At 36.7% G+C, this 143,660-nt stretch overlaps 9 protein-coding genes, 3 long non-coding RNA genes and 1 pseudogene across 18 annotated transcripts; 3 read left to right on the plus strand and 10 right to left on the minus strand.

Moving 5' to 3' along the window:
* Nucleotides 1-11,130: 11,130 nt before the first annotated feature.
* On the minus strand, nt 11,131-12,846 carry LOC114314608 (protein trichome birefringence-like 34). Its single transcript, XM_082917806.1, has 5 exons — nt 12,506-12,846; nt 12,241-12,412; nt 11,905-12,104; nt 11,644-11,802; nt 11,131-11,551 (listed from the first exon to the last, which is right to left on the minus strand). The coding sequence occupies exons 1-5, from the start codon at nt 12,844-12,846 to the stop codon at nt 11,131-11,133; spliced, it is 1,293 nt and encodes a 430-aa protein (XP_082773932.1).
* A 5,172-nt stretch (nt 12,847-18,018) lies between these two features.
* LOC145820913 (uncharacterized) lies at nt 18,019-18,820 on the minus strand. The gene is made up of 2 exons (XR_014362952.1): nt 18,407-18,820; nt 18,019-18,274 (listed from the first exon to the last, which is right to left on the minus strand). It is a non-coding gene; the product is annotated as an uncharacterized LOC145820913 (long non-coding RNA).
* A 3,428-nt stretch (nt 18,821-22,248) lies between these two features.
* Nucleotides 22,249-26,612, plus strand: LOC114314635 (uncharacterized). 2 transcript variants are annotated; one of them, XR_014363428.1, is made up of 4 exons: nt 22,249-22,423; nt 22,603-22,760; nt 25,287-25,539; nt 26,420-26,612. It is a non-coding gene; the product is annotated as an uncharacterized LOC114314635 (long non-coding RNA). The 2 variants fall into 2 exon arrangements; XR_014363427.1 differs by lacking the exon at nt 26,420-26,612 and having other exon boundaries at nt 22,258-22,423; nt 25,287-26,338.
* Nucleotides 26,613-30,814: 4,202 nt separating this feature from the next.
* On the minus strand, nt 30,815-36,660 carry LOC114314632 (protein trichome birefringence-like 34). Of its 5 annotated transcripts, none has more exons than XM_082919021.1 (7): nt 36,460-36,660; nt 34,287-34,353; nt 32,350-32,759; nt 32,000-32,171; nt 31,724-31,923; nt 31,482-31,631; nt 30,815-31,300 (listed from the first exon to the last, which is right to left on the minus strand). In XM_082919021.1, the coding sequence occupies exons 3-7, from the start codon at nt 32,691-32,693 to the stop codon at nt 30,952-30,954; spliced, it is 1,215 nt and encodes a 404-aa protein (XP_082775147.1). In that variant the 5' UTR covers nt 32,694-32,759; nt 34,287-34,353; nt 36,460-36,660; the 3' UTR covers nt 30,815-30,951. The 5 variants fall into 5 exon arrangements, with proteins under 5 accessions (XP_082775147.1, XP_082775145.1, XP_082775144.1 ...); XM_082919019.1 differs by adding an exon at nt 35,032-35,102 and having other exon boundaries at nt 32,350-34,353; XM_082919018.1 differs by lacking the exon at nt 36,460-36,660 and adding exons at nt 35,032-35,102; nt 35,419-36,446 and having other exon boundaries at nt 32,350-34,353.
* A 2,964-nt stretch (nt 36,661-39,624) lies between these two features.
* LOC114314633 (small ribosomal subunit protein eS4x) lies at nt 39,625-43,579 on the minus strand. Its single transcript, XM_082919022.1, has 5 exons — nt 43,209-43,579; nt 41,428-41,505; nt 41,107-41,287; nt 40,737-40,834; nt 39,625-40,237 (listed from the first exon to the last, which is right to left on the minus strand). The coding sequence occupies exons 1-5, from the start codon at nt 43,209-43,211 to the stop codon at nt 39,803-39,805; spliced, it is 795 nt and encodes a 264-aa protein (XP_082775148.1). The 5' UTR covers nt 43,212-43,579; the 3' UTR covers nt 39,625-39,802.
* Nucleotides 43,580-43,616: 37 nt separating this feature from the next.
* Nucleotides 43,617-58,132, minus strand: LOC145821303 (uncharacterized). The gene is made up of 5 exons (XM_082917807.1): nt 58,074-58,132; nt 57,844-57,961; nt 53,293-53,875; nt 53,032-53,183; nt 43,617-43,724 (listed from the first exon to the last, which is right to left on the minus strand). The coding sequence occupies exons 1-5, from the start codon at nt 58,130-58,132 to the stop codon at nt 43,617-43,619; spliced, it is 1,020 nt and encodes a 339-aa protein (XP_082773933.1).
* A 2,891-nt stretch (nt 58,133-61,023) lies between these two features.
* LOC114314634 (small ribosomal subunit protein eS4z-like) lies at nt 61,024-62,925 on the minus strand (annotated as a pseudogene). Its single transcript, XR_014363429.1, has 4 exons — nt 62,667-62,925; nt 62,346-62,526; nt 61,950-62,047; nt 61,024-61,516 (listed from the first exon to the last, which is right to left on the minus strand). The product of XR_014363429.1 is annotated as a small ribosomal subunit protein eS4z-like (transcript).
* A 10,794-nt stretch (nt 62,926-73,719) lies between these two features.
* On the minus strand, nt 73,720-83,213 carry LOC114314636 (uncharacterized). Its single transcript, XM_082919025.1, has 4 exons — nt 83,076-83,213; nt 82,726-82,901; nt 82,336-82,378; nt 73,720-75,308 (listed from the first exon to the last, which is right to left on the minus strand). Exons 1-4 carry the CDS (start codon nt 83,134-83,136, stop codon nt 75,259-75,261), a joined length of 330 nt encoding a protein of 109 aa, XP_082775151.1. The 5' UTR covers nt 83,137-83,213; the 3' UTR covers nt 73,720-75,258.
* On the plus strand, nt 77,539-78,111 carry LOC145822320 (uncharacterized). Its single transcript, XM_082919024.1, has one exon. The coding sequence runs from the start codon at nt 77,554-77,556 to the stop codon at nt 78,094-78,096; it is 543 nt and encodes a 180-aa protein (XP_082775150.1). The 5' UTR covers nt 77,539-77,553; the 3' UTR covers nt 78,097-78,111.
* A 286-nt stretch (nt 83,214-83,499) lies between the features above and the next one.
* LOC114314637 (ferritin-1, chloroplastic) lies at nt 83,500-88,758 on the plus strand. The gene is made up of 8 exons (XM_028261104.2): nt 83,500-83,937; nt 86,650-86,733; nt 86,845-86,905; nt 87,017-87,104; nt 87,491-87,552; nt 87,748-87,813; nt 88,256-88,319; nt 88,483-88,758. Exons 1-8 carry the CDS (start codon nt 83,630-83,632, stop codon nt 88,533-88,535), a joined length of 786 nt encoding a protein of 261 aa, XP_028116905.2. The 5' UTR covers nt 83,500-83,629; the 3' UTR covers nt 88,536-88,758.
* A 686-nt stretch (nt 88,759-89,444) lies between these two features.
* Nucleotides 89,445-90,363, minus strand: LOC114314638 (uncharacterized). Its single transcript, XR_003647525.2, has 2 exons — nt 89,978-90,363; nt 89,445-89,775 (listed from the first exon to the last, which is right to left on the minus strand). It is a non-coding gene; the product is annotated as an uncharacterized LOC114314638 (long non-coding RNA).
* A 33,948-nt stretch (nt 90,364-124,311) lies between these two features.
* LOC114259916 (small ribosomal subunit protein eS4x) lies at nt 124,312-128,076 on the minus strand. The gene is made up of 5 exons (XM_028199972.2): nt 127,764-128,076; nt 126,039-126,116; nt 125,727-125,907; nt 125,343-125,440; nt 124,312-124,910 (listed from the first exon to the last, which is right to left on the minus strand). The coding sequence occupies exons 1-5, from the start codon at nt 127,764-127,766 to the stop codon at nt 124,476-124,478; spliced, it is 795 nt and encodes a 264-aa protein (XP_028055773.1). The 5' UTR covers nt 127,767-128,076; the 3' UTR covers nt 124,312-124,475.
* A 1,458-nt stretch (nt 128,077-129,534) lies between these two features.
* On the minus strand, nt 129,535-136,864 carry LOC114259988 (histone-lysine N-methyltransferase ATXR3-like protein). The gene is made up of 5 exons (XM_028200050.2): nt 136,033-136,864; nt 132,762-132,959; nt 131,966-132,248; nt 130,511-130,673; nt 129,535-129,946 (listed from the first exon to the last, which is right to left on the minus strand). The coding sequence occupies exons 1-5, from the start codon at nt 136,718-136,720 to the stop codon at nt 129,746-129,748; spliced, it is 1,533 nt and encodes a 510-aa protein (XP_028055851.2). The 5' UTR covers nt 136,721-136,864; the 3' UTR covers nt 129,535-129,745.
* Nucleotides 136,865-143,660: the final 6,796 nt, after the last annotated feature.

Consider the following 143,660-nt stretch of genomic DNA (forward strand, 5'->3'; position numbering starts at 1 on the left):
TTTTTGGTCAAATCCTTCACTTCTATAAGTTGAACCCAATGCAACTCGCTATCAATTCTTACCGAGTTATTACTGGTACCATAGCCTTAGTTAAATAAGAGAATGCCAGGATTACACTTGCCAACTTCCAATACTGTTATACTATGTGTCGTCTTAGAAAAGACACGGACTATGTCTATTACCTTAAGCCGAGATCCACCGAATATAAAATCGTAGCCGACCTCCCAAACTCCAACAAGGGAGCTGGAGACGATTACTTCATTGTCTCGGGCAATTGGGAGTTTCAGCCAAACGACAACCTTCATCTTTATCCCTTAAGCCGCACTGTTTTGGGGGAAGGAGCTGGTAAGGGCCACCCTTCATTAAGTTTCTTTTTATCTTCCTGCATAAAGTTTTCAATATTCTTATTCTAATGTCTGTGCTGTTTTTATCTTTGCAGTTCTTCCTCAACCTCCAAAGAATTTTTGCCAATCTTTCTATCCCAGCAAGGATTTGAAAAAACTTCTGAACTTGCCAATTCACAAACGAAAGGTGCCTCTGCTCCTCAACTTTATCCCAACCTATAAATCAACTCTGCCCGACGTCCCTAAGAGGAAGAAGAAAAGCCTTTCTCTACCATCTGCCACAACGCCACAGACCATATCCACATCTTAGACAGACCAGGGGTCAACCTCTGATCCAGCCGAGCAACCGTCAACTTCAGCTCCATACTTGGTTCCAATATCACAACGCTGCCGCCGATGCCGAACAGTCTCTACTGCCGAGATGGGTCGCCCAAAACCAGTTGCAAAAGATCTTTTAGCCAGCATTCCATCATTTGTTGACGATTAACCAGCACAAACCCAACCTCCACCGAAGCCGAAAAGAATAAAGAAGGCTCAACCAAAGGCTAAGGTAGCTCAGGTTGAATCTGAAGACACCTTGCCTATCTCAAAGTTGGCTGAGAGTGATAAATCTCAGCCTTCCGTTGGGAAGAGGCGCTCTGAGTCTCAACCACCAGAATCCCAAAAACCAAAAAAGCCGAGGTCTTCTTCTGCAACAACTTCGGGATCAAAAAAGCCTAATGCCCCCTGGGCCCCCACAATTACTCTGGAAGACAAGCCTGTCATGGCAAGTGATAGTGCCGATGATATCAACGTCGGCGTTGCACTTAGTACCGCTCTACTTCTTCCAGGCGATCTGGAGCGAAATGCCCAGTACAGTGAGTATGAGAACTACGCTTTAATGCTTCAACACTCCGTTCAGGTAAATGTCTTCTATTGGGTAATTTTCTTCTTTCCTTCCCTTTATTTCATACTTTGAATATTCTCTAATACCTCTGTTTTCTTTCAGGCCATCCAGCATGCCCACTCTTTCTCAATGTAGTCTTTTGAGAATCGGGAGAGGCTCGTCGAGATGAAGAGGGAGTTCTCTTCCCTCCAAAAGACCAACAAAGGTCTTCAATCAAAGATGAAAAAATTGGAGGACCAAGCCGAGGCTGCAATCAAAGCTCAGACCAATGCCGAAGAGAAGGCTGAGGCTGCTGAGGCTATCAGGAAAGTGGCCGAGTCTCAGAAGAGAGAAGCCGAGGAAAAAATGGTCCAAGCCGAAAAGGAGCTTCAGGAGGCACTGGCCACCAAAGAAGCCGAAATAAAAGACGCCGACGAAAAGGCGTATGCCCAAGGCATGGCCGACGTCACAGATGCCTACGAATAACAGGTGAAGGAGGCATGCAACAAGGGTTTCACCCTTGGTTGGATGTCCCTTCTAAAGAAACTCAATGTCCCAGAGAACTCACCATTGAGGAAAGCTGATGCCATTCCTCTTCCATTCCCTCCAGCTCAACCTCCAAGTCAAGACGCCGGCGAATCTGAGTCTAAGGATGGTGATGAGGAAGAGGATGAGGCTTTGGTAAGAAAATCCAAAGATGCTGATGGGGCCAAGTCCCCTCTTCAGAATGAGCAAGTCCTAGACTTGACTCAAGATAAAAAAGGCGATGAGGTTCCCAAAGATGCTGCTTATGAGAAGGAATCAGCCAATGCCACCCTTACTGATAAGAGCCTTAATAACACTCTTGTAGAAATTGACGCCGAGCTCGCGGTGGATAAGGCTGCTGAGATGTCTTCTCAACAATCATCTGATCTTCAAATTCAACCAACTGGTGGAGAGGAGTCTTAGCCTCATGTTTTTCTTTTGCTTATTTGTATTTTGTTTCTTCTTTATCTTTTGGAACAATATAAGCTTTTTGTATGGCCGATGTGCCCTTTTATCGATGAATGCTAATACAACTTTTCTTTTCTAAGTGCTTGCACTCTTGTCTTCTCTTCATTGCTTCTGCATGATTCTGTACTTAGAATATTCTACATGTCTTTCACATACTTTTCCTTCTTTGTACAATCTTCTCGGGGTGACACACCTCGGATAGACAAACTTCTCGGTTCTAATCTTAACTTGTAAACTCTTAATAAGTGTTGAACATCATACTGGTTTAACTCAACTTGTAAATTGTCCACAAATTTCAACAAGTGTTAAACAATGACTTCGGTTTAACTTACCTTGTAAATTGTCCACAAATTTCAACAAATGTTAAATAATGATTTTGGTTTAACTTAACTTGTAAATTGTCCACAAATTTCAACAAGTGTTAAACAATGATTTCGGCTTAACTTCAACTTGTAAATTGTCCATAAATTTTAACAAGTGTTAAGCAATAATTTCGGTTTAACTTAACTTGTAAATTGTCCACAAATTTCAACAAGTGTTAAGCAATGATTTCGGTTTAACTTAACTTGTAAATTGTCCACAAATTTCAACAAGTGTTAAGCAATAATTTCGGTTTAACTTAACCTGTAAATTGTCCACAAATTTCAACAAGTGTTAAACAATGATTTCGGCTTAACTTCAACTTGTAAATTGTCCACAAATTTCAACAAGTGTTAAGCAATGATTTCGGTTTAACTCAACTTGTAAATTGTCAACAAATTTCAATAAGTGTTAAACAATGATTTCGGCTTAACTTCAACTTGTAAATTGTCCACAAATTTCAACAAGTGTTAAGCAATAATTTCGGTTTAACTTAACTTGTAAATTGTCCACAAATTTCAACCAGTGTTAAACAATGATTTCGGCTTAACTTCAACTTGTAAATTGTCCACAAATTTCAACAAGTGTTAAGCAATAATTTCGGTTTAACTTAACTTGTAAATTGTCCACAAATTTCAACAAGTGTTAAACAATGATTTCGGCTTAACTTGTAAATTGTCCACAAATTTCAACAAGTGTTAAGTATATTCCTCTTCCATCTACCTCCTAATGTGAACCTGAGTTCCACTTGGGTTTTCATTATGCATGTATTCTAGAGATAATGTCAGGTGTCTTGAAAACAGAACTGAATCTTTATTTATTTTACTTCGACAAATGACAAAGGAACAAAGAAATTTTAATGATAGAAAAATTTCAAATTACAAGTGTTCTAAGGTCTTGGCAACTCTTTGCCCTCATTATCTTCAAGTCGATATGCCCCATTACCCAGTACCGAGATGATTCTGTAGGGTCCTTCCCAGTTTGGGCCAAGCTTGCCCTCTCTGGGATCCTTCTTATTGCCAACGACTTTCCTCAGGACTAGGTCGCCGACTTGAAACTCTCTTGAATTGACTTTCTTGTTATAAGCTTTTGCAAGTTGCTGCTGGTATGCTGCAAGCTGGATTGCAGCTTTCTCTCTTCTTTCTTCTAAAAGATCCAGATCTCGGGCTAAGAGTACATCATTAGTCCCGTTTTCTACTCCCTAAGTTCTGATTCTTGGGATGCCGATCTCTAGCGGGATGACTGCTTCTGTGCCATAAGCCATGGCGAAGGGGGATTCTCCTGTTGATCTTCTTTGAGCTTGCCCTCTCTGGGATCCTTCTTATTGCCAACGACTTTCCTCAGGACTAGGTTGCCGACTTGAAACTCTCTTGAATTGACTTTCTTGTTATAAGCTTTTGCAAGTTGCTGCCGGTATGCTGCAAGCTGGATTACAGATTTCTCTCTTCTTTCTTCTAAAAGATTCAGATCTCGGGCTAAGAGTACATCATTAGTCCCGTTTTCTACTCCCTAAGTTCTGATTCCTGGGATGCCGATCTCTAGCGAGATGACTGCTTCTGTGCCATAAGCCATGGCGAAGGGGGATTCTCCTGTTGATCTTCTTTAAGTAGTCCGATATGCCCAGAGTACACTAGGCAATTTGTCTACCCACTTTCCTTTTGCTGCCTGCAACCTCTTTTTTATTCCATCCAAAATTACTTTGTTGGATGCTTCTACTTGTCCATTGCTTTGTGGAAAGCTTGGGGTTGAAAAGTAGTTCTTGATCTTGAACTTTGCACAGAAGTTCTTGATTAGCTTGCTGTCAAATTGAGTTCCATTGTCTGCAACAATGGCTCTCGGAATTCTAAATCTGGTGATGATGTTTCTCCATATGAAGTTCTTGACATCCACATCTCGGATCTTGGCAAGAGGTTCTTCTTCTATTCATTTTGTGAAGTAATCTGTTGCTACTAGCAAGTACTTTCTTTGTTCAGTTGCTTGGGGTAATTGCCCAACGAGATCCATGCCCTATTGGGCAAATGGCCAAGGACTGGATACAAGGTTCAGGTCAGCAGCTGGCTGGTGTATCAAGGGTACAAACCTTTGGCATTATTCACACTTCTTCACGTAGGCTTCTACATCTTTTTGCATGTAAGGCCACCAATATCCATGGGTAATGGCCCTGTGAGCTAGTGATCTATCCCCAGCGTGGCTTCCACAAATTCTTTCGTGGATTTCATATAGAAAATCTTCAACCTGTAAAGGGTATACACACCTTAAAAGGGGTCCAGTGAAGGACCTTCTGTAAGAGATGTCCTTCTGCTGTCAGACTGAATCTTGCCGACTTCAATCTGATCTTGTGTGCCTCCTTGCGGTCATTTGGTAGCTTTCCTTCCTTTAAGAACGCAACAATTGCGTCCATCCAGCTTAGTCCCATGTCTATGCACATTGCTTCATGCTCCGTGGTTATTGGTTCAATGCTCGGGCCCGACAGGTAATCAATCATTATTGTCCTTGCTTTTCCAGGTTGTACTGCGCTAGCTAGGTTGGCCAACGCATCGGCGTGGCTGTTATCATCTCGGCTTACCTGAAGTAGTTAGCAGTTCTGAAATAAGGCTGACAGTCTGATGACTTCCTTTGCGTAGGCCGACATTCGTTCATCTCGGGCTGCAAACTCACCTGTTGTCTGGTTAACTATTAGTTGTGAATCACAAAAAACTATTACCTCATCTGCTTGCACTGTTGCGGCCAACTTCAGTCCTGCAATGAGTGCTTCATACTCTGCTTCATTATTTGAGGCCTTGAACCCCAAACGAATTGACTGTTCTAGTACCTGCCCATCTGGGGATATCAATACTACTCCTGCCCCAGCTTTTTGTCGGTTTGAACTCCAATCAACAAACAGTCGAAAGGAGTCGCCGATGTAAATGCTGCAGGGTCTGAGTTTGTCATCTTTCCTTTGTTCTTTTGCCTTTGGCTGTGCTTCTCCTTACTTGGCTGGACATCGCTCTTCCTGGCTCAACGGAGCCCGATGTTCGATGGATTCTAGTGTGAACTCGGCCACGAAGTCGGCCAGAACCTGGCCTTGACTGTTGTCCTTGGCCTGTACTCCAGGTCATACTGGCCTAGGGTGACTGCTCATCTGGCTATTCTTCCTGTCAGGTCTCCTTGTAGCAGTAAGGATTTCAAGGGGTGTTCTGTTAGTACCACAATTTTATGGGCCTGGAAGTAATGGTTCAACTTCTTTGAAGCCATTACTAAAGCTAGTGCCAATTTCTCTAAGGGTAGATACCTCGTTTCTATATCGGCTAGGGTTTTGCTTACATAGTAAACAGCCCTTTGCTCCCCTTTTTCTTCTCGGATTAGTACTGCACTTATCACATGTTCTAAAACGGCTAAGTACAGAAACAGCTCCTCCCCAGGTTCTGGATTTGAAAGAACTGGAGCTGTGGTCAAGTATCTCTTTAGGTTGGCCAAAGCGGCTTCACATTCTTCTGTCCACAAGAAGTCTGTGGCTTTCTTCACCAAATTGAAGAAAGGTCTGCATTTATCTGAGCTTCTGCTGATGAATCTGTTTAGGGCTGCGGCCCTTCCAGTTAGCATCTGCACTTATTTTGCCGATGTCGGGCTCTTCAACTCTAGGATGCCCTTGATTTGATCTAGGCTGGCCTCGATGCCCCTTCTAGTCACCAGGTATCCTAAAAACTTACTAGATCTAACTTCAAATACACTTCGATGCATTGAGTTGGAGCCGATATGTTTTAAGGATTTCAAATACTGTTTTTAGATCGGCAAGATGACCCTCAGGCTCCTTGGTTTTAACGACCATGTCGTCGATGTAGACTTCTACTGTTCGGCCAATTAGGTGCTTGAACATTTTGGTTACCAGCATTTGGTAAGTTGCTCCTGCGTTTTTCAACCCGAATGGCATTACTCTGTAACAGTACAGGCCTTTTGGGGTGATGAACGCTGTCTTCTCTTCATCTAAGGGGTACATGGCTATCTGGTGGTACCCCCTGTAGGCATCTAGGAAGCTCATTCTTCCATGCCCTGAAGTGGCATCTACTAGTTGGTCAATCTTGGGTAGAGAAAAGCTGTCTTTGGGACAGGCTTTGTTGAGGCTGGTGAAGTCTACGCAGACCCTCCATTTATCGTTCTTCTTCTTTACCACCACTGTATTGGATAGCCATGTTAGGTAGTGTACTTCTCTAATGGCCCTAGCCTCCAGAAGTCTGTCTACTTCTTCTTCTATTGCTTCGACGTGCATCAATGTCGGTCTTCTGGCTCGTTGAATTACAGGTTTGGCCGACCTGTCAACATTCAGTTTGTGGCAAGTGACCTCGGGGTCAATGCCAGGCATTTCGTAAGGTGTCCAAGCGAACACCTCAATATTTGCTCTCAAAAAAGTTTCAAACTCTTTTTCCTCTTCTTCGGCTAAACCTGAGCCGAGAAGAAAGAAGCGTTCTTCATCCCCATCCTGGACGAGGATTTTTTTCAGTGCCTCTTCGCTCTTCTCGGCTGGCTCTTTGCCGACGTCTTCTAGGACTTCCACGTCCTCATCTTCAATTTCTGCCTTCTCTGGCTCTCGTACGCTGCAGGTACATTTCATTGCTGCCATGGATCAATTCTTCGCCTGCAGCTGATCGCCTCTGATTTTCTCTATCCCATGTTCTGTTGGGAATCGCAATAGTAGATGCAATGTTGAGGGAACTGCCCCCATTGCATATAACCATGGCCTTCCCAAAATGATGTTGTAAGGGGAGGGTGTGTCGATGATGGTGAATTCTGTCTTGATCTTCCTGGTGCCAGCCTGCACCTCCAAGCTTACTGCTCCTAGAGGCCATGTCGGCGTTCTATTGAACCCAACCATTGGGCCATTGGACTGTTCCATATCATTTGGGTGAAGACTGAGCTCTTTGTAACATCGGACGTACATGATGTCGCAAGAGCTACCTTGATCAATCAGGATGCGTTTCACTTGGCACTCCCCAACTTGGAGGGATACTACCAAGGCATCATTATGTGGATGCTGGACCATCTTTAGGTTGGCTTCAGTAAAGGTTATCATTGGTCCTTGGCATTCTCCTGCCCGATGCCTTTTCTCCCCGACTTGGTAGACATGTTGCAGGTGCTTCACTTTCTGGGTTTCTCCTCGGATTTCGTTTTCGTTGACCTTTGAGTGGATTACGTTGATTATCCGAGGTCCTCCTACCTGCGGCTGTTGTGCTGGGGGAGGTGGGGCTACTGGTGCCTGAGGCAATCTTGCCCGTTCTTCCCTTGTCCGGGTCTCATCGACAAGGTCTCTCAGATGTCCTTGTCTCACCAGATCTTCCAAATATGTTTTCAAGGCTCTACAACCCTGAGTTACATACCCATCTTCGTTGTGGTAGGCACAATGGCTGCCAATGTTTCTTCCCATGAACTCTCCTAGAGTCCTCTCTAGCATTCTGAAATAAGGTTGGTTCCGAATTTGATCCAGGACTTTAGGAATTGGGATTCGGAACACAGTTGTTACCGCTTGTGTGGCCCTCAGTTCTGCCTCTTGCCTGTTCGTTCCATTGTTATCTCGGCCTCGCTTCAGCGAGCCGTTTCCTTTCTCTTGTTTTATCTCCCTGGTTCCTGATGTGTCTTTTTCAGCTCTAGTGTACTTCCCGATTCTTGCTATGAGCTCCTCCATACTTTTCGGCAATGTCTTTGCCAAAGACTTTCGAAGTGGACAGTTGTCTTTCAAGCCGTTCTTAAAAGATACGACTGCCACCTCTTGATTACATTCGAGTATTCGATTGAATACCTCATAGTATCTTTTTGCATAGGCCCTAAGGCCTTCATCCTTGCTGATCTTCAGAGCCATCAATGCGTCCACACTTAATGGCTGCAGCTTGTTTGTTACAAACCTGGCCACAAACATCTCGGCCAAGCCTTCCCAAGTCTTCACGCTTTCCTTCGGTAGTTTGTGGAACCAATCTGATGCAATCTCCTCGAAGGATGAGGGGAACACTTTGTAGAGCAACGGCTCGTTCCCACTATACAATGCCATTGAGTTCAAATATAGTCCAATGTGGAAGTTGGGGTCTGACTTTCCATCGTATATTTGAAACCTCGGCATACTGAATCTCTTCGGCGCCTCAAACTTGTCTAATTCCACCGAGAATGGTGTCCTCGGCTTATTTGGGGAGGTTACCTCGGCATAGGCATATTGTTGCTTCCTTTTGAGGTAATCTCTTAAGTCTTCTTTGCTCCGCCCAAGAGCTCGGCTATCTTTCGCCTTCAGTCTTTTTGGTATACTACTCTCGGCCTCGTAGTGAGCCCTTTTCGATCCTTCTCCATGAGTTGTGTCGAAGCACAGTGCCTGCCCCTGAACATGCCGATGTCCTTTGGGGTCTGCCTCCTTTATGCGATGCGTCCTCCGTGATCCTTCTCTTCTTGATTCTTTTCCTCCGTCCTCCCTAGAAGGTTGGTGAGAGTATCTTTCGTCTCCGTTGTGCTGAGGGGCTACGGGGATTGTTTTCTGTCCTCCCTTCTGGGTATTGGCCGCTGGAATCGGCGTGTCATGCAGCGGGTATGGTGGCTGCATGACGTTATTTTGCATTATGAAATTGACGACCGACTGTAGGTCTACCAATTTGTTAGCCATCTCTTTTACCTCTTCGTTCCTCCGTAGGCACCTATCCTTCCAAACCTGGAGGTCACTTTTGTTGTAGTACCTGCTTTGATCAGGTTTCTTTGGTGCGTCGCTAGTTTGGCCGACGTCTTTGGCTCCGTGATTTTGTTTATGAGTTTCTGCGTTCGACCTTTCTCCTTCGCCATCAAGGTCAATAGGTCTCCCACTCCCAGTAGGAGTGTCGTCCCCAATCTTTTCCTTCTGTCCGTTACTGGCCATCTATTCTACTTTCGTTCCCACAGACGGCGCCAAATTGTGTAAGTGATTTTCCTATCACATTGCCCAACTCAGTATTCAGCTGGAGAACACTGGCAGAATAGATGACACCTGGCTAACTTGTAACAGAAAGAGAAGATTCTGGCGGTGGTTTCGACCACCTGGGGGCACTCCGACGATCAAGTCAGTATATATCTCAAAGATAAATCAAGTGCTAAACTCACAAGCTTAAGTATCAAAAGCATAAAATTGCGTACCTTAGACCCACGGGGGTGCCTCTCTTTTATAGTTACCTCAATCCTAATCTCAGTAGAAGCCTGACTTCTATGGATTCCTGTTCAGTACTTACTTTGGACTCCTCAAGAGATAAAGATAAACTCCCTAAGAGCTTTATCCTTATCCTGACTAAGTCTCCTCTTTATTCTAAGACTCTTGTCCCTTATCTCTTATCCGCTTAACTCGGATTTCGATATCTTCTGAGATAACCTCGGCTTGATCGAGATCACCTCGGCGTCATGACCCTGACACGTGGCACCTCGGCTGAAACGTCGGCGTCACCTTGCCATGTGTCGGTACTCAAAAATATATCCCCACACCCATGAAACCAGAAGGGTAGGTCTTATCTATCCTAACCTTCCCGTCAACAAGATATGACGTTGCATCAAGATTGAAATGGCTTCACGGTATGTAAGAGCATATTTCAGCCTGTTACGCAGGATAAGAATCAAGGGCGGGCATTCCCTTGATTTTATGAGGACCAGATGATGGCTTGGGTGCCAGCACACCAGAACATTCACTACAACAAAATGCACCTTTGGCGACCAAAATTGGCGACTAAAAAAAATTTAGTCGCCAAATGTTGTGGAATTGGCGACTAGCAAAGCTTAATAGTGTGAATTAAGTTTCAGTGGTCCAATTGACAACTGTAGTTCAACTCTCTAACAACTATTATATAATTTAACAATTTCTAATAGTTATGTGATCTACTACTACAATTTAACAATTTTTGTAGTAGTTAAGTAAATCCCAACTTGGTTTCATAATTAATAGTTTAATAGTAAAAGTGATGTCGTATAACTACAGCATTCAGGATTGCAAAAATTCTCTATTTTTTCATGCATCTATTTGAAGCAACTCATTTGGCAACCACAATGTGGGGAAATAGAGGGTGACAGAAAGAGCTTTAACAATCATATGATCCAAATAAATTTGAAAAAATAAAAATATACAGGCATGATATATATCATTCAAAAGATTGTTTTGTTCCACATTTGGATCAAAATTTATTGAACACTTCATTGAAAGCCATTGTTGAAGAACCAATACTTCACATTTTCTGATTCAAACTTTATCCTCTTAGCCTTAAATGTCAAAATGAGTTAATATCGTGAGATCCAACACTTCAAATTTAAATTTTTTGCATGAATAATTGAATATGACATATTTGAGTGCTCATACCTCTAAAGTCTACGATTTAGTTAAAGAAAAAACATCAAGAGAATTCTTTAATGAGGTATGTGGCTTTCCTTTAAACTTTCTCTATTGTGACAAACAAGGACACAACCATTTACTGGTTGATCTCATCAAGATCCAAATATTCAAAGAAGAAGAAAAAAAAAGAATTATAGCAAGTAATTCTATTGCTGGTAGATCCATTTACAGCTTTGTTAATCTTGCATAAGTAGGACAAAAACTTTATTGATCTCAAACTTTTAACGGGTGTGTACTTCAGAATTGGAAGATTCATAAATCTTAGACTTTTGGCTTTGTTTTGAACTTGGACTATAAGAATGAAAAATGTAAGCATAAAGGAGCTCATTCCAAACGTCAGGCACTCCAGGAATGCACCAATGTATGCAATCTGCGCGGGTTTTGGGATTCGCTAATTCTTCTTTAGTTAAACGCCCCCATTGCCTCCGGTAAATGGTTGTGTGGGCATCTTTCCGGTACTCTGAAAGTTGTGTTATGTTAAGCATTTGAACTTTCAAACCTCTTCTTTTTAATTTGTCGATTGCAGCTTCCACCTTTTGCATTATTCTTGGGTCTGATTCACTTCCATGATATCCCTCTTTCAAGATTGGCTCGGTTTCATTGTAGCAATTTTCACCCTTATTCTTGCCCCATTCTTCACCCCTGCAATGTTCAATTCATTAACCAAATTTTATTTATAAAAAAAAAAAATCATACTATGATCCTACTTTTAAATTAAACTAATTATACCATACCTTCCGTGAATAGCTGACATGCTAACAAAATAAATTTTCGTCTTGGAACGATTGACATTGATCTCTAACCAATTTGACCATGTCTTTAGAGCCATCTCCAAAGCATGTACCATTTCAACTTCTTTGTAGGTATTGTTTGGGCTTTCAAATGATCCCCATCTAAGCATATTCAAATAATTATTATCAATATGATTGTTTCAAACAAAAAATTTGACTTGTTTGATCAAAATGCTATTAGTTTGTTTACAAAAATGTACTTACAAAACCTTAAATTTTGGCCTTCTCCACCACACGTAAGAATCAAAGACGAGGATATCTGCATCGGTCCAATGCCTAGCATGCTTTTCGATTGCCTGCACTCTTAAAATTTGCTCCGATGAAAAATGATGGTGCACTGGATGATCTGAGGTTGATTCCACTAGATATGGAGCCCAATAATGGTCAATTGATGCATTGTATTCCTTCAATATTGTATTAAACCAACAATTTAGGACACTTTTGAAATCAAACAGTAATTCCTTGACTTTTAGAAATTAAGGATAGGAGAGAATTGATATTGTATTGAAGTTTAATATTTATTATTGTTTTTTGACTCACATCGATCTCAAAGGTGGTTAAGGACCCCTTTGGGGTCACGGATTTTAGAGTCGGTGCGATTGATGATTCCAGCAAGCAGACCATTGAAGTCCATTGGTTTCTAGTTAATGAGTCCCCAACAAACACAAGCCTCTTATTCCTTAGTCTCTCCAGCATTGCCATGGCATTAAACCTTGTTAACATGTAAAATTTCACAGAACTCAAACACACAAGCATAACATTGTCAATGTGTGTGTGTGTGTAAGAGAGAGAAAGAGAGAGAGACCTTGGAAGGTCACATTCATGAGGCTGCCACCTCCAATGCTGGTACTTTAAGTCCATTCGGCCAGACCTCTCGCAAGCCACCCCATTGAACAAGGACATGAATGAGCAATGCTGCTCCTTGTATAAAGGGTAGTTCTTCTCATCATATACCCATTTTCCCGAAAACAAATCACAGTTGTCAGTGTTTCTCTGAGTCTTTTGATCAAACAACCACCTTCTGCTTTCTTTGTTCGTAGCAAAAATGCCAAGGACAAACACCACGGCGAGAAGAACAATTAGAGAACTAATGCTGCATCTGATATTCCATGTTTTGGGAACTACTACTTGGCTTGTGCTTGCCATTTAACATAGCTCTGCCTTGAAGTTTGATATTTTGTGTAGCATTCCATTAAACACAAATTGTCAAATGACTAAAATACCCTTAAGCTAGATCCTATTCATCAAAATTTTCATGGGACAATCTCAAGTAATTTTTATCTTTTTGGTGCTCAAAACCCTTCTAATATTACTCAAAACCCTTGTGCATTTTTTTTGTTTCCTCATAAGAGAATGTTAGTATTACAAGTGTGTAACGCGTACGAAGAATTAATTGTTTGTAGGTTGAATATGCTATTAATTAAGTTACTAAAAAGACTTAATTGAACCTTAATGAGGCTTTTAAGACAGTTTACAACTTAAACTTTAAAGAAGACTTAATTGAGAACTAATGTGAGGCTTAGTTCAAATTTGTAGACATGGTGAAAATTTCCCTCATGCTACAAAGTTTGTTCTACCATTGAAACATTGTGCCGCATGATCTCTCACATCCCTTGCTTGTACTAAGTGCTTTATATCACTTGTTTTGTAAATATAATAAACAAAAATAATGAAGAAAACATGCAAGAAATGCAGAAATTATGATATCCAACTTTTAATTCATCACTCACAACTCTCACGAATCGATTCTCTCTTATTTTTTCTCCCTCAATAATATGTATAACCGTAGAGAGATCTAATTTATCTTGCATTTAAAGTAGTTGTTAATTCCTACTCTCAATATTATTAAGTTCAGAAAATTTAATAGATTTGCATTAATAGATTAGAATGACATCACTACAACCAAAATACACATTTGGCAATCAAAATTGGCTATTAAAAAAAATTTAATCGCCAAATGTTGTGGAATTGCGACCAAAAAATTTTCTAGTCGGGGTATATTGATTATTGGCGACTAAAAAAAATTTAGTAGCTAAAAATACCAGAATTGGAGACCAAAAAAAAAATTGATTCACCGTATATTGAGTTTTAGCTACTAAATCTACCGTTTGGGAAGAAGGTTTCAGGCTTTTTTGGCTATTTTAGTCACAAAAAATAAAATAGGCTATTTTAGCCACAACAAACAAAACATCACATCCAACCCATAATCATTACACTATTCTATGACAAAAAAAATCAAAAAAGCCAAAAAGTCCTTCCCAAACCAAGCTTTTTAGCCCAAGCTAAAATAACCAAAAAAGCCAAAAAACCAAAAAACCAACCCACTTCCCAAACGGAGGGTCGTCGAATGGAAAATAAAAAATTATTTTTTATCTTTGGCACTAGAAGTTTGGTTGCCAAAAAACTAAAATATTTGGAGGGAAACATTTCAAATTTTGGAAGGATTTATAAAATTAATTGGTTTTTAGTTGCCAAATTACTACTTTTAGCGACTAAACAAATATTCAGTCGCCGGTTTGGCTTAAAAAAACATTTAGCCTCCGTTTGGGAAGTGGGTTGGCTTTTTGGCTTTTTTGGCTATTTTAGCCTGGGGCTAAAAAGCCTGGTTTGGGAAGGGCTTTTTGGCTTTTTTGGCTTTTTGGTGAGGTGTCATCTTGTTAAATGACGAAATTGCCCTTTTCCATTTTTTTATTTGGGTTTGGATTTGGCATATTTTCGGGTTTTTTTTTTTTTTTTTTTTTTTTACAATTTTGGCTTTTTGTTGGAAAAAAAATTTTTTTTTTTTTTTGGTTTTTTTTTTTTTTCAATTTTGGATTTTTGTTTAAATTTATTTATTTATTTTTGGATTTGGCATATTTTGGTTTTTTTTTTTTAATTTTTTTATGTTATCTTTCGATTTCGCGTATTTTGCTATTTTTTTTTTATTTTTGGGGGTTTGGATTTGGCTTTTTTTTTTGTGTTTATTTTTTTTTTTTTTATATTGGGTGTCGATCTGCCGACTTTTGCTTAATTTGTTTATTTTTTATTTTTTTTATTTTTGGTTTGAATTTTCCATATTTTGGTTCTTCTTTTTTATTTTAATTTTTTTATGTTGGGGTTTCGATTTTGCCTTTTTTTTGTTTTTTTTTTTGGGGGGGGGTTTCGCTTTGGCTTTTTTTGCTTTATGTTTTTTTGTTGACAATTTTTGTATGTTGTGTTTCAATCTCCCGAATTTTGCAAATCCAATTTTTTTTTTTTTTTTTTTTTTTTTTTTTTTTTTGAGTTTGGCGGATTTTGCGTTAACTTTTTTTTCTGTTTCAAATTTTTTTATTTTGCGCTTGGATTTTTCATATTATGCTTAATTTTTGATCCTGTTACTTTTTTGCATTTTGGGTTTGGATTTGGGGTTTTGTGCTTAAATTTTTCGATTTTTATTTGGGAATTTATGTTTTTGTCTTTTTAATTTTTTTGTTTTTTACTATAACTATGTTTTTTTTTTAACTATGTTTTTTTTTTTCTTGGATTTTTATTTTTAACTATGTCTTGTTTTTTTTAATTGGTATACAATAACTTTTTTTTAATATATTTATGTGTTTCATTTATTTGTAATTTACGTCGCACATGACAATTTGTGTATTAGTTTTCTTTTTCATTTGTTTTTATTTGTTTCACCTTTTTTTGTTTTTCCAAAAGCAAAATTCGTATGGATTGTTGTTTTTTAAAGTTAGGCACGTCAGCAACTAGAAGGGGTTACATTCCCGTGGCAATTCATACATATTGTACATGATAATATATTTGAATACAGTCTGTTCCACGTGTGTCATTACGGGACAACCATACGAAAATTATTTCGACTACTATATATTTCCTAACATTCCGTTATTACGCATGTAACATAATTTGTCACGTATGTGAAGGCGGACCAATGCCATATGGGGGTCCTCATCTCCAACCATTAAACCATCCTCGTCATGTTCAACTTCTGGTATGGCAGTTACTATTGTCATAGCCTCTTCCTCGTCACAGATTGGCTGAACAGTTGTTGGGTTACCTGTGTTTCGCCGTATATAATTATGTAATGCCATTGACGCACCTACTAACTGAACTTGCACATTTGCAAAGTCATACCGAGGCATGTCTCGAATAAACCGCCATCGATTTTTCCAGGCACCGAAAGTGCGTTCCACCACACTGCGTAAGGACGAGTGCACTTTGTTAAATAATTCCCTTGGCGTGTTTGCCATCGCGTTCCGTGCAATACGCCGGAATTCTTGTTGGTGGTAACGCTGGCCTTTGAATGGTGCTAAGTAACCAATCCGGTTTGCATAGCCAGAATCGACAAGATAATATTTGCCTGCAGATATGACGACAATGTATGACACCAAAACGAACATTCTGCGTCATTTTCATATAACGCTTTGTCAGGAAAAAAGTATTTGTTAACAAACCTAATAACATGACCATGTGTTACCTTCGTCAGGATGTGGGAAGGGGACATTGTCATTTGTTAGTATCTCGTTGAATATGCGACTATCATGCATACTTCCTTCCCATCCGCAAGAAATGAATATGAAACACATGTCAAAATCGACAGCGGCCATTATATTTTGCGTGTGACAGTATTTCCTACCGAAATATGTTGCCGCATCTGGCCTCGTAACCCATACACTGACATGTGTTCCGTCTATTGTGCCAATGCAGTCCTGCAAACATGGATAAATTGTTTTGTTGCGTAAATTAATAACAAGTGTTTCCTTTTTGCCAAGCGTCAAGTGCAGTTAATAACAAAAACAAAATATATTTTCTTGATTTATATGTCAATCAGGTATTTCCGTCTAGAAGTACCTTGAACGGTAGGTATTTCCGTCTAGACCGCACGTATGGATGTATACGATGCTGACTGTATGTGGGCCGGCAATGAACAACAATGAACTCTTTCATGGAAGTTAATACGTTATGCACGTGCCTCAACACAGTCTCCCCGGAATGTTGGAACCGTTCTTGGATTCCCGATTTTGCTTCCCTTTCAACACATGCATAAACATTGCAACGTTTTCTTCAACAGCTAAGCCATGTGGACGTTGCGGGACTTGTAACCCAAAATCATTTACTAATGCCTCACACAATGCGGCAAAAACTTCCTTCGGCATGCAAACATTTTCCTCAAATCGACCCATATGCCCCGCATATAGTTCGCATATCCATGCATTCCCAGTTAGTATAGAAGTGCGACACGGCGTTTTATTCATGTGTTTCTCGTACCATTCTGTCGCCCACTGACATGCTTGTACAAATGTGCAATTCTGTTCTTGTTGCACCTGGACCACCATTTGATTAAGCATTTCCGTTATGTCATCATGGTTGTTTCCATCCTAGGGATTCATCGCGTCTTCGTTCATGCGAAACCTACAAAAGTGGCAACCTTTCATTCAGTTGGCACGTGAATCATTGACTTAAATTATATTGAAGTTTGCAATTAAAAAATTCCGAGAATGTTTTTAATCAAAGCAATGCCGTCACAAATGTCATATGGAGCGCATGCTCATATGAATTGCACAAAAAATCAAGATGTTCAACTTATGCTTTACAGGGGGGTCATGGTGGAAACAACCACAAAAGTAGCCAGCAAACTACACTAACAAATGAACTTCAGATATATAGGCATTCACAAGCGTGCAAGTAAAACGTAATTCCCTGTCTCAAACGTAGGCACACAAAATATTAAAACACAAACATCCCATTCATTTCCCAAAAATGAAGCACAACCATGCTTCCGGTCCGTCAACCCATACACTTACCTAAAACCTGTTGCTGCCCGTAGCTAGCAAGAAAAAAACAAAAACGACATAATGAAAACATTCACACAGCACCATCCTGTTTTAGTACATTGCCAACAATACCATAAGTCAACATTTTAAAAAGGAAGACAAGGAGATGTATCTTAAACACTCGTAACACCGCTACATCACATCCGGCGACCCCCAAACAGGTTTGCAAAAGGCGCCGACCCAGTACACTGGAGCTGTTTCTGTGTAAGCCATCCAATGATGTGGTCGTCATCAGGCTGGCACATCATGATCTCCCGGTAATCGGCGTTATCCATAAGTGTGGAGGCGAAGTGGAATAACGGCGTACCAATCATGGATGGAATACTGCTCAGCTTATGCATGCACTCGGAAATAGTATACAGCGATTCGTTGCCTGTGAGGTGCCTAACCGTGACCTGCTGATTCTTCGAACGAACCACATCTGTCATTCTGTCCATGCTTTCCGCAATAACGGGCACACCACTTGTTGCCTTCTTCGACTTTGAAACACTTGTTGATGGCGTCTTTCTCCTTTTTGGCTTTTCAATCGGAACATGCTCGAGTGAAGAATCGGAATCCACGTCCTATACTCCTGCGGGTATCGGATCAGCAAATGGCTGCGCTCCCAAACTACGCACTGAATCAGATGAGGCCTAATCAGCTTCAGGGAGGATCTCTCCCGGGGTCCAATGGTGCTTCCCAGTAGCTGATGCCCCCATGAAAACCGTCTCCATCAAGTCACGGTGTTCCAAAGTTTTTTTCCTGAACTTCGCACACACCTTGTTGATCTGCAGAAATGTAGATGTATAAAAGAGGCAGACGTTATATTTCATATAAATAAATTGTATTGCAGTTAAATGAAGAACTAAAAAATGTACTTGTAAATGACAGATATGAAACTTGTTTGTACATGTACTTACTGATTCCATCTTGTCCCACCACTCGTCAGGTGCCTGAAACAAACCGGTGTCATAGTCAAAGCCTATCCCGGACACTCCCTTACTTGAATCCATCAACTTTGTCCACGCCTGCCACTCTTTTTTCAAGCTCATGTACTTATTCTTCAACTGTTTTAGTCCATGTTTTTTTCCAGTTTTTCTCTCAAATTTCCTTGACAACGACTTGTACCCTGCCTGGCTGAGGACTAAGAATGGGCGATTTCCTTTACTAATCTCATTTGCGATCAACTGGAGGAAAACTCGGACTTAGTTACTGTCCCATGAGGCCTTGTGGCTTAACTGATTTTGTGTCTCTTTAAGGCTGCTTGACTTGTCACTGACAATGCCTTTGCTTTTCGAGTGGTTACGCGGCGAAGTACGTGTGGAAGCCATTACTAATGTACGGTTACAAAAGATTACCATCACAAATTTGGTTGTTACTTACACACGCATAAGCCATGACACATTATTAACAACAAACAGACATATATGATGCTAAAGTTAAATTTGCATACTAACGTACGTAAACAGGTTCCATGGAAGTTAGTAGTGGCCACAAAAAATATGATAGTTAGTATTACGGCTCCCATATGTGAGAACATACTACCAACATACTACGAACGTACTAACTACATACTAACAACATACTGACAACATACTAACGTCTTCGTACATAGTAACAACATACTGACAACATACTAACGTCTTTGTACATACCCCCAAACATGGTAACGGTGCTTACATACGGCACAACAAAATGACAACCACAATGCAGAGCACATACACAATGGTCTTAAGGACACGCAAGGATTGTTGAATGTCTATGACATCAGCCCGCAATTGCATGGCAATTTCATCTCCGGGAGACGCATAGCCTTGGTTCTCTCGCCTTGGTTCTTCACACCAACCAATCCAACTGACACAGGGCTGATGAGTGGAAATTATGGAACTATTAGTTTCAACGGTTGGTCATGTTCATACAATTATGATCGGTAAAGATTGGGTCACTCACCACAGGGCGGGGACAGACAAAGTAGGGACGCCCTGGATTTTTGGTGGACCTGGAAATCTTAACAATACAGGGGCCATGTCCACAGGCACACATTCGACGTGGCCATGTACTGGAAGTTGCACTAGAGGTAAATGAAGCCATGCTATGTTTGACAAACATTCGAAAGTAATAATGAATCATAGCAGTAATTAGTTTATGATATCCATATTTCAGGTTAACATGAACTGAATACGCTGATGCACAAGTTTCATAGGATGGGTTTACAAACTCATTATTTTATTCATTTTATGTTAAAGAAAAACAGCATACCAGTTATGGTTTCACTGTCAACATGTTTGTAAAATGAAAATTTTAAACTAAAATAATGACAAATCCCCACATTATATAAGCTGGATATTTTACTTCCTCACATTATCACCTTCAATTAAAATTATGCCAAAGGTCAAGCACTGAAATGTTTTTTTTACATTTCTGATAAATATGTCAATGAAAACAAAAATCAATTACTTTCTGCCATATGCAATCGAGTGCTCCAATGGCAAGTTTACATTCATGAATCCACAATATAATAATAGTGTAGTTGAAGTTCCATACATTTTCTAATAACAGTTTGAAATGTCCAGTGTAATAAGAAGTGAAGTTGAATAACCACAAAAAAAAATCTCATATATATGAATGAAGCCACATATGAATACAGATTTTTTGAAGAGACATGGAGACATTCTCAATCAAAGGAAGTGGTGTGGACATCTGGGTTTAGGAGAGGTTTGTAGGGCTGGAAAATTGATTCTATACTTACGTATGTGTCCAACAATTTTAGGTCAGTTACATGAAGCTTGTTTTACCATCCTACTCAATCAAAGCCTTCAAAGGCCATAATCTTAGTTAAACCACAAGCTAATATGCCTTTCTTTATTATCTCAAACCAATTTAATTTGTTCTCCCTCATCTCCCAATGTTACCTTAAATGTAGATAATGTCACTCTTTCTCATCTCCTAAGCAACATGATTCTTGTGTTATAATAATGAAATTGATTACATGGCAGCCTGTGTTGAAATGCTATATGATTGTTCAGTTCAAAGCAAGATCAGGACATAATGATGTGGAGACATTCTCAGATTTATGACGACAAAAGCAGAGGGTTTTACTCAGATTTAAGATTATTATCAATACATAAAATTAGATTTTGGATTTCAGCAAAAAAATTGATTACAAATTCCAAATTTCATAAACAAAAATCAGAAAAAATCACAAATTCAAAATTCATAATTCAGGAAAATCATATTGCATTCACCATTCACAAATCAATAAACAATTTGATATGAACTTTTTTTTTCTGTAATGAGAATTATAAGAAATCAAATTAAGAATTTACGAACTCAAATTTGTTTGTAAATTCAGATTTTTTTAAGACACATAGAGACATTTTGAGATTTATGAAGATAAACATAGAGGGCAAATTCAGATTTCAGATTATTATCAATACATATATTTAGAGTTCAGATTTCAGCAAAAAAAATTTGATTAGAAATTCCAGATTTGAGGAAAAAATCAAAACAAATCAGAAATTCAGATTTCAGATTTCATATTTCGGAAAAATCAGATTTCATTTTCAGCATTCAAAAATCAATGAACACTTTGATATGAATTTTGTTCTTTTTTAATGAGAATTGTAAGAAATCAAATAAACAACTTACAAAACTGAAATTTGTTATGGAGACATTCCAGATTTATGAAAACAACACTGAAATTTGTTTAAGACACATGGAGACATTGTTTTTGTAAATTCAGAATTTTTTAAGACACATGGAGACATTTGCAAATTAATGAAGACAAAAATTTAGATTTCATATTTCAGCAAAAAAATTGATTAGAAATTCCAGATGTCAAGAAAAAAAATCAGAAAAAATCAGAAATTCAGATTTCATATTTCACAAAAATCAGATATCAGCATTCAGATTTCAGATTAGGCACAACAATCAGATTTATGAAGATAGAAATTTAGATTTCAGATTTTAGAAAAAATCTGATTAGAAATTCCAGATTTAAGAAAAAATTAGCAGAAACAAAGCAGAAAATATGAATTTAGAAAAATCATATTTCATAAATACAGATTTCATATGTGAAGAACACCTCAAATAATTGTCAAAAAAAATGTGTTTTCCACCACAAATCGGCGGTGATGACCAGTTTCCATGACTGAGCGTCCATCGGAGTGAGGTTTTGCAGTGAGTGCGAGAGATATAACAGTGGGTTTCCCATTGTGCAAACCGAAATGAACAAAATGTAACCCAAAGAATTAGAGGAAAATTTTGAAGCAGCAACAACAATGAGTTTCAAAGATAAACCGACCAGATCGGGTTCGAGGATAGCCTATTATGCAAACAAACCCCCCCCCCCAAAAAAAAAAAAAAAGAAGGTAAAACCAACCATTACCTCAAAATCGGTCGTGTTTGAGAGATTGAGGATGAGGGTCGCTGCTGATATGAACTCCGGTGGTGTTGGCCTGTCAGAAGTATCGCTGTGGTTCTTCCTCGAGCAGCGCTGTTTAGGTCGCCTCCTTCGACGAGCGGCTGTGGATGACCTAACTAGTGCGAAGTGTGTGTGGGGGGAGGGGTTAGAGGCTGTGCTACTGTGAACATAGTGCCAAGGGTAGTTTGGTACTTTCAACCCGCCTTATATGTAAGCCATGCCCGTGAACCCATTTTGTCGTTTAGTGACTAATTTAGCCTATTTTGGACTGTAGTGGTTATTTTAGCCCAAAATGAAGTTGCCAAACGGAGGCTTAGTCGCCGGTTGTTATTTTCTCTTATTTATTTTCTCCTGTTCCTTATATTTGCCCTAGCCCTTCACGGACACTGATTATTGTCTCTTTCTCACGCGTTGTTGCTCTCTCTCTCTCGGTCTGAATCTCTCAGTCTCGTTTTCTTTCTCCTTCATGTTCTTCTCAATCTCGCAATCCCAATTCTTTCGAACTCGATTGAAGGTACGCTCTCTCTCTCTCTCTCTCTCTCTCACGTTTCTTTTTCTGTTTCTTGTTGTTTTCGGGTTTGAATCTACACCTAGGGTTTCGATCGATTTCGAGGTACTCTTGCTCGGAAGTTCTTCTGTCTGTTTCTATCTTCCTTTATTTATTCTTATTTTGCGATTTGAATCTGCGCCTAGGGTTTGGATCGACGGATGACACTTGCAATTTCTAGGGTTTTCCATTTCGATTACATCACCAAATGGGCGAATTGAGGATAGAAGAGATGTCTCTCCCTGCTCTGTTCGATCAGGCTCGAAAGATTCATCTATCAGCTTCCGAATCTGGCATTGATCAGGTATATATGAATGTATTGATGTAAATATTAGTGTATGAATCTCTGATTAGAGTGCTTGATATATATTGCTATGGAATCTCTTAATATGGTTGACCCATGAACCAAACAAAATAGAAAGAAAATGGAAATTTCAGTGATATGAAAACCAACCTGATTGGTTTTACATAAACATACTCCCCTGTTAGCTGTGGGGAATGCAGATTGACTGCAGTAGATATGCACCTTGCAATTTCTTGGCTATTTTGGTTTCATTAAAGCAAAATCATCTCATTCAATGGCTAGGGTATTAATTACTAATGCAGTTTAATTTATAATCCAATATGCAGTTTAAAACAGTCTCACTAAATATAGGTGGGATTTATTTGATATGTTTTCATTTTATACATTTAACATGTGAAATATGCATTTGCTTTTTGTTTTCATCAGATAAAAATAATTTTAGATATATTCGAACTTGGATCAAACTAATTTGTCAAATGCTTCCCTAGATTAATGAAGTTTTATTTCAGAATTATTTCTCTTTTAATTAATTAGTTAAAGTGAGGAAAATCATCTAAAATTTACTTAATTTCAATTGTCACTAGGATGAGAAATTTAGTCTTGTAATCCTTAGGTTTCGTAAGAGGCCTTGATTTGTGTTTCAATGTCATGCCAGTTTGCTATTAGATAGCCATTGAGAATTGGGTCTGTTGTGTTTGTCATAGCATGAAAAGATAGAAATTGATCTACTTTAAAATTATCAAAGGAATTTATAAACATTTTTCCTGGTGGAGGTGTAGACCCCAGTTTTGAGAAGACATTGTAGACAACCTTTAATGTGGTTCTGTTTGTTGTTTTCGTGTTTTGCCGCTTTAGAGGCCCACTTGGAACCAAGATGAGAGTCTAACACAATCTAAAACGAGTCCTGTAATAAAACGAGTCCTGTAAGAATCACAGAATCATGTGGATCAACAAGTTTGTGACAATGCATTGAAACCAAGATGAGAGTCTAACACAATCTAAAAAAAATAAGGTCATGCATATAAAGGGAAAAAAAACATCATAAGTAACAAGGTACAGACTATAACTCCATTCCTATGGTTAAGCTAAATAGATGTGAGGTCTATGATGAGATTAATCAGAAGCATCTGTGCAAACTTTTATATGGATTTTTCTTGATAAATGTCTGAATTTATTTCTCCATTTCTTTCTTTGTCTAACATTCAATTGCAAAAGAAATTGTGGTTGTTAGGAACAACTGGAACTAGTTGATATGGTTGATAATAAATCTCTTACTTACCAAAAATAAATAAAAAGATGCAGAAGTACCTTTTCTATATTGTTTGAAGATAAGCATGAGGTTTAAAAGGGAAAATTATTTAAGATGGAAACTGTATAATCCAATGACAAGCAAGAATTTTAATCCTGGTTTTTTGTTCTTCTTGCCCTCTTTAGTAGATAATTTTGTAGTTTATTCTTTTTCTTACAGATCAAATTATCTTTTGGAACGAATCAAATTATCTTTTTCTCATTACCAAATGAGGAACAACAGATAATTTGGCATATGAATTGCATTTTATATCTTCTACTGTTGAAATTGACAGATTGTATTATGAAAGTAGCATAATATTTGTAGATTATCATTTTATTGACAGTGTTTATATGATCAGGACCTTCTAATCGAGTTCATTTATTTTTCTTACAACACATGCTCGTAATTCGAGTTCGTTGTAAAAATCAGAAATTTGGGACTGTTTATTCTTAGAAGGTTGATAATACATGCATCTCATCAAAGTAGAGCTAATCCCAGTTGGGTTCATAGGCAATTTCAACACTTAGCAGGTACTTAAAGGGTCGTTTCTTCCGTCTGAAAGAGGAACAGGCCAGAAAGCCCATCACCAACCGTCAAAGCCAGCTTTACAGGACCTTTTGCACCTCGTTCAGCCATGTAGTGTCCATTACTAAAGCTCATGTCTGTTTTACAAAACGCAGGAGTAACTGAATTTATGCCAAAATTTGGGAATTTTTTAGCTAAAAACCTCGTGTGGGCATTAAGAGCTGCTTTGGAGACAACATAACCAGAGAGAACAGACCAGCCTTTAACAAATCCTCTTTAGCATCCTGTAAATACCGACTCACTACCTCGTCTACTTTCTATTCTGGAGTCCATCAACATCACTTAATACCTCTCATGCCCATTCATTTGTAACATTCTGCATAAAAACATTTAGTTATATGTCACCGGCTAAATTTATAGCACAGTTTAACCAGCCTTTGAGGGAAAGTTTTTTACCTCTAGCTGCCCCAACCGGATGAGTCATTAACAATTCTTGCAGAACTAGAGAGCTGAAGAAGTGGAATGAGAGCTTGAGATAGCTGTTTAGGTCCGTAGTAATTTGCAAGCTGTAAAAATTCAATTTTGTTGTAGTGAAATTATGAATATGATGATTGTCATGGCTGTCACCTGTTATCATTGCTATAGCTTTTGGGCTTTTGATTTTAGAAAGAACTTCCTAATATCAAATATGATTAATTCATGTGGAATAGGCATTAATCAGAGTGATCTTATGGTTTTGGAGAGCCATGTTGTATACTCCTTGAGTAAAGAAAAGACAGCTGCTCACTTTTATATTATGCAAAGCACCCAATCAATCAGGGAGGATCTTCAAGTTCCTATTAAAGATGTTCTTGAGAGGTTTGTGCTGCTCACTGCCATTCTTTTGTTAAGCACCTGCTTGCTAATTTGTTGTGGCAGGTAAAGGGTGATATACTTTTCATCACATGAGTATGCCTTTTGATGGTAAGGTTCAAATGCCAAAGTAATTTCAATCTTTGTTGATCTGTACCTTTAGTCGTTCAACTAAGGCAGACGGAGATGAAAGTCTCACAGTCCTCATTCCTATAATTTGCACCGAAAGAGGATGCATTCTTTATTTTTTTCAATCTTATTATTGATTCGGTTTCTACCTTGCAAACACAATCTTTCTTTCTTGGGGAATTTTTTTTTGTAGAAATGTTGTAAGGCTGCATACACCTTACCCTCCTTAGTCCCTGCTTTAATGGGAGTTTTGTGCACTGGGTTGCTTTCTTTATCCCACTGCTAATGTGTGTTTGTGTGTGTGTGTTATTTTTTTTTTTGGTAAACCCAGGACTTGCAATTATGCCTTCTATGGGTAAAATGCTCTATCATGTTTACTACTGTTCCATGCTGGTGTTGAATTTGTGTAGGTCACAGCACATGACAAAGCCCAGAAATACAAATAAGTTGATATTTTTGTTCCACTAAATTGGAATGGAGCTGTATCTGTTCTATTTGTTGGGTGGAAATTGACTCCCTAATAATTTTTGGGATGTTCATGATAGCAGAAAGAAACTCTTAGTAACAAAACATGATCTTTTTCCAAGTGGAAGGGTTTTGCTTGATTCTCATTGTGAATCCCACACATAACATTCTAATAATTATTAAATTACTCTAATGTTGTCCTAATTTATTAATTGTTATAATTGTCTGCTACTAAATTGTCATAGTTGTTATAATTTGCAGAGTATAGAGTATAATGTATCAGAATGATTAATTTTATAATTGTTATAATTTGAAATGTCAATTTTATTGAATTAGTGCTAATGGTGTTTTTTTTTTTTTTTTTTTTTTTTTTTTTTTTTTTTTTTTTTTTCTTCAGATTGCTTGTGTGGGCTATTGTGGATATTTATTTTTGTGTACGAAGAGCATTTGTTCTGTATATGGAAGACATCTATTTTTGTATAGTTCTCTATTTTTTTGTATGTAATATTTAATTTATATGGATTATACTTGGTTGGAATGGATTTATATGATATTTGGAATAAGATGTTACAAGTTAAAGTTTTTGGATAGTTGATAATGAAATGGATATTATTGATAATGGATTTAAATTATAATTGATAGATGTATTATTCTGTATATGTGCATGTTACAGGTTGCATTGATAATGGAATGCATATAATTTAGAAATTAATGAAAAAGATTCAATTTGTGCATTTAAAAAAAATTAATAAATAGAGTTTTTGGCGACTAAACATTAGTAGCCAAAAAATAAAAAGAAAACTTATTGGCGACTGAACTGTTAGTAGCTAAAAAAAAAACTTAAAGTTTTTGGCGATTAAAAAATTAGTTGCTAATAGGGGTATCATGATTTTAGCGACTAATAAAAAATTGGTAGCCAAACAAGAGTGAAGTTTTTAGTGACTAAAAAATTGGTAGCTTAAAGTTGATGAATTTCTTTTTTTTTTTGTGACTAAATATTTTCTTTTGGGCGACTAAATTTTTAGTCGTTAATTGGTGACTTTCAGCGACTAAAAAAAATTAGTTGTCAATTCTTTTGCTGACAATCAGTCAACGACCAAATGGGCAATCAAGAATTTTAGTTGGCAAAAATCTTTAGCAATTAAAAAAAGACTTTTGACAACTAAAAATTTAGTTGTCAAAAGTGTAATTTGTTGTAGTGATTTGAAGTACATTAACAAAGCAAGAGAACAAACAAGAGGCAGAAATAGAAAAAATGATAAGCAAAAAAGACAGGTGGTTGAGATGATATACACACAAATGCACCACCAAGCTTGTCAAGCATCCAATGTTTTGGGGCATTGAGCCTCTTCAAATGCTTCTTCAAACCTCTAGCCTGTAATCCAAGATCAAATGAATTCCAGTAACAACAGAACATTCCAAGATAAACATAATTAAAAGTAAAATAATGTCTAATCATGCAGGAAAATAAATCAGGACGATGAACAACTATAATTATAAGAATTTTCACCTCAAGACATTTAAATTTTTTTATATGTTTCCATTTTAAATCTTTTTGAAAAGAATCAGCTGATGAAGTCCAACCATTTTATCTACTCTATACTAGCAAGGCAATAGCAGCTTTACTATGTGTGGTATGTTTAGTTAGCATATATTTCACCTTCTGCTGCTTGGAATAGACAAAATTCTGTTCAGAAGCAATAATTGAAAAGAAGTACAAAAAGGAGTTAAGCATCAAGTGCATAGTGAATATATTTCTTCTGTCTATTTAAGCTTTATGTTCTAATATCAATAGAAGCTTTAATTAGCATCATACCAAGGCTTTTGATAATGAAAGCAAATAACCAAAGAATTCATTAAAAGTTGCAAAACACAATGTTAGAGACAAATAATTGGAGGTAAAGGTCAATGCCAGTGCAACACTCATAGGGTGTATGCTGTAAGGGTAATTTTACAAGTTTAATAAAGGAGAATATAAGCCAAAAAGCCTTTTTTTCATTTAGATTGCTTACTCTAAAAATAAACCTTCTTTCATTTAAAAATACAAAAGCAACCTAAATACAATGTTAACTTCAAGATCCTCACCATTATGCTTTAAATTGCTTACATTCACTATTTCTTCATAACAATTGCTATTTCATGTTCGAAGAAACTCAAGACAACAAGGCCCTGTCTCAATTGCTTGGCCTCGGCCAAGTGAATCCTAATACCAAGAAGAACTGTTCCATGCAAACTTCAAACTGAGTCAACACCCCTTAACCCAATCGCAGAAACAATTTACTTACACTACATGCTTAAAGAGATTAGGTCATATCCACCAAATGAAGAAGCTTAACACTATCTTCCTTAAGACTTATGAGTTGTATTACTAATACCAATTCTAGAGAGCTGAGACGTGAAATTGTGCAAAGCCTAAATACTCTACCACCATCTCCAACATAATGTGCAGAAACCATCAAAAGAATGTAGTATAATAGCAATTAGAAAGGACACTTTTGAAACCAAAAGAAACCATCAAAAGAATGTAGTATAATGTGCAGAAACCATCAAAAGAATGATGATCTGAGGTTGATTCCACTAGATATGGAGCCCAATAATGGTCAATTGATGAATTGTATTCCTTCAATATTGTATCAAACCAACAATTTAGGACATTTTGAAATCAAACAGTAATTCCTTGACTTTTAGAAATTAATGATAGGTGAGAATTGATATTGTATTGAAGTTTAATTATTATTATTGTTTTTTGACTCACATCGATATTAAAGGTGGTTAAGGACCCCTTTGGGGTCACAGATTTTAGAGTCGGAGCGATTGATGATTCCAGCAGGCAGACCATTGAAGTCCATTGGTTTCTAGTTAATGAGTCCCCAACAAACACAAGCCTCTTATTCCTTAGTCTCTCCAGCATTGCTATGGCATTAAACCTTGTTAACATGTAAAATTTCACATAACTCAAAACACAATCATAACATTGTCAGTGTGTGTGTGTGTGTGTGTGTGTGTGTGTGTGTGTGTGTGTGTGTGTGAGAGAGAGAGAGAGAGAGAGAGAGAGAGAAAGAGAGAGAGTCCTTGGAAGGTTACATTCATGAGGCTGCCACCTCCAATGCTGGTACTTTAAGTCCATTCGGCCAGACCTCTTGCAAGCCACCCCATTGAACAAGGACATGAATGAGCAATGCTGCTCCTTGTATAAAGGGTAGTTCTTCTCATCATATATCCATTTTCCCGAAAACAAATCGCAGCGCGATAACAAGTACTTGTCAGTGTTTCTCTGAGTCTTTTAATCAAACAACCACCTTCTGCTTTCTTTGGTCGTAGCAAAAATGCCAAGGACAAACACCACGGTGAGAAGAACAATTAGAGAACTAATGCTGCATCTGATATTCCATGTTTTGGGAACTATTACTTGGCTTGTGCTTGCCATTTAACATAGCTCTGCCTTGAAGTTTGATATTTTGTGTGGCATTCCATTAAACACAAATTATCAGATGACTAAAATACCCTTAAGCTAGATCCTATTCAACAAAATTTTCATTGGACAATCTCAAGTAATTTTTATCTTTTTGGTGCTCAAAGCCCTTGTAATATTACTCAAAACCCTTGTGCATTTGAATCAAATTTTTTTTTGTTTCCTCAGAAGAGAATGTTAGTATTACAAATGTATAACATGTACGAAGAATTAATTGTTTGTAGATTGAACCTTTATAAGGCTTTTAAGACCGTTTACAACTTAAACTTTTAAGACAACTTAATTGAGAACTAATGTGGGGCTTAGTTCGAATTGGTAGACATGGTGAAAATTTCCCTCATGCTCCAAAATTTGTTCTACAATTGAAACATTGTGCCGCATGATCTCTCACGTCCCTTGCTTCTACTAAGTGCTCTGATATCACTTGTTTTGCAAATATAATAAACAAAAATAATAAAGAAAACATGCAAGAAATGCATAAATTATGATATCCGACTTTCAATTCATCACTCACAACTCTCATGAATCAATTCTCTCTTTATTTTCCCCCTCAATACATATGTATAACCTCAGAGAGATCTAATTTATCTTGGATTTGAAGTAGTTAATTCCTACTCTCAATATTATTAAGTTTGGAAAATTTAATAGTTTTGCATTAGTAGATTAGGATGACATGGTGGTTGATTGGTAAAATGCAGTGGCAAATATCTTCACTTTGGTCCTTTTGCGATATCATTTTGTCACTAACTTTCTGTATGACTCATCACAAACATTCTTTGTGACAAGGTTGCAATAATGAACTTGCAATGATTGTTTGCTAGTTACCAATCACATCTAGATGAATTGTAGACTTCATGAATCATGATAATCTTTGTTTGTCAGCGACATCTTCTTTGTTTGAATACTCTTTGTTTCTTTTTTTTTAACATCAAAATTGGAAAAATAAAAAGGAAGGTCTTTTTAATTCTTGAAATGGTCGTTGGATGACATAGTTTTTTTTTTAATCCACAACCCCTCCAATACTTCACCTTGTGCGAGAGAGGGGTGATATTCTCTTCAATCATCCAAACAAGTGGTGAGAAATCTTATTCTCTCAATTTCTTTTCTCACCAAACCCCTTAATCCAAACAAAGAGGAAAAAACCCATATTAAGTCTGTTCAATGAATGTGATTTACATTGATTCTGTGAGGAGACGACGGTGAATGATTTACTTCAAAGCAGAGGTATATGATGCCATTTGGGCAAGGAGTCATGGTATGGAAAATCATTGCATATGCGTCTCGTATTTCGGGATAAAGATAAATTCTAAACATTCAAAATACACTTCAGATCAGTATTTTAAGTGTCCCAAGAATTGAGATAAGTCAGTTACATTTTTTTCTCCATTTTACAAGTTGGAAAGCCAAAAGTCCCAACATTTTAATCCTCATTTGTTTTTTTGTTTCGATTTTGACTATCAAAAATAAAACATGTAAGCATAGAGGAGTTCATTCCAAACATCAGGCACTCCAGGATTGCACCAATTTACACAATCAGCATAGCTACTGGGGTTTGCTAATTGCTGTCTAGTTACACGCCTCCATTGCTTCCTATAAATGGACGTGTGCCCATCTTTCCGGTACTCTGAAAGTCGTGTTATGTTGAGCAACTGAACTTTCAAGCCTCTTCTGCTTAATTCATTGATTGCAGCCTCCACTTTTTGCATCATCTCAGGATCTGATTCACTTCCTTCATATCCCTCTTCCAAAATCGGTTCTTTTTCGTTGTAACAATTTTCATCACTACTTCTGCCCCACTTTTCACCCCTGCAATTCACATTAACGAACAAATTCTTACATGTTACTGCCAAAATTATCTCAAAATTTCAATATGTTATGATTCTTATCAGGAGCTTGGGAAGTTGGCAATATGCAAAACATAATTGTCATTTATTATTGTACGCTATCATTTTAGTTATTTTGTATTCAAATTTCGGTTGAACTATACCTTTCGTGAGTGGGCGAATTGCTAACAAAATATAATTTGGTTCTGGTACGATTTACATAGATGTCCAAACCATCTAGCCATGTCTTTAAAGCCATCTCATACCCACGTGGCATGTTGACTTCTTTGTAGACTCCATCAAATGATCCCCACCTAATCAATTCCGAGTAATTAAATTGCAGTATAGTTATTCTAAATGAAGAGTTTACTATGTTAGATCAAAAGGGTTCCAAACATGTACTTACAAAGCCTTTAGTTTTGGTTTTCTCCACCAAATGTAGGAATTGAAGACAAGTATATCTGCATCGGTCCAATGCCTGGCGTGATTTTCAATCTCCTGAACTCTCACAATTTGTTTTGATGAAAAATGGTGGTTCATTGGATGATCAGAGCTCGATTCCACTAGAAATGGTGACCAGTAATGCTCAATTGATGCATTGTATTCCTTCATTGCATTCAACCAACACTTTTAGTTTGTTTTGACAAAAAAAGCATCGTCTGTGAAGGAAATTTGGACTTACAGTGATCTTGAAGATCGCTAAGGAGCCACTAGAGTTCACAGATTTGAGGGCCGGAGGAATGAATGACTCGAGCAAACAGACCATTGAAGCCCATTGATTTCTAGTTATCGAATCCCCAACAAACACAAGCCTCTTTCCCCTTAGCCTCTCCAGCATCGCTATGGCATTAAACCTTGTTAACATGTAAAATTTCACAGTACTCAAAAGACATAGCCAAACATAAACCTTATTGTGCCAAGTGTGTTTGTGTGCGCGGACGAGAGAGAGAGAGAGAGAGAGAGAGAGAGAGAGAGAGAGAGAGAGAGAGAGAGAGAGAGAGAGAGAGAGAGAGAGAGAGAGAGAGAGAGGACCTTGGAAGGTCACAATCATGAGGCTGCCACCTCCAATGTTGGTAGTTCAAATCTTTTCGCCCGTCCTTCTCACAAGCTACACCATCAAACTGGTACAAGCAATGTTGCTCTCTGTAGAGAGGGTAGGACTTGTTGTCATAAACCCATTTGCCCAAAAACAAGTTGCACTGTGACAGTGATCTACCACGGTTTTTATTCTCCCTCCGATCATGTGACAACTTTTTGCTTTCGCCAGTCATGTAAACAATGCCAAGGACCAAAACTGCTATAAAGACGCAGATCATAGAGTGAATGCTGCATTTGATTCCTCTTGTTTTGGCAACCTTTTGCTGTGTTCTTGCCATTTAAGACACTTTGGTTTGATTTGTTGTTTTGATATGTAGATGAAATAGGAGATGTTGCAATTTGTTCTGTGAATTGACAAAGATACCCTTTTTAAGTTTGAAAGGAACCGATTTAAGATACGCATTACCCATATGAACTTTTTACAGGTCAAATACAAATAATTTTCATTAGTTTTTTGGACTCTTGGATTTAGTTAACCCTTGGATTTAGTTTATTTCTCTGTTTTTGTTTTCCTCTGCAAGTGAAACTAGCGTTAATAGTATGTGTAACAATTAATTAATTGTTGACAAGTGAAAACCGTGTTTAAACTACTAGAAATAATGAATTAATTGAACCTTAATGTGGCATCTATGTATTTTTTTTTTGTAATTAATTTTTCTACAACAAGATATCACTCCATCTATTCCTTAAACCACTATGTTACAAAGAATTAAGTCTACCTTCTCTTTAAATTAAAAGGGCATTTACATCTATTTCTTACTGATCTCCAATTGCATATTTACGGTAATTAATTGCATATTTAAGAATCTTTCAATTCAAGTTGAATAGTTAAAAGAACATTTAAGTTGTGAAGGGTGGTTTGGAATGTTCTAAATAAGTGTAATTTTTGACTTTTTATGAAGTATGGGTTGGATTTGAAGTGAGCTAGTAGAGAGGTGATGTGACTTAAATAAGATGATGTGACTTAAATAGAATAGTGACTTTTTGACTTTTTTAGTATATGCCAAACAAAGCTTATGGTTCAATTAAGTTTTTTTAATAATTTAATTAGCAGCATATTCAACTTATAAACAATTAATTCTTCGTATGCGTTACACATGTAATATTACTCAAATGTGTAACGCATACGAAGAATTAATTGTTTGTTGGTTGAATATGCTGTCAATTAAATTACTAAAACAACTTAATTGAACCTTAATGAGGCTTTTGAGACAGTTCACAACTTAAATGACCTTTTAACTATTCAACTTGAATTGAATTTAAAGATTCTTAAATATGCAATTAATTACCTTAAATATGCAATTGGAGATCAGTAAGAAATAGATGTAAATGCCCTTTTAAATTAAAAAGAAAGTAGGCCTAATTCTTTGTGACCTAGTGGTTTAAGGAATAGATGGAGTGAAATATATATGCAAATCTTGTTGTGGAAAAATTAATTACAAAAAAAAAATACATAGATGCCACATTAAGGTTCAATTAATTCATTATTTCTAGTAGTTTAAACACGATTTTCACTTTAATTGTTAAACATACTATTACCACTAGTTCCACTTGAAGAGGAAAACAAAAACAGGGTTACCTTTACAGCAACAAAACTTGGATCAAGTCCCAAAAACTAAGGAAAATTAAATGTATTTGACCTGTAAAAAGTTCATATGTGTCACGCCCCAAGCTCCGTGACAACGCCGCACACTCATTTAAGTGAGCATGCAAGGCTAAGAGTCCAACGCATAACCAACAATGTAAAATACTCTAATTAAATCCTTAATTATCATAATGCTAAAATCCATAAAAATTGATAATTCTTATCATACGAAATTGTCCACCAAGTCTACTAATAAAATCTATTAACAAAACAATAATCCAAGTACTTAAATCATAGTCCTAGTCTCGGCACTCCCACAAGTAAAAATCCCGCGTAGCTCTACTCCTCAGAATCTGAAAAAAAAATTAAGGGTAAGCTAGACAGCCCAGTAAATAACCAATCATCATTACTAGCTGGATCAAGTATACAAAATAAATAAACAAATAGTCGATAACCAATAAATGTAATTTTTGCTACAATTCAATAAATGACAATTATTTGTAAGATGGTTTCATAACTAAAAATATACAACGTACAATACAATTTAATTGTAAAGCCAACAAGATAATTCAAAGTAAATTCGTTGTTCAAATCGATGGTTCGATATTCAGATGGTTCAATGATTTGATTCACAAAACCCAAGTCTTGGTGACTACGGTCACTTAGCCCGTGACAAGGCCCAGAACCACACATAGGCCGGTGGTAAAGCTCCAAAAGAAACTAGTTCTATGCCAATATATAACCCCCATTGGCTAGGATCCAAATCGTAGTCAGACTAGAGTGATGTTCAAAATTCCAACAATACACAACTTTTAAATAAAATATTCGATATTTTCAAAATAAACCTTTGGTACAATTTTCAAACTAGTTTCACAAAATATTCAAATAATTTTCATAATAATATTCAATGTTGTTTTATACTTGACCCATATTTTATTTTAAGAGAACATGAAGGTTATAAATAAATATTTATAATTTTAAACGATTCAGTAGGAATAAAAATGAACCAACAGTGATAGAGGGTTACTTACACCAAACGCTTAGAAATAATATTCCAACACCAACTCCAAACACCCAGCTCTACCACTTCAATCACACAAACCTAATAAATAAAACCTCAAATAAATTAATATTTTTACGTGTTAAATACACCCACAAAAGTCCCACCATATTAGATTAATGTATTGCTTTAATATCCAAGTGATTAAACCATTCAACCCAACTTTATAGCCAAACACACCCTTACCCATGATACAAAACTCTATTGTTTCTATTACCCACCTAAAGTTACACTTACACATTGCACCCAATTCTCAAAACCTAAGTAGGCACCTATAGATCTTCCAAATCCCCTTAATGCATTGATTGTTAAATTCCTCAACATAAACTTAATAATTAACAGTAAAGACAGATTTTACCTTAACCAATGGGTGTCCCAAAATCACCAACGTGATGCCTCCAATCCCTATTGCAGCCTCACTTGAACCTCTCTTCTCTTTTTCTTTTCTTTTTTCTTTTACCTTCTCAAACCCTAGCCACCTATGGAGCAATTCCCAGCCTTTGTTTTGTTTGTTTTCCAACACTTAAAGCCACAACAGGTGGCTTATTAACCGAATTTCTCAAAGTTACAAAATTATCCATCCAAGTAATAGGAAATATAATGTCATCTCATAACTAATTCTTTGATATTAATAAATGACTCATATAAATTAATTTAATTACTAATCTATCCAATAAAATAATCCTACACACAGCTTGGGTGTTACAATATGGGTAATGTGTATCTTAAATCGGTTCCTTTCACATAATTAAATAACAACAAAAATATAGAACATTTTACTTTCTAAAAAACATAACCGTAGTAGAGTTCTCCTAAAACTGGATACATGCGCTAAAAAACATAACCATAGCAGAGTTCTCCTAAAAAAGAAATACATAAAAAAAAAACGGATTAGTATTATAACACAGAGATTATAATCCAAATTAGAACAGAAAGGCTTGCACAAATGTAATCTGAGATTTAGCAATGTAACACAGATTATAACACAGATTATAGCACAGATGTAAAGAATTACTAGCACTTTGAGCAGGGCACAACTAGAAACACTAATAGCATTAAACATGTAATCAAAGACTTACATTTGCTGAATCCATAGTAAATGAAATGAGATGAACAACCAACAAGATGAATGATATGAGATGAAATCAAACCGATCATATATGAACAGAGTTATCAAATATGGCTTAAAAAACAGAGCAATCAAACAGATCATACACAAACATAATATTAATCTGAGAGTACAATGCAAAAACAGCAAACAGGTAACAGAAGAAACTCAAATATATACAAATCTGGGGCTGGAAAATCAGCAAACAGGTTACAGAAGAAACCCAAAAAAAGAAAATATAATATATATATATATAGAGAGAGAGAGAGAGAGGGAGAGAGCTAAAGATACCGATCTGAGATGGATGATCGGAGATGGAGGATCTGAGAGTGTCTGAGAAAAAGAAGAGAGAGAGAGTACCGAGAGAGAGAGATGAGAGTGTGAGAGGCAGTGAGTGAGTGAACGGCGTGTGATGTTGAAGATCGGAGATGGATGAGAAAGAGGTGAGAAAGACTATTGAGATAGAGTTGAGCGGACTCACAAAGATTACCGTTAGTGTTGAGACAAGAAGTGATATTGTGTGGGAGGATATATGGTATATATGGTATAGACTAAATGTATACGATCCGGATCGGTTTCAATCCGGAACTGTGAGGTTTAATAAGGAACTAATCCGTGACTTACGGATTTTTAAAATTTTAATCTAGAACCGAATCACGGATTCAAAAAACCAATTCAATCCTATTGGATTGGACTGAACTGGATCGAATTATTGATTATTCGGATTCCTAGTTCAGCCCTGTAGATGGCACGATATATATATATTGTTGACAAAAAGTGTTAAATAGTAAACATTTAGCGTTAATTATCTAAAAGTCTTATTTACAAATGTTATAATAGTTCAGGTCATATTTAAGTTTTTTTAAACTAATAAGTCATATTTAGTAAAATTAAGAATATTATCAATTTTTCCTAATTTTTAAAAATTAAGAACATTATCAATTTTGCATAGTAATGTTTCAGATAATTGTTTTACTAATTGATGAAAGAAAACAGAGCATGAGATTAAATGTTTTGTTCTTTTACTTATTGGTTTGATTCAACTATCTAATAAAACCGAAAATGTTATTAGTTGCTTTCAATTTTAAAACTGAAAACATTATCTTTTTTTTTAACTGTTTTTTTTTTTTTAGTTTTGCGCATCAATATTCCATTATCATACTTCTTTATAGATACAAAATTTTCAATTTTGTACAAAAAAATAATTTAGTTTTTTCAATTTTTTCAAAATCACTCTGCTTGGTTTTGGTTTTTAAAATTCTCTTTTCAGAAAATTCTGCTTTTTGTTTTTCATATTTTTTTATTTTCACTGATTTTATTTTTATTTTTAGACACACCTAATATAAATACACTTAAAAAGTATAATTTTTGTAAAAAAATCTTTTAAAAATTCACTAAATATCAAAAATATATAAAAATATATAAAAATTCAGTATATTTTTCACATTTTTGTGTATTTATTTATTTTTTAAAATATTTTTCACAAATATTTTACTTTTTAGATACATCCAAGGAAGGTGCATCTAAAAAAGTAAAAAAAAATTACTTAAAATTTTTAAAATATTAATTAAAAACAAAAAAAACACAAAAAATAAAAAACTCAATTTTCAAAAAATTGAAACCAAACACACTAATTAGTTTTTTTTTTCACATAATTTTTTTTAGTTTTTTCAATTTAAAAGTTGATGTTTTAAAGTTTTGAAAATCAAAATAAATGTCAAATCATCATGGTCTTTTATAAATAATCATAAATGATAAATAAATATTATTTGAAGGGTAATTCTAACTATAAAAAATTTAATACGACTTGAATGTTCAAAAATTCTTAATTAAAACTTAATGAAATATTAATTCATAAATTAGAATTTATATGTAAATGTCACAAATTTTTAATAGCTGCAACAACCGTCTTGAAATGGAGTTAACTTTCGCAAGTCTTGATTCGGAATAATTAGTTGATGGTTAGATTTAACTCAATCTAAAATAATAAACCTCTCTACTGGGGTAATAGTGGGTTTCAAACTTAGTCTACAGTAAGAGTTGTACAATATCATGACAAGAGGATAATGCATTGTTCAAAGATTTGTACGCTCTTGAGTGTTGAATTTGCACAATTTAGGTGAAAAGTGTACTAAATATCACCAGACAATTGACAAATGCTTTGTTATTAGAAACCTAATTTTTGTCCCTATAAGGATTAAATAAATTCAAGATAAAATAATCATACATTTAGTTGAAATTTTTGGACTCAGCTAATATTGATGGACCTTTTATCTTTGCATATGCAAAATTCTTTTGTTTCATAAGGAGATAATAAAATAACTTATCCCATAATAATATTTGTTAAAATTACAATTTTTCTCTCTTCGATATAAATTATTCTATCTATATAATCTTAGACATGACTTAATGGATAAACAAATTTAGTCTTGAAAGCTAGCCAGTAGAAATCTCATGTTTCAAACTTCAACAGAGAGCTAGCCATCAATTAGGAATTTCTCCCAGCATTCAACTGCATGCTGGTCTCGTTATGAAAAATTATTCAATACCCTTTGTGAGGAAAAAAATATCTATATATATTAAGATTTTTGGAGATCTTATTTAATTAAAAATTTCTCATCTTTTTATTTTTAAGTAAGTGTTCAGATTAATTTGTACCGATCTTTATAGTCAAGACCTTGAAATTAACAATTGAATAACTTTTTAATAACCTCTACAATGACTTAACCATAAAATTTTAAATTTTATTATTTACTTTTTACCGTTCAACCAATTATCTAAATAAAAAAACTATTTATATAGCCTCTTTTAATTGGTGAACAATGTAATTGGTTTTTTGTTTTTCTGTTTTTTTGTTTATGTCCTAGTAGTGACAATATAATAGCATTGATGATAGGTAGCATTACATTTTATCACTTAAATAAGACACACCATACATGAGAGAGAAAATACAAAGCTCAAATGACCATTCCATTTCAACTCATTTAGGGCAGGAGCTTTCCATCTTCCCACGCCCTCCCTCTCTCTAGGCCTTTTTTGTTGAGGAAATGCAAAATGCGGTGTAAATTATGTAAAGGGCATTGATTAATAAACAAATAAATAGAGAACTATTTGCAAAAAATACACTCCATAAGCCTAGAGAATTTTCAGGTAATTGAAAATAGTATGCACCCAAACATAGGAACTTGACAGCAGTCAAACAACAGGCAACCAGTCTTCAGGCAGAAAATTCTGACGTTATTCTGGTGATCCTCCATCAAGAACCAGAAATGAATGATACAATGCTTAGCTGAGATGTGACCATCAAAATATGGAACTCAGACCAAACTCAAATCCCGGAGAACTGGCTTTTTCAAAATTCTACTGACATCGGACACACACCATAAGGCCAAATTGCTCCGCATAAAATCTTGACAGTAACGAACATAATCACAACAAATAAATAATCTCAAGAACTATGGCAAAAGACCAACATTGTTCAATTACTAAATCACCCAACAGAGTCTAACAATATCTGCAGCAACAAAATTTAGTTTGATATTGAACTAAGAAATAGAAAGGACAAAACACAAGTTTCTATCATTAACCCTGACATAGTAAAATGGTGCCCACAACAAATTTTGATTCATAAAATTCAAGCAGCTGCACCTGCTTGGGCAGCAAGCCTCTTCCTAGCCTCCTCAATGATAGACAATTTGATACCCTTGCCCTTGGGAAGAGACACCCATGGCTTTGTACCTTTTCCAATGGTGAACACGTTGCCCATACGAGTAGCAAACTCATGACCAGTGGCATCCTGAACATGAATGGTGTCAAAGTTTCCCTTATGCTTCTCCCTGTTCTTGATCACACCAACACGGCCCCTATTCCTTCCTCCAGTCACCATCACAACATTCCCAACATCAAACTTGATAAAATCAGTGATCTTGTTTGTCTCCAGGTCAAGTTTGATTGTGTCGTTGGCCTTGATAAGGGGGTCAGGGTAGCGAATAGTCCGCCCATCATAAGTGTTGATGTATGGGATACCTTTCTGGCCAAACTGTAAGGAGCGAACTTTGCAAAGCTTGAACTGCAGAGAAGACCAATTCCAATGTATCAGACAACACATTCAACAAGAATGATAGATGGCATAAAGTCAATGGTTAAATGTATAATTCACAGCAATTATTTACCAGGCATATACATAAATAAGACAACGCAAAAAGCCCCATGCTTAATAGGTCCAAAAAAGAATTTCTCCACAAAGAAAAGACATAGAGCATTTTAATCAGATCTGTGTATTTTACAGCAACATGACAGCATAATTTTCATCAAATATACAAAAATAGAAAAAACAAACAATCCAATTTTACACGTGTTCATTTTAACTCCACAAGATTTCCATCAAACATAAGTTACAAGTTACAAATAGAAGCCATCCAAAATAAGGACAGCTGTTGTTCCAGCTAACAAGTGCCATAGGTACTCACAATCTCCCATTGACAAAAGCAACTTTTCAACATGGAAAGTAATACAAAGCTTGCTTTCAAATTGAAGAATCAGTATAAAAATTCAACAAAAGGACGAACCTTAGCCTCTTCATCTCTGATGGAATGTAGACGGAATCGACCCTTTGTATCATAAAGGAGACGGAAATTCTCGTTCGTCTTGGGAATAGATACAACATCTGGTGCACACACACAACATTTTTAAGAAATGAAATCACATAACTAAACATGGAAGAATTTATTATTTTCCAATTCTAAGCATATCCACATCATATTTTACTTATACAGGAAAAGTGAATTTGGTTAGTCAAATCTGCCCCACGTCATAAACAATGTAGTACTACTCTTCCAACCCATATGATAGTTCATCCACTACAATTTTGGCATGTTGGGCAAGATGGAACATACCCATAAAACCCAAGAAACAAAATTTGATAATAGAAGGGCATACCCATGAAACCGGAAGGGTAGGTCTTATCTGTCCTAACCTTCCCATCAACAAGAATATGACGTTGCATCAAGATTGAAATGACTTCACGGTATGTAAGAGCATATTTCAGCCTGTTACGCAGGATAAGAATCAAGGGCAGGCATTCCCTTGATTTATGAGGACCAGATGATGGCTTGGGTGCCTGCATACCAGAACATTTGATGTACATTAACAAAGCAAGAGAACAAACAAGAGGCAGAAATAGAAAACATGATAAGCAAAAAAGATGGGAAAACAAAAAAAAGAAACAAAAGAAGCAGGTGGTTGAGATGATGTACTCACAAATGCACCACCAAGCTTGTCAAGCATCCAATGTTTTGGGGCATTGAGCCTCTTCAAATGCTTCTTCAAACCTCTCGCCTGTAATCCAAGATCAAATGAATTCCAGTAACAACAGAACATTCCAAGATAAACATAATTAAAAGTAAAATAATGTCTAATCATGCAGGAAAATAAATCAGGACGATGAACAACTATAATTATAAGAATTTTCACCTCAAGACATTTAAATTTTTTTATATGTTTCCATTTTAAATCTTTTTGAAAAGAATCAGCTGATGAAGTCCAACCATTTTGTCTACTCTATACTAGCAAGGCAATAGCAGCTTTACTATGTGTGGCATGTTTAGTTTGCATATATTTCACTTTCTGCTACTTGGAATAGACAAAATTCTGTTCAGAAGCAATAATTGACAAGAAGTACAAAAAGGAGTTAAGCACCAAGTGCATAGTGAATATATTTCTTCTGTCTATTTAAGCTTTATCTTCTAATATCAATAGAAGCTTTGAGTGGCATTATACCAAGACTTTTGATAATGAAAGCAAATAACCAAAGAATTCATTAAAAGTTGCAAAACACAATGTTAGAGACAAATAATTGGAGGTAAAGGTCAATGCCAGTGCAACACTCATAGGGTGTATGCTGTAAGGGTAATTTTACAAGTTTAATAAAGGAGAATATAAGCCAAAAAGCCTTTTTTTCATTTAGATTGCTTACTCTAAAAATAAACCTTCTTTCATTTAAAAATACAAAAGCAACCTAAATACAATGTTAACTTCAAGATCCTCACCATTATGCTTTAAAATGCTTACATTCACTATTTCTTCATAACAACTGCTATTTCATGTTCGAAGAAACTCAAGACAACAAGGCCCTGTCTCAATTGCTTGGCCTCGGCCAAGTGAATCCTAATACCAAGAAGAACTGTTCCATGCAAACCTCAAACTGAGTCAACACCCCTTAACCCAATCGCAGAAACAATTTACTCACACCACATGCTTAAAGAGATTAGGTCATATCCACCAAATGAAGAAGCTTAACACTATCTTCCTTAAGACTTATGAGTTGTATTATTAATACCAATTCTATAGAGCTGAGACGTGAAATTGTGCAACGCGTAAATACTCTACCACCATCTCCAACATAATGTGCAGAAACCATCAAAAGAATGTAGTATAATAGCAATTAGAAAGGATTCTGTTCTTTTTCTTGTTATTGTGAGAATGTAAAAAATATAAAGTCCAATTGCCTATCTTTAATCTTTCCCAGATCTATAAATGGCACCCAACCCAAACAAAAATCATATATTTATCACTTCAGTCTAAAAACTTAGAACACCGAATATGTAAAAAGTCTGCATTATTCAAAATAATATTTTCACCTTCATTGATTATAAATCTATGTAACATTCTTCATTTCCTATTTTTCTTGGTTAGAAGAGTAAGTAATACAGCTGAATTAGTAGTCCGCATCAGCAAAACACTTTAATCCGATTATCAAACAACAGATCGTGATCAAGTGTACAAAACAGTCATTGGATTTTGTGAGTGAGAAATAGAGACACTGAGAGATATGGAATCCAAGAAAGCTAAAGCTAAAACAATCAGAACCCTCAACCACATATATACATACATATATATATATATATATGAGCAAAGTTGCATCAAAAGGAAGCTTATCAAACCACACAAATGAAATCTTTTTATCAACAAACAGAGTTAAATCAAGTATACAAGATCATAAACGAGAAAAGTTAGAGAGAGAGAGAGAGAGATGTGCAGACCATGGTTGTTCCCTCGAGACTTCACGACTCGGCTGTGCCTCTCAGGTCTCGACTGCGATCTTCAAGCTTGGGGCTGAATGGAGGAATGCCAAACCCTAAGCAGGTGAACATATATCACAGACCTAAGGTTATTTTGGGGCATTTATAAATATGAATTGGGCCTTCTAGGTGTAGGGCTTTGCAACCTACCAAAATGGGCCGGGTTCCAATTGAACTTGGGCATGGCCTAATTTTATATATTTTTTATTTTTTTATTTATTTTTACATGAAATTAAATGGGATAAACAAAAATTAGGAAAATTAAAGTGACAATATATAATTAACTTTTGGATATAATTCAATTAAAATTTTAAAAGAATAAAATGGTATTGCTTATTTAGGCGGAAAACATTTTTTATTAAAAAAATATTATTCTGTGTTTTGTGGTGGTAGTGGTGGGACAAAGGCAGAGATGGAGGTGGGGTGGCGTGGAGGTGGGGTGGCGGTGATGGTAATGACAACGGTGATGGTATGGTACTGGAAGTGAGAATGATGGTAATAATATAGTAATATTGATAAAATTTTAGTTTGAAAAACGTTTTCAATCTTTAAAAAAAATGAAAAAAATATTTTTTTTCCAAATAAATTTATTTTTTGTTGATCATATAAAATATTTTTTAATATTTTTTATTTTTTATTTTTTATACTAAACACCAAAAAATAAAAATATATTTATTTTTCATAAAATATTTTCCTTTGTCATGGTACATGGGTTTGGCCCTTGTAGCATCTATATGGCTCTTGTTTGATCGGGTGTTTGGGGGAAGAGATTAGATTAGCAAATGTAAGAGGAGCTAATTTAAGCCCACTAAATTATTTAGGCCTAATAGCCCAAGATTAGTGGGCCCGAATTTATCGCAAGTCCAAGATTAGTGGGCTTGGATTTATCGCCGTCAAACGGGCTGAATGGCTCTAAGCCTCGAAAGGGTTCGGATCCACGAACCTAAAGACTTACTCGAGCCCAGACTCGAAAGGGTATTAAGCAAGCCTAGAGATCCGAAACACTCGGACTCGAAAGGGTTCGGATCCACGAACCTAGAGGTCCTAAACACTTGGCTTCGAACGGATTCAAACGCAATCTAGAAGTCGCTCCGTTAATGAGTCCCAGAACACTTGCGGGCTCGGAGCTTTCCGGGATCTACGCACCAGAACCATGGGCGTAATGGAGTTCGAACAAAGGACCCGATCCCGAGGACGGTGAGTGGAGATAAATTCACTCTTCGGTTAAACTAGCCTATACCCGGGTCGAGGTGGCACGACCACGGGGGGTCCATGAGACTCGGCAATATTTTGCGGCAGGACGTCCTCTGGGACTACCCCTGACCCTTTGGGATGATTGGGAATCATTGGTTAGGTGTGGCTAAGAAGAAGGGTTCGCCGAGGGATTGATCTCCTCTTCGGGGTTTTCTCATCCTCGGAGAAGTCACCTCCTCGGAGAGGTCACCTCCTCGGACAAGGTGGTTAGAGAGAATATCCCCCATGTGCCTTGCACATGGGCTCCATCCTACATCATGAGGTGCCTATAAATAGCACCCACCCATAGCTTTACAAGGGATGGATTTTGGAGATTTTTGAACTCTTGGGAAAGAACTAATTTCCCTTCTCCATTATCAACCTTGAGAGTGAAAGTGGGAGATCAATGGGAGAGCCTTGCCATTATTCTATTCTCTAGCCATTTTGCCTTCTTCTTCACCCAATCTCTTATCTCCATCATCTCCTTTGTTGTTGTGTTCCTAAGTTGAGATTATTGAAGAATCTAAGCCTCTCATCATATTCTAGAGAATTCGAAGTTGTTCTTCAAGGATCTTCGAAGATCTTCGAATTTTCCAACTCCTTTCTTGAACCCTTTCCTACATTTTGGCGACTCTGCTGGGGAGGCGGATTGGTTAATGGTCTCAACGAGATCTGGAATCCACACAACTCCAACAAGGATGGTGGGAGAAGATGAAGTTCACCAACAAGGATCCTCTAATGGTGGTGATGACAGAACCATGGCTCCAGATCAACCACTTTTGCTTGAAGCCATTCAAGGACTTCAAAATACTCAGCAAGAGATTCTTACAACTCTTCAGAATCTCACTCACACCATGTTGGTGATGAGTTCTAACTTTGCACCGGCGCCAAACGGAAATCAAACTGGTGGTGGAGTTATTCCCGCCGGAGCGCAAAATCAAATCCAAGGAGAAGTAGGCCCCAATCAGCCTATGGCTCATGGCAACACGGCCACAGTAACACATGCTCAAACCACAGTAGGCGGCAGCAGTTTGCCCACGCCAGGGCTCCATGGCGTGCCGAGCCAAGATCCAATGGTGACTAGGGGAGTTTCTGGTGTAATGAATGGCGCTCCAACGACTGCTGGTGTCCAGGAAAACATAAGGAGCATGATGGCGCAAAAGGGAGCTATGCCCGTACCTAATCTTGTTACGCCACCAGTGAATGTTACCCAAGCACCAAGCGGGCCTCCTTTGGTGCCGACAACAAATCTGCAAGCACAACCCGGTATAGCGGCGCCGTGCGGTGGACTCTATGGGCCTCAATTCAATATCCCATCACCAACTGGCTTGTCTATAGGCGCTGATGGCCAGTATCGTCAAATGTCCTCACCAATGATGAATTCGCAGCACCAGAATGGCCAAGACGCCCCTAGCTCAATCTTCGGGTACATAAGCCAAGTCCCGGGAATACCACCATCAAACTCTCTCCCTCAACAGTTTCTCACTCTCGCCGATGTGCAGGCCATGTTCGATCTCGAACGGGGCAAGAGGACCTTACCCTCTTTGCCTGATCCAGACGTCAAGCCGCCTTACCCCATTGAGATGCTGAGCTATCCATACCCTGAGGGGTATACAGTGCCGAAGTTCATCAAGTTCGACGGCAAACAAGGAAATGCCCGAGAACATGTTGTGCGATTCATCGAGACTCTAGGTATTCATGGTTCAAACCACGTCCTCCGACTGAGAGAATTCTCTAAGTCCCTCACCGACCGAGCATATAGTTGGTATGTTAATTTGGCCCCAAACTCTGTCTGAAGTTGGGAGGAAATGGTTAACAAATTCCACTCCAAGTTCTTTCAAGTGGCGGAGAAGGTGACCACACTTACATTGTGTAAAGAGAAGCAACAAGAAAGTGAAGACATCCTTGACTACGTCAAAAGGTTTCAGGACAAGGCCGTGGATTGTCATGAAGCAGTTGAGGAGAGTTATCTGGTTCAAATTTGTCTAGAAGGGGCATTGAGCAGGTACAAAATGTTTCTAGTTAACCACAAGCTACCCACCTTCTCGGCATTAATAGAAGCAGCTCGGAACATTAGCATTCCTCAGGCTCAGGAGTCCGGATTTAAAGCCAGTTACAAGACTAGTTTCAAGTCATCTCGTGGACCTACCGTTGCTGCTGCCTCTGCCCCGGATACCCGAAATTCACAAGGAGGAGGTCATAGAGGCCAGAAAAGAAAGCAATATAATGGTGAAAAGGGGAATGTTTCTTATCCATGTGGAATCGAGGAAGTGAAAGCTCTAGTTAAGGAATGGGTGGCTGACGGAGAGCTAAAATTGCCTTATGTTGAAGAAATGCCATCAAAAAAGGACCGTGAGAGCCCTGAATTTTGTGTCTACCATCGTACATTGAAACATCCGACAGAGAAGTGTTGGACTCTCAGGAAAATCTTCAGAGATAAAGTCAAGGCAGACGAATTGAGGTTCAAAAAGCGAGGGACTCAAGACATCCGAGAACAACCATATCCTCAACACCGAGACAAGGGCAAGAATGTTGCTATGATAGCTTATGAAGGCCCAATGATCGAGGCTATCGCTAATCTCGATGACGATGACTGTTATCTGGACGACATCCTCGAGCCAGAGGGTGAGCAAGTTTACTATGGAAGTGCTCTCGATCCAGAGGGCAGAACATTTATGACTCATGGCGAAGATCCCTTTGATCCAGAAGGAGGAGAAGAATACTATGGAAGAGGAGGACACCATGTTTATGTGGCATCTTATTTTGAGGAGACCGAGGAGATGGTTAACTACGAGCCTCCAAGAGTGGAAAAAGATCCGGATCACTATGCCAAAACCCTGCAAGACTGTGTAAAGTTCAAGCAGTTCTTTGACCAGCTTGGACTTTCCAGGGAGGCAAGAACGGAAATCACCAAGTCTATCATTAATATAGCCGAGGCACACCATGAGGAATGCATGTCGACTGAGGGGTCTATCCCGAGGAAGGCAAAAGAGCAATCTAGTGCCATTACTTTCTCCGAGGCTGATCGAAAGTATCCTTTTTCTCACAATCGCCCGCTTTATGTGACTGTTTTTATTAACGGGGTTGAGTTCAAAAGGGCCTTTCTAGATAGTGGAGCCTCTATCAACATTATGACTCGCGCTACTCTAGAAAAAGCCGGAATCTCTGAAGAACGCATTGTGAAGCAGCCGATAGTCATCACTGGCTTCGGTGGAGAAAGGAGAGTTACTATCGGATGCGTAACAGTTGATTTAGCCGTTGGAGAGATTCGCTCGGCCACCAAGTTCCATATTATCGATTCTGAGGCAAATTATCACATCATTCTAGGGAGGACCTGGATGCATAGATATGGGGCTGTACCATCAAGTTATCATCAGTGTGTTAAGGCTAAATGGGGAAAGAAGACGGTGACAATTCAGGCTACAGAAAGGCCGTTCGAGATCCATGAAGCTCATTATTCTGATGCCATCTACTTCACCGAACTGGCTGTCGAAGAAGTTCCCACCACCTCTAAGCCTCGAGGGGTCAAAATTCCTCGTTGGGAGGATATCAAAGATGACAAGGAGCCGATGACAGAATCAAGTAAGCGGGCGATGTCTAGACCAGAAAGTCCGCCTATTCCTCGGAAGGTGATGAAAGTTCGAGAAGGAGGCAAGATGGTGTATTATTTATGAAGGTGCGGGGAGTCGGTTTCTTCAGTCACCGACTCCGAGTCAAAAGAAGAGCCTCCTGACAATGATATAGTAATAAAGCCTGAAGTGGCTCCAGAATGTATGCAAGATGGGCCGAAACCTCAGCCCGAACAACTTATCGAAATAGATCTGAGTGATGGACAAGATGCACCGAGACCGGTATTCGTAAGTTCGAGCCTTAGCCTAGAAAAACGGGAACAGTTGTTAAAATTGATAAGCCGATACTCAGATGTGTTTGCTTGGTCATATAAGGAAATGCCCGGACTAGATCCTGACCTAGTCTCCCACTATCTTGATGTGTTCCCAAACTCCAAGCCAATTAAGCAAGCTGCTCGAAAATATCATCCAGATCTCGAAGAGAAGATTAAGGAGGAGATTGAAAAACTTCAACAGGCTGGTTTCATCCGGCCAATACAGTACCCCACGTGGTTAGCAAACATCGTGCCAGTAAAGAAGAAGAATGGCCAAATCAGAGTATGTGTAGACTTTCGAGATTTGAACAAATCTTGCCCGAAGGATGAATTCCCTCTTCCTTACATCGACACCCTCGTGGATACTACCTCGGGACACCAGATGTTCTCATTCATGGATGGATTCAGTGGATACAATCAGATTAAGATGGCTGAAGAGGACGCAGAAAAGACCGCTTTTAGAACACCTCTCGGAAACTTCTTCTATACAGTCATGCCTTTCGGACTCAAGAATGCCGGTGCAACTTACCAAAGGGCTATGACTGCAATCTTTCATGACATGATCCATCATGAGATGGAAGATTATGTTGATGATCTAGTGGTGAAATCCAAGAAAGAAGAAGACCATCTCCGAGACCTTGAGAAGGTATTCAAGAGGTGCCAGAAATTCAAAATGAGGATGAATCCTCTCAAATGTGCTTTCGGGGTGACGGCCGGGAAGTTCCTCGGGTTTCTTGTACATAGGCATGGTATCGAGGCAGATGAAGACAAGGTCAAATCTATCAGAGCAATGCCTCCCCCGCATTCTCAGAAGGAGTTAAAGAAGTTCCTCGGGAAGGTCTCTTATATTCGAAGGTTTATCCCAGCACTGGCAGAGATCTCTGCTCCTTTCGGCTCTTTGTTAAAAGGAGATGCCAAGTTCGAGTGGAACCAAGAGCACCAAAAGGCCTTTAAGAGAATCAAGGCGGCCTTGACCTCGCCTCAGACCATGATAGCCCCGCAGCCCGGGGTGCCTCTAATGTTGTACCTAACTTCAACCCCCAAGTCCATAGGGGCATTACTGGTCCAAGATGTAGATGGAGTAGAACGCCCGGTGTATTACATCAGTCGGAATATTCGAGGAGCAGAAGTCCGATATACTCCAGTAGAGAGACATTGTTTAGCTTTGGTATTCACTGCCCAAAAGCTCAGACATTACTTCCTAGCACATCAGATTCAGATTGTTACTAGAAGTGATCCAATCCGATACCTCCTCAGCAAGCCTGCTCTAACCGGGAAGGTGGCAAGATGGTTGTTAGCACTGGGTGAATTCGAGATCACATGTGTAGCCCCCAAGGCGATCAAAAGCCAAGCCTTAGCTGATCTCCTTGCCCAATTTCCAAGTGGTGACTATGAACCAGTGAATGAAGAATTAAGAGGAGAGGTGCACGCAGCTATGGCTTCCGAGGAAAGCTTCTGGACATTGAGCTTTGACGGAGCAGCAGCCGGAGGGAAGGGAGGAACCGGGATAGTCCTTACAAGCAAAAGTGGGGAAAAGTTATATTTGTCTTATAAACTGGATTTCCATTGTTCAAATAACGAAGCCGAGTATGAGGCTCTTATTTTAGGCTTGATAGCAGCTGAGAAGCACAGTATCAAGAAGATTCGGATCCGGGGGGACTCAAAGCTGATAGTGAAGCAAGTTTCAGGACAGTTCGTCTTAAAGGAGCCTGCCTTGGCCACATATCGAACAACAGTCCAAAGGCTTCTTGACAAATTTCAGAAGGTCGAAATAGAGCATGTGCCTCGCTCCGACAACAAGTTTTCAGATGCCCTCGCAACATTAGGGGCAAGAGTTGACATTCCAGAGGAAGAGGCAACAATTGTTATCAAGAAGAGAACAAAACCTTCAATAATACCCGAAGACAAAGGCCTTCCAGAGGACTGGAGAGGAGAAATCCTCGAGCAACTCAGAAGCAAAGTTGGAAAACTGACTATGGCCAAGCTTGCCTAATTCACAATTATTCAAGGTGAACTTTACTTCCGAGGAGGTACTGGATTCCTAGCCCGGTGTATTGGCCAACAAGAAGCAAGCTTCCGACTACAACAGATCCATGAAAAGTCTTGCGGGGATGGGGATATCAGTCTGTATAGAAGAATCCAAAGACAAGGTTATTATTGGCCCGAGATGGAGAAGGACTCAAATCAATTACAGAAGGAATGCCCCAAGTGTCAGTCATACATCCGGGAGGATGAGAGTTGCTTTGAAATTGATACCCCTGACTGGAGGCAAGTCTACGTTGACTATCTCAAAGAGGGAACACTACCTGAGAGCCCGAGGGACATTGCACACCTCAAGAGGAGAGCGAGGCGGTACTTTCTTGATTAGGACAAGCTGTATAGAAGAAGTATTGAGGGCACTCCCCTGAGATGTCTCTCCAAGGAGGAGTCAGATCTAGTCCTCGGAAGAGCCCACGAGATTGAACATCAAGGAGGGGCTCGGCTGTTCGAGCAACTTATACACCTTGGGTATTACTGGCCGACCATGGAGTCAGATGCATCCCATCACGTGAAGAGGTGCCAGACTTGTCAGAAACACGGAAATTTGATCCACGCTCCAGCTGTAGACCTGCATAGTATCCGAACGCCATGGCCGTTCCATACCTGGGCTTTTGATCTGATAGGGCCCATCTCCACATCTTCTAAGGGGTACAAGTGGATTCTCGCAGCCACAGAATTGAGTACAAAGTGGGTCGAAGCAATTCCTCTAAAGAACGCTACGGGGCCTGCAGTCGCAAACTTCATCAAGGAGAATATCATTTGCCGATTTGGGGTACCAAACACCATCCTCTCGGATAACGGCACTCCCTTCATAAACAAATATGTGAAGAGCCTCCTAGAGACTTACCAAGTGAAGCATCACAAATCCACACCCTACTATCCAAAAGGGAACGGGCAGGCGGAAGCCACAAACAAGACACTAATAAGGATTCTGAGCAAGATGATGGATGAGTTTGGGGGGACTTGGTCCGAACAGTTGATAGTAGCCCTATGGGCGTATCGCACTTCGAAGAGAAAGCCAACTCAAGCAACTCCTTACTCCCTTGTGTATGGATCCGAGGCAGTGTTACCTATAGAGTTGGAAACGCCATCTGCTCGAGTGGCTCTCGCCTCGGGGATGGTATTGGAGCCTCGAACCACCAGATTGGAAGCATTAGAGGAAAAACATGACAGAGCTGCAAAAGTCATGGAAAGGTATCATGAGTCCATCGCCCGAGCCTATAACCAGACTGTGATACCAAGGAAGTTTGAAGAAGGTGATCTAGTATGGAAGATTGTAGACCCAATCATGCGAGGACAGCCTTTGCCCAAGTTTTCTCCAAAATGGGAAGGGCCCTACAAGGTGGTTCAGGCGAGCTCAAGCGGGTACTACAAACTTGTAAGGGTTGAAGACGGCTTCCGAACTGGCCCGCTCAATGCAAAGTTTATCAAGCATTACTACCCATAGTTGGACTCATCTATGATGAAATTCATTTTCACTTTCTTACTTTGTCTAAAAGTTGTATTTCCCTTACGTTATGAAGAAGCTGGTTTTCTCTATGGTGCATGTTTTATCCCATCACTTACAGTGAATCTATTATACTTTTGTCAAGAAAGTTGAAGAACTAATGAGAATATTTCAGCTTTTATAAACATGTGCATATGATTGTTCTTTCCATTGTATCATTCGAAATAAATATTTTATCAAGTAGAATGAGAAAACAATGCGAAAATATCCAAACAACAAAAATTTTGTCATTTCATTGCATTGTCCTAGATAAAACATTTTTATCGAAAGGGGCAAGAAAGTAATGATAAAAAAAAAACTCAATCTTTCCTAAAGACACCCTCGAAGAAGCTGCCCGTCATATCTACATCTGGAGGACAAACAGTAGAGTGTGCCTCTAAAGTCTCCAAGGCCCGAGCATAACCCGACTCAAGTTTACGAAGAGTTGCCTTTATCTCATCTATAGAGGTGCGATAGGAGGCAAGCACAGACATAAGTTCCAGCTGATGACTGGCGTTCGAAGCTATATCCAGGCGCTTCCGAAGCCATGATAAGTCCACTTGGTGACGCTCCATGTCAGAGATCCCCTGATACGCCGTCTCGACTACTTTCCCATTAAGGTCACACAACCGTTGCCTGTCCAAGCTATATAAGATAGTGGCAAAAGACTCGAGAAGAGCAGTCTGAATGAGTGGACACTGGCAAGCAAATGAAGCAAAGGTCTCCGGGTAACTTGAATGCACAAGCTGTAGAACTGAAGCAAACTCAGGAGCTACCCAATAATGGAGAAATGATACTTTGCCAGAAGCTGAAGGAGGAATTGGGGCCGGAAAGCTGCTAGTCTCAGGAATCTCCCCAATGTCTATCGGGTTAGATGAACCACCCGGAGGGGTAACTCCCGGCAGAGGTCCCGAGCCTGAGAATGCCGAACGATAAGGGGAAAGACCAAAAGCATCACTATCAATGTGGAAATCACTAAGATTCAGATCCAAAATATTCGAAGGCACTGGCGATGAAGAACCTCTGGCAGTCGTCTCAAAGGCAGGTGTCCCCCCTTGAGAAGGAGAACCGTGAGGAGTTACAAAGAGAGTCGGAGTAGAGCCCGAGGCAGGTGAAGGCAGGACCCCGGTAGCAGCTAACACTGGAGCAGAGTCCGAGGCAGGTGAAGGCAGGACCCCGGTAACAGCTAACACTGGAGCAGAGTCCGAGGCAGGTGAAGGAAGGACCCCGATAGCAGCTAACACTGGAGCAGAGTCTGAGGTAGGTGAAGGCAAGACCCCGTTAGCAGCTAACACTGAAGAAAAGATAAGAAGGCCTTATTAGAAGTAGGGAACAGGAAAGCCATTTAAGTAAAGATTTCTCACAGATATAAGTAAATGACAAACTTCAGAAAGAAAGATTACCAGAGGGAGAATCAATATGCAAAGCAGGGGCAACTGAAGGACTCCTAGCATCAACAAAGTCACTTGGTCGTGTAGAGACCACCTGATCGATCTCAATGTCTGATGAAGCCTGAACAGTAGCAGTCATCCCTGAAGAAGGAAGGAGGGCCGGAGGATGAGAATCACCATAAGTGCCAGAGCGAGTCTCAGAGATCTCTAGCACATCCACCTCCACACCATTCCCAGAGGCGCACCTCATCTCTACATCGCTTCTAGAAGCATGGCCCGCGACATCAATTTCTGTGGCATCAGTCCCTCCAGCAATCTCAACATCAGAACGGTGAGCCCCAATAAACTCGTCACCAAGGTAGTGCTCCTCCTCAGCTACGGTAGGGCGGTGACGACGCATGCGTGGAATAAGGTCACAAAAATGATCGGAGGACTCAGCCTCATCATCATCGTCATCTATAACTGCTATACGAGGGGTGCGCATCTTCACAAGTCTTGTAGACAAAGGGAGGGTGTCGTCCAAGTCTGAGTCCGGCCTGGGGGAGGCAGCATGGCCAGGAGCCACGGTACTGACAACGTCAACAATCGCAGGATCCTACACAACATGGGCAAATAAAAGTTTTCAGTTTAGAAGGTATAGTCGCAAGAAGGAAAGTAGCTTCAAATCAAGAATTTCGGGTACCTCATGAAGCCTTTTGGAAAGGCGAGGAGCGGAAGGACTGGCATCAGAAGTCCTCTTGTGAGCCATCTTCTTAAGGCGGGTCGTTCGAGGACCAGAGGCCTTATTCAAAGGGACTGGCTCTGGAGAAGTAATTGCCAAGCTAGAAGCAGATGCCCGAGCAGAAGGGTCAGTTGGAGCAGATGAGGTGAAGAAACTCTCGTACATGTGGTCAGATTTTCGGCTCTCGGGTAGCCGAAGAGAAGAATCCTTCTTATAAATCGGCGGAGGCAAACATACGGTCGGTCTGCTCTGGACAAATGCAATAAACGCATCGATATTCTTCTGCCAATACCGCCTGAAAGAAAGGGGTGAAACCCCCTACTCGGCTCAAGCCTGGCATCGTCAAAGAGCCGGATATGGGAAGCACGGTGTGTACAAGCCCGCGACTGAAGCACCCGTAGCTCGCTGAAAATGATAATAAAGGAGGTGCTGGCCCCGGGGCACATTGATCAAACCCGAATTGACATGCTACGCGGTCAGGCCTATAAACAGCACTATCAACGCCTTCCTCATGCCACACCGGTAATGAACTCGGACGGATCATAATCAGCATATCAACAAAGGGTGCAGGGATGTTTTTCGGCAAAGGAAAGGACACCGAGCGGGAGGAACCATGATAGATAAGCGGTGTGGCCACATCCACAGGTGGGCATACATACGGCTGTGCCACAAAGCGTCGGGGATCATCCACCAGAGTATTCAAGGATAAGGTGGAAATGGTACGTGACCACCGTGTAATCAACGGCTGGCAAGACTTCGCTTTCTCAAATGTCCGAGACCCATCAGTATCGAGCACGGGGATGCCATCTTTATCCACTTTCTCCCGAAGAACTTCCGCCTCAAATACAGTCGGAGCAGGGGCAAATTTTGGGAACCTCTCGAAGAAGAAACATAGCAAGAACTGGCTGTGAATAAAGGAGACAGGCTCATATCGACCCACGGAGCGAACCATATCTCGATGTAGTAAATCCAGCCGATAGTAGAGATTCCCAAGAAATAGTGGAGCCAAAGGGATCTGATCTCCTCTGAAGAGCCTGACTGCCAAGGGGAAGACGAAAGGATTGAGGGAATCCGGAGGTGTGCTCGGAAGAATGAAGAATGAAAGGAAGCAAGCCAGAAATCCCAAGAAATAGAGCCTGGAGCCATACATCGGACCGGTCTCATACTCCCGAGAGTCAGGGTCAGCATCTCTGGCCAAGGGCTGAAGATCTTTGAAGAAGTGGCGGATCCATGCAGTATAGGAGGCACGGTCCGTCCTTACTCGACTAGTCCTCCTCGCTGAACCATCAAAAACGGAACTCCACCGACCACAAGTTTGAAGATTTAGCTTCAGAGATTGGATCAAAGAATCATCTTCGGGGGGTGTCTGCTCAGGGTCGAAGGCATCAGGGCCGGTCACTTCCAGACGCAGCAACATGAACACATCCTCAAGGGTGGACCCCATCTCGTGCTGGCCAAGTATAAAGGTGTGTGTCTCGGTGCTCCACCGAAGAGCCATGGCTTCCAGGCTAGCATTGTTGCGACGGATGGATAGGGATCGAGATATTTTCACTGGGATCAATAGTCGGGCCTCTTGAAGCCGCTCACAGAAGCTCTTGTCCGAGAGGACATCATCGACCCACTCCCGCCAACCAAAAGGAGGGTTTGAGAAGGCCTTGAACTGAGGATAACAGTATGGAAAGTCCCCCCGCTCAATCCGAAAGCGTAGCACCGAGGAAGGAGAAATGAGGGCCTCATGTCCAGAGTCAGTGTCCTCAGTGAGACATAATGGAGCCGCCTTCGGAGATAGAAGAGAAGTGGTGGAGGTAGCCGCCCGCCAGAAGGGATCCTTCCGACCAAAATAAGGAGATTTCCTCCACTCAGATGCCAGAGGTACATCCCTCTCTTTCATGAGAGCCGGTTCTGATGACCCCGGAGCTACGGATTTCTTTTGAGAAGACATATGGCTGAAATAACAGGTATAAACAGTAAGGAGTTGACCGTATTAAAATTCAACAAATTCTATTAGAATTAAAGCAACACATTCGAATGAAATTTCGGCATCAACTATTCGTTTCTCTGAGAGTCCATGAATTCAACAAATTCTACGAGGAATTTTTTTTTTTTACACCAAGAGTCCAGGTTCAACCCCGGAAGTCATCAACAATTCTTTCTCTCGGGTGTTCCTCAAGCTCAACAAATTACAGTACCGATATGTGTATCAACAACATACAGATTTTCAGTTTTCATCATCGATAAGAGATGCAATATCATAGGTCGTTTTGTGATGAAGTTCAATTGGGTCAATTTCTCAAAGTCACTATGTTCCATGTTAGAGGTCCAATTTATACGAGGCTCAAAATTTGGACAGAGTGAAGTTCAATAGCAAATTTCAGGCCCGAGATCCGAAGCATATTACATTGCTCATCAGTAGTAAGATTCAATGGATCATTATGCAAATTACAGAACTGTCCTTTCCAAAGTCCATATTCATAAGCCCAGGATTTTCTCTCTCCATGTCAAAAATGGAGCTCAAATACTAGTCAACAAGTTATATTCGGCCTTTCCTCGGTGATAAAGTTCAACAAATTATGTTCAAGCCAAGCACCTCAATAAGGTTTTAAGTGCTAATGTATGTTTCCATGCGGCCAAAATCACGGTGTTTGAGCTAAAAAAAAAAAATGTGTCATTGGGATTGCCACAAAAATTGAGTCCATATTCAGATTCAGTTTTTATTTTTTTATTTTTATCAGATTGCTTGAGCCCTCTACATTGCCACAAAAATATATTTATATATATTTAAATATATTTATATTCGGAAGAGGGAGCCGAATTTCATACTTACAAATTTGGGCAGTTAGAGAGGTGAAGTCCAAAGCCGATACTGGAAATTCAAGCTGAAATCAGAGAGGCTTTACAGACTGTAATCAACAAGACTGGGCTAGGCTTGGTAGGACCACACACGTTGCGTTGAGTGGGCGAACGTGCGTGATCGGCGTCGGACAAGTTAAAGCCGGAAGCAACGCTGGTACTACAAAAGAGTCAGCAACCACACACGTTGCGTTGAGAAGGCGAACGTGTGTGGTGTGCGTTGGAACCGTTGAAGCCAACAGTGATTGGTGATGGAGTAGCAGCAGATTGAAACCGACAATGTACACACGGCTTCAATAGCAGATTGAATTTGGCCTTGCAATAGCAATCAATGTACACACGGCTTCAGTCTCTAACCTGTTAAAAGAAGAATGTGTGTCATTGGAATCATAAGACTACCATAAATTATATGTATATACAAGAGTTCAAATAGTAACTATTCCAACATTCACAAGGATGGCGATGGATAAACTCACCAGAAACAACCAACGAGTGATCAATATTTTTCAATAGCTCTATTTGTATCAAAATCATCAAAGCACGGGCTCAAGTTTTAAATATTAGCAGGAGTGCAATGTCATGAAATTCAACAGAGTACTACCTATCTCAAGCTAAAAATTGCAAATTCTCAGAGTGACAGAAATTACAAATTCTCAGAGTATTAAATCAAGTTGTACAAGAGCCAAAACTTACCCAGATTTTTTTTGAAACCCGAAATCAAGAGAAGAAAGTTTTTGAAAAAAAAAAAAAATGAAATTAGTTGAGAGGAAGACCAAGGCCCACCAAAAATGAAGCTCCAAAATATGAATTTCAGGATTACATTTCATATGCAAGTCAAGATTCAATGGAAGCTTCAGCTATCTCGAGTTCAAAATTGATATACAATAATGCTCGCAAATCTCAAAGGCCCAAATCAAATTTCTAGTAAGGCTCAGAAATTCAGATTTCATCAAAACAAGAGGATCGAGAGTGGGTTTCGAAAAAATGCTTACAGATCTAAAGGCCACGCCCATGAGAGAGTGGCCAAGAACAGTATAAACCGAGATCGTGATGAAGCGGCGCCAGGGTGGGCAAATATTGAAGTTGGCAAGCTGAATCTGGTGTTGATCACTGCCAAGTCCCAAAAAAGAAAAAAAAAAAAAAAAAAAAAAAGCCGAAGTAAAGTCCGAAGTTGAAGAGAGTGATACGATGCCGAGCTGAAATCGACACAGGTTGTAATTACCAAGAAACGACACCGGAACAGGCAAATGAGGAGATCAGAAGAACCTGTGGTGAGACCATGGGTCACGAAGCACGCAGCGTGGGTTAAGAGCCACGCGCACAGGTCAGATGCGAGAAAGAACCAGCGGCCACGGTGGGTCAGCCAAGAACGAACCGGTCCGGCAATGATGCATGTGAGCAGTGGTTTGAATCTCGTTGTTGACAGTGCCACGAGTTGCGACGCGAACAAGCGACGGAGTAGCTGGGCAGACCGACGCCGCGTTGAAAGGGCGGCGTGGTCGGCGTTGGCCAGATCACAGTTGAAGACAGTGGGTCTGCAGCGAAGTTGCTGCAGCGGAAAATGAGCAAACGTGGTGGTCTCTGGTTTGTAGAAACAGAGCCTCCTTGAAGAAGATGGAATCCAACTTGGGTCTCTCCGTTCAAAGAGAGAGATAGTGCTGAAATAGTGATTTTTGCAATAATAAAGACAAATTTTATTTGGCCTAAAAAAGGGTATGATTCTATAAACCCTAAGACATTTTGGTGATACATAGAGAGAGGGGGCCGAGAAACGTGGGCTTTATTTTTATCTGGAGCCAATAAAAAAAATGGTGTGATGCCTACATAACAGCCTGCTGTTTGTTTTTTTCCAAATCAAAAATAAAGGTGCATGAGCCTTACCTTTTTATGCTATAAAGTGAAAAGTGGGCTAGCTGTAAAGTGTGGCTTATCTTGTCAAGAATACAGAAATTGATTTTTTTTTTTTTTTTTTTTTTAGTTCTTATTTCTTTGACTTGGAACAAAAAAAAAAAAAAAAAAAAAAAAGAAGAAGTACAAAAAAAAAAAAAATTTTTTGCTTGTCAATTTTTTTTTGTAAATTGAAGTGCGTCATCAACTTTATCCATAGGCTCTGTCGTGACAACATGTTTTTTTGTGAAAAACGTGACGCGAAGCAGGGTCGAAGAAATGACAGTATGCATGTCCGAGAAAATTACAATTTCTCGCACACGCAAGGGGCAAATGTAAGAGGAGCTAATTTAAGCCCACTAAATTATTTAGGCCCAATAGCCCAAGATTAGTGGGCCCGAATTTATCGCAAGTCCAAGATTAGTGGGCTTGGATTTATCGCCGTCAAACGGGCTGAATGGCTCTAAGCCTCGAAAGGGTTCGGATCCACGAACCTAGAGACTTACTCGAGCCCAGACTCGAAAGGGTATTAAGCAAGCCTAGAGATCCGAAACACTCGGACTCGAAAGGGTTCGGATCCACGAACCTAGAGGTCCTAAACACTTGGCTTCGAACGGATTCAAACGCAATCTAGAAGTCGCTCCGTTAATGAGTCCCAGAACACTTGCGGGCTCGGAGCTTTCCGGGATCTACGCACCAGAACCATGGGCGTAATGGAGTTCGAACAAAGGACCCGATCCCGAGGACGGTGAGTGGAGATAAATTCACTCTTCGGTTAAACTAGCCTATACCCGGGTCGAGGTGGCACGACCACGGGGGGTCCATGAGACTCGGCAATATTTTGCGGCAGGACGTCCTCTGGGACTACCCCTGACCCTTTGGGATGATTGGGAATCATTGGTTAGGTGTGGCTAAGAAGAAGGGTTCGCCGAGGGATTGATCTCCTCTTCGGGGTTTTCTCATCCTCGGAGAAGTCACCTCCTCGGAGAAGTCACCTCCTCGGAGAGGTCACCTCCTCGGACAAGGTGGTTAGAGAGAATATCCCCCATGTGCCTTGCACATGGGCTCCATCCTACATCATGAGGTGCCTATAAATAGCACCCACCCATAGCTTTACAAGGGATGGATTTTGGAGATTTTTGAACTCTTGGGAAAGAACTAATTTCCCTTCTCCATTATCAACCTTGAGAGTGAAAGTGGGAGATCAATGGGAGAGCCTTGCCATTATTCTATTCTCTAGCCATTTTGCCTTCTTCTTCACCCAATCTCTTATCTCCATCATCTCCTTTGTTGTTGTGTTCCTAAGTTGAGATTATTGAAGAATCTAAGCCTCTCATCATATTCTAGAGAATTCGAAGTTGTTCTTCAAGGATCTTCGAAGATCTTCGAATTTTCCAACTCCTTTCTTGAACCCTTTCCTACAGCAATTTATGACCCCACTTAAATCATGTTTTTGTTTGTAGAGAAATGACATAAGATTGCTAATTTTATAGGATTATCCATCCCTTTCTTATGGTAGAATTAGAATTCTCATGGAATGATTGAGATAATTATTCCAATTCCATGGATTATTAGTTAAAAAATTAATTTGTCCTTTATTTTATAAAACCAAAAAAGTTATTTTCTGATTTGGTTTGGTTCCACTAGTTTTATAAAATTTGAACTAAACTGAACTATAAAAATCTTAAAGCCAAATAAAATCAAACCAGAAAAATGTAATTCAATACAATTTGAAACTATGATTTTCATGAATTTTATCATTATTCACAACATAATTACAACTTGCTCAAAATATATTATCATTTCATAAACAAAATTATTTGAATTTAGAACTAATTCTACTATTAATATTATATAATAACACACAAACAAAAGATTAATAATTTATGAATATATATAAGATACTAATTAGATACTTCAATATACACTATAAACAACAAATTATATATATAAATCAAAACAGTCATTCAACTCGAAAGGGAATCATAATTTTAAGACTATAGACCAAACTATGAAATACAATTTACCAATTTTAAAAATCAGGAACGAAAACTAAACGAAACAGTGCAATTTGATCGGGATTGAACTAATTGGCAGTTTTTCAATTTTTGTGAGCTCAGTACTGAATGACGGTGCTAGTGAAAGGTGACCATCAAAAACTGATCATCAGATCTAAGTGAAATCCAATAGAACTAGCTTTCTTGAATTCATACCCACCAAATAGCTCGGTAGAAAATCTTGGACAGTAATGAGCAGAAACACAACAAATAAATCATCTCAGGAAATATAGAAAATGATCAACATTTTTCAATTTCTAAATCACCCAACAAAGTCTCAACAAAATTTGCAGCAACAAAATTTAGTTTGATACTGTAACTAAGAAATAAAAAGAACAAAACATAAATTTAAGCAGCTGCACCTGCTTGGGCAGCAAGCCCTCTTCCTCAATGATAGACAATTTGATACCCTTGCCCTTGGGAAGAGACACCCACGGCTTTGCACCTTTTCCAATGGTGAACACATTGCCCATTCGAGTAGCAAACTCGCGACCAGTGGCATCCTGAACATGAATGGTGTCAGTTTCCTCCAGTCACCATGACAACATTCCCAACATCAAAGTTGATGAAATCAGTGATCTTGTTTGTCTCGGTCAAGTTTGATGGTATCATTGGCCTTGATAAGGGAGTTAGGGTAGCGAATATTCCGCCCATCATAACTGGTGATGTATGGGATACCCTTCTGCCCAAACTGAACAGAGCGAACTTTGCAAAGCTTGAACTGCACAAGACCAACCCCAGTGCATCAGACTAAACATTCAAAAAAAAAAGACGGATGGCATAAAATTAATGGTTTAATGTACAATTCATAGTAATTATAACCCGGGCGTATATATAAATAAGACAACCCAAAAAGCCCCAAGCTCAATAGGTCCAAAACAGAATTTCTCCACAAAGAAAAGACAAAAATCAGTGAAAGTGATTGAGAGCATTCAATTGTTTAGTTGTCAATATGAAATGATATAACAATATGATGATAATTTTTATTCTAATATTTGATAATCCAACGTAAAGACAGCCGTTGTTCCAGCTTACACAAGTGCCATAGATACTCCCAATCTCCCATCAACAAAAGCAACTATTCAATATGTAAAGTAATACAACGCTTGCTTTAAAATGGACGAATCAGTATGAAAATTAAGAAAAGAACAAACCTTGGCCTCTTCATCTCTGGTGGAATGGAGACGGAATCGACCCTTTGTATCAAAAAGGAGACGGAAATTCTCGTTTGTCTTAGGAATAGATACAACATCTGGTGCATACACAGAACATTTTTAAGAGATGAAAATCACATAACTAAACATGGAAAACAGAACTTATTATTTTCCAATTCTAAGCATATCCACGTCGTTTTTTACTTATATAAGACAAGTGAATTTGGTTAGTAATATCTGCCCCATGATTCATTTTAACCATAAACAATGTAGTACTACTCTTCCATCCCCATATGATAGTTCATCCACTACAGTTTTGGCATGTTGAGCGAGAAAGAACATACCAATGAAGCCAATGAAACCCATGAAACCAAAATTGACAGTAGAAGGGCATACCCATGAAACCAGAAGGGTAGGTCTTATCTGTCCTAACCTTCCCGTCAACAAGAATATGACGTTGCACCAAGATTGAAATGACTTCACTGTATGTGAGAGCATATTTCAGCCTGTTATGCAAGATAAGAATCAAGGGCAGGCATTCCCTCGATTTATGAGGACCAGATGATGGCTTGGGTGCCTACACACCAGAACATTTGAAGTACATTAACAAAGCAAGAGAACAAACAAGAGACAAAAATTAAAAAAATGATAAGCAACCAAGATGGGAAAACAAAAAAGCGAAACAAAAGAAGTAGGTGGTTGAGATGATGTACTCACAAGTGCACCAACAAGCTTGTCAAGCATCCAATGTTTTGGGGGCATTGAGCCTCTTCAAATGCTTCTCGAAACCTCTCGCCTGTAATCCAAGATCAAATGAATTCCAGTAACAACAGAACATTCCAAGATTAATTACAGGAATTTTCACCACAAGAGACTACAATTTTTTTTATATGTTTCCATTCTAAATCTTTTTGAAGAGAATCAGCTGATGAAGTCCAACCATTTTATTTACTCTATTCTAGCAAGGCAATAGCAACTTTACCAATGTGGGGAAATTCCATAGGCCCATTTGTTTTGGGGTGTAATAGATGGGAGGAGATTAGGATGGAGGTGTGGTTATTTAGTGTTGTGTTTGTTTGTAGAGTTGGGAAAGGGATTAAGATGGAGGAGGGGATTAAAATGGAGGTTGGAAGGGGGATTGGGATGGAGGAGGAGGAGGAGGAGGAGGAGGAGGAAGAGGTGGAGGTGGTATTAGAAAAATAGTGAGGGGATTAGAAAATTTTTTATTTTTTATATTTTTTAAATATTGGGAATTTTTTTTTAAACACTAATGTTTAATATTTTTTTATTTGTTTTATTATTTTATATAAAAATAATTTAACAATTCCTACACTAATAACTATCAACAAAACAAACACAATATTATTTAATCCCCTCACTATCAATCCCCTCACTATTAATCCCCTCATTATGAATCTCTTTCATTCTATCTCTGAAAACAAACGGGGCCTTAGTACATTTTGTTTTAAAAAATGCATGGTACATAGAAAATCAATGGTTAAGATTGAGTCACATCATTAAAAATGACTTGGTAAACTGGTCACTTTTTATAATTATGAGCCAAAATCATATTTGTTCATAATTAGAATCAAATTGATCATAACTTAGTTATGAGCTACCATCACATATCTCATAACCACATCTCATAATCAATACCATTTTCCCCATAACCAATATTACATATTTCATAACCATAATCACATATCTCATAACCAACATCCTTTGGCTCATAACCACATCACTTTGATCATAACCAATATCACATATCTCATAATCACTATCCACATGGCTCATAACCACATCTCATAACCAATATACCCTTTAACTCATAACCAACATCACATATCTCATAACTAACACCCGTTTACTCATAACTACACCACTTTGATCATAACCAATATCACATATCTCATAACCAAATACAAGTCCATTTGGTAACAATTTTGTTTTTAGTTTATATTTATAAAAATTTTAAAAACTGTCATAAAAACTTGTTTGTTAATGCTTTTGGTTTATAAATGGTTGTCTCGATTTATAAATTTGAGAAAAAAACGTTTAAATAGAAATTTAAAAAATTGACTAACAAGTTTTTTTTTTCAGTTTTTTCTTTCAATTACTTTTTTTTTCAAATATATTTTTTTATTTAATTTTTTTTTCAATTATAATGTGTATGATCCCATTGTCATAAATAATAAAAAATAAATATAAATATTTTAGGTCTGGACAAACAATTTTTTAGTTTATGTTTTTAAAATTTGTCAAACATTTTGTTCAAACCAAACGTGTTTGTAATTTATGTTTTTCTAAAAATAAACAAAAATCAGTTTATAAAATTTTTGTAAACATAAACCAAAAACGTAAATGTAACCAAACACTACCATTTTGACTTGGTGGTGTTTGGGAAGTTTGGGACTTGGGTTTTTTTTTATTTTTTTCACAAAAAGACAAACTTTTTGCAAAACTAAAAAAAACACATCCAAATAAAATATCACATCCAACCCCATAATCATTTCATTTTTTCTCTCACAAACATCACATCTAACCACAAAAAAATCCAACTATCTTCCCAAACACAAAAAAAAAATTCTTCAATAATATCCTACAACTAAAAAAACCTACATAAAAACCCACTTCCCAAACACCCACATAATCACACCACTTTACTTATAACCAAAATCACATATCTTATAATCACTAATTATATCTCATTACTCATAACTAATACCCTTTGGCTCATAACCAATATCACATATATCATAACCACTAATCACATATTTCATAACCAACACATTTTGGCTTATAATTACACCACTTTGATCATAATCAACATCACATATCTCATAACCACTAATCACATATCTCATTATTAAACACCATTTGACTCATAACTACATCATTTTGCTCATGACCAAAATCACATAATCACTAATCATATATCTCATAACCATTACTTACATATCTCATAAAAAACACTCTTTGGCTCATAACCAACATGACATATATCATAATCATTAATCACATATCTCATAACCAACACTTTTTAGTGCATAACCACACCACTTTGATCATAATTAACATCACATATCTCATAACCACTATCCATATATATTATAATCACATCTCATAACCACATTACTTTACGTATAATCACTAATCACATATCTCGTAACCACATCTCATAACCAATACCTTTTGACTCATAATCACACTACTTTGATCATAACTCACATCATATATCTCATAACAAAGATCACTCATAACCACTAATCACATATCTCATAACCAACACCATTTTGGTTCATAACCACCTAACTTTGATTATAACCAACTTAGAACCACTAACCACATATCTCATAACCAATATCGATCACATATCTCTATTTTATATTTATTTTAGTCATAATATCTGTACTGAATATAGTAAAAAGGGTAATATATAAACAATAATTTTAAAATATCTACATACATAGTGGCGGAGCCACATGGTGACCGGGGGGTCACGTGCCCCCCGGATTATTTTTTTTTACATGTGTATATAAATAAAATTTTGAACAAAACAATATTTAGAATAAAATGCTAAGGGCAATTTTAAATTTATGAAAACAATAGTGATTGTTATATTGAAAATGAAGTGACTACAACAAATTATATTTTTATATATGAAAATTTTGTGAAAAAAATCTCAATATAAAGGTGATATCCATCATTATTAATATGCAAATATAATTAATCTCACTGTATATATGTAAAAATTACTAGAGTGTTAGTTGTATTTGCATGTGGAGTTCACCCTTCATATGTTGCTTTATTATTGATTGGTGATATCATATGTCAATAATGACATGATATCACTATTATACGAAATTTTTACTCAAGTTTTGTAAAAATTTAATTTATCTTACCATTATATAATTTATTTTACGACTTTAATGTATGACTTTTTTACATTAGTTACACGCAATACTTTCTTTTCGATTTTACTCAAAATTAATTGTAAAATTTTATGTGAAATACTTTTGTAATAATTTATTTAAGTTTTTGTGCTTCATATTAATTCAAAAATTATTATTATCTTCTTATTGTTGGTTATAGAAAAAAAAAAATTAAAGTTGTTATTAGTAAATGCTCCTTCTAGTTTAGTTCCCTAGTCCTGCCACTGTACATACACACATAGACATATATATAAATAATTTGACTAAATTTTAATAAAAAAATATGTTGAAAGACATGATTTTATTTTTTTCTACTAAATCATTGTCTTAAATTTTTTGCCCAACTTTTCCTCTTTTATTTTCCTATTCTATTTTCTTTCCCTCAATTTGTCCTACTTATGCCTCGACTCTCTTTATTTCTCACTTAGACTCTTCCATTTCGCTCAAATTATCAAACGGTCAACGTTGATAGTTCTTCCTTATTGGATTTTTACTCTTTCAACCTCGATCGTCTCTATGCTCTTGTATCTCTATATCAGATCCTTGAGCTTGTCACTACTCTCTTTGTCTACTTCAACCATATTGATGGTGATATTTCTCTGTCTACTAAATGCATCTATCTGGAAACTCTAATTCCTTCACATTAATTTGTCATACATACATAAACCTTTGCCTCTAGTTTTGATTCAAAATATTTTGTTTTTTCAATTTGTACACACGTGTTCTAGAATGGTTGGAAAATGATTTTGGGTATATATAGCTAGTTGTGTGGCCGCTCGATGGGTATGCAATTAAAATAAAATTTTTGATTTAAATATAATTTTAATTACTTACAGGACACATGTTAGTTACAAGTGACAATTATGCGAGGGTATTTCGGGTAAATAAAAAAAATGTGACATTACACTAGGGTTGCCTCTATTTAAACACCACATTTCATCTCAAGGTACACCACTACTCAAGGCACACCTTCAATAATTTGATAAATAAGAAATTTGCTCAATATACACCACAATCTTCCATCTTTACCCTTACTCACACACCCCACCTACAATCTTTAATCTTCCATTGAGTTGGGTAAGAAAAAAGAGAAGAAATAATTATAAAAAAATCCATTGTTTTTAGTTGGTTACCACAGGAAAAAAAAAGAACCAAAAAATAAAAAAAAAAAAAAGAAATATGAATACGAATATTTTAACTAACTTATTTCCATCTCAATTTTCTATTCCCTTGACCAATCAAGGATCCAAAGATAGTGTAAAAGAAACAAGAAGATAAATGACCATGAAGCTGATAAAAAAGTAGAAGTGACCATGAAGGCAGTTGTGACCATCCATAAGAACAAGAAAGCAGTAGTGACCAACCAAAAGAACAATCTTACAGCAAGAGTAAAAATAAACAAAAATACAAGACTGGTTATACTCACTAGAACAACTTTAAAAAGAAGATCAAAATAAAAAACTATAAGCCAATTAGGCCATGTTTGATCATTAAGATCTGTGTTGGGAAGGCGACGGCGGTGGAGTGATGAGGGGATGGTGTCGGTCGGAGAGTAGCAGCGGCAAAAAGAGGTAGGATGGCTGACGGCAACGATTGATGGCGGCGGCAACTGCAGGGTAGAGTTAGGATTAGGGTTAGGGTTAGGGTTAGGGTTAGGGTTATGGTTATGGTTATGGTTGGAGAAGATGAGGATATTTTGGGAATATTTAAAAATTGATAGTGTGTATTGAGTGAAAAATAAAAAATCAAAATTGAGTGTGGTGTGCAATGAGTAATTGGTGTGTATCATAACCCTTTATCCTTTGTGGTTATTTTACATAAGGTTAATATTGTAATAAAAAATAAACTAATTAATGGTGTGCCTTGAGATGAAAAGTGGTGTGTAAATAAAGGCACCCTTACACTAGGGGTGGGCTGAAATTTTGCCTGAGTAAGGATTGAGATAAAGAGTTATAGCCAAGGTGGTCCATTTATAAAACAATAATTATAATTTTATAACATTTTAATTATAAAACAAAGTAAAAAATATATATAAGACCAAAAAAAAAACATACGTATACCTCTTTGTAGGAGTTAAATTAAAACATTTGTTAAAAATCATTTTCATTTTATCATTTAATTTTTTTAACATTCTAAATTCAATGATATATAATAAGATTTAAATAAATTAATATACATTCAAGAAAATAATAAAAAAAATTAATAGTTTATATTTATTGGATTAAGTGGCCGGGCTTGGAATTTGAATTTTTTTAGGATCAGGCTTGGGGTGATTAGATTAGTCTCAATGTTGGGCCGAGTTTGGATGACACATATCCCAACTATTCCTCCTTTTCTTTTCCTATTATATTTTCTTTCTCTCGATTTGTCCTAGTTGTGTCTCAACTCTCTTTATTTCTCACTTAGATTCCTCTATTTCGTTCAAATTATCGAATGATCAACGTTGGTAACTCTCTCGTTGAATTCTTACTCTCAACCTCGATTGCCTCTCTCTACTCCTATGTCTCCTTGAGTTTGCGACTACTCTCTCTGTCTATTTCAACCCTATTGTGGTTGATGTTATGAAGCTTTGTGACGTAATTACAACAATTGTGGTTTCTAATAATTTTGTTACGCCAATTAATGATGTTGTTACGTGTTGTGTTTTATGTTATAAAACTTTGTAATTTGATTACAATGTTTGTAGTTTCTAAAAAATTTAGATATTTTTGTTACACCAATTAGTGATATGGTTATACATTCTGTGATTGATGACTACAATACACAAAAGCAGACGAATAATTTATATTGAAAGCAAATAAAAAATTTGGGATTTAAATTAAAAAATAAGAAATTAATAATTTATTTTATTATAATACTCAAATCATGATTTTTTTTAATTATTACTACAAAAAATTATCAATTTTATCATAACTTCCGCGCCCCCAAATAATTGTCAAAAAATTGGAACAAGAACCAGAAATTTTATCCGAATCAAAATTCCCTCCTAAATTTTTGGGAAATTCTATTTCCACACACTAAGTTTACTTACTCCACACACTTAATGAATTTTTTCAGAATTATAATTTTATCCTTTAACAAAATTACCATCTCACCCACCACCATCTCACCCCTTCACTCCTCAAATCTCTTGAATACCCATTCTAGCCCTAGATTTCTCTTATCTCTTCCTCAGAGTTTTGATTGACTTAGCCATGAGAACATCCTTCCCTTTCCTCACTTTCTCAATCTTCTTCTTCTTCTTCTTCTTCTTCTTCACTTTTGTTCTCCATTTCCAAGCTCATGCTGCTCCTTCAGGTTACAATCTCTCTCTCTCTCTCTCTCTCTCTCTCTCTCTCTCTCTGTACTATGTATCTGTAATTTATTTGATTGGTGTAGATTTGTTTATTCAAGTACATTGATAGTGATTAATCAGGACCTTTGATAAAATACTTGTCTTCTCTTCTCAAATGGACAAGGTCTTCCTCCAAAATCCCCCAGTCAGGCAAGTCCAAAATCATAATTTATGGTTTCTATTGTGTTTATACACAAATCTATGTATTGGTTTTATGTGTTTTTGTTTTTAACCCAGATGGAAATGTTCTTCAATTTGAGAATGGGTACCTTGTTGAAACTGTTGTGGAGGGAAATGAACTTGGAGTTGTGCCTTAAAAAATCCGTGTCTCCCAGAACGGTGAACTTTTCGCTGTCGATTCGGTTAATTACAATATTGTCTGGATTACTCCGCCATTATCCCAATGTAAGCTTGTTCTTCCTATGTTTTCTCTTGCTATATGTGCGAATTGATTAACAAAATGGGTTCAATAATTTCACCAAAAGTACAACTCGGCATGTGAGGGTTCCAAAGGGTAATACAACTAAGGCGTCTCATGGTCCTCCTCCATCTCATAAGCAGAAACCCCGAACCTTCTGGACCGTGTGCCATGGATGTAAAATGCAATATGAGTATCTCAGAATGTATATCAATCATAATCTTCTCTGTCCCAATCGTCACGAACCATTTTTCGCAATAGAAACTGCTCCACCATCCTCAATAGGTTATAAAGCATCCACCCAATCAAACCATTCCCAACAGCAACACAACACGAATCATCAGGGTGCAAGCAAAAATGTACATACTGCAGGAAGAAACAACTAAAGGAGAGGATGTGCACAGAGAAGGTGATGATATATTTAGAATGTGAAGTGTGTGGGTTGAGATAAAGAAGTAAAAATCAAATTACTAAATGTGTGGATTGAAAAAAGATGTACACAGAGATAATTTGGTGGGTGGAAATAGAATTTCTCTAATTTTTTTGGACAAACCTAGACCTTTTCTTCAGCCCTAAACATTTTGAGAAATTATGCTCTCTCTATCTCTCTCTATCTCTCTCTCTCTCCGGTCGTCGCTGTTTACCATCACCACCTCCAAGTAAGTCCAAGGGATCCTACACTTCCTACCATCGACTCAACCGCCTTCGTCTCCACCGTCATCTCCAACTTAAACAACCTATTCGATAACGCCCAACCCCCTGCTTCGACGACAAAACCCTAGATGTATCCGACCTTGATTACAAACTAGTATGTATGTAGTTCATAGTCGCCCAAAGCCCGTACTTTTACTGTTATTATCTGCGATCTGTTTGTGCTGAGAGGAAATTTTCAAATTTAGGGTTTTCAAGCAGAGGACATGAATTTTTTGTATGATTAAGTAAAAAGATCAAAAACCCAACTTCATGCAGTCTCATTTCTTTTGAAAAAAGACTTGATTTTTTTTTGGTTTAGGTGTAATTTATGAGATTATGTGATTTTGAAGACCATTTGAGCCTTGATTGTATGTGTTATTAAATGTTTTATGGTTGAATTTATGTTGCTCCAGTTGCTCTAGACTTGGTAGATCCACTACTTGGATGTGTTAGATGATATGTTATAACTGCTATTGAAATTTTGTTATTGTTATCATTATCATTATGGTTCTACAAAGGAAAATTTTCATTGTTTATGTGTTGTGGCAACTTCATTGCCTTTTGTGAATATTTGTGTGGATAACTATGGAAGAGTTCAAATTTAGCTCAACTGACTGAATGAAGGACTACTTGAACAATTAGTGAAGATTAACAAGGCTATATTATTTGAAATAATTAATGGATGTAATCGGTGTTCATTATTATGTTCAAGTTCCTTTGTCATTAATTATGTTTGCTAGGAAAATATTATGTTTGAAGAATCATTCAAATTGATTATTAGCAAAAATATTGAATTTTGTGGACATTGATCTATTGAAATGTATAGTTTGGATATTGTCCCTTCTGTATTATTGAGAATGCAATTGATCTATTGATGAACATTGTAATTAGGGGCTTATTGTTTGAAATCTTAAATCTAAATATTCGAAATGTATATGAATCTCATCAATGAACTTTTGTAAGTATTTGGGATATTTATCTAGTTGAAGCCATTGTACTTAGTAATTAATTTATTTGAGATGTTCGCAGCTAACAGCCCATCGCCATCACTTGGAAAATTCAGCTAGAGAATTTTGTTAATGACACCTTTGGTTTTGAATCCATAGAATTTTGTGTTTATTTAATGGTGTTTACAAGAGTGAAAGGGATCTAAAGGCTTCTGCATGTGTTTTTCAAGTTGAAGTGGAAGTATTCTCTAACCCCATCGGTAAGACTAAGAATTTTTTCATGAGGGATGGAACAACACAAAAAGAAAAGCCTTTTGAGTTGTAAATTTGGTTTGGTCTTTTTGTTTTGTTCAAATATGGGACATTGGTATTTCAACCATTTATGCTCCTGGTGGTTTCTCGAGCTATGTTTAATTGGATTGTGATCTTTGATTTAATTAAACTATTACTACTGATTAAAGTCACATTTGAACGTCTCGATAACTGTTCTGTTCCAAAGTTGACGATGTTTTGGGTTATCTTAATGGGGGGTTGAATTTTTTTCTTATTTTTTATTTTTAAGATAACCTTCTCCTTGAAATTGTATGTGTCACAATCTCGTATGATCACCAATTAGGCACAATTATGAAGATAGGTTATTTATTATTTAATATTGTATCTTTAGCGATTGTTGGATTGCTGAAAGATTGCTACTTTGTTTTCTTTTTATAAAATTGTCTTTTTGTCTGTTTTAACTGGAAAAATTATGGTTATAGAGAGAAAGATTGAAATCTTGTTTTATTTTTACTTTATAAAATTCATAGTTATAAAAGGTAAATTCATCAGTTAATTGGGTTTTTTTATTTAAAAGATGTTTTCAAATTAATGGTTTCTTTATGTTAATGGTTAGGATTTGAATTTTTTCAGTTAAATGACTTTGAAATTGAGGAACAATTTAAAATTTCCTTCTTGTTTTCATTATACATGGTGACTTATAGGTCCACTTTTATAACTATCTAACACTGTTCAAGATGAGGGGAATGGGGATTTAGTGAGGGGCACTATGTATTGTAATGAATATAGGTTGAAAGTTTTTAATTTTGTTTGAATGGAGTGACAGTACATATTGTAATGGTGCATGATAGTACTTTTATAGTGATATTGGTGAGCAATTAGATTTTGGTAGTAGAATTGCAGTTCCAGTCCACTTTAATGTTTTGCAAAATAGTGAACAACCAAAAAGAGACTGGAATTGCACACCTAGTTGTTTTCAAAGTTGATTTGCATACTTTGCTTTCCGGTCTGTTTTCTTTATGTATAACATATTTTAGATCACTACTTTTGGTTAAGATTCGGTTGCTCTTAGTGGAAATCAATCTGTTGATCTCTCTCCATTGCCCAACTCTTTCCTATTTCAGGTTGAAATAAAAAAGATAAACACTACACATTCGCTACCTGGGAGGCATTGAGGTAAGCTTCGAATAAACCGACAGACCCTTTTAAAATATATATATATATATAATTAAAGAAATTATTAAGTTTACCTGTCGTGGAAAGGGAAATCTCTTCCAGCACTTTCACATGCTCTGGAACTTCATCATAACATCAAATGAGAAAAATAAAACAGTTCACCAACAATATATTCAAATGGTAGAATTATATGCTTCGATGATATCAAAATAAGGTATTCATGCATTTTTGGTGGTTCTTTTGTTTTTTTCATTAGCGAGATAAGTTTGGTTTGTTGTTGTTGTGAGAACCATACAAAGAGAGAGAAACAATCACAAACTACCAGTTGTCAAAGTAGAGTTGGTTTCATAATAATTGTTTATATTTAGATATATTGGTTTTTTATTGTTTGTTGCACTGCAATTTTTTTGGAGTACATTAGTTGGTGTCCTTTGGTTTTACTGAATTTCCATGCCATTGGTATGTTGTTGGTGATAGTTAAGAGATAAGAATTTTTTTTGGAGTACATTAGTCGGTGCCCTTTGGTATGTTGTTGGTATGTCATTAGTGAATTACATTAATTGGTATCCTTTGCTTGACAAGATTTGTTGTTTTTGTATTTTATGAATTAGCTGGAAAACTCAGATTACTTAACTCTCTAGAATGATTTGTTTTTGTATTGTGGAGGAGGGTTGTTGTCTTTGGAGTAGATATTAATGTTAGGCGCATTTTTTTTAAAAATTTTTCGGACCACGTATCTTATTGTAAATTGTAATTTATTACTTCAAAATTGAAATACTGCAGATAATGTTAGGACTTAAGAGTTATTGCTATGCCTGCGTGTGTCTACTGCATTTATATTTCTTTATTTTCTATCATGTTCGGATGCCATCTTCATACTAGCTTTTTTTTCTTCTCCATGATAGCTGGAAAAAATCAATGAAAACTAGCATCTTAGCTACTGTTACAGCACACATGGTTATTTTATTAGTCAATCTTTGTAGACATGGATATTGTATTTTTGTTTTCAATTGGAAAATTTTCAGATTTTGGAGGTTTGAAAGGGCTGTACAGGTCCATTGATGAGCCTTTTCTTTTAATTTTTTGCCTTAACATCTTCAAATCTGTGTTTGGGGAGCTTGAATCTGATTTGTTGAGTTAGAATCAGATTTTTTGTTGGGGTTAGATTTGTTAGAAAATTTTTACTACATTATATATGTTAAAATTTTACATAGAGGGAGTTTATACTTTCTTGGTAATCAGCTTCAGTTTTTTTTGAATTACATTTCACATTGACATATTTCTTTTGGTTGGAATATAGGTTTTTAAAGGATTTTGACGAAGCCTAAAGGATTATTGGAACTGGCATGAGTGATTTGAAGTTCATATATTGCAATTTGCAAGACAACCATCTCTCCTGGCTCTCTTTTTTTTTTCTTTTTTTTTTCCCCTCCTTGTTTAACTATTACTATTATGAAACTTTTGGCCTTGCTTGGGGAAAGGAAAAAGTTGTAATTTTATTAATTAAATGACCCTCGTTTGTTCTTTGTGGACACCCAAAGGCAATTCTGTAGTGGAAAACATATTTTTTGGGTTTCTATGAAATGCGAATATGTTGGAAATTTTAGAGATGTAAATAAGGTAGGAATTTTACTAATAAATTCTACGGATGAAAATGTATGGAATAATAGAAGTCTCCTACTAACGTAACGATTTAAAAACAACGCTTAAAAGAATTAAAAATGTAGAAAGATGATTTTATTTATAAAGTACAAACAAAATGAGAACGGACACAAGAAACAACCTCAATTGGAACCTCTTCCATCCAAAGTATACATGGGCAGTTTCATTTCCTAGCATTTTGTCATGAATACAAGCAAATTTAAAACTCCCATCCAATCTTTAATATCAGATCAACAATAGATGAGAAATTTTCTTCATTACAACTAATTTATATGGTTAAAAGTAACTACTCTCACCTTGTATGATTCCCAATAGATTTAGAAATTTTCTTCATTAAAACAAATTTGTGTGGTTAAAAGTAAATACCTCAACCTGTATGCTTCCCAATAAATGATAAATTTTCTTCATTAAAACAAATTTGTTTGGTTAAAAGTAAATATCCCTTGGCCTGTATGCAACAAATTCAAGTCATTGGCAAAAGACACAACTTTGTACGCCCCAACTACTTTAATGTTGTCCACAACAGATTCATTTGCAATTCTCTCATTGCTTGACGCCATTTCTCATGAAATCTCTCACAATGATACCAATACCTATCACTCCCATCTTTTAAATTTTTATATATGATCCTTTTAAGTAGTTCACTAAATTCCATCACATTCACATAATAAAAATGTTAATGTGTAAAGTAACTGAAATATTGAACATAAGTTAATGCAAGCAAAACGAAGGGCAATGGAAATTAAAATTTAGCATTATTTATTAAAAAGTTGAAGACGTGTAATAAATTATACATTTAGTAAAAAATTTAAATTAAAAAAAACAAAAAAACTCATCTGAAATCAAGAGTTCTTCAAAGCTAATAAAACATCCTTCATTGTAGCTCAATAACATTTGAAGCATTGGTCGAATAGTAATATTTTCCTGCAAAAGAAAGTTTTATGTGAAAATTAGTAATATGAGAAACTCGTGATAGAACATCAAAATAAACACACTTGCTAGTTTTCTACCATCCATCAAAAACAAAGAAAGAAATAAATACACCCATAAGTGCTCTACTATCAACAAAAGCAAATGAACAAATTTTAGCACACCAAGACCAGACAATGAAAAGGCAAGCCAAGGCCAACACATCCAAGCCCAAGGAAATCCAAGGCCAAGACAAGCCAATGCCAAGGCAAGCTAAGGCCACCCCAAGGGCAAGGAAATCTAAGACCACCCCAAGGACAAGGCCAAAAGGCAAGGCTAAGGAAGTTTAAAGCCACCGCAAGGTCAAGGCAAGCAAAGGTCACCCCAAGGTGGATTTCTAGAAGTTTGGATTTCTAGAAAATAAACTTGGAACACATAATTTAGGAACTGTTCAAAAAGAAAAAAGACAACGATGGTGAAAGTAGAACAATCAATGTAGGTTTAAGAACAAAACATATGTCATTCTTGAAGTACATATATTCTTTTATTAATGTAGTATAGTTATTTTGTTATTTGCATTTTGAAGTCTTGAATGAAATACTTTTATTGGAACATGCTTTCAGGTTTCAACCATTTTTCTCTTTTTGATTGATTGGTTGGTTGAAAATTGGTGAGCATTACCACAATTATATAAATTAAATAACTAATATATATATGCGTGTGCGTGTGCGTGTGCGTGCGTGCGAGTATGTGTATGTGTTGTGTACAGAGTGAGGGAGTGATGATGGTGGTGCTTCCATGAGAATGGAGGTGGCTATGGGTTGTGCATGTCGCTGGTGTTAGAGCAACGGTGGTGCTGTGTTGGACTCTCGATGGTGATGGACAATGCGCAGATTCAAAAAGGAATAAGGAAATGTGAGGTAGGAAGATGGAAAACAAATTAGGGGCAATTTCGTAATTTTGGTTTCAAACCGTGTCCTTCAAATTGTCACCCAATTTCGAGCAACACGTGCTGTTATCTATAACATTTTCTGTTAGTTTTACACTTTACCCCATACGGTCATACCACAAGATGGTTGTGTGTGTATTTCTAAAACGGAAGGGAGCAATGTGTTTTTGAGTAAAATTACAAGGGAGTCAAATGTAATTAACCCTAAAACAAATTATTGAGTAGGTTCAATTAGGTACACAGTTTTGTTTGGTTTGATTTGGTTTTGTGGTTAATTATCAATATTTCAAAATTATTCCAATATCATATGTTAGAATATAATATGTAAAATGTTGCTTTAATAATTAGGTTAGTATAATAGTTAGTATGCTTTAATAATGTACCTTTAATAATGTTGTTTGGTTTGTGCTTCTACTTTCGGTTTGTAATTGTTCTCCCTCTCCTCTATAAAGGAGAGAGCTCAACACACCATAATATACATCAATCATAATACATACAATTTATTCTCTCTCTATCAATTTATCTTACATGGTATCAGAGCTACGTTGAGAACCTAGTAATTCCGCTTCACCGGCGGGCGGCAGCCTCGCCTTGGCCGCCCGCCGGACCTCTACACATACATTCACTCCGCTGCCACAAATTATTTGATCTTCTTGTTGCTGCTGCTAACAAATTCCATGTCCACCGCCAACGACCAGCGCTCTCAAGCCGAGTCTCTCTTCAATCTCTGCAAGCAAACACACCCCGATTCCCTCTCTCTCAAGCTCGCGCCATGTCCGCCATCCTCCTCCACAAGCAGCTCACTCGCGACGACTCTTACATATACCCCAATCTCTCTCCGGCCACTCAGTCCACCCTCAAATCCACTCTCTTGGATTGCGTCGGCCGCGAAACCGCCAAGACCATCTCCAAGAAGCTTTGCGATACCATTTCAGAGCTCGCTTCTTCGATCTTGCCTGACGGTGGCTGGCCGGAGCTCTTGCCGTTTATGTTACAGTGCGTCACGTCGGACAATCCGAAGCTTCGCGAATCGGCGCTGTTGTTTTTCGCGCAGTACATAGGGGAAACCCTAATTCCTCATTTGGATACTCTGCACACTGTGTTTATTCAGTGTTTGCTCTCTACTCTCACATTCTCTCTCTCGGTGGGAAAATGAATAAAGAAAAGACACACCATGCATCCAAAATCTTCTTCTCTCTACTCCCAGAGGGGAAGGTTTAAGAAGAAGAGACTTTTGCCTTTCTAGGCATTAAAAATTGGGATACTTCCCCTCCCAAACCACAGAGAGAGAAGAAAGAGAGGTAGGTAGCCATGGATTCAACTCCACCAACCACCACCACCTCCAATGATGGCGTGGTCGTCGCTCACAAGGACGCGTCTTTGGTCGATCCCTTCTTGGTTGAGGCTCTCCAAAACCCTCGTCATCGTCTCACTATTCTGCAGATGGAACTCGATATACAGAAGTTTCTGCAGAATCCTGATCAGCAGCAGTTTGAGTTCCAACATTTTACCACTTCCTACCTTCGTCTTGCAGCACACCGTGTTGCTCAACACTATTGTCTGCAGACTATGGTTCAGGACAATGTCTTAGATGGTCTGGGTACTAGAATTGTGGTTAAAAAATTGGCAGAAAGCAGATACCCAGCTGTCTGTTTATCAGAAATTCCTGCTAAACAGTTAGAAAATGACAAACATGAGCAGATTAAAATTGTCATGAGGCCAAGGCCTAACAGAAATTCCTCAAATGAAGCCAGTGAAACAGGAATCAAACGCAATACTGCGAGGATTGTGGAAGAGAGGAAGGAGGATTATGAAAGGGCCCTCTCTCTCTCGGCTAGAAGAGGAAGGGAATAAAATAAAATCAGAGGCGAGGGGGTGAGAGGATGAACAAGTGGTGATCTGCAAAGATGGATATACAAAAATAAATAAAGACACAGGAGGGACTTGACCCTCTTCTTTCTCTCTCCACTTTATCACATGGGTTTTGTCCCCTCTTTGTCCACTCACAATTTGACCCATTCTTTTTATTCTTATTATTTTTTTATCTTTTTTTTTTCTCTTTCATCCCACCGTTTCAGAACCCATTAACAGTCTGTTCCCCACTCCACTTTCTTTTCCTTTTTTTTTTATATTTATTTTAATCCATCTTTTGAAAAGAAAACGAACCACACACCCTTCATCTTACTTTTCCATTAGTGTAGGACCCGTCCAAACACATTTGAATCTCACATTTCTTTTTTTATTTTTTATTCCTTTCACATTCACACATTTCTCTTCAATTTTCTTTTCTTTTATACTTTATTTTCTACCTCTCTATTTTTAGCCTTCCATCCGGCGAACATGGGTCTGAGTCAAAAAAAAAAAAAAAAAAAGAAGAAGACGCAGAAGAAGATCTGCACACCAAACTCATTTTATTCATGTCGGGGCTCACCCCGATCACCATGTTCCCCCATACAAAAAAAATAAAAAAAAAATAAAAAAAATACAAACAAACAATCACATCCACAGGTGGGATTTTTTCTTCTCTACTCTGCCGCCGGTCTTTTCTTCTTGCCTCCGTCCTGGGCGGCCCTTGACGGTGCTGCCTCCGTGTTTCCCACTCCACTGAGCACGATCACTACTCCATGCTCCTCCACTGCAGCATATGGCGGCCCTCCAAATCGGAACATCACGGTGGCCTTCCGTTTCAGCTCCTTATTTTCCGCTTTTAGCACACATATCTCTGCTCGCGCATCCTTATACATGCGTTGGAGCAGAGCCAGTTGGGCGTTTAACTGCTGCACCTCATTTGTCCTACTCTGAAGCCGGTGCGACAAGTTTGTGACTGCCGTCATCGTCTCCACACATGACTTCAGTGTATACTGATTGGCCTCAATATCCGTTTGCACTGCCATTTTTTGCTCCACCGACCGCATCGGAAAGTTCAACGGAACAAAACCAGAGGTGTTTGGTTGAGGTTCACGGGCCACTGCACCAGTTATCTCTCTTGTGGACTCGTTGAGGTCGAGAAAGAGAGTGAGCAGACCACGGGAAAAAGAGGCCATGTTCTGGGTAGCTGAACGGGAAGAAGAGGCCATGTTATGGGTTGCTGAGTGTTTTAGATTGGTTACAGAGTGTTTACAGAGTATTTCAGAATGCAAATGTTCGGCGGTTTCAGACTGGTTTGCACAGCCTCCGCCTCAACCTTGGTTAAATAGCCAAGGCAGACACGCGCATCATGCGCCGCTCGGCGCTCGACGACAACATGGGCGCGCCTTTTGATGGCACGCCTTTTTATGGATTGGGCACGCCTTTTGATGGCACGCCTTTTGAAAAATTGGGCGCACCTTTTGAGGGTGCGACTTTTTAAGGGGTCCGACAAGACTCTGTAAACTGTCCCGACATTGATTCCGGTTAGCTCCTTCATGGGTCCGACAAGACTCTGTAAACTGTCCCGACATTGATTCCGGTTAGTTTCTACAAGGGTCCAGCAAGACTCCGTAAACTGTCACAACAACTGTCACAACATTGTCTGCTACAACGGTCCGACATGACCCCATAAACTGTCTTCTACATCGGTCTGCCATAACCATACAGTCTTCTACAACGGTCTGACACGACCATACAGTGTCGCCTATCCATTTTTTATTTTATTTGTCAGATTATTTTTCCTGTTTTGTTACTCTCTCCAAACTCAAGTTGGTTGGTTCCTATCCTCCTTGAGTTTGAGGGGGCTGTTAGAATATAATATGTAAAATGTTGCTTTAATAATTAAGTTAGTATAATAATTAGTATGCTTTAATAATGTACCTTTAATAATGTTGTTTGGTTTGTGCTTCTACTTTCGGTTTGTAATTGTTCTCCCTCTCCTCTATAAAGGAGAGAGCTCAACACACCATAATATACATCAATCATAATACATACAATTTATTCTCTCTCTATCAATTTATCTTACATCATATATATCACTACCCAAAAAAAAAAAAAATTCGTTGTGCCATTCAAATCTATACAACTCTCAAGCAATAAGAAATAAAAATAAAAGATGAAAAATGTCACTAAAGTACAAATAATAAAAAGAAAATGTTTTCTTAGATTTATTTGTGAAGCAATTAATGAGTCAGTCTATGTCCATATTCTAGTTAATGGTTTGTCATGTTTATGAAAGCATGGCAATAAAAAATAATTAAAAAAGAAAAAGTAGGGACACGTAATTTTTGTAGGAGAAAATCAAAAAACGTTTTCAAAACTTCAGGTTAAAATTTAATTTTTGAAAATTGAGGAGGGGCACGGGCCCTTCTAGACCTATATTGGCTCTGCCACTAACAATGAGCAAGGCCACAAGGAACAAATCCAAACATATTTTTGGAGGGAAGCATTTTTCAATTTTACTATGATTGACACCTATATGAACATTATCATGTCCTCGTATCACGATAATCAACGATAATGCAACCAATACAACTTCCTAACAAATGCCAACTAAGGACATTACAAATTGTATATGAATGAAACTACTTATACTTCAGAACTCAAACCAAAAATGTAAACAAATAGAAAATAATTGGGCATTGAAAATCAAAATAGCACAACATTTACATTGGACCGTGCAAACCCAACTAAAGTTTTTCAATGTAAAATCCAATTTAGCAAAATCCCAAAACAAAATAACTTAATCTCGAACATCTATACTACTATATAAAAGCATGAGACAAATTGGTTACTCTGAATTATGTTCTTTTAACTATCTCCAATAAGAAAGTAATCCTACAACAAAGGTATTTTACCCTATTTAATTAAGTTCCAACTTCGTTGATTTGAAAAGGCAAAATAAAAAATCAAATGGCCATACACAAAACAACTAGTTATCTTTTCAAACTCCAATGACTATGAGAATTCCTCTTTTTAAGTCAACTAAAAACTGTTCACTAGCATTGATTCGCGCGCGCGATGCACGGGACTTGTAAAATTCAATGGTTACGAAAAGAAAATGATTGTTTTATTTTAATTCCTATTATTATAACTAAAATAATTATTAAATACTTAAATTAAGTTTTATCGATTTAATATGTGGACGTACAATCTATTCATTATTCAACACAACAATCAACATCATATAAAATTTTAAAAAATTGACTAAACTTTTTTTCAAATGATACCAAATTTATTCAAAAAGATTTTTGAACACCCTTAAAACATGAATATGGACTACTTCATGATAGTTGTTTGGTTTAAAAATCAACTACGTAAGATGCAACCCCTATGACATCATTAGGGGTGAATTTTAAAGTCATATTGTACAAATCTCTATTTAGAAGTTTACCTAACTGTGTTTCGATTTTAAATTTGTAACTGAAAAAGGAAATAGGATTCATTATATGTAATCATTGGCACAGGTAACTAAAACAAAAAATGAAATTAATTTACAAATTGGTAAATGTTTTCTTCGCATTATCGAAAAACAAAATATAGGGATCTTTCTCTAATATTTAGAAAGCCTAATACAATTAGCAGGAAGGTTTTTGTTTTTATATTCCTTTTGCTGAATGATAATATATTTTTGATTAGAGCATTCATAATTGTTGTTTCATAGTAACTAATTAAACTGCCCACACATTACCACCAAAACCCCAACTTTTCTAAACTTGAAATAATATTATTGCACCATATTTTACTTTCATGAAAATTTTGAATGGTTAAAAAAAATTTAACATGTAGCCAGAAGCATCCAAATTAGTAATGAAGAACAAACTGGAATGACTTCTCCATCTAACTACAATGCATCAGTAATCTTGCACATATATTTGAAGTATCTTCAAAGAAAGACATATAGCACTATTGAGAGTTGAATTATGTATACAATTTAGGAAATAATTTAAAGTTTGTCTTTTTTCTCTAACTAAAAAAAATCTGAATAAAACTAACGGCAAAGATTGCAGTCAAAATTAGCCATTTAATAATTGTGTACATCTACATATCTAGCATGATCAAGCAGTTATCACAAAGTACAAAAAGGTAAATAAATTTTCAGAGAAGTTGAAAACTTGACTACGCAAATACTCAATATCAACATCAAGATTTTTAACAAAGACAAACAAAAAATCATAAACATACCTACAATAGTCAACACAGAAAATGCATGAATTGTTTGAATTTCCTGACAAAGAAACATCAAGAAAACAACAAAGAAAGATTGATTACTCAAGACACCGATCAATTAAAAGCAAAAAACTGTCCTCAATTCAATTCCAACAATCTCTGTAATGACCTAGCTAAAAAACAAAAAAGAAAGCAAGGAGAGAATGCAATTAAAGAAATGTGAATATGATTGAGAACTGATGTTAATTTTGACTTAGGGTTAGGGTTTTGAAATCAAAGCCCCTATGATGTTAATTTTGATTGAGAACCAAACTTAATATCAAATATTCAATAAGGGTTAGGGTTTTGAAATCAAAGCCCCAATCACGCAACTGTTGCAAATGAAGCTTAGAGTTAGGAACAAACCTGAGCTACGGAAAAGAGCTCTCGGAAAGATTCGATTCGATTCGACGGGAAGCTAAAAGACTCCATTCGACGGGAAGATAAAAGACACCGGCTAGGAGGTCTTTGCTCACAAACCCATGGTGGAGAACAGTGGATCGCCGACGGGGCTGACTGACCCCCTCTTCTTTCTCTGGTAACTGGATAAACCGGTTGTCAATTAAAAATTATCTTATTTAAATAGTTATTTATGATACGGTTAGGAAAGAATATGGTGTATTTGTATAATTGAATATAATTAAGTTATGAATTAATATAATACGATAATAGTTATGATGTATATGTTATGAGTTATGATATAAAAGTATGTAAACCTCTAGATGTATAGTCCATCCTAGTGTTCCATAGCATATGTGTGGTATATTTAGTTTGCATATATTTCACTTTTGACTATTTATAACTCACAAAATTCTGTTCAGAAGCAATAATTGACAAGAAGTACAAAAAGGAGTTAAGCATCACAAAAATGTTTAGGAACAGTAAAAGTAGAGTTCTAATGTGAGCTTTACTTATATAGTAGTGGACTCTACTCATGAATAATTTGATGTATGTGTGTGTGTTTTTTTTGTTTTTTCTTCATGCCACATCATTAATGTCATTGTTAAAGTTCCAAATTTCAAGTTATAAATCATTACTCTAAGCATCAAGTGCGTAGTGAATATATCCTTTTGTCTATTTGAGCTCAATGTTCTAATATCTATAGAAGCTTTAAGTGACACCATATCAAGGACTTCAAACGAATCGTGTGCCACTCAAATTCTCTCCCCCACTCTATTTATATATTTCACTCAAATTTCTCTCTTCACATTCACTATTTTCACTCAAATTTCTCACTCTTCTTCCAATCTCTCTCTCTCTCTCTAAAACAATGTTTTCTCTCTCTAGAATGCAAGGGGCTTGTCTTGGACCAGCCTTGGGCTTGGGCTTGAATTCATCATCATCATCATCTTCTTCTTCTTCTTTTTCTGCTATGAGTGTTGTGGTTTCGAAAAGACCGTGCGGAATGGTGGTGGTTTCGGCCGCGATATGCGGTGATTTGTCGCTGAGAGGGGTGGTGTTTCAACCATTTGAGGAGGTAAAGAAGCAAGATCTGATGGTCCCAATCGCTCCCCATATTTCGCTTGCTTGCCAAAGGTTTGCGGAGGATTATGAAGCTGCGATCAATGAACAGATCAAGTGAGCTCTATTTTCGATCTCCGATTTTAGGGTAAATTACACTTTGTACCAAATCTCACTTTGGTCCCTATACATAAAATCGTGACAGTCAACCCTCTGAACTTCTGGTCAAATCTCATTTTGGTCCCTACACATAAAATTGTGATAGTCAACCTCCTGTACTTTTGCTCAAATCTCACTTTGGTCCCCACACAAGTGTCAATATCCTTTTTCTGTTACTTCATTTTTAAATTTTTAACAATATCCAGTTATGTAACAAAAATGGGAATACGAAATAAGGACAAGAGAAGAAAATTATTCATGTTTTCCATCAATACACTTTGTTCTACGTGATAAGCACGTGAGAGTTATATAATACAGTGTGTGTATATATATGTATATATATATATATATATATATATATATGTTCGTATGGTAAAAATTGCGATGAAAAGGTAAGAAAATAGAGCTTTAGAAATAAATAAAAAATGCGACAAAGAAATCAAATAGAAAGGAAGATAAATAGACAAAAGATTGTATTACCATGAATAACAGAGTTCCGTGATTTCAATTTATTCAAAACCGTTCTTCTTTTTAATCGTTCACAATCTGTGTTTTGTTTTAGCCTAATACAATCATAATTTGATATAAATTTTGGAATAAAGTGTGTATTGGCGAAAAATGTAGATGATTTTCCTCTCTTACCCTCATATCGTAGTCATATTCTTGTCACATGCCTAGATTTTGTTAAAGATTTAAACAATTGAGTAACAGAAATGGGACATTGACATTTGCATTGGGATCAAAGTAAGATTTGATCAAAAGTACAGGGGGTTGACTGTCACAATTTCATGTGTAGGGACCAAAGTAGGATTTGATCAGAAGTGCAAGAGGTTGACTGTCATGATTTCATGTGTAAGGGCTAAAGTAAAATTTAGTACAAAATGTAAGGGTGCAAAGTGTAATTTACCCCATTTTTAATTGTATTCTCTGTAGTTCTCTGTTTTCCTCAGATCTTGCTATTTTATTGGAATAAAATAAAATAATTATTTCATGGAAATATCGATTTACTAAAAAATAAACAAGTGCAAAATATATTAAATGAAATCATAAAGAATAGTCATTCTACATAATCATTCTATTTTATTTTATTGAATCAAACAATAAGGTTTCCTTTCGCAATTCTTAATTTTAGTCTAAAAATCAAAAAAGTTATTAAAAAAAAACTAACAAATTACACAAAAAAAAAATTAAAAATTTTCTTTTCTCTGAGAAGTTATTGGTCGGTCTTAGGGCACCGGCATGTGGTGCCTCAAGGGTATTGTGATTGGTGAAGTAAGTGAGATCCCCGATTTTGTATTGGGTGATTGCGAAACAAGAGGAGCACGGTGTATTGTGATTGGTGAGAAGTATTGTCACATGGTGCCCTAGGAGCACTATATAATTTTTCTTTTTCTCTCTATTTTTTTGCATATCTTTTTGTAAAAAAAAAACAATGGTTAAATAGTACATATTAATGTGTGTTTGGGAGGAAAAATATTGGGTACATACCTAACTTTTGGCATAGTACACAAAGTGGTTGCCCTGAGACTTGAACCCATAATCTCAAGGTTGTTAGGCCAAGATTTTTGCATATCCTTTTGTAAAAAATAAAAAAATCATTTTAAACATACTAGCTTTTTTTTATCTCATATTTTAGTAAGAAAGTCAAAAAATTATTAAAATAACTTATTCTCAAACGAGGCCTAAATAAGAGAGTGTTTGGGAAGTGACTAAAGTAACTACAAAAAGTTAGCTCACTCTCTTTATTTTTTTACACATTTAAAAAAAAAAAATTACTGAAAAAGTTAACTACCAAACACACCCCTTAATCTTTATCAATTTGCTAAGAAGAACTAACACTCTAAGATAAGTGTTGTGTCTAACACGTCAAAGAAACACTTGTCCAGACATGCCATGCGGCGTGTCAAATTTATATATTTTTATTATTATTATTTTTTTTTGTAGAATACGTTAGGACACCTCATGTACATGCATCTCCAGTGTTTAGCCATGTCTCAATACCTTTATATAATTTTAGAAAGATAATTTTAGGTCAAACTATATATAAAAAGAAAAAAAAGAAAGAAAGAGTAAAAACATAAAATAAAAATACACACATATATTAATCTCATATCTATGTATCATACATAATAAACAAAAATATATAAATATATATATATATATATATGTTTGTCGATACCCTTGTCTGTGTCTATATTCGCGTTCATACTTCTTAGGTGAATTCAATCTATTGTTACTTTTCTTATATAATTTGTGTGGAGATTGTCTTATACTCTTTACTTACCTGCATTTGTTTTCAAAATTTTGTATGGGAAACATTATGATACACACCTTTAAATATGCATCTTATAACTAAAGAAGAAAATAATATAATTTCATACTTTCTGAGTGATAACTAAAAAAAAATATCATAACTAAACACAACATGAGGCATAACTAAAGATCTCATGAGTCATAACTACAAAAAAAATTAGTCATAACTAGAGAAAAAAATGACATAATTAGAGGTGCATCCTTTTCAAAGGGGTGTGTATACTAGAATTTTCCTTTTTGTATACATGAAAAAGGCAGGCTCAGTCTGTATTCCAAAATTTCTCTGCTTAGAAAATTTATTTATTATCTTCTTATTTTGTTTTTGGGTTTCTAATAACTCTATCTTTGTCATCACAGTGTGGAATATAATGTGTCCTATGTATATCACGCCATGTTTGCCTACTTCGACAGGGACAATGTTGCTCTTAAGGGCCTTGCCAAGTAACAAATCTACAAAATCCTCATTTTTTTTTCTTCTTTTTTCTTTTTTAAGCATTGTATTTTCATTATTTGTACAACTTATTACTTAATATATGATCTTGTTACATTCAGATTTTTCAAGGAGTCAAGTGAAGAAGAAAGGGAACACGCTGAAAAGTTCATGAAGTACCAGGTGTTTGTCTAATATCATGTGTTTCCTTCTCATTTTTCCTTTATGATCAAATCATCTAAAAAAATTTCTAATTACTTGTATAACACTATTACTTCTTTTGATTAAAATTAGAACATACGCGGAGGAAGAGTGAAACTACATTCTATATTGTTGCCCCTTTCTGAATTTGATCATGTTGAGAAGGGTGATGCATTGTTTGGTAAGTAGCCATTTCTTTTACGCGTTGTACGGTAATGTCTGTTACAGATTCACAAAATGCTTGTGCATTCGTGTGTTTGTGTGTGTCATTTAAGCCTTAAAATGTTCATGTCCAAATTGCTTCAAGGGTCATGCTGTTCTTCGGTTCTAAACAGTGATTACTATAATATCCCAGAATAAAGCTTGAGACCCCCAGTGGGGGTACTGGGGGTCCTCACTGATTGGTCCAAAAAAAACAATTTTTTTTTTTTTTTTTGAAGTTTTTGGCCATTGCCAGCCCCCCACGTGGAGGTGGGGGTGCTGGGGGTCGTTCCCTGCTGGGGGTCTCCAGCAGGGCTCAATATCCCATGTAAGTACCTCTTGTCGTCTGTGATTTGATGATTTCAGCAATGGAACTGGGGTTGTCCTTGGAGAAGTTAACAAATGAGAAACTGCTGAGCTTGCATGCTGTAAGATATCCTTCACTCCTTGTATCTAGTTTTCTTATTTTGAATTCACTCTCTTGAAAAGAAAAGAAAAAAATTGAGGTATTTAGTGTGACAAAACATTTGCTCAAATATAACTCATGGTGTATGAGCTTAAAACGTCAATTTGTGGCTCGTCACTAAGACTAATCACATTAAATGCTCTGTTCTTGACAACAGGTGGCCGATCGAAACAATGATCCTCAAATGTGCGAGTTTATTGAAAGTGAATTTTTAACAGAGCAGGTTAGTAAGAACTTCATCTTTTACTTTTGTTTTAGATAAATGCCTATTTCTGTACTTCTTTGTACCTAAATGAATGCCCATTTTTCAATGGTTCATTAGAAGACATGTTCTGACATATTTTCATGCATAGAATTCAATGAAAGATGCCATTTAATTTATATACACATTGCTCATTATCTTTCCTAGTTAAAAATCATGGGTAGAGATGTGATCTTTGACAAGTGACTAGGGCTAAAAGAAATCACTCATTTAAAGCAACAATTTGACTATCATATATACTATAATATTAGTATTGTTTCTGTTTTATGTTTTCTTGTTTGAAATTTTTCTCCTCATGTTTTCTTAAAAAATTTCGAACATATAATCTCCAAAAACTGTTTTCTTGTGTAAGTTTTCTAATATCATTTGATTCCTCCCAACCCCTTCTTATTTCCTTTGCTAGGTTGAAGCTATAAAGAAAATCGCGGACTATGTCACTCAGTTGCGGATGGTTGGGAAAGGACACGGTATAAAACAAGTTTCATTGTCACCATTCATTATCAGCTTCTCTTTCTTTTTTTTCTTTTTTTATTTTTTTCAATCTTTATCAAAATTTGGATCTGTTGTTGCCATTGCCTTCTTTCCCCACGATCTTATGTGTTTGTTTTTTTGTTTTTTGGGCACATGCAGGGGTGTGGCACTTCGATCAGATGCTCTTACATGAGGGTGATGCAGCATTTTGAAGATTTCTACTATGATTTTCATTTTTTGTCTAAAAATCGTATCATTATCGCTTAAGGTGTTGTTAGTAAGTAAGTTTGTGTATTAGTGCTTAGATGAACACACAATCAGCTCAGCTCAAACTCAGAAGGAATAAACTTAGTTATTGGTGGAAAATAAATATAATGTAATATCAGACTATCAGTTAGGACCTTATTTTCATGGAGTATAAGTAGCTTCTAATCATTCCTTTTTCTTGAAGCCTCATGGGAATATCTTTGATTATTTTTTTAATTTTTTTTGTCCTACTACATCATTGATGTTATATTTGAAACTCACATCCACTCTACTATATCAAGGATTCACAAAATACTTGGGTCGAAGATACTTTTGATTTTGAATTTTCAAAAATAATTTTTTGAGTTTTAAATTCGTTTTTAATATTTTTTAAACATTTTAATTATTTTTTTAAAATTTTATGTTCATTTCATCTTAATATACTAAAAAAAATAAAATAAAAAAATTTGTACAAAAATTTTAAAAATACAATAAAAGGCAAAAATATATTAAATTTTTATATTTTTTTGTATTTAGTAAATTTTTTAAAAAAACATTTCGCAAATATAATATACTTTTTAAGCTTATTTAGATTAGATATATCTAAAAAATAGAAAACTGTGTGTAAAATATTAAAAAAATTCACTAAAACAAAAAAAACCTAATTTTTTGAAAAATGGATTTAATTTTCTGAAAAAAAAAAAAAAAAAAAAAAACCGGGAGGAACACTATATTGATGAAGCAATTTTGCAAGTCATTCCGAAAATTGTCACCAAAGAGGAATATTAAATACCCAAATTAACTATTAGCTTACATGAACCACACAAATTTAGATCAAGTTGAAGTATACCGAACCATATGAGTGCGTTGGATCAAAAAGATGTATCAAAGAAATCTATAATCTTCAAAAAGATGTATCAGAGAATTCTGTATACTGTCGCAAATTGAATCCAAAAAGAGCGACACAAAAAAACAATATGGGTATCAAATCTATCCAAAACCTGTTGTTTTTCAAAAGGGTAGACAAAATTTATGTTGGCTTGAAACATAATAATAATCTCCATTGAGAAGCCCTCTTGCTATTTCTGTTTTTACAACCACTAGGCGGGCGCGAAGAGTGAATCATCTCCCACATCACTTGTATGTCTGCATATCCTTTACAAGCTTCCATGTCCTTGTAAAGACTAACCAATCCATGCCCATTCCCTGCCATTAGCACACCATATATGTTGGAGGGAGAGTATATTAGACTAACATTAAACTAAATTTTCAAAGTAAAATTGCTTAAATGTGTGATTTCAAATTTTAAGCTAAATTAGCTATAAACAAAAAAAATTCGGGATGTGAGAAAGAAGAGAAAGAAGATTTTTTTTTTTTTTTTTTTTTTTTTTTATATTAAAAATCTTACCTTGGGTCTTGTATGTGAGGCGTGAAATGGCCTTAACAAATATGCTCTTTATTGGCTAGCGAAGTGACTTCCTGAAGTTGAAGCTCATCCAGCCCTTCCATCTTCACGTATCTCCTTCACAACCTTCCCTTATATACATATAAATATATATATATATATATATATTCATATATAAATATGTATATATTTGTATACACTAGTGTCCCAACCTCCCTCCACTAATAAACTAATGCTGCAATGCTAAGCAACATCCATGAAGACAGAAAGCCTTCTTTGTACTAGAAAATATCAACTTTTGCAACCATTTACCCTTTGGTTCAACTACAATGCCACCAATGTCCTCTCAAAATGACAAATCAAATACAACAAAAAAAAAAAAAAAAAAAATGCAGAGAAAATGAAATGGGTGGGCGCAATTTCAACTTGGGTAGGATCCACGTCATATCAAATTTGAATCTAAGCCATATATTTCATTTTCTCTGCATTTTTTTTTTGTGTTAGTAACTTTTCTGAATGAAGTACATACAAATCCTATCCAATCAAAGATAAGTTTGTTTGTTTGTTTGTTTGTTTTTTTATTTATAGAAATTAAATTCACATGATCTAAATCTCAAGGTTGTGTTTGAAATTTAGAATTTAAATAAGGATTTGTAGAGGAAAAAAAGTGAGAAATTTAGCTTCTATTTTTGTCACCTTCAAGAGTCCAACACAATCTAAGCGTGTGACGCATAACTTAGATAAAACCTAAGCTAAAAAAAAAAAGTTCTATTAGATTAATTTCCTTTTACAAGGACATATTTGTCATATGGAAAAATAGAGGGGACTCTAGAATTATTTAAGGAAAAACTAACATAGTAATAAGAGAGAGAGAGAGAGAGAGAGAGAGAGAGAGAGAGAGTAGAAGGAGCTTATTGAGAACAATTGGAGATTATTGATTGGGCATAGTAGCTTTGGACTATGCTTTCCCCATTTATGCCTCTTACCAAAGATTCTCATTTCCATTGCATCCAAGGGAGGTTGTGATGGGCCCACTGGTCAAACGGGTGGTTGGCTTTTCTTTCAGTGCCTTGTGATTGTGTGTGCACCTCTCTCACTTTCACTCCTTCACACATATATAGTCCACTCATGGTGTTATAAGTTTGTTTAAGCAAATTTTTTGTCAAGTTAGAGATATTAAGTAGTAGATAAGCATTATAACTAAAAGATCAGCACTAAATTTAATCCCATCCAAGATAGCTATCATTGTTGAGCTATGAGAGATATCTTGAAAACATCAGATTCCAAAGTTCCTCTATTCTCCTGTTCCAAAATACCCACAATCATAAGATCATATTACATCTCGAAATTAGGATCCTTGAACTATCTTGAAATCATTTCGAATGCTTGCTTAATCTTCTCCTTTGTCACTACACTGCACTGCCTAGTAGTGTAGAAGGTCGAAGCATGTTGTCATGGACTAAGCGCTTGTCATCCTCCCAAGAAGCCGGCTCCACGAGTGGTACTGCATACTCCTTGTATTATGTCCAAGGACCAACCCAGGAGATGCGATAGGGATCTACCATACCTGCCTTGCTGCTCACAAACTAATGCGCTTATAAGGTGCTTGGTGTAGAACTCACACCCCCAATGAGTCGATACGTGACATGTTGTCACAGATTAGGCGCTTGTCATTCTCCCCGAGAAGTCGGCTCCACGAGTGATACTGCATACCCCGTGTATTACACCCAAAGACCAACTCAAGAGATACGATAGGGATCTACCCTGCATGCCTTGTTGCACATTACAAGGGCACTTTCAAGTTGTTGATAAATCCATATTCAAAGTGTACAATCAAAAGAGTTCAATTCCCTCTCTCAATAATTTTTTTTTTTTTTTTTTGGGGAGGGGGGTATTGATTTGGATAAGGATGAGGAGCCTAAAAGTTTCTCCATTGGATCGTAAGATGAGAAAAGAAAAGAAATTATTGTATCACTATCATATAGTTTGGATGATTAAAAAATTAAACCATGTAAAAGAGGAACATGAGTACTTTTTTTTTTTTTTTTTTTTAAGGGTTTACAAACCAATCAATTTATTTCTTAGCAAATCTAACCAAAAGTGGTGAGAAATAAAATGGACTTAATAAAAGAGTTCACTTTCTCACTATTTCTCACCCAATTTATAAAATCATGAGAAAAGGGTTTCCTTTCCCATTCAAAGGGAGTGTAAATTAGGAAGAGCCCTGAAGTCACTGAAAAAAGAGATAGATAAATTTACCTGGTGGAATAATCCCTCTAGTCTTGGCAATTGTGAAATGCAGAGACCCTCCTGCTCCTGAGGCTGTGATTGTACAGGTGGAGGTTGTGGTGATGGTGGTGGGGATAGGATTTGGTAGGACACAACACAAGAAGGCTGCGTCTCCGTCAACAAGGGTAGTGGGACAAAGGGGGTATTCTCATTCTCATTCTCATTGTGATCATTATCATAATCATAATCACTGTGGGTAGTGGTGGTAGGAGTGAGGCAGAGATAGTCAGGGAGAGATTGAGGAGGAATGATGGCGCCGTAATTGTGGTGGAAAATGTGTGGTATGTTTAGTTTGCATATATTTCACTTTTTGGCTACTTGGAACAGGGAAAATTCTGTTCTGAAGCAATAATTGACAAGAAGTACAAAGAGGAATGAAGCATCAAGTGCATAGTGAATATATTTCTTCTGTCTATTTAAGCTTTATGCTCTAATATCAATAGAAGCTTTAAGTGGCACCATACCAAGGCTTTTGATAATGAAAGAAAATAACCGAAGCCAATATACTCTACCACCATCTCCAACATAATGTGCAGAAACCATCAAAAGAATGTAGTATAATAGCAATTAGAAAGGATTCTGTTCTTTTTCTTGTTATTGTGAGAATGTAAAAAATATAAAGTCCAATTGCCTATCTGTAATCTTTCCCAGATCTATACATGGTACCCAACCCAAACAAAAATCATATATTTATCACTTCAGTCTAAAAACTTAGAACACCCAATATGTAAAAAATAATTTTTCATACTAAACATTAAAAAATAAAAATATATATATTTTTCATAAAATATTTTCTGCTTACATGGCTTTGGCCCTTATAGCATCTATACGGCTCTTGTTTGATTGGGTGTTTGGGGGCGAGGATTAGATTAGCAATTTATGACCCTACTTAAACCATGTTTTTATTTGTAGAGAAATGACAAAAGATTGCTAATTTTATAGGATTATTCATCCCTTCTCATGGTAGAATTAGAATTCTCATGGAATGATTGAGATAATTATTCCAATTCCATGAATTATTAGTTAAAAGATTAATTTGTCCCTTATTTTATAAAACCAAAAAAGTTATCTTATGATTTGGTTTGGTTCCACTATTTTTATAAAATTTGAACTAAACCAAACAATAAATATCTTGAAACCAAATAAAATCAAACTAAAAAAACGTAATTCAATTCAATTTGAAGCCATGATTTTCATGAATTTTATCATTATTCACAATATAATTACAACTTGCTCAAAATATATTGTCATTTCATAAACAGAATTATTTAAATGAGTTTTTAGAACTAATTCTACTATTAATATTATATAAGAACACGCAAACGAAAGGTTAACAATTTATGAATATATATAAGATATTAATTAGATACTTCAATATACACTAAAAAAACAAATTATATATATATATATATATAAATCAAAACAGTCATTCAATTCCAAATGGAAACATAAATTTAAAACTATAGACCACACTATGAAATACAATTTACCAATTTTAAAAATTAGGAACGAAAACAAAACAATACAATTTGATCGGGATTGAACCAATTAGCAATTTTTTCAATTTTTGTGAGCTTAGTACTGAATGACGGTGCTAGTGAAAGGTGATCATCAAAAACTGGTCATCAAACCCAAGTCAAATCGAAGGAAAGGAGTTTTATACTATTTCTATTCTACTATTTTTATCAAGTTAAGAAACAAAAAGAGAACGAGGAGAAGTTAGGCAACGAAGATGATGGAGAGAATTTTCATTATTTATTATGTTGGCTTGAAAGCCAATTTATAGAATACATCTTACATATACAAACAAAACCATAAAGTCATCCTAACTATCCTAACATTATTACATTGTAGAAAATTAGCACACCAATACGGCCAAAATTTTGCACCTTTCTACCAAAGGCTATAAGCCTAGACATAGGCTTGGGCAAAAACTTTACAAAAAATAAATACAAGATCAAAAAAGTCTTGAAAACAATAAATAAAAATCTACCATTATTGGTCATATTCTGACAAACTACAATTATATACACCGTCTGCCTTCCCCGATTTTCAAAGGGATAGATTGAAACAGATAAGATTTGGCTGATCTTTGCGGTGTTGTAGCGTCGACTGAAAGGATTTGTCTGATCATTTTTCGCCTAATAATACAGGTTGCTCCACGTGTCCTTGATAATGTTAAAGTCGATCAGGAGACAGCTACATGTGATAGTGGGGGTTCACTATACTTTCATCAAGTTTATGAGATTGTGATATTCTTCATCAGTCTCTGATGGAAGGGAATCAGGATCCTGGCTGTATTGCTCATTCCAAAAATGTTCTACATCATCCGTGCTCATGGCTAGTTCCAACGAAAGATCCAAATTATTTCTCTTTTTGAGATTTAATAACATGTCAAGAGCCTCATTAATTTGTGTATGAGACCTTTGATATACTATGGAAAAATGGGTTACAAATAGTATTCTACCATCTGTGAACATGAATGACAATTTTGCTGAGTCATGGATATTGGACGTTGCCTGTGAAACAGATATTAGACTATCTATCCAATATTCTGTTAAAGAAAGTTTTTGAATATTTTCCAATTGCTCTCTCCAACGATCTTCATCTAAATAATCATCTTCAAATTCAAAATTTTCAGTTTCTTTAAGATACTAAATCTAGTATGGTTGGAAAAAATGTTCTCGTTCTCGCCAACCAACAGTGCTGGAGGTCCAGAAAGTAAAATATTTACTCCATTGGAAGCCTTTTACTACCCATGAGAGCATTGCTTTGATAATCATTAGATATTCTATCCATTGGATTGGATCTAAAATTTGAAAAATAACTTGATTAGTTATTCCCCAATCTATATCTTCAAAATACCACATGTCATGATTTGCCATGATGGTTATTTTCGAAATTCCATCTTTAAAATTTAATTTATCATAAGATCATTGTAAGATTTGTCTAATCTTATCATGATGATCCTCAACTTGATTTTTGATTAATAGAAAAATTTCTTCTGGGAGCAAAGTTCTTGCTTTTTCAAAAAGACTAATTCTTTTTATTTGTTCAAAAATTGGATCAGAAAACTCATCTGATATGAGGTCTGATATCTGAAGAAAATTGTTTATTTTTTCAAAATTAAAATCTTCATTCCAATTTATTTGTTTAAGGATATTGAAACAAAGATTTTGCAAATATTTTAATAGTTTTTTGCTCAGCTAATTTGTTTGTCAGAACTCCCATGTATTTTTGAAATTTCACATTGTTGTCTACGATGTGAGTTTTCCAAACTCCATTAAGTTCGGTATAAATTTCTCTAAATATACTAGGGTTGAAAAAGTCTTTTATTTCAGATTCATCTGGTTTTGATGCCTGAATATTAGTTGGAACTGGTTTAGTTCTCATTTGACAAAAATTCTTTTGATAAACAGGCATAGCTAGTGCACTATAAAAAGCTTTTTCAGCTTTGGTCAAGCTATCATATGATTTATAGCTTGCTCTTGAAAATCCCCAAACTTGCGTTTTGCAATCATTTTATTCTGTGTAAATTCTAGGTTGTCTTCCTGCAAACACAACATAAACTTTTTCTTGTCTAGGGAAATTTTTTTAGCAATTGTCACCCAATCTCCTTGAGCGGGTTATTTACCCTTGTCTATTTTTTTCCTCTTGATCTAGAGGTCTTTTACAAAAATTAAAATTACTTGTTTAGTAATTTAATTTTTTGAAACAATTTTGACTAAGAAAATCTGCAAGAAAATTGTTAGTACCTTTAAGATGTTCTACCTCAAAAGTATATTCAGAAATTTTATTATACCAAACTAATCTTCTTCCTTGCTCAATAGGTTTTTTATTGATCAAGAAATCTCTTACTGCTTTATTATTAGTACGTACAATAAAATTTTCTAGGGCTAAATAAATATGAAAACTTTTTATTGCCAATTTTATTGCAAGTAATTATTTTTCAAAAATAATATATTTATGTTCATTCGGTTTAAATGTTCCAGAATTATATCCACAAATTAGTTCCTTTTTTTTGTAATTTTATGGGTATTGAATTTTTTTTTGGTCTAATCCCATTTTCTGATAAAGATATCTCTTTATCATGCTATAAGGTACATGGTATTACTTTAATAACACATCCCTAGCATGTTTCTGAGGCATCTGTTTCTAAAATTAATTTATCACTGGTTTTAGGAAGATAAACGTCTAGTAAAATTTTAATATTTTCTTTAATTTGTTTAATTAAAGCAACATCTTATGTTGTCCATTCGAAAATAACATTTTTCCTTAATTTGGATAACCAAAGAGTTTCTATTTTTGAAAGATTTTTTATAAAATTTCGTCCATAATTTAAAATACCTAATAAACTCTGTAATTGTGTTATATTTTCAAGAGTATCAACAAAATCTCGTACCTTGGACAAAATATGTTCTTGTAATTTTAAACCTTTCTGGTCTAAAATTATTCCAAAAAATTCAATTGATTCTTTTCTAGTTCAATCTTTTTTGGAGACAAAATAATTTCATGTTTTTGAAATTTTTCACAAAGTAATTTTAAATGTTTCTTATGCTCTTCCTTGGTTTTAGAGAAGATAAGTATATCATCAATATAAACTACACAACAATCTTTAAGATCTTTAAAAATTGTATCCATCCATCGTTGAAATACCTGTGGTGCTATATTTAACCCAAAAGGCATAACATTCTAGTGGTAATGTCCTCTAGGTGTGCTGAAAGTTGTTAATTTTTTTGACCCTTCAGTTAATTGAATTTGCCAAAATCCACTCCTACAATCAAATTTGCTAAAGATTTTTGATCCTTTGGTTAAGTTAATCAAAATATCTTTTCTTGGAATAAAATATCCATCAAATTGTAAATTTTCATTTAGCCATTTATAGTTAACTACCATTCAGGCTTTTCCTCTTTTAATTTCAGCATGGTTTCTTATCATAAAAGCTGGACTAGAGTGAGGGCTTCTAGTTTCTTCAATTCCTGAAGTTGAATATCAAATCCATCTATATCTTGTCTGTAATAGATCATTGGTCTTACTCTAATGATAACATTAGGGTCTTTTAATTTCAAACTACAATAAAGCGGACTACGTTGCTATAGTTTTAATGGATGTTCACTAAAATTTTCTTTTAAAATTTTATAAATCCACTGTGATTCATCAATGGTTTTGATAATGGGGGTTAATTCACCACACGGAACGGATGCAAATTCTTTATCACAAATATATTTATGTTGTTCTAATAAGGGAATATGAATTAAGACATTGTTTATGCTTAATGAAATGGATTTTTCCTGTATTTGCATTGAAAGGTATTTATATATAAAATTATTTCCAAGAAGGAAAACTCCACGCATATAAGGAAAACATGGAATTTTTGGTATAATGAACTTGCTATCATTTAACCAAATAGCTATATTTTTATCCTTGAATTGTATGGAAGTATGGTTTCCATCAATTCCAGTAACCAAAATTGATGTTTCATTAATATCCATTTTTCTTTTGGGATGGCATTCCATTTACATGAGCTGATTGTAGTTCCTGTATCTATGAGAACACTGAGGCTATAGGGTTTATAACCTACAAAATTAAATGTTCCCAATACATGTGTATCTTCTTTTTCCTTGGCTAGGAGAAAAAATAATATCATCATTTTTTGTTTGAAAATGATACATATATACAAACTTAATATGTTCAGATTGTCTTCCTGTTCCTGGGAAAATAGGAATCTGAATATTGTTTGAAATAATAGATTCTTAATTAGAATTATTACTTGATTCTCCAATGCTTAATTTTGAAAATGATTTGTTAGGAAAATCTTTTTCAAATACAGAAGTTGATCTTTTAATTTTGAAACTGTATTTTCAATATATAAATTTTTTCCCTAACGCTTGCAATTGTAATTGTGCAGGATTTTTGTTTTAGAAGATTCTCCTTGTCCCATTAGGTCATGGATTAACCATTGTCGAGAGACTTCTAAATCACTCCAATTCATTAGATGGGGTTGGATTACTGTGTCAAATGGTCTTGGTTCAAAGATTTCAACGATTTTATTATCGTTTGATCTTGTTTTTGTTTCAGAAAATTTGGTCAATTCGTGAATTGTTTTCCAACGAATAGCCAAATCATGGGAATTTGATTTCATTCCTAATCCTTGTGTTTTAATTCTTATTCTAACTGTGTCTTCAAGGTTAGGATCATTTCTGGAAATAAAGAAATTTAGTCTAACATTAAACCAAACCACTCCATTAACCAAATTAGATTGAATTCCTCAAATGATTGCTTTCATTGGGTAGGAAAATCTTTTATCAAAAATTACTGCCAAAATAGAAGTATCTATCCCTTGGCGGAACAAGGCTGTTATAGTTACTTGAATTAATCCAATATGAATATATTGAATTTCGGGATATTTCTTTTTCCATGTTGCAACCTTTTTCTTATCAAAAAAAGAAATGTCAATATTTCCTTCTTCTAACCATTTTGCTTGAGTGTTGCCACTATATTGTTCAAACACTCATGCTGAAAAGAAGTTGAACTTTGAAAGTTTGTAAATTTTTCGCACAGCAACTTCTTCCATTTTTTTGAATTTTGTTAATTCTTCTTCAATAAAAATTTTTTCTTCTCTGATTATATAGTTATCCCGGTTGTCCCCTTTACTGTTCTGTTGTATTCCGGACTCGGTTCCGTGATGTTGGTAGTGGTACACCTTGTTGTCATCCTTTAATTCCACTTGATTGAGTTTTAGGATGTGTTGGGCAGAGTTATTACAGGTTGGTTAGGCTTTGGTTTCAATTCTTTGTTGCCCAGATTTTAGAAGGTCCGCTCGAGCGGGTCTTCTTGCGCTCGAGCGGAGATTGCACGCTCCCAGTTTTTTGTGTCCCTGCAAAACTTCTGCAGGTGTGATTTTTACGCTCGAGCGGGTTTCTTTACGCTCGAGCGGTGGCGCTTGAGCGGGTACTTTGGTGCTCGAGCGGGTAGTACCTTTGGGTGTAAGTTCTGGGAGGGAGAAATCTACGCTCGAGCGGACTGGTTTTCGCGCTCGAGCGGATTTACTTTATTCTTGTGTCTTGGCGCTCGATCGGGTCTTTTTGCGCTCGAGCGGACCTAGTTTTTGTTCTTGACGCTCAAGCGTTGTGTTTTCCGCTCGAGCGGGAATGTCATATATCAGTTGACTGTAGGGCAGTTTTAAATCATTTTTTCTCACCCTTTCTCTCTCTTACTTTTCCAAAAAGGCCATTTGAGAGCCTCTCTCTCTAAAACCTTGCCTTCTCTCTAGATATTGATCTAGCTAGAGTGCTTTCCTCACCTTTGGCCTTTGCAAAAAGGTTGTTGATCGTCGAGGGCTATCTTTTGATCCGAGAAACTTGTGGTTTGGAGCAACTTCGTTTTCACCATCTTCTTCATTGGGTCTCATCTTTTGAGGTAGGGGTTCCTACTCACTCTTATGGTCTTTGACCTAGATGTTTAGTTGTTTTGATAAAATGTTAAGGTGGTTGATTTTGGGACTTAGGGTTTCAAAATGTGTTGAAGAGGGTTTTTTGTGATTTTGGGTTCATAACGTGTATTTTGGGTTTCAAAATGATGATATAGTTGTTGGTTGGTGATATTGGAACCTTTTGGTTAGTATCGAGAGTTGGGGGTAAAAGCCCTACTTTGTTGTTTAAAAATTAATTGGTATAATTAATTTGGGAAAATTGTGAACTTATGGAATTGAGTTGGAAATAATGAAATTGGCTCATTATGTTGTGAAATGATGGAGTTGGATTTATAAATCACTCGCTTTTGAAAACATTGATATTTTATCTGTTGGAACTTTTATTATCTGTTTAGAAATAATTGCTTGGACTACCCGTGGAGGGTAGTTTTGATTGTTGTAGACAATGCATGATGATTAGGCAAACTAAAACTAATCAATTGAATATGACATAGAGTATGACGGTTGACAGAATACATTAACGTTATGTATTGACTGAGTGTATATATGACCTTTGTGTATATATGCATTGTGTGCGTAGGAGGAGATAGGGGATGTACTCCACGGTTTAGGGGAAGATAGGGGATGGACCTCTAAACCTGATGTTGTTTGGGAGGAGATAGGGGATGGACTCTACTGATACAGCTCATATGCTTGTCAGATAATATGTTGATACAGCTCATATGCTTATCTCTAGAAGTGTTGATACAGCTCATATGCTTGTCATTGAAAGTGTTGATATAGCTAATATGTATATCTGTTGAAATGTGGATACAGCTTGTATGCTTATCTGTTGAGATGTTGACACAACTAATATGTTTATCTATAAAAAAAAATGGGAAATGTTTAATATGAGTCATTGTCTCATATAAAGGATTGGCCAGGTTCTGAGCTGTTGATGTGAATTGTGAAATTGATAAGAAATGGAAACTGAAATGAAATGAAACTGAGTTATGAATTGGTTTATGGAAACTGAACATTTATCAATTGCTAATGTCTTAGTTATTGCTCATACGGTGTCTAGCATATCTCTACTGGGCGTTGGCTCACCCTTTATGGGACATTATTTTCAGGTACAGGTAGTATGCTACCTCCAAGGACATAGCTTGGATGATGATGAGAGTTGAAGACTCTTTTTTGTTTATTTTGATGTATTACATGTAAATTCAAGCCAAGGGCTTAATATGTATTGAGTTAGTACTCTTCTTTTTGTAACCAAGTGTTAACTTAGAAAGCTGTAAGCCCTTAGGGCATTTGTTTTTGTTGTTAACATGTAATACAGTTCTAAGAATTACTCTGATAAATAGAAATGGTTAGTTTATTTTATATCAATGCATGTCTAATGAGATGGGTTTTATCTATTGTTTTGAGGGCGTTACAACTTGGTATCAGAGCGTACCGGGTTCGAATACTTTGGGTACGTGGGAAGTGATTAGGATCACAATGGGTTTGTCTCGCTTGATAGAGACTTAGATATAGTGTCATATGCTATGTGCTTAATTGATAACATGCTTATGTGACTATGTGGGTATGGAATGTAGTTTCTAGGATATTGATTGGATCCTTGGGTTTCTGGGAGTCTTGTTGGAAAAGTACTTGATCAATGATGTTTCTAATCTAAACTCTAGTAATGCCTCGGGACTATCATTATCCGGAAATGAAATTCATAAGTGCTTATGTGTTTATGTGCTTACGTGGAATGAATTACAATTGTCCATGCATTAGGCCGCGAGTGTTATAGCTTCGGCACATTTGTGAATGTGCTAATAGTCTTGGTTACCTTTATTAGGATGTCAGGACGAGGGCGTGGTAGGCGTGGCAGGCATGGTAGGTAGGAGGTACCTCTACCGGATGACGTTCCGGCAATGCAGGAGGGAGTTGGTCAGGCCAACGTGGCCGAGCCAGCGGGTCAGCAGGCTATGGGCGCCTTGGCCCGAGAGATAACGGGAGCTTTGGGTATTCTCAGAGCTGACAATCAGGTTACTGAGGCAGGGCCTTCTTTCTTGAAGAGGGAATTCTTCTGGTCTAACCCGGACGAGTTTGTTAGGGACCCGAAGGAGCCACTTAAGGCTGACGAGTGGTTGGAACAAATAGAGAAGACGTTCGAGATGCTTGGCATTGAGGGCGGGGCTTTGAAGGTGACCTTGGCATCCTTCCAACTGAAGGGAGATGCGGGTCAATGGTGGAAGTACGAGAAGGGCAGTGTTGGTGGTGCATGGGAGGCATTTGTGAATGCTTTCCAGGAAAAGTTTTTATCTTCAGCTGCAAGGGAGAAGCTGAGGGAACAGTTTTGCCAGCTTAAACAGCAGGGCTTGTCAGTGGCCGAGTTTGAGGCTACTTTTACCAGTCTGTCCAAGTTTGCACCTGAACTGGTGGCGTCCGAGGAACGCCGTTGCTTTGAGTTTGAGCGGAAGTTGAGGCGTGGGCTCAAGCTGAGGGTTGGAGGGTCGTTTATTCGGGAATATAGACGTTTGGTGGATGCTGCTGCTCATATGGAGATTATGATGCAGGAGGAAGACGAGGGACAGAGTGGCTCCAAGAGGAGCCAAGAGGGTCAGAGTGACGGTAGGAGACAGAGGGGTTCTAACCGTAAATAGTCGTAGGGTGGTTTGGCCAGATCGACCTTTCCAGTGCCGGGTGCGGGCTCTGGGAGAGGTATTCAGGGAGGCTTGACTTGTTTTGCGTGTGGCCAGCTGGGTCACAAGTCTTCGGTTTGCCCGCAGAAGGGAGGGGGTCAGCGAGCTGCTTTTTCTTCAGCTAGACCTCAGGGCCAGAGTCAGGGCAGGGGCCAGCCTTTGTCTTGCTATCAGTGTGGTCAGCCTGGGCACCTGATGAGGTATTGCCCACAGTTGAGTGCTACTTCAGGAGCGTTTGGTTCTAGGCAGACGCAGAGTTATCAGCCAGCTCAGTTTGTGCAGGCCTCGAGGGCCAATCCGGGAGCTTCGTCATCCCAGTCAGTGCAGCAGTCTTTTGCTCCTAGAGGTGAGCAGGTAGATCAAGGGCCTACAGGGCGCGTGTATGCTGTTACCGCGCAGGATCTAGTACCGGCTCCATCAGTAGTGAGAGGTACATTGATTGATACGGGTGCATCTCATTCTTTTGTGTCTGCTACATTTGCATCTGTTTTGGAATTGGAGTTGGCACAGTTAGCATCTCCTATATGTGTGGTATCGTCTGTTGGTGGTGAGTTGATCTTGAAACAAGGTGTTAGAGGGTGTGATATAGAGGTTGCCGACCATAGGCTTCCTTTTCCTTTTGTTGTCGTGCCCATGAAGGGTTTTGATGTTATTTTGGGTATGGACTGGCTATCGTCATACAGGGCTGTTATTGATTGCTACCGCCAGAGGGTCACGGTTTGCACCTTGAGCGGGGAGTGTTTCCATTTCTTGGGGGATCGGGTTGGTAGTGTGTTGCCACCGATGTATGATCCGCGAGGGCGGAGTGAGCTTAGTGGTCCACTTGCTAGCTTTTTGAGTGGTAAGTGTGATGAGACCCAGATTGCTTTGCCGAGGGTGGTTTGTGAGTATGCGGATGTTTTTCCCGAGGATCTCGTTAGTTTGCCACCTCACCGAGAGATAGAGTTTTCTATTGATTTAGTGCCCGGCACAGCGCCGATTTCTATGGCACCTTATCGTATTGCCCCAGCCGAGTTGAGTGAGTTGAAGATTCAGCTCCAGGAATTGCTAGATAAGGGTTTTGTTCGCCCTAGTGTTTCACCGTGGGGAGCACCGGCCCTCTTTGCTAAAAAGAAAGATGGTGCCTTGAGATTGTGTATAGATTACCGGAAGTTAAATCGGGCTACGATCAAGAATAAGTACCCTATGCCCCGTATAGATGATCTGTTTGACCAGTTAAAGGGTTTCCGTTGTTTCTCTAAGATAGACTTGAGATTGGGTTACCACCAGTTGAGGGTCAGGGAGGAGGATATTCCTAAGACGGCATTCCGTACGCGGTATGGCCATTATGAGTTTCTGGTGATGCCATTCGGGCTTACCAATACACCGGCAGTCTTTATGGACTTGATGAACCGGATCTTCCGGGAATTCTTGGATCGATTTGTAGTCGTTTTCATGGACGACATTCTTATCTATTCGCCTTCTGAGGAGGAGCACGAGGAACACTTGAGAGTGGTGCTTGAGTTACTTAGAGCCCATAGGCTGTATGCCAAGTTTGGGAAGTGTGAGTCCTGGCTAGGAGAGGTGAAATTCTTAGGCCATGTAGTATCCGGGGAGGGGGTGTCTGTTGATACATCCAAGGTAGAGGCAGTGCAAGACTGGGCACAGCCTAAGAGTGTGTTTGAGATCCGCAGTTTTCTGAGATTAGCTGGGTATTACCGTCGGTTTGTGAGAGATTTCTCCAGGCTAGCTTCGCCGTTGACTAGATTGACGCGGAAAGGGGTCAAGTTTGTATGGGGAGAGACTTGTGAAAAGTCGTTCCAAGAGTTGAAGGTTAGATTGACCACCACTCCGGTTTTGATTATTCCGGAGAGAGGGTTGGGTTACGCAGTTTATTGTGATGCCACACGAGAGGGTTTGGGTTGTGTGTTGATGCAAGAGGGGAAAGTGGTAGCTTATGGCTTACGTCAGTTGAAAATACACGAGAAGAACTACCCTACACATGACCTAGAGTTAGCAGCAGTGATCTTTGCCTTGAAGATTTGGAGGCACTACCTTTATGGTGAGAGGTTCGAGGTGTTCTCGGACCACAAGAGTTTGAAGTACCTGTTTACATAGAGGGACTTGAATTTGAGGCAGAGGAGATGGATGGAGTTCATTGAGGACTATGATTTTGAGTTGCACTATCACCCGGAAAAGGCCAATGTTGTGGCCGATGCCCTTAGTAGGAAATCCATTAGTGATGTAGCTTGTATAGCCATCCGGGAATGGGGGATGTTGGGTGTACTTGGCGAGTTTGATTTCCATCTAGGCGAATCTGTTGAGGCTGCGGCCTTGTTTTCTGTTGTTGCGTAGCCTACACTTGTGACTCGAGTGTTAGAGGCACAGAGAGGTGACCTTGAGGTAAAGTCCTTCCGAGAGAGGATCTTAAATGGGAAGGCTAAGAAGGGTTTGACGATGTATCCTGACTTGAGTGTGAGATACTGAGACTGTTTGTTTGTGCCGGAGTCTTACCGAGAGGAAGTACTCCGAGAGTTCCATCATTCACGCCTTGCGGTGCATCCGGGAGGCACTAAGATGTATCGGGATTTGGGTCGCCAGTTTTGGTGGCGGGGTATGAAGAGAGATGTGGCTGTTTTCGTATCGAAGTGCCTTCCGAGGACTCAGCGGGGTAGTGATGCCATTTGGGTGGTTGTAGACCGGTTAACTAAGTCGGCGCACTTCATTCCTATGCGCGTGAGAGATACGGTGGATCATCTCGCCGACTTGTACATTCAAGACATAGTGAGATTGCACGGGGTTCTAGTGACGATCGTCTCAGATAGAGATCCTCATTTTACTGCTAGGTTGTGGCAGAGCTTGCAGAGTGCCTTGGGCACTAGATTGACCTTTAGTACGGCTTATCACCCTCAGACTGACGGGCAGTCCGAGCGTACTATTCAGATCCTTGAGGATATGCTTCGAGGTTGTGTCCTTGACTTTAGTGGGACGTGGGAGAGGCACTTGCCATTGGTAGAGTTTGCCTACAACAACAGTTTTCAGTCTAGCATCGGTATGGCACCGTTTGAGGCCTTGTATGGCCGATCGTGTAGGTCTCCAGTGTGTTGGGCCGAGGTGGGTGATGCACCTTTGTTAGGTCCGGAGTTGGTTAGGGAGACGACGGAAAAAGTTGAGCTTATCCGTAGGAGGCTTGTTACAGCCCAGAGTCGCCAAAAGAGTTATGCCGATCGTAGGAGGAGGCCTTTGGCGTTTGAGGTAGGTGATCATGTCTTCTTGAAAATAGTACCTAGGCAAGGTTTGATGAGGTTCGGGAAGAGTGGGAAGTTATCCCCTCGGTTTATTGGTCCCTTTGAGATCCTCGAGAGGATTGGGGAAGTTGCTTATCGTTTGGCTTTGCCACCGCAGTTGTCTGGGGTTCATGACGTCTTTCATGTTAGTATGCTTCGGAAGTATGAGCTGGATCCATCCCATGTGTTGGATTGGACCGACTTGGAGGTAGATGAGGATGCCTCGTATGAGGAGAGACCGGTGCGGGTTTTATTTTCCCATTTCACCATCTCGGATCTAGGGTTTTATTTTATTTTTGATGCTATACCAAAAAAATATATAAATTTTTTTTTGATGATATATATAAAAAAAAATTACCAAAAAAATATTGTTAGTCTAGTCTAGTTTTTAATTGTGTATTCTTTGTATTTTATATCTTCATAATTATTTGTTTCATTTATAGTTGTTGTAAAACCTATATGCTTAGTATATGTCAAAACCCATATACTCATTAAGATCTTTTGACTAGTGGCCATAATTAGGCATTTTTAAGTCTTTAAGATCGTAAAGAGAGGTTTTAGGCACCAAATTATACAGTAGAAGGGTCTTAAGTACCAACAACAATCTATAATGACAATTAACGCTGAAGATATAATATGCTTTGGAAATGCAAGAAATAATGTTAATAATAAATATGACCATAGTTTGCATATTACCAAAGAGTCTGCAAAAAAAAAATAGTATGTGTTCCAGTTTAAATAATATTACCGATATTATGTGTTCTTAGTTTTCTAAATTAGATAAAAATTAAAAAATAAATCAAAATTATCTAGAAACCAAAGTTGAGTCTATAGAATGTAAAATAGACAATTTAGGTTCTATGATAAATATTGATTTAAACAAAGAAGCAAAAAATCAAATAAACAATTTAGTGACAAAATTAGAAACTATATCCTTCATAAATAATGATGAAATGAATAGTCTAGGAGATAACTTCATTCCTAGGCTATTTTATGGTATAGAAGATATTATGGTACTTCAAACCAATACCTATAATAGGACTAAATATGAAAATATTGTTGAAATATTGGATTATTGGAGAAAATTATATAAAAATCCAGAGTTAGGTATTGATGAAAGAAATATGCTACTAGATCAGATAAGAGAAACTTATCTAGAACATGAAACCCTTTTACAACACTTTAATTATGATATTAATATGTCAATTAATGATGATGATAGTCAATCATCCTCATTTGAAGAAACATTAGATCAAGATATTTCACCAGAAATAAATAAAGGGAAAAGAAAGACAGAAGTGCCAATTGATCTTGAATTATTTGGCACATGGGGAGATGGAGAAAATTTGACTTTATTCAAACAAATGAGGTTAAAAATTATACTAACATTGGAAGTACCTCTAATCCTACACTGTAACAACCCCCATACTGTTTACTGATTAATGACCGATTGATTACCGATAATCACCGATTACTGTCAAACGGAACTGATAATGACTAATAACTGACCGATAATTGAACTGATTAAAGTACTGAACTGACTGACCGAACCTTAAACTGCATTAAGCGAATGCGTCTGTTTGAATTGCATTTTATCTGTTTGACTGTATGATTATCTGTTCATACTGATATGTTTAAACTGCTAATTGAAGGCCTTATCGGCGGCCGAACTGGGAATTGATTAATGTTTTATGATCTTCATAATTAATGTGATTTTATGGTGTATTTACCTGAAAACTGATTAGGTATGATTAAATTAGATTAAAATAAGCCAATTAGAGAGTTGGACTTATTTACCATTTTGCCACACGAGTGGCCCACTACTTGAGTCATCTTTGATTCTCATTACACTCACATAACACATTTCATCAGCCCTTATGTTGCCTCTAACCGACCATGAGAGGAGAGTTAGAGAGAGAGAGAATTGTTCTTGTTGATTTGGCTTGAATTGCTTGGAATTGAAGTGTAGATTGCTATATTGAACCTCTAGACTTGCATTCGAGGAACCTAGGTATGAATTTCATCTTTTGATTTTGTCTTTAAGTTGATTCATGCATGGTTCATGTTAATTTGTAGAGCTAAGTCATGATTTGGTTCATTAATGGTGGATTGAAGCTCATCTCTTGCATGCATGTTAGTATTGTTGCATTTTGAGGTTGATTACATGGACATTAGTACATGCATGCTCATATTGTTGTTATGGACCATGTTTTCATCTGGTTTTGAAAAGAAATGAGCTCATTTGAGCAAGCTTTGGAGCTTTAATTTGGTTTAAAACTCATCCATGCATGTTTGAATGTTGTTCTTGAAAATTGGTTTGAAATTGGGTTTGAATAAAACACCCTTGGGCTTTGATTTCTCAAATTGAGTTTTGAATCATGTTTAACTATGAGTTTACATGTGTTTTCTGGAAATTTAGCCCAAGAGGATCGGTTTTGATGCATTTAAACTTGAGTTTGAGCTTGGAGGTGCAATCTGGGTTTTCCAGATTTCGCACTTCCGCTCGAGCGGGGTAAGTTACGCTCGAGCGTGGAATCCGAGCAACCAGCATCTCTCTGCACTGTTTTGCAGTCCGTTCGAGCGGAGGATTGGGCGCTCGAGCGGAATCATGTCTCAAGCTCGAGCGGGCGTCGAGCGGAGATTTCACCCATCCAGTACTTTTACAGTACGCTCGAGCGGAAAAGTTTACGCTCGAGCGTGTACCTTTGTTGCATGTCCGCTCGAGCGGGGAAACATGCGCTCGAGCGGGACTCTGTTTTTCTGAAAATGCTTTTAAATGTGCATCTTTGCATCCTCATCCCATACTAGGCATTCTTAGGCCTAGTTTAAGACATTTAGATGAGGATATCGTTGTAGAACACACCAAGGCAAATTAGGGATTGAGTTATGTTATTTCCCAACTGTGTAGCTTAGTGTGTGTTCAACCTGTGAACTGTGTAGGGTTGACAACTGGGGAGACACGCTCTAGCATACTGTAGCCCAGAACTCTGTGAGTAACAATTGTGTAAAGATATGTTCAACTGATATCTTTTGAATACTGAACTGAACTGTTTACTGAACTGGTATTACTGAATGAATGTATGTCCTTTATTTCTGAACTGTACTGTGGCATCCTTAGTACCTACTGTTTACTGTTACTGTTACTGTTACAGAGATCTCTGTCGGTTCCCTCGTGGAACCACTACTGTTTACTGACTGATGGCCATCATTACTGTTCGGTCTTTCAAGACCTACTGTTACTGTTATGCTAATGGATGTACAACATATGACTGTTTACTGTACTGAACAACTGAAATACTGATTGAATTGAACTGTTTTCATTACTGTAAGGACATTCATTCTAAACCCCTTTACGCTTTATGTTATTCACTGGGCTTTAGCTCACTGTTTATATATATATGTAGGTGCTCAGCCACCAGATCGGAGCTAGGAGCGTGGGTTAGACTCCAGTTTTGTCAAGCCAGCCTATGTGCCTCACTGCGAGGTTCCGAGCCTATCTGTTAAGGCTTAGGGGTCTTTTACAATTTCCCCGTCTGTACTGTTTTACTGTTCTGTATAGACCGAGTGTTACTGTACTGTTATATAGGGTTGAGTCCCTAGTCTGAATGATTGTAAATATTGTGTATACTGCTCTGTACTGTCTATATATAAATGTATGAAAAATCTTTTGGCATACAGACTGTCACAGCTCAATGGACACTATTTAATTACTGTATTGGCTTCCGCCAGGCCCTGTACTCTGTTTTACTGTATTACTGTTAAGCAGGCCTTCGGTAATCTCGGATTACTGGCCGGTTACGGTGCTAAACCCATAGGGCCGGGTTTGGGTCGTGGCATACACTTGAGCAAATAATATCTAGAAAAGATAATAATCGTAAGTATCCAATAGCTCAAAATGGTACTTATTTAGACTTGTCTCATGTTCCATTTAAGGATCAACCACAAGCAATTGATGATTGGACACAATCTTTATCCATCATCATTACCAATTATAAAAATAGTTCGTCAAGGGAAAAATTCCTTGATTATATTGCAGCAACTCTCCAGGGAGATGTGTTGCAATGATTAAGACAGTGGAAAAAATCTGAAATTGGAAAAAGTCAAAAAATAACTTTGTTGGCAAATTTTCTTACACTTGATACAATATTAGCTGAGTTTGCAAAAATCATAAAAGAAAATTCATGTGGTTTTGCAGAAGATACAAATTTGCAAGCAGATGCAAATTATATTTTGACTAAATTAGAACTATGTAATATTTGTCTTTTTCAAGACTATGTTCAAACTTTTAAAAAATATTATTATCTTATTGATCCACCAGCAAATCAACCCTAGTTAGATTAACTTTTCCATAACCTCCCAAATCCGTGGGATGAGTTATGTATTAAAACATATCGTGATTTTCTCAAAAAAAAGTGGAAGGAAAAATATGATAATCTTGGTTTTCACATTAATTATGTTCTAAGACTACTAGCAGATCGATGTCTAGAAGCAAAGGCGAAAAAACAAATAAAAAATCAAATTTTCAACTCACAATATAGTAAAAAATGTTGTGATAAAATTCTGAAAGAAAATTAGAAAATTGATTGTAATACATTTCCCAAGCGAAAAAGATTTTTCAAAAAACTCAGAAAATATAAATGGAAACCTTGGAAAAAGAACAAAACTTTTTCAAAAAATAAAAGTAGTATATTTGAAAAAAAAAACCAATAAGTGATTCAAAAAAGAAAACTTTTAAATGTTACATTTGTAACGAAGAAAATCACTATGCACCCAAATGCCCAAAAAGGGGAAAAAGTACAAAGAAAATGATCAAAGTTCTTGAAGAATAAGACTTTGAAATAATATATGGCGAAGAAATTTCTGATAAAGAAGAAATCTTGTATGAAATTTCTTGTGATGATGAAAGTTCAAATGAAGAACTAATCTTCATGATGACTAACATAGATAGTCAAGAAATATCTCAAGAAGAATTACAAGCAATTTGACTTGGCGATGTATTCGGAGAAGAAAAAACTTTCACTGAAGATGAATTAACAAAATTCGAAAGAATGCAAGAAGTTGTTGTGCCAAAAATTTGCAAACTTTCAAAATTCAACTTTTTTTTCAGCAATCGTGTTTAAACAATATAGTGGCAACACTCAAGTAAAATGGTCAAAAGAAAGAAATATTGACATTCCTTTTTTTGATAAGAAAAAGGTTGCAAGATGGAAAAAGAAATATCCATTAAATTCAATATATTCATATTGGATTAATTCAAGTAACAATAACAGCCTTATTTCGCCAAGGGATAGATACTCCTATTTTGACAGTAATTTTTGATAAAAGATTTTCCGACCCAATGAAAGCAATCATTGGAGGAATTCAATCTAATTTGGCTAATGGAGTAGTTTGGTTTAATGTTAGACCAAATTTCTTTATTTCCATAAATGATCCTAATCTTGAAGACACAGTTAGAATAAGAATTAAAACACAAGAATTAGGAATGAAATCAAATTCCCATGATTTGGCTATTCATTGAAAAAAATTCATGAATTGACCAAATTTCTTGAAACAAAAACAAGATCAAATGATAATAAAATCGTTGAAATCTTTGAACCAAGACCATTTGACATAGTAATCCAACCCCATCCAATGAATTGGAGTGATTTGGAAGTCTCTCGACAATGGTTAATCCATGACTTAATGGGACAAGGAGAATCTTCTAAAATAAAAAATCCTGCACAATTACAAATGCAAGCATCAGAAAAAAATTTATATATTGAAAATACAGTTTCAAAATTAAAAAATCAACTTCTATATTTGAAAAAGATTTTCCTAATAAATTATTTTTAAATTTAAGCATTGGAGAATCGAGTAATAATTCTAATCAAGAATCTATTATTTCAAACAATGTTCAGATTCCTATTTTCCTATGAAGAAGAAGACAATCTGAACATATGAAGTCTGCATATATGTATCATTTTCAAACAAAAAATGATGATATTATTTTTTCTCCTAGCCAAGGAAAAAGAAGATACACATATGTATTGGGAACATTTAATTTTGTAGGTTATAAACCCTATAGCCTCAGTGTTCTCAGAGATACAGTAGCTACAATCAGCTCAAGTAAATGGAATGCCATTCCAAAAGAAAAATGGACATTAATGAAACATCCAATTTTGGTTACTGGAATTGATGGAAACCATACTTCCATACAATTGAAGGATAAAAATATAGCTATTTGGTTAAATGATAGCAAGTTCATTATACCAAAAATTCTATGTTTTCCTTATATGCATGGAGTTTTCTTTTTTGGAAATAATTTTATATATAAATACCTTCCAATGCAAATACGGGAAAAATCCATTTCATTAAGCATAAACAATATCTTAATTCATATTCCCTTGTTAGAACAACATAAACATATTTGTGATAAAGAGTTTACGCCCGTTCCGCGTGGTGAATTAACCCCCATTATCAAACCATTAATGAATCACACTGGATTTATAAAATTTTAGAAGAAAATTTTAGTGAACATCCATTAAATCTATGGCAACGTAATCCGCGTTATTGTAGTTTGAAATTAAAAGACCCTAATGTTATCATTAGAGTAAGACCAATGATCTATACTAGGCAAGATATAGATGGATTTGCTATTCAACTTCAAAAACTTTTAGACAAAAAGTTAATCAAAGAAACTAGAAGCCCTCACTCTAGTCCAGCTTTTATGGTAAGAAACCATGTTGAAATTAAAAGAGAAAAAACCCGAATGGTAGTTAACTATAAACGGCTAAATAAAAATTTAGAATTTGATGGATATTTTATTCCAAGAAAAGATGTTTTGATTAACTTAACCAAAGGATCAAAAATCTTTAGCAAATTTGATTGTAAGAATGGATTTTGGCAAATTCAATTAACTGAAGGGTCAAAAATTGACAGCTTTTAGCATACCTAGAAGACATTATCACTAGAATGTTATGCCTTTTGGGTTAAATATAGCACCACAGGTATTTCAACAGTGGATTGATACAATTTTTAAAGATCTTAAAGATTGTTGTGTAGTTTATATTGATGATATACTTATCTTCTCTAAAACCAAGGAGGAGCATAAGAAACATTTAAAATTACTTTGTGAAAAATTCCAAAAACGTGGAATTATTTTGTCTCCAAAAAAGATTGAACTAGAAAAAGAATCAATTGAATTTTTTGAGAATAATTTTAGAACATAAAGGTTTAAAATTACAAGAACATATTTTGTTCAAAGTATGAGATTTTCCTGATACTCTTGAAAATGCAACACAATTACAGAGTTTATTAGGTATTTTAGATTATGGACGAAATTTTATCAAAAATCTTTCAAAAATAGAAATTCCTTGGTTAACCAAATTAAGAAAAAAATGTTATTTTCGAGTGGACAACAGAAGATGTTGCTTTAATTAAACAAATTAAAGAAAATGTTAAAATTTTACGAGACGTTTATCTTCCTAAAACCGGTGATAAATTAATTTTAGAAACAGATGCCTCAGAAGCATGCTGCGAATGTGTTCTTAAAGCAATACCAAGTAACTTATGTTGTGATAAAGAGATAACTTTATCAGAAAATGAGATTTGACCAAGAAAAAATCCAATACCCAAAAAATGGGATTAGACCAAGAAAAAATCCAATACCCATAAAATTACTGTAAATTAAAGTATAACGCAGTGGATGAAAAATTTCAGAATCATACCTTTTAGCAAAGCTTGAAGCGAAGAATCTCGTGGGTAAATCACGTGCTTCCAACATGTGAACAACCAACCCAGCAGTGGGGTGATACTACAAAATGAGTATCACCCACACAAGTCACAGTGCAAAATGGCTTGATTGTTGTTTAATGGGAGAGAGTCAGTATGGGAAAAACAAAAAATATACGTTGTTTGCTGATATCCATATCCCATATATCATATCAGATATATAGGATAAATATATCATCTATCCATATCAGTTGATATGATAAATATAGATATCCTGAGTTGTTATCCAAATAAGTTTTGAATTCAAATTCAAACTTATATGGATAAGGTCCAAAAGGTTCAAAGGGTCATGCCACATAGGCGCCCAATTTCTAACATCTCCCACTCGCACATGAGTTGGCATGACACTGCCACATCTCTATCTCAATCTCCCCAAGAAAAGAACAATCTCATACTAGCCAATGTACTGTGCGACCGCTGAGAACACCTGTATGTGGGAGCTCTATACTAGAAACTCAATATGAGTCAGCATAAAGACATCAATCCAAAATGAGCAGAAATAGTGTCTCGTGTACCCAGACCCATCTAGCTACATCGGTCCAAAAACATCTCTAATCCCTCAAAGAGCATGTTTGACTCTCCTAGGTCCCGCATTATATTCACCCCCAATCAGCATCCCATAAAGAGCGATGTGAGTTGTCGACAGTGAATATAGATCAGAGATGTAGAACTAAATGATTTTCCCTTCACCCTCATATCATTCAATTTGAAATTGACCGCTTTCTCAGTAATGTCCCTTAAAGCCGAATCATACATGACCACAGGCAACATACCAAAGTAGCTGAACATCAACTCCTCATCTTATGACATAGTCAAAGGTCACAAAAGGCACAAAGTGAAGTCATTTAGAGAAAAATGACTTTTAGGACTCACACGGTGAAGAAGCAGGGATCCATTCTTTCACCTCGCTAACAGGTCGATAAGCACATGCAGTACGAATGCATGTTATAGTGGAGTAACTCTTCCAAAGAGTGATGTTAAACTCACACACCATACAGATCTTAGTCTAGTCGCTCTTAAGCGCACAAGTCGCTTCCTAGCGTCTAACTCGAATTCTCTATTTGCTCGCCTCTCAAGCATCAAATGAGATCTCGCATTTGGCTATCCATAACAAGAACATCATGGAAAAATGGGTACTCTCATATCCATGGTCGGTCTCTAACAAGACCTCATTTTGGCTCCAACCAAGGCGATATAGCTAGTGGATAATTTTAGCTTCTCTATTTGCTCCAAATACAATAAGCCACTAGTCTCATCCTCACTCGCTATCTAGCGCTAAGGGCGATTGCTCGTGTGAGTGAGCCAATCTTGTCTGCTAACATCAATTTAATTATTTTGTGTATGCTAATTCACAAACCATTGCAAAAAGTAGTAAACATAAATGTGTAATAGAAACAAATATGAATACTAATGGCATAAATATCCCAAAAAATATGAGTTCAACTGAATACACATAAATATATCACCACCTACGTAGTCCTAAAGCCCTAACATAAGTAAGATAAACATCTCTAGCAATGGGCTTAGTCAAAGGGTCCGCAACCATGCGACTCGTAGGGATGTGCTCCAGGATCACTTCTTTCTGCGCCATAATGTCTCTGATAAAGTTGAACCTCACATCAATGTGTTTGGTTCTGTCGTGGTATTTAGGATCCTTAGCGTAAGCGAGTCCAGCCATGCTGTCACAATGGATAGTCACAAGGTCTGAAGTGTGTGTGACAACACCCAAATGCTAAAGGAATCTCCTCAACCAAATGGCTTCCTGAACGGTAGATGAACAAGCCACAAACTCAGCCTCCATAGTCGATAAGGCGATACAGGATTGCTTCTTACTGCTCCAAGAAATAGCACCATTGCTAAGCATGAAAGCATATCCTGAAGTAGACTTACGCTCATCTAAGTCCCCTCCCCAGTCATCATCACAATAGCCAACTAGATGTAGATCTGAACTTTGGTAGCAAAGTGTGTAATCTGCAGTCCCTCTAAGATATCGTAATATCCTCTTAACTGCTTTCCAATGAGCTAGTCCTGGGTTGGATTGGTAACGACTCACCAATCCGACTGCATAACAAATATCAGGGCTTGTACACATCATAGCATACATCAAGCTTCCAACAACATTTGCATAGGGAACATGGGCCATCTTTTTATTCTCTTCTTGAGTCTTAGGACCCATATCAAGGCTTAGGCTCTCGCCTTTCGCAACAGGAGTGTCAATGGGTTTGTAGCTCTGCATCTAGGATAGTCTTAATGTAAGTCTCTTGAGACAAACCAAGAAGTCTCCTAGAGCGATCCCTAAGGATCTTAACACCGAGCACATAGCTCGCTTCACCCATGTCTTTCATCTCAAATGTAGAGAACAACTACCTTTTAGTGGCGACAATCATCTCCTTGTCATTTCCAGCCAATAATATGTCATCTACATATAATGACAATATCATAAAAATGTCCTTGGACCGCTTAACGTACACACAGTGATCTTCATCGATCATCGTAAACCCATTAGAAATAATGGCTCGATGAAATCTCAGATTGCACTGTCTGGATGATTGCTTTAAGCCATAAATTGATCGTTGAAGCTTGCAAACTTTGCGCTCCTGACCTACTACCACAAAGCCTTCTGGTTGATCCATATAGATCTCTTCATCCAATTCTCCATTGAGAAATGCAGTCTTAACGTCCATCTGATACAACTCTAAGTCTAACTGAGCTACAATGCCCAGAATTAGGCTAATAGAGACAAACCTTACAACTGGTGAAAAAGTTTCCTCATAGTCCACACCTTCTCATTGGATGTAACCTTTCGCCACTAGGCGAGCCTTATACCTTTCTATGGAACCATCCGCTTTGCGCTTGATTTTGAGAACACATTTGTTCCGAATAGTCTTATGCCCTGGCGGTAAATCAACCAAGTCTCATACATGATTTTTTTTCATAGACTCTATTTCTTCATCCATTGCAGTACTCCATTCTTTACTAGCAGGGGATGAGAGAGCCTCTTTGAGATTCTTAGGCTCCATCTCATCACTCGGAGCAATCATGAATGCTTCCCCTTCAATCTCAAAACGACGACGGGGTATAGCACCACGTTTGCTTCTACGTAGTTGAGAATCCTAAGAATCCTCATCCATTGGATCTAATCCATGGACAGGTAGATCGCTCCCACTGTCCTTAGGAGCTTGAGGGATTATCTCCTCATTCTCTACTAGGCTACTAGGTGCGCCTTCAAGTAGATCATCCATCTCATAGAGTTTTACTTCTCTAGTTACCTCACCTCTGCTACGGAAATCCTCCTCTTGGAAATCCACATCTCGTGACTCAATTTCAGTCACACTTCCATCCGAATGCTCTCCAACAAACACATAGCCCTTAGAATACTCACTATAGCGAATGAAGATACACTTCTTTTCTCTAAGGCCCAACTTCCCAAACTTATAAGAAGCATTGTGTATGTAAGCTGCCAAACCCCAAGACCGCAAATTGCCCAAATCAAGCTTTTTGCCAGTCCACATCTCATATGGGGTGGAAGGAACTGATTTAGAGGGCACACGGTTAAGGACATAGGCAGCAGTCAACAAAGCATCTCCGTAATAAGAAATGGGAAGATTAGCTTACGCCATCATTGATCTAACCATGTCAAGCAATGTGCGATTCCTTCTCTCCGCTACACCATTTTGCTGCGGAGTCCTAGGAATTGTCAATTGCCTGATAACTCATTTTTCCTCACAAAGCACTTTAAATTGCTCAGATAGATACTCACGTCCTCGGTCAGTCCTTAGAGCCTTAATGCTCTTGTCTAATTGATTCTCAACCTCATTAACATACCGTCTAAAGCAATCCAATGCTTCTGACTTGTGAGAAATCAAATAGACATGACCAAAACGCGTGCAATCATCTATAAATGTGATGAAATAAGGGGCTCCATGCCTTGCCCTCACATTCATTGGTCCACATATATCAGAATGAATAAGTTGTAATGGGATAGATGCCCGTATGGCTTTCCCAAATGGTTTCCTTGTTGCCTATGGCTTTCCCAAATGGTTTCCTTGTTGCCTTACCAGCAAGACAGTGCTCACAAGTAGGCAAAGTAACTCTAGCTAGTGGGCCTAAAAGACCTTCTCTAGCCAATCTAGTCATCATGTCTTGCCCTATGTGGCCTAATCTAGCATGCCATCTCATAGAATCATTATCACAAAAAGATATAATATTAGAAACAGAGCCATTGGCATTTTAATTATAACTAGAATCATCCACATCCAAAACTAAAAACCATCTGAAAGATAACGAAAACCATAAAAAATTGTTCCCAAATAAATGCTAATACCATTATTCTCAAAACAAAAGCTAAAAGCAAGGCTCATCAGGCTAATAACTGAAACTAAGTTTCGCCGAATATCCGGAGCATAAAGAACATCATAAAGATACAAGGTGCGCCCTCGTCGCATTCCCAGCTTGTATGTGCCAATGCCAAGCACCTCCACACTGGACTCGTTCCCCATGTAAACTTTTCTGCTCCCAACAGGTCCTCGGCGATACTTAACGAACCCTACTCTGTCCCTCGCGATGTGGTCTGGTGCTCCGGAGTCTACAACCCAAAAACAAGGAGAATGAGCAATTAATGCTTGACTAGAAACAAAGCATTGAATGCAAGAAATTAAGTAAGGAAGTACCTTCTTCTACTCAGGACAATCCCGAGTGAAGTGTCCTTCTTTGTTACAGTTAAAGCATGTCAATTTGGCCTTTACCTTCTTGCAACCTCTCTTGCCCCTACGCTTGAAATTTCTAGCGCCATTGGGCTTTAGCACAACTGCTGCTTGCTTCTTAGGGGCACCTTTTGCTTTTCTACGTTTGAACTGAGAAGTCCTACGTGAGCTCAACTCAACCACCATAGCAGAACCATCAGACTTAGCCGCCTCAAGGCGCTCAGCCTCTAGCTTCAAATGACGCGATATGTCTTCGAATGTTTTCACACTCTCATTATGCATCATGTTCTACTTCATCTGTTCCAAAGAATTTGGCAGAGAGCGAATCACAGCTTGTACTTGCTGCTCTTGAGTCAAATTGTGCCCAGCAGCTGCAAGCTCGCGTATCATGGCTGACATGACCCTCAAATGCTGCTTCATCAAGTGATGCGCCCTTTTCTGATAGGAGTCAAACTTCATAGTCAGCCCACGTAGCTTTGCCAAAGAGGTAATACCAAACTTTTGCTTGAAAGCTTCCCACATCTCAAATGCAGTCAGGCAATGCTCAAACTCACTAATCAAGTCATTGTGCATGCTGCTCAACATAGTAGAGCGCGCACACCGATCTTTGTTACGCCAAGTCTGAAAGACTTCAAGATCACGACGATGTTGAGTTGTATTGCCCTGCTCTGGCTCAACCATCACTTGTTCAAGTGTGGTCAATACTTCTTGCTCATTGAGGAGGTATTGGATCTTACGGCGCCATATATCATAATTATCGCCATCCAATTTCTCTCCCTTAGTTAAGTCTGCCACCACTGTCTTAGTAGCCATTTCTACATACAGAGTAAACAAATGCGCAGGGGATATTAATGATAACAACACAAAAAATTATTTTGCAGCAAAAGAATCTAAATTAAATAATGATAATTTTACACATGTTTCAAGATCGAAAATTTGCTATGCTCGTAATCATCTCTTGCGCCTCTAGTGATAATTATCAAAATTTAATTTAATTCCATGCGCACAATCAATCTCCCACTACTTATGGCACATACAAAGCATGATAAATTCCATACAATAACATCTTAATGTAAATTTACAAATAACTCATGCTATATTCATTTAATAATGGAATTCAAATAAATAAATAATCATGCTTCTCTAATTGCAACATATTATAAACAAAAAAAAAATACACTGTATTTAATATTCAGATTATGCTATATTAGAATGTACATCATTCTGAATTTTTTTGGAAATTTTTCTAAATTTTTCTGGAATTTTAAATAACTAATAAACACATATAAAATTAGAATTAAAAATTTCAGAATCTGATAAACTGAAACAATTATACCAGTAAATAGTAAAACTTTTCAGTAGTCTACAATAAAAATTTCAACTCCAGAAAATTATTCATGCAACACCAGAAGCATTTTAAAGCATAAATAATGAATTATTTTCACAGAAAAAATATTTTTTATTTTCATAAAATTTTTAAAATTTTACAGAAGATAGAAAAATTAATTTTGAGTCTAACAGTACCAACCACGCATAAAACAAATCTGTAACGAATTATTTATGACCATTTAAACCAATTCTGGATTAAAAACAAACAAACAGTGCCTTATAATCAGCAGCCAAGCCGGCGGAGGAAAAAACGGTGCAGCTCAGCACGAGGCTCAATGCGCGACGCATGTGTGCTAGCGCTGACGGCTTGTGCGTGGACAGCGCGGCTGACACGCGTGTGATGGCGCGTATAGGCGCATGGGAATAGGAATGGCAACGGAGCGGGGCGGGGCCAGGGATCACACTCCCCGTCCCCGATCCCCGATCCTCGATAGTGGAAATTTCCCCGTCTCCAACCCCGATCCCCGACGGAGAACCTATCACCGCCCCCACCCCTAACGGGGATCGGGTTTCCCCGACCACGAAAACTCCCCGGCCAAAAAAAAAAATCAACATCAAAAAATACAAGAACATCAACTATAACATCAACATCATCAACAACAACAACAACAACAACAACAACATCATCATCTTCATCATTTAACACATTAAGCAGATCTGAGCTTCGCTGATCAAAAAAAAAAAGGCAAATCTGAGCTTCATCATTTAATACATCATCTTACATATTAGATCATCAACAACAGATCTGAGCTTATTTATCAAAAAAAAAAAAAAAAAGATCTGAGCTCAACTTCTTCATCTTCATCTTCATTATTTTCCAGATCTGAAGAACAAAAACAAAAATCAAAGAGAGAGAGTAACTAATGAGAAGGAGATACTGTGAGAGAGAGAGGAGTTGCCGCCGCAATGCCGGTGGTAAAGTGAGGATGAACCGTCGCCGTCGTATGTATGAGAGAGAATGGGACGATCAGCGGTGAGGGAGCACAGCAGCGATGAGGGAGGAGCGTCGGTGAGAGTGAGAGTTGAAAGTGAGATTGACGGTGGTTGTAAGAGAGAGTGAGAGAGTTGAGAGAGAAAGAAGAACGAGAGTTGAGAGAGAGAAGAACGAGAGTGAGAGTGTGAGAGTGAGAGAATGACGCACGGGTTTAGGGTTTGGTTTATTATATATATATATAAGGGGTATAAAGTAATTTAATTTCAGGGAAATTCGGGGATGGGGTATGGGACAAGGCCGGGGCCGGGCCGGGGCTTGAACATTGATCACCGTCCCCGGCCCAAAACAGATCGGGGATTGATTTTCAAATATCGTTTTCTCCCCGTCGGGGGTATTTTTCGGGGAAAAACCGCTCAAATCGAGGTCGGGGATCCCCATCGGGTCGGTTTCAAATTGTCATCCCTACATGGGAAGCGCGTCTGGCGCGTGGAAGCCACTGGCGGCATCAGGTGGTGTGTGCGGCCCACGCGCCGCCTTCCAGGGTGTTTTCTGGTCCAATTTCAGTACTTTCGGACTTCATTTTCCAAAAAAAAAAATATTTATGGTCTTAAAAATGACATTTAATGAACATAAAAATAAGGTATTTTATGCTCTCAATCTAATGAGAATGGAAGTGCAGAAACCCTACACTTCATCTTCCTCCTACATTAATTTTCATGCGTATAATGTGTACATATTTATATAAAATTATACACATGATTTAAAATAAGCACGAAAATACCCATATACACTCTAATACCAATGTAAATTAAAGTATAACGCAGCGGATGAAAAATTTCAAAATCATACCTTTTAGCAGAGCTTGAAGCGAAGAATCTCGTGTGTAAATCACGTGCTTCCAGAATGTGAACAACCAACCTAGCAGTGGAATGATACTACAAAATGAGTATCACCCACGCAAGTCACAGTGCAAAATGGCTTGATAGTTGTTTAATGGGAGAGAGTCAGTATGGGAAAAACAAAAAACATACGTTGTTTGCTGATATCCATATCTCATATATCATATCAGATATATAGGATAAATATATCATCTATCTATATCAGTTGATATGATGGATATAGATATCCTGAGTGGTTATCCAAATAAGTTTTGAATTCAAATTCAAACTTACATGATAAGGTCCAAAAAGTTCAAAGGGCCATGCCACATTGACACCCAATTTCTAACAATTACAAAAAGAAGAACTAATTTGTAGATATAATTCTGGAATATTTAAACCAAATGAATAGAAATATATTATTTTTGAAAAAGAATTATTTGGAATAAAAAATTTTCATATTTATTTAGTCCCAGAAAATTTTATTGTACGCATTGATAATAAGGCAGTAAGAGATTTCTTGATCAATAAAAAACTTATTAAGTAAGGAAGAAGATTAGTTTGGTATAATAAAATTTCATAAAATACTTTTGAGATAGAACATCTTAAAAGTACTAACAATTTTTTGCAGATTTTCTTAGTAGGAATTGTTTCAAAAAATTAAATTACTAAATAAGTAATTTTAATTTTTGTAGAAGACCTCTAGACCAAGAGGAAAAAATGGATATGGGTAAACAACCCGCTCAAGGAAATTGGGTGACAATTGCTAAAAAAGCAATCCCCAAACAAGAAAAAGTTTATTTTTTGTTTGCAAGAAGACAACTTGGAATTTACACAGAATGGAATGATTGCAAAACGGAAATTTGGAGATTTTCAGGAGCAAGCTATAAATCATATGATAGCATGACCAAAGCTAAAAAATCTTTTTACGATGCACCAGCTATGCCTGTTTATCAAAATAATTTTTGTCAAATGAGAACTAAACCAGTTCCAACTAATATTCAGGCATCTAAACCAGATGAATCTGAAATAAAACATTTTTTCAACCCTGGAATATCCAAAGCAATTTATACAAAACTCAATGGAGTTTGGAAAACTCACATTGTAAACAACAAAGTAAAATTTTGAAAACACGTGGGAGTTCTGGCCAACAAATTAGCTGAGCAAACAACTAGATTAAAAGATTTGCAAAATCTTTGTTTCAATATCCTTAAACAAATAAATTGGAATGAAGATTTTAATTTTGAAAAATAAACAATTTTCTTCAGCTATCAGACCTCATATCAGATGAGTTTTCTGATCCAGTTTTTGAACAAATAAAAATAATTTGTCTTTTTGAAAAAGCAAGAACTTTGCTCCCAAAAGAAATTTTTTTGTTTATCAAAAATCGAGTTAAGGATCATCGTGACAAGATTACATAAATCTTAGAACGATCTTATGATAAATTAAATTTTTAATATGGAATTCCCAAAATAACCATCATGGCAAATCATGACATGTGGTATTTGGAAGAAATAGATTAGGGAATAATTAATCAAGTTATTTTCCAAATTTTAAATCTAATCCAATGGATAGAATATTCAATGATCATCGAAGCAATGCTCTCATGGGTAGTAAAAAGTTTCCGATTGAGTAAATATTTTATTTTCTAGATCTCCAGCACTGTTGGTTGGCGGGAACGAAAACATTTTTTTCAACCATACCAGATTTGGTATGAAGATGATTATTTGGATGAAGATTGCCGGAGAGAGCGATTGGAAAATATTCAAAAACTTTCTTTGACAGAATATTGGATAGACTGTCTAAGATCTGTTTCACAGGCAATGTCCAATATCTATGACTCAGCAAAATTGCCATTCATGGTCACAGATAATAGAATACTATTTGTAACCCATTTTCCCATAACATATCAAAAGTCTCCTACACAAATTAATGAGGCTCTTGACATGTTATTATTAAATCTCAAAAAGATAAATAATTTGAATCTTCCGTTGGAACTAGTCATGACCGCGAATGATGTAGAACATTTTCGGAATAAGCAATACAGTAAGGATCCTAATTCCCCTCTATCAGAGACTGATGAAGAGTATCACAATCTCATCAACAGGATCGAACCATAGCTGTCTCCTGATCGACTCTAACCTCATTTAGGACACGTGGAGCAACCTGCATTATTAGACCAAAAGTGGTCAGACAAATCCTTTTAGCCGACGCTCTCCAACCTTATCTAGGACACGTGGAGCAACCTACATTATTAGACGGAAAGTGGTCAGACAAATCCTTTCAGCAGACCCTACAAGACAGAAAAGATTAGCCAAATCTTATCTGTTTCGGTCTATCCCTTTGAAAATCAGGAAGGGTAGACAGTGTATATAATTGTAATTTGTCAGAATATGACCAATAATGGTAAGTTTTTATTTATTGTTCTCAAGACTTTTTTGATCATGCAATTTTTTTTTTTTTTTTGTAGAATTTTTGTTCAAGCCTATGTCTAGGCTTATAGCCTTTGGTAGAAAGGAGTAAAATTTTAACTATATTGGTGTGCTAATTATTTTAATTTTTTTTGTATAACTTTTATCCAAACCTGAAATGAGTAACATTTTAACCGTTTTAGTGTGCTAATTTTCTATGATGTAATAATGTTAGGATAAACTAGGATGACTTTATGATTTTGTTTGTATATGTAAGAAATAAATTGACTTTCAAACTAACATAATAAACAATAAAAATTCTCTTCATAAAAATTGTAAGATAGCATTTTATAAATTGACTTTCAAGTCAACATAATAAACAATAAAAATTCTCCCCATTAGAACTAATTTTGAATAGAAATAATATAAAGCTCCTTTCCAGTAGAACTAACTTTCTCAAAATTATGTCTTATTCACCCAAAAAAAAAAAAAAAAAAAAAACTTTCTCAAATTCATACCCACCAAATAGCTCCGCAGAAAATCTTGGACAGTAACGAACAGAAACACAACAAATAAATCATCTCTGGAAATATGGAAAATGACCAACATTCTTCAATTTCTAAATCACCCAACAAAGTCTCAACAAAATTCGCAGCAACAAAATTTAGTTCAATACTGTAACTAAGAAATAAAAAGAACAAAACATAAGTTTTCTATCACAATCCCGGCTGCAACAACTCTTGATTCATAAAATTTAAGCAGCTGCACCTGCTTGGGCAGCAAGCCTCTTTCTAGCCTCCTCAATGATAGACAATTTGATACCCTTGCCCTTGGGAAGAGACACCCACGGCTTTGTACCTTTTCCAATGGTGAACACATTGCCCATTCGAGTAGCAAACTCATGACCAGTGGCATCCTGAACGTGAATGGTGTCAAAGTTTCCCTTATGCTTCTCCCTGTTCTTGATGACACCAACACGGCCCCTATTCCTTCCTCCAGTCACCATGACAACATTCCCAACATCAAACTTTATGAAATCAGTGATCTTGTTTGTCTCTAGGTCAAGTTTGATGGTATCATTGGCCTTGATAAGGGGGTCAGGGTAGCGAATAGTCCGCCCATCATAAGTGTTGATGTATGGGATACCTTTCTGCCCAAACTGAACAGAGCGAACTTTGCAAAGCTTGAACTGCACAAGACCAACCCCAGTGTATCAGACTAAACATTCAAAAAAAAATGACAGATGGCATAAAATTATTGGTTTAATGTACAATTCATAGTAATTATTACACGGGCATATACATAAATAAGACAACCCAAAAAGCCCCAAGCTCAATAGGTCCAAAAAAGAATTTCTCCACAACGAAAAGACAAAAACCAGTGAAAGTGATTGAGAGCATTCAATTGTTCAGTTGTCAATATGAAATGATATAAGAATATGATGAGAATTTTTATTCTCATATTTGATTATCCAACATAAAGACAGCAGTTGTTCTAGCTTACACAAGTGCCATAGATACTCCCAATCTCCCATTGACAAAAGCAACTAATCAACATGTAATGTAAACAACGCTTGCTTTAAAATTGAAGAATCAGTATGAAAATTAAGAAAATAACAAACCTTGGCCTCTTCATCTCTGATGGAATGGAGACGGAATCGACCCTTTGTATCATAAAGGAGACGGAAATTCTCGTTTGTCTTGGGAATAGATACAACATCTGATGCATACACACAACATTTTTAAGAGATGAAAATCACATAACTAAACATGGAAAACAAAACTTATTATTTTCCAATTCTAAGCATATCCACGCCATTTTTTACTTATATAAGACAAGTGAATTTGGTTAGTAATATCTGCCCCATGATTCATTTTAACCATAAACAATGTAGTACTACTCTTCCATCCCCATATTGTTCATCCACTACAGTTTTGGCACGTTGAGCAAGAAAGAACATACCAATGAAACCCATGAAACCAAAATTGATAGTAGAAGGGCATACCCATGAAACCAGAAGGGTAGGTCTTATCTGTCCTAACCTTCCCGTCAACAAGAATATGACGTTGCATCAAGATTGAAATGACTTCACGGTATGTCAGAGCATATTTCAGCCTGTTACGCAGGATAAGAATCAAGGGCAGGCATTCCCTCGATTTATGAGGACCAGATGATGGCTTAGGTGCCTGCACACCAGAACATTTGAAGTACATTAACAAAGCAAGAGAACAAACAAGAGACAAAAATGATAAGCAAAAAAGATGGGAAAACAAAAAAGCAAAACAAAATAAGTAGGTGGTTGAGATGATGTACTCACAAATGCACCACCAAGCTTGTCAAGCATCCAATGTTTTGGGGCATTGAGCCTCTTCAAATGCTTCTTCAAACCTCTCGCCTGTAATCCAAGATCAAATGAATTCCAGTAACAACAGAACATTCCAAGAAATAATCATAGGAATTTTCACCACAAGACACTATAATTTTTTTATATGTTTCCATTTTAAATCTTTTCGAAGAGGATCAGTTGATGAAGTCCAACCATTTTATCTACTCCATACTAGCAAGGCAATAGCAACTTTACTATGTGTGGTATATTTGGTTTGCATTTATTTCACTTTTTGCTACTTGGAACTCACAAAATTCTATTCAGAAGCAATAATTGACAAGAAGTATAAAAAGGAGTTAAGCATCAAGTGCATAGTGAATATATTCCTTCTGTCCATTTGAGCTCTATGTTCTAATATCTATTGAAGCTTTAAGTGGCACCATATCAAGGCTTTTGATAATGAAAGCAAATAACCAAAGAATTCATTACAAGTTACAAAACACAATGTTAGAGACAAAAAAAATAATCAGAGGTAAAGGCCAATGCCAGTGCAACACTCATAGGGTGTATGCTGTTAGGGTAACTTTACAAGTTTAATACAGGAGAACAAAAAACCAAAAAGCCTTTTTTCCCGTTTAGATTACTTACTAGAAAAATATACCTTCTTTCATTTAAAAATACAAAAGCAACCTAAATACAATGTTAACTTAAAGATCCTCACCATTATGCTTTAAAATGTTTACATTCACTATTTCTTCATAACAACTGCTACTTCATGTTTGAAGCAACTCACGACAACAAGGCCTTGTCCCAATTGCTTGGCCTTGGCCAAATGAATCCTAATACCAAGAAGAATTGTTCCATGCAAACCTCAAACTGAGTCAACACCCCTTAACCCAATTGCAGAAACAATTTACTTACACCACATGCTTAAAGATATTAGGTCATATCCACCAAATGAAGAAGCTTAACACTATCTTCCTTAAGACTTTCGAGTTTTGTTATTAATACCAATTCTAGAGAGCTCAGACGTGAAATTGTGCAAAGCCTAAATACTCTACCACCATCTTCAACATAATGTGCAGAAACCATCAAAAAAATGTAGTATAATAGCAATTAGAAAGGATTCTGTTATTTTTCTTGTTATTGTGAGAATATAAAAGATATAAAGTCCAATAGCCTATCTGTAATCTTTCCCAGATCTATACATGGTACCCAACCCAAACAAAAATCATATATTTATCACTTCAGTCTAAAAACTTAGAACACCCAATATGTAAAAAGTCTGCATTATTCAAAATAATATTTTCTCCTTCATTGATTATAAATCTATGTAACATTCTTCATTTCCTATTTTTCTTCGTTAGAAGAGTAAGTAGTACAGCTGAATTAGTAGTTTGCATCTGCAAAACACTTTAATCCATCCGATTATCAAACAACAGATCGTGATCAAGTGTACAAAACAGACGTTGGGTTTTGTGAGTGTGATATAGAGACCGTGAGAGAGATGGAATTTAAGAAAGCTAAAGCTAAAACAATCAGAGCCCTCAATCACATGTATCTGTATAAGCAAAATGGCATCAAAACGAAGCTTATAAAACCACAAAAATCAAATCTTTTCATTAACAAACAGAGTTAAATCAAGTAGACAAGATCACAGAAGAGAAAATTTAGAGAGAGAGAACGAGAGAGAGAGAGAGAGAGAGATGTGCAGACCATGGTGGTTCCGGAAGCTCAGAGAACAGTCCCCTCGAGACTTGACGACTCCAATGTGCCTCTCGTATCGGCTGCGTTCTTCGAGCTTTGGGAAGAATGGAGGGTTGCTAAACCCTAGCCAAGTGATTATATATCACAGACCTAAGGGCATTTTGGGCCATTTCTAACTATGGATTGGGCCTTGTAGGGGTAGGGCTTTGTTACCTTACAGAATGGGCCGGGTTCGAATTGAACCCGGGTAGGGCATGACCTGGTTTTTAAAACCCCCCCCCCAAAAAAAAATTGGCCTCCTCAGGGATCTAAATTAATATAGAGCAAGGATGAAATTTCCCTAAAGTTTCCTAGAGTGCTACATTGTGTGGTTGAAACTTTAGGGAAATTTCACTCTAGAGGATCCTTGGTGATTAATATAGGGGTGTTTGGGAACCCACTTTTGAGATTAAAACAGCTTCAAATACTTAGAAAAGTCAAACAGTCTCAAATACCTTAAACTAATGATTTATATTAAAAAAAAAAATACAAATGGGCATGGGGCAACCTACACTGTCACGTTGACAGTGTAGGCACAATGTATGTTCAGCATAGGCCCACAGTGTAGGCACATTTTAGTAAATGACAATTTGCCCTTAAGATAAATTTTGAAAAAAATGAGGTTAGGGGCAAATTTGTAATTTCAGCCTTAAACATCATTTCAAACACATTTTTCAATACAAAAACTCAAAAATCTATCCTAACTTTTCAAACATAAAAACTAAAATAGTCTATTAAAATAGTCAAAAAGTCTCTAAAATAGTCACTTCCCAAACACCCACATAATTTGTTACATGAATCTAAATGGGTTTAATAAATTTTATGAAAATTTAAGTAATGAACTTTTGGAGATAAATTATGAGTTATTTAGGCCTCGTTTGGGAACCCTCCCTTTTAGTTAAAAAGTCAAAAAATTACTAAATTAGTTAAAAAACCAACAACTCATACTAAAAAATCAAATTTTTTCTTTTCTCTCTACTTTTTGCACATCTTTTCGTAAAAAGTCAAAAAATCACCCCAAACATATTAGTTTTTTTTAACTCATATTTTAGTCAAATAACCAAAAAATTACTAAATTAGCCTGTTCCCAAACGACAGCTTAGTATTTGTAAAATTAGTGTTAGAACATGTGACTTTGATCTTAAATAGAGTTGATAAATCAACTGAATAAACTTTCGTGAGATCCTCAATTTTGAGTCTTAGGAATTTATGAACCATTTAAGATTAAAATATATATATATATATATACAAATTCATAATATATAATTTTTTACTCATTTCATCTTTTAAATCTTACCATTTACACATAACTACTTAGGCCTAAGTCACAAAATTATTAAAAAAATCAAAAAACTATAATCTATACCAAAAAGTTAGAGATTTCATTTTCTTTTTACTTTTTACACATCTTTTCATAAAAAATTAAAAAATCATTCCAAACATACTAATTTTTTTTACCTCATATTTTAATTAAAAAGTCTAAAAATTATTAAAATAACATGTTCCCAAATGAAAATTTAATACTATATCAGAACCATCACAAACAAATTAACTTATATTTGTTGTAGAAACAAATATTTTTCAAATATCTTGATGTTTGAAATTATAAAAAAACAAAAATCAACCAAAAATGTATTTTCGTAATCAACATACACAAACTTATTAGCCTGATACATATCACGCATTCATTTCCACTAGTCTGCATATATCGGTATCACGAGACTAAAAACCCAATACAATGTGCATCAAACGATAATTAAAACCTTGGATATATAAAGCAAACACATGTATGTACTATGCCCAATTGGTTTCCAAAATTCAGAGTGTTGCCATTTGAAAAGAAAGTAAACATCCCTTGCTCAATAACTGAATAAAAGGTTGTGGTACAGGCAGAAGACGAACTTAGGAGAAGACAATATGAACTTGAAGTGTAGGAATTTAATATACAAAAATTAGGGCTTCCTATTTTGAACTCGACCGAATGCAATATCCTCCTGCGCTCTCTTCTGTGCCTCCCTCCTCGCCTTGCGCCTGGCATCCCTTGCATCAGCGTCTATGTGGACCTTCTCCATTACTTTACTAAAACCTGGAATTGTCTGCTCCAGTTGGCTGTACACTTGCAAGCTCAGGTCATAGAAAATCCTAAACATTCTCTGCAACACCACAAAAGCAAAGAAGGGAATGTTCAAGTTAGCCCACAATCGCGTAAGCAAGACAGCCCAGAATAGAATCTACCCGAGTCTGAACAAGTTAATGAACCCAGATTAGTGTGGTTGGCAACAAACAAACTATGGAGTAAATGATTTGATCAATGAATATTCAATTCTTTATTCAACATGGAATCGCTCCACAACATGGATACAGATTTGGGTCATCATAAATCATCTGATACAGTATTTCAGTATGTATGCACATGTATAATATAGGTTTCTCCTTCATCCTTTCTGAAGTTTCAGTGGAAGTATTCCTCTATCAACGCAGTCAACCTATCCCTTTTTTATTTTCACTTTCTGAATCTTTGTTTGTTTTCAAAAAAACAGATTTGGCTCAGGATTGCCCATTTTTATTAATTCCAAGGCTTTTCTGAATTTGATGGCTACTAGTCATTATGACATATAGCAGCAAGTAAAACTGTTTTGTTTGCATTGTTCACTTGGGAAAAAAAAAACACAAACAAATAGAAAGCTAAATGCAAGAGAACGGTGATGAGAATGTACCAAAACATCCTTATTCCAATGCCTGATGTATGGAGGACCTGTTGTGAATGTACCAAGAGGTTCCCGGTACCACTCACCACCATATGTTATCTGATCCATAGCTTGTTCAACACTTAAAACCTCCCATGGCCTCAGCCCAGGAATAGCTTTAGCCAGTTCAACCCTGCCTCATCATAGAAGCAACCAGAAATTTGAATGATTACTTTGGAACACAAACAATATTTGTTCAAAGCAAAATTGTATAATTCAAAGACTCAGATAAATTCAAACATAATCAACCAACAATTTTATTGCAGAAGTGTGACTGATCCTGTGACACTAGAAGGCATTGAAAACACAAAAGTATATTTCCTTCTTTTTTCCCTTCTCTATTTCAACCAGAACTATGCATCATTTAATTGCATCCTCAACCATACTTCTACCACTGATTCTTCAGGGTACAAGGAGGAAGGAAATAGAACTGCAATACACAACGTCGACATCAAAATTCTATGTCCCTCCTATTTCTGCAAAAAGAGCTGGGAAAAAGTAAAATAAATCTATATTGGTGGTACCGATTGCTTCTGCTGGACCAACTCAAAAGTATTTGCAGCTTTCAACCTATAGTAAATTACAGTCCAATGAATACTGGGTTCAAAATTAATTCACTATGCTTGGTTGTGTTTTTCTAAAAACACTTTTCAGAAAATTCTACTTTCTTATTTTCCGTGTTTTTTTGTTTTTATTGAATTTTTTTAATATTTTAAGCAATTTTTTTTTTACTTTTTAAACATACCTAACATAAATATACCTAAAAAGTAAAAAATTTGTGAAAAAAACTTTTTAAAAATTCACTAAATACCAAAAATACAAAAAAAAAAACGAGAATTCAGTACATTTTTTATATTTTTATGTATTTATTAAATTTTTAAAATATTTTTTTACAAATTTTTTACTTTTTAGATACATCTAAGTAAAGTGCATCTAAAAAAGTAAAAAAAATGCTTAAAATTTTAAAAATATTCACTAAAAACAAAAAAAAAACACGAAAATCAAAAAACTGAATTTTCAAAAAATTTAATCCAAAAAACTCAAACCAAACACACTGATTAGTGTTGCCGTGAAAATTTGTGAGGTGAACTCAATGAGCAAATGTAGCTCATAAAGTTGATTGACCACCATATGAAATGGCACAAAAAAACACAAGTTATAACAAACATTCAGACAGACTATAAAACGATTTCATACCACAGGCCCTACTGATCACAGTGCTTAGATTTGATTCCATGTGGTTAGAAGCTGTAAATTGTAATATGTCTTATAGCGACGGCAAAAATAAATTATATGGCCGATAGTGAATCTGCATTTTGCGATATGAGCAATAACATAGATAAACACAGATATCAAAATAACTTTTGCACAGCTGTTCCACAGCAAACAGATATAGTAAGGACATCTAAAAGATTGTAGTGATACCTAAGCTCTTTTGGGATGTATTTGTTTGGCATGTGATCAGCTTCCAAAACTGATGATAGCTCAGAGCCACTAGCCCAAAGAAACAAGGCATGACTAGGGGTTCTTACACCCGGCCACATACCATCATTAGCTTCCAGCACAGCTAAATCACGTCTCTTGCTTTCAATAGCTTCTTCCTGGAGCTGCTTATAGGTTTTGTTCTCGTGACCCTTGAGAGGCACCCATGGAGGTATACCCTTCTGTAGTTTGTGAATGAAAGCTGTTGCGGCAGCACCTAACCTAACTGGAGATCAACCAAGCATAAGCTAAGATTCAGTTGAGATTTCACTTTCTAGGTCAGAACTGTTAGATAACTTGATTTACATTGATAGGCCTTTTTCCTAACAGGCTACGCTTTTGGGATACTTGGTGAATTAACATTGTATTAGGTTGGAGGAGGTTTTAGGTTCAAGACTCTCCTTTTGCATTCTTTCTCTTTCGTTTTTGCATTCTCTCTTCTATCTATGTATTGATAATAGATGTTTGTATCTCTACATGCAAGATGAGGTTGATATGCATTGTTGGGCCCGTTTCCTAATAGCTCAAGCTTTTGGGATACTTGGTGAGTTAGCAAGAATAACCCCTCACACATGGATGCCAGATGTTTCTGTTATGCTGTTGAAGACAATTCCTATGAGCTATGGCTATAATCCAACTAGGTCATTCCACGTTCACAAGGGAAGTTAGAAGAGTAAATCTGACAAAACTTAAACAGATAGAACATATGTCAAAACAAAATGGGGAAGGGTATACAAACCTTCCCAAGTGGCAATTGCACGTTCCAAGCCATAAACCATGCCAATTGGTGCCCATTCATCCATGTCCTCACCCCAAATGAAAGTGTGTTTATCAATTATCCCACCACCCCAAGCAGTCTTAAGCTGTATTAGCTCCATTGGTCCCCTTGAATGACCCAGTCGATCCTTGTAATACCAACCGCTACTCCTCATAATAACTAGGACAAAGGCATTATAACAACATTACTAGATTACAAGATTGTGAAAGTATAACTGAAAAACAAGGATGACAAAAATGAAATATTACATTTCAAATGTTCATAGGTCAATCTTGCCTAAAAGCAAGTTGAAAGATGGATGTGATTAACAACATAGTAAAGTGCACACTGGATTGGAATCATTTGGATGTTAAAAACAAAAATACATACAATTCTGAAACAGCAAAAACCACACTACCCAGGATTCAAATTGGAACACTTACGTATACAAATTTGAGAATTATTATGAGAAATGTGCAAACAATGACATGCATAAACCGATTCCCACATACATAAGCATGTTTGGAACTAAAATCAACGCACTAAGAGAATCTCCAATCCATCACCAATTCTTTCATCAAATTCAAATTTGATGAATGAAGAGCTAAAAATGAACTCCAATCATTTCATCAAACTTGTATCAAACTAAGGGAGACTTCAATTTTCACAAAATCAAGGATGAACCAAATTTCCAACAGTCATATTTTTACTCAAGTTTGATGAAATTTTAAAAAGAGTAAGGATTTGAGATGGTTTTTTTTCATCGAAAAATGGTTAAAACAGGTTTAACAAAAAAAGGAAATGCCCAAATTTTCACTTAAATGTGTGTGTGTGTGCGCGCGTGTGTGTGTCAGAGAGAGAGAGAGAGAGGATTGGAGATGCTCAATCAACAGTGAAAAAACACATCACCACACAACAAACCAGTGTTATCAGAGGCGTGAGTAAGCGCTCGCCTAAGCGCTAAGCGAGGCGAGGCGACGATGTAGCGCTTCAGACTCACTGAGGCGAGGCGAGGCGAGGCGAAATGGTGAGGCAAAGTCGAAGCGCATGAGGCGAGGCTTAGGCGACGAAGCGAGAGGCGATTCGAAGCGACGCTTCATTAATTTCGGTCTGATTTCAGTTCTACAGATCTGGGCCCTTCATTTGAATGACTTTTGTGCTAATTGTGAACATGCGATGCACTTTATAATTGCTTTCTACTAAATATGTCGACTTCCTCTCAGTAGAAACCCTAAGTCGACTTCCTCTCAGTCGACATTTGCTTCGAACGACTGACTGACTACCTGCGGCTGCTTCTTCCTTCTCCGGACAAAGGTGAGTACCTTCCTTTCTTCTTCCTTTCTTCTTCTTCTTCCTTTCTTCTCCTCCTACTGCTGCGTCTTCATCTTCATCTTCTTTGCTTCTTTTCTTCTTCTTCCTTTCGTCTCTTCTTCCTTTCTTCATCTTTTTTTTTTTCGACTCTGATCTGAAAAATTATACTCTATAGGCATACCCTTTTTTTTTCTTTTTCTTTTAATTTATTTTTTTTATTTTTTTTTATTTTTTTTTTACTCTGTTGCTTTGAAAAATTATACTCTGTATACTCTCTTCTTCCTTGCTCTCTCTCTCTCTCTCTCTCTACTGTTCTGTTAATTATTTTGTTAACTCTACTCTGTTAATTTTTTTCTCTCCTTGCCTTCTTTCTTTTTTTTTTAATTATTTTTTTGTTATTTTACAATTATTTTTCTGCGTTAATTATATAATTATTTTGTTGAAAAAAATTCAATTAATTTTGCTGAAAAATTTCAATTATTTACTGAAAAATTTTCAATTATTTTGTTGAAGAATTTCAATTATTTAATGAAAAAATTTCAATTAATTTTGCTGAAATTTTTTAATTATTTTGCTAAAAAATTTCAATTATTTAATGAAAAATTTTCAATTGCTTGGTTGGTTAGAATTAGATGTTCTTTAATTTCTTTATGCCGAAACTGTTTATTTGTTTGCTTTTAAATTGTTTCTTCGTTTCGTAACATTGAATATTTAGTATTTGGAATGATAAATGAAGAAGAAGTTCACTTGCTTGATGTTGAAGATGATTTTTAGAACCTTTGGAGTGTTGGATTGTATTTGTCTTTGTTGGATATTTAGTATTTGGAATGATAAATGCATGATGGTTCTTGAAAATATTTATATTTTTGTGATACTATTTATTTTAACAAAATATCGTTTGTGGTCGCCTCGATTCGATGAAACCCTCATCGCCTCGCGCTTAGGCGTTAGGAGACCTTGTCGCCTCGGTTCGTTTTTCGCCTTAAAAAACACTGCAACAGACCCATGATTCAACTTAGTCATTACTAGAGTTGTGCAAAATACCACACAATCTGTTAAAACCGCACCGATCCGCATCAATCCGCACCGCTCTAACCGCTAACCGCGGTTTAAACTTTAAAATTTATAATCCACTAACCGAACCGAACCAAACCGCTCCGCTATAGTTAATACATATATATTTTTTAACTTCCAATGAAATATCAATGTAAAAATGAGTGTGAGAGAGATTTAAGACATGAAATTTATTACAAATTAGTGATTATATATATGAAACATATATGTAAAATTACTTTATGTTATATATCTAAAAAATATTATACAAATTAGTATTATATATTATGTAAATGTATGATAATTAGTTAGAATATTCGTCAATCCGCCAAAAACTGCCCAAACTGCAATTTGCCGCCTGAACCGCACCGCGCACACCCCTAGTCATTACCATTTAAAAAAGATAGAAAATCCAATATAAAAACAGACTTGCAATCATACAACACCCAGAAACAATCAACAGTGAAACAACACAATCCAACAAAACCCAGAATTCAAACTAGCCACTAACTTGGAAAAGCTAGAGAATTTGATATAAAAACAGATTACAATCATAAAAACATCCACAAACAGTCAATCCAACAAAATCCAGAATTCAAATTAGCCACTAACTTCAAAAAACTAGAGAATTTTATATAAAAACAGACTTATACAATCATAAAACACCCACAAACAATCAACACAGAAACAACACAATGCAAAAAACCCAGAATTCAAATAAGCCACTAACTTCAAAAAACTAGAGAATTTGATATAAAAACAGACTTACAATCATAAAACACCCACAAACAATTAACACTGAAACAACACAATGCAAAGAACCCAGAATTCAAATAAGCCACTAACTTCAAAAACCTAGAGAATTTGATATAAAAAAAAACAGACTTACAATCATAATATCGGTTCTCGAGCTTCTTATAGCCAATTGCCTGAGCAACATCAATCGGTCTTCCCGGCGGGTATGGCCGTTGCCGAAACCCCCATAATCCAAAAAAGAACTGCCTAGCAAAATCCCAGAACTTGTCATCCGATTGCCTCTTCGTCTGAATCGCCTTCCTCGGCATCGGCCTCCCATCCAACCCAATCACAGGCGGCACCGCTTTCCACAGCTTAGCGTCCTCACTCCTATACGGACTCTCATTCTCTTTCAGCTCCAATTCATTGATCTTATCAGCAATCTCTTCAGACCTTCTGACAAACTGAATCACCGGACTGCTCTCAAACTCTTCCCACCATTTCTTGTTCTCTTCAACCTCTTCTGGAGTTGGGTTTTCCTTCTTTTCAAGAAGTGGGTCTTCATTGAGGATTTTTTCGACTTCTGGGGTGTGTCTGTGATCGGGTAGGGTTTCGCATTCCCAGTAGAACTGGTCGAGCATTTGCTTGTAATCAGGACGATTTGGGGGTTTTTTGGAGGAGGTTGAGCTGGTGATTGATGCGAAGAAATTTGGGGTTTTGGAAGGTGGGTTTTTGAAGGGGTTTAGGGACTCGGTGAGTGAGAGGAGGTTTATGGGTTGGAAAGGGTTTGGGGGTTTCTTGAACCAGTTTTCGCCGAAAGGACCGAAATTGATTGACGCCATTGATGAAAAATGAAGAAGATTGGAGCTTGGTGGTTTTACTTACAGAGTGGTGAGAGAGAGACAGAGAGTTGTTTATGGCTAAGAGTGAGAATGGGAGATTGGGGTGTCCAGCCCAAAATTATTGAAACAGATCAGGCCTGCCCAATGTAATAAATATTTTACTCTGCTTGATTTTGATTTTTAAAAATAAATTTTTAAGTTTTTAATTCTTAATTTTTAAAAAAAAAATTTGATTTTTTTTATTAAATTTCTCTTTTTGCTTTTTAGATTTACTTAATCTTAATATATTTAAAAAATATAAAGTTTGTGCAACAATTTTATCCAAATTTTTACAGGGACAATTTGTACTTAAAATAAATCTTAAGAAATGTATTTATAATTTATCCAAATTTTTTAAAAATTTATTGTCTATAACAAAATATGAAAGTGTAATGAATTTTCGTAACTTTTTTTTATATTTGGCGATTTCTTAAAAAAAAATCATAACTATTATACTATCTAAGTGTATGTACATTAGGTGTATAGAAAAAAAATTTAAAAAAAATTGTGTAAAATATTAAAAAAATTTATTAAAAACAAAAAAAAAATACGAGAAATAAAAAAATCAAATTTTAGAAAATCAGTGTAAACCAAACAATGTGAATCTTCATATTTTTATAAAAATTTCTCTATTACAAATAAAATAAAAATAAAAAGTATAAAATAAGTAGATTATAAATTTGTGGATTAGGATTATCTACAATAACCTATTATTGCATAGGGCGCTGATTGAGGGCCCGAGGCTTCGGGGCTCGAATGCCCCGAAATGCCATTTTAGGTAAAAAAAAAAAAAAAAAAAAAAGGAAAAAAGAAAGAAAAAAAAAAACAGTTTCCAAAAATGGAAATTAGGGGTATTAGGGCCAACTTTTTTAGGGCCACCAATCATTTTCCTATTGCATAATGGTGGGTTAGGAGCCCAGAATACAATTTTCCAACCATCCAAAAATGGTGGATTATTGCAAAACGATCCTACTCCTAATTTTGTGTCTCAAGTAATGTGTATTAAGTCCTCGTTTGAGAACAAATTTTTTTAATAATTTTTTGATTTTTTAATTAAAATATGATGTAAAAAATTAGTATATTTAAAATGATTTTTTTTTTAATAAAAAGATGTATAAAAAGTAAAAAGAAAATAAATTTTTTAATTTTTTGTGTAAATTATTAACTTTTTAATTTTTTTAATAATATTAATTTTTTAATTAAAAAAATCACTTGCCAAACGAGACTTTAAAGTAAGATATAATTACACATGTAGAGATTAAAATGATATAATATAAAAGTATAATAGATTCTACCAACACTCATCTCCTTCCCCGCACTCCTCCTACTCCTACCTAGTAAAACACTAACAATTAATGGGCATATTTGTGTTTGACGTCAAATTTGTCCTAACTAAGGGTTGGTTTGGCAAGGGCTCATTGGGTTTTTTTGACTCAATGAATCATAAAAGACAGAATAGGCTCATGAGCCACAACAGACAAAACATCTCATCCAACACCATAATCATTACACTCTTCTCTCACAAAAAAATTAAAAAATCTAAAAATTAAAAAATCTAAAAAGCCAAAAGCCCTTCCCAAACTAAGCTTTTGAGCCCAGGCTCATATAGTCAAAAAAGTCAAAAAGTCAAAAAGCCGACCCACTTCCCAAACGGAGGCTAAGAGCATTCCAGTAATTTACTTAAATTTTATTTTAAAATGTTATTAAAAGAATTATTCTTTATTTTCAAAATTACTTTTTTATTTATTTTTCTCATTAAACTCCCCATTCTTTCTTTATTTTATTAAAATAATCTTTTTAATTACTTTTAAATTTAAATATTTTATTAATAATAAAATAATAGAAACACATGCCAACCAACTCTGCAATTTCAAGCAAATTGTGGAATTTTTCAAACAACAACGTCATTAATTTCAGTTGAAGCAATTAGGCAGCTACTCAAATGGTAGAATTTTTGAAACAACAAAAGTCATTTTTTCAATAACCTAACCGTCATTTTGTGAAACCATTTGGTATGAGCAACAATTCAATGGGAATATAAGATAAGTGAGTGTCACAGTGATTATATCAGATAGTATAAGATAGCAATTATTGTGCAGATAGTGATTAGGGTTGGTTTGGGATGTTTTAAAAAAGTGCACTTTTTGACTTATTGGCTTATATGGGTTGGGTTTTGGTTGGGTTTGATGTGATGTGTTAGAGAGGTGATGTGATTTAAATAAGATGATGTGACTTAAATAGGATAATGACTTTTTGACTTTTTGTATTATTTAGATCATGCCAAACTTGGCCTATATCAGATAAAGGGCATGAAGTTCAAACAAATTCAATGGGAACATGAGTATATTTATCATAACATATTGTAAGCTAACCATGTTCCCTTTTTGAATTTTTACCTCTATTATTGGCATTACCAAATGAAGCAATTGGGATGTAACTATCAACACAAACACTATTTGCAAACAGTTAACAAAGTAGTAACTACAACTTTTATCTTTCAAAAAAATAGATTTATTTGTGCCAAGATGATTAGCAATTTTGTATAAACCAAACCATATAAACAGAGTAATTTATTTTTCTTTCTTTATTTTTTCTTTGCTCAGTCTTTTACATCTAGCAATACAAGTGTGTATATAGACCATGCAAACCCGAAGCTTAGCTAAGATGAAAAACCATTAGCATTGACGATCATGTAGAGCAGCACTATATGCTCTTGTCACTACCATAGGCATTCAATTAAACAAAAGTGAGGTCATCCGCCTGGACGTCCGGCCGATCGTCCACCCAGACGTCCGGCCGGTCAACCCTCTGGACGTCTGGCCCCTTGTCTAGGCTGTTGTGTTTCGCTGCTCTGTTGCTGTTGTTTTGTTTGTTGTTATTTCCTTTTTGCTCCTTCTATTGAAATAAAATAATAATTTATCAGATATGAGAGAACTACAGTGACTCCCTACAAATGGGAAGTCGCTGTAGTAATCCTAAATTTTTTGGATCATATAAGGGATCTGATGGGGTTGGATTTTTTAAGAATCTACCCCTTATAATAGCTATCACGACCCAAGCCCGCCCCTCTAGGTTTAGTGACGTAACTGGCCAGTAATCTTGGGATTACCAAAGGCCTCTTAACAGAATAACAAAATATAAGGGGCTGCGAAAACAATTATACAAAATACAAGGTCCATAGAGCTATGTAGGCATACATGAGACAGAAAATAAATTTTAAGCTTATATAATGTCAAACTTCTATAAGACTTGTATCACCATACATTTAATGTCATGAGAGACTTAGCCCAGCGTACAGATAAGCAAAACATACAACAAAACATCTTCAACGGTTCTTAAAACTTAACTTCTCAAAAAGAAACCTCCTCAAGAGGCACACTGTTTAGTTGACCCAAAGACACTCCACGCAGCAACTTAGGCCTGGTCACGCGTCTGCTCATCTACATACATAATATAAATAGTGAGCGGAAACCCAGTGAATAATAACAGAGTAAAGGGTTTAAATGAATGATGTCCATAACAGATTCAGAAATCATAGTTCATATCAGAAACAGATATATGTTCAAACTACATACAGAAATCAGAGTTCATGCTTCATCATACATGGTACATCCATTAGCGTTATCATGCTTGTCAGTTCCATAAGGAACCTCCGATATCGGGAACTTGTAATATACTTGAACCATGGTCTTATTACCCCCTGGAAAGGGCTATGAAACCACGGTATTGTTACCCCCAGGCAAGGGCTTTGTGTCACGACCTAAACCCGGCCCTATGGATTTAGCACTGTAACCGGCCAGTAATCCGAGATTACCGAAGGCCTGCAGAACAGTAGAACAGTAAAACAGAGTACAGGGCCTGGCGGAAGCCAAAACAGTAAATAAACAATGTCCAATGAGCCGTGATAGTCTGTATGCAAAAAGACTTTTCATACATATATACATAATCAGTACAGAACAGTATGCACAAAATGTACAATCAATCAGACTAGGGACTCAACCCTTTACATAACAGTGCAGTAAACATTCAGTCTATACAGAACAGTTAGACAATACAGAAGGGGGAATTGTAAAACACCCCTAAGCCTTAACACGATAGGCTCGGAACCTCGCAGTGAGGCACATAGGCTGGCTTGACAAAACTGGAGTAACTCTGACGCTCCTAGCCGCGGTCTGGTGCCTGAACACCTACATATATATAAGAGCAGTGAGCTAAAGCCCAGTGAATAACATAATGCGTAAAGAGGTTAAGAATGAATGTCCTTACAGTAATGAAAACAGTTCATTAAATCAGAATTTCAGTTGTTCAGTCAGTACAGTCATATGTGGTACATCCATTAGCATAACAGTACAGTAAACAGTAGGTCTTAAAAGACCGAACAGTAATGATGGCCATCAGTCAGTAAACAGTAGTGGTTCCAACAAGGGAACCGACAGAGAATTCTATCACAGTAACAGTAAACAGTAGGTGCTAAGGATGCCACAATACAGTTCAGAATATAGGACATACATTCATTCAATTAACAGTAGTCAGTTCAGAAAGCAGTATAGTTCAGTTGTTCAGAAAACAATCATTTGTGAACATATCTTTACACAATCGTTACTCACAGAGTTCTGGGCTATAGTATGCTAGAGCGTGTCTCCCCAGTCGCCAACCCTACACAGTTAACAGATTGAACACACTAAGCTACACTGCTGGGAAAGATAGTAACTTAACCCCTAATGCCTCGGTGTGTTCTACATCTATATCTTCAGTAAGATGCCTTAAACTAGGCCTAAGAATGCCTAGAATGGGATGAAGATGCAAAGATGTACTCAAAAAGCAGTTTCAGAAGTTTCAGAAAAACAGAGTCCCGCTCGAGCGCAGGTTTACCCACTCGAGCGGACATGCAACAAAGGTACACGCTCGAGCGTTAACTTTCCCGCTCGAGCGTACTGTAAAAGTACTGGATGGGTGAAATCTCCGCTCGATGGACGCTCGACGCCCGCTCGATCGTGAGACACATGCATCCGCTCGAGCGGACTGTAAAACAGTGCAGAGAAAATACTGGATGCTCAGATTCCACGCTCGAGCGTCACTAGTCCCCGCTCGAGCGGAAGTGCAAAATCTGGAAAACCCAGATTGCACCTCCAAGCCAAAAACCAAGTTTTAACAACTCAAAACTCGACCTCTTGGGCTGAATTTCCAGAAAACATTTGTAAACACATAGTTAAACATGATTCAAAACTCAACTTTGAGAAATCAAAGCCCAAGGGTGTTTAATTCAAACTCAATTTCAAACCATTTTCAAGAACAGAATGAACATGCAAACATGCATGAATTTTAAACAACTCAAAGCTCAATTTGATGCTCTAAAGAGCCAATTGATCCAAAAACAAGATGAAAACATGAACCATTACAAAATCATGGACATGCATGTAACAATTTGCCATGAACTCAACTCAAAATCCAACAATTCAAACATGCATGCATGGATTATGCTCTATATCAACATGTATGAACTAAAACATGACTTAGCTCTACAATTTAACATGGACCATGCAAGAATTAGCTCAAACACAAGAATGAGAAAATGAAATCCTTACCTAAGTCTTGGAATTAGAAGACTAGGAGCTCAAATATGTAATCTATACTTCAATTACTAAGCAATTCTTCAAGTTCCCAAGCAATTCAAGATGAACAATTTAATCTCTCACTCTCTCCCCCTCTTGGTCGACTATGGCAAGGAGAAAGGCTGAGCAATGTTTTGATCTAAGTGTATAAGTGTATACAAGGCTCAAATGTGTGTGAGATAGTGGCCACTAAGTGTGCCAAAAGTGTAAATAAGCCTAACACTTGCAATTCATTGATATTCAATCTAATTTAATCATACATAATCAGTTTTCAGATAATTATACCATAAAATCACATAAATTATGATGATCATAAAACATCAATCAATTCCCGGTTCGGCCGCCGATAAGGCCTCCAATTAGCAGTTTGAACATAAAACATGAACAGATCAAATAAACAATCAAACAGATAGAATACAAATTAACATACATACTCAGTCAATTCAGTTCCAGTTTTCAATCAGTCAGTTCAGTACTTTAATCAGTTCAATTATCAGTCATAATCAGTTCAGTTTGACGGTAATCAATGTTTTATCGGTAAGCAGTGATGAGGGTTATTACACTTTGTGCTTATAGACCACGATATTATTACCCCCGGACATGGGCCTTGTGCTAAAGATACCACGAATACTTGTCAAAAAATAGGACAGCCATTCCTTATATAGAACATAACATTTCATAGACAGATCCTATTTCTTCATATAGAAAATAATTAAAGTTAAACATAGCTTTACTAAGTTATTACTCATTGATGGCTCCAGATGCAAACAGACAAAGCAAACAAAATCAAATAGCTTATGGTGTGTGACCTATACAAACGTAATAGATACACATCTTGAAACACATATCCGAATATCACATAACTTCTTTCATTTCGTTCTTAGTGTGTTTCTAAGTCTCATCCTTATTATTAGGTCTTAATTATGGCCTAAGAATGTCTAGGATGCAATGAGGATGCCAAAATGCACTTTGGAACTCTTAACATATCTTGTTGAAAGCAGGGGCCCCGCTCGAGCGGACATGCAAACATATGAGGGGCCGCTCAAGCACAACTTCCTTCACTCGAGCGGTCCGTAAACTCTGAAAGTACTGATTGTGTGAATTCTTCGCTCGATGGTCGCTTGACTTTCGAGCATGAGACTGGGGTCCTCGCTCGAGTGCAACTTTTGTCGCTTGAGCAGTCTACAAAATGTGTAAACTTCTAGGAGCTTGCATTTCACGCTCGAGCCAACTTTTGATCACTCGAGCGGAAGAGTAGAATTTTGTATTCCCAGATTGCACTTCCAAGC

The sequence above is a fragment of the Camellia sinensis genome, chromosome 3 (assembly GCF_055761805.1).
Source record: "Camellia sinensis isolate YWXY chromosome 3, ASM5576180v1, whole genome shotgun sequence".
Lineage (NCBI taxonomy): Eukaryota > Viridiplantae > Streptophyta > Magnoliopsida > Ericales > Theaceae > Camellia > Camellia sinensis.

What these genes read in the sequence shown, in the direction of transcription:
- LOC145821303 (XM_082917807.1), bottom strand. Translation starts at nt 58,132, where the DNA reads ATGGTCTCACCACAGGTTCTTCTGATCTCCTCATTTGCCTGTTCCGGT. An exon ending in TGGGCGTGGCCTTTAGATCT is followed by an intron (nt 53,876 to 57,843) that starts GTAAGCATTTTT and finishes CATGTTGTGTAG; the next exon opens with GATCCTGCGATTGTTGACGT. An exon ending in CTGCCTCGGACTCTGCTCCA is followed by an intron (nt 43,725 to 53,031) that starts GTGTTAGCTGCT and finishes TCTCACTTCCAG; the next exon opens with TACCATACCATCACCGTTGT.
- LOC114314632 (XM_082919021.1), bottom strand. Translation starts at nt 32,693, where the DNA reads ATGGCAAGAACACAGCAAAAGGTTGCCAAAACAAGAGGAATCAAATGC. An exon ending in AAACCAAAACTAAAGGCTTT is followed by an intron (nt 31,632 to 31,723) that starts GTAAGTACATGT and finishes GGAATTGATTAG; the next exon opens with GTGGGGATCATTTGATGGAG. An exon ending in AATTCGCCCACTCACGAAAG is followed by an intron (nt 31,301 to 31,481) that starts GTATAGTTCAAC and finishes TGTGAATTGCAG; the next exon opens with GGGTGAAAAGTGGGGCAGAA.
- LOC114314608 (XM_082917806.1), bottom strand. Translation starts at nt 12,846, where the DNA reads ATGGCAAGCACAAGCCAAGTAGTAGTTCCCAAAACATGGAATATCAGA. An exon ending in TAACCACCTTTGAGATCGAT is followed by an intron (nt 12,105 to 12,240) that starts GTGAGTCAAAAA and finishes ACAATATTGAAG; the next exon opens with GAATACAATGCATCAATTGA. An exon ending in ATGTCAGCTATTCACGGAAG is followed by an intron (nt 11,552 to 11,643) that starts GTATGGTATAAT and finishes TGAACATTGCAG; the next exon opens with GGGTGAAGAATGGGGCAAGA.
- LOC145822320 (XM_082919024.1), top strand. Translation starts at nt 77,554, where the DNA reads ATGGATTCAACTCCACCAACCACCACCACCTCCAATGATGGCGTGGTC.
- LOC114259916 (XM_028199972.2), bottom strand. An exon ending in ACAAGCTTGGTGGTGCATTT is followed by an intron (nt 125,908 to 126,038) that starts GTGAGTACATCA and finishes TCTGGTGTGCAG; the next exon opens with GCACCTAAGCCATCATCTGG. An exon ending in CTACCCTTCTGGTTTCATGG is followed by an intron (nt 125,441 to 125,726) that starts GTATGCCCTTCT and finishes TGTATGCATCAG; the next exon opens with ATGTTGTATCTATTCCCAAG.
- LOC114259988 (XM_028200050.2), bottom strand. Translation starts at nt 136,720, where the DNA reads ATGGCGTCAATCAATTTCGGTCCTTTCGGCGAAAACTGGTTCAAGAAA. An exon ending in TGCAATTGCCACTTGGGAAG is followed by an intron (nt 132,249 to 132,761) that starts GTTTGTATACCC and finishes GTTGATCTCCAG; the next exon opens with TTAGGTTAGGTGCTGCCGCA. An exon ending in TACATCCCAAAAGAGCTTAG is followed by an intron (nt 130,674 to 131,965) that starts GTATCACTACAA and finishes ATGATGAGGCAG; the next exon opens with GGTTGAACTGGCTAAAGCTA.
- LOC114314637 (XM_028261104.2), top strand. Translation starts at nt 83,630, where the DNA reads ATGTTTTCTCTCTCTAGAATGCAAGGGGCTTGTCTTGGACCAGCCTTG. An exon ending in GCGATCAATGAACAGATCAA is followed by an intron (nt 83,938 to 86,649) that starts GTGAGCTCTATT and finishes TTGTCATCACAG; the next exon opens with TGTGGAATATAATGTGTCCT. An exon ending in AACTGCTGAGCTTGCATGCT is followed by an intron (nt 87,553 to 87,747) that starts GTAAGATATCCT and finishes TCTTGACAACAG; the next exon opens with GTGGCCGATCGAAACAATGA.
- LOC114314633 (XM_082919022.1), bottom strand. An exon ending in CTACCCTTCCGGTTTCATGG is followed by an intron (nt 40,835 to 41,106) that starts GTATGCCCTTCT and finishes TGTGTGCACCAG; the next exon opens with ATGTTGTATCTATTCCCAAG. An exon ending in TCAGAGATGAAGAGGCTAAG is followed by an intron (nt 40,238 to 40,736) that starts GTTCGTCCTTTT and finishes TCTTCTCTGCAG; the next exon opens with TTCAAGCTTTGCAAAGTTCG.
- LOC114314636 (XM_082919025.1), bottom strand. Translation starts at nt 83,136, where the DNA reads ATGCAAACTAAATATACCACACATATGCTATGGAACACTAGGATGGAC. An exon ending in GATGGACTATACATCTAGAG is followed by an intron (nt 82,902 to 83,075) that starts GTTTACATACTT and finishes CGGTTTATCCAG; the next exon opens with TTACCAGAGAAAGAAGAGGG. An exon ending in TTCTGTGTTGACTATTGTAG is followed by an intron (nt 75,309 to 82,335) that starts GTATGTTTATGA and finishes TTTCTTTTGCAG; the next exon opens with GAAAATATTACTATTCGACC.